Source organism: Aethalodelphis obliquidens, unplaced genomic scaffold (genome assembly GCF_003676395.1).
Source record: "Aethalodelphis obliquidens isolate GAN/ISIS:26980383/991018 unplaced genomic scaffold, ASM367639v1 scaffold6, whole genome shotgun sequence".
In the NCBI taxonomy this organism is placed as follows: Eukaryota; Metazoa; Chordata; class Mammalia; order Artiodactyla; family Delphinidae; genus Aethalodelphis; species Aethalodelphis obliquidens.
This window is the reverse complement of record NW_020837950.1, coordinates 32,643,632-32,760,911: the sequence shown is the minus strand read 5'-3', so window position 1 is coordinate 32,760,911 and position 117,280 is coordinate 32,643,632. Positions and strand designations below refer to the sequence as shown.

Here is a 117,280-nt window from a genome sequence, read left to right as displayed (position 1 = left end):
GGGGGGGGGGGGGGGGGGGCAGACCACAAAGCTCCCCCAAGTCAACACAGGCCAATGTTGGCTCCTTCAACCTGGCTTGTCCTGCCCAGTTTCCCTGAGTGAAATTGCATTTTCTCTGCACTTTCACTCACAACTTTTATGGGTTGCATTTTTTTTAATGAAATAGCTCTTTTTAATTTATTTTTAAATTTATTTTGGCTGCATTGGTCTTCCTTGCTGCACCTGGGCTTTCTCTAGTTGCGGTGAGCGGGGGCTACTCTACGTTGCAGTGCGCCGGCTTCTCATTGTGGAGCCGTTCTCATTGCGGAGCCATTCTCTTGTGGAGCACGGGCTCTAGGCGCGTGGGCTTCAGTAGTTGCGGCACGCAGGGTTAGTTGCTCCATGGCATGTGGGATCTTCCTGGACCAGGGATTGAACCCGTGTCCCCTGCATTGGCAGGCGGATTCTTAACCACTGCACCCCCAGGGAAGTCCCTTATGGGTTGTATTAATAACACGTCCTTCACAATTACAAAAGTAATAGCCACTCACTGTAAGTCAGAGACATGCACACTGTATAAAGATAAATCACCACACTGACAAGGATGGCTATACTGCAAAGGATAACAGCAGGTGTTGTAAGGATGTGCAGCGATTCGAGCCCTCAGACACAACCGGCATTTAGCACAGCTGCTCTGCAGAACAGCCTGGCAGTTCCTCAAAATGTTAAACAAAGTTATCCCATGACCCAGCAATTCCACTCGTAGGGATATACACAAGAGACATGAGAACATATGTCCACATAAGAGCTTGCCCATGAATGTTCATGGCAGAATTATTCATAATAGACAAAAAGTGGAATCAGCCCAAATGTCCATCAACTGATGAAGAGATAAGGAAAATGTGGTCTATCCATACAATGAATATAATTCAGCAATAAAAAGGAACGAAGTCGGGGAGGGAGAAGGGTAAGCTGGGATGAAGTGAGAGAGTGGCACGGACTTATATACACTACCAAACGTAAAATAGATAGCTAGTGGGAAGCAGCCGCATAGCACAGGGAGATCAGCTCGGTGCTTTGTGACCACCTAGAGGGGTGGGATAGGGAGGGTGGGATAGGGAGAGTGGGAGGGAGACGTAAGAGGGAGGAGATATGGGGACATATGTATATGTATAGCTGATTCACTTTGTTATAAAGCAGAAACTAACACACCATTGTAAAGCAATTATACTCCAATAAAGATGTTTTTAAAAAAAAGGAATGAAGTACTGATGCAGGCTACAACATGGATGAACCTTGAAAATATTAAGCTAAGTGAAATAACTCACAAAAGAACACATGTTGTAAATAATGTCCAGAAAAGGCAAATTATAGACGGAAAGTATATTAGTGGTTGCTTAAGCCTGGGGTGGATGAGATGGGGAGTGACTACTAATGGATATGGGGTTTCTTTTGTGATTACAAAAATGTTCTAAAATTGATGGTGGTAATGGTTGCGCAACTCTATGAATATACTAGAAATCACTGAATTATACTCCTTAAATGGGTGGATTTTATGGTATATGAATTAAATCTCAATGAAGCTGTTATAAAAATTAGTTATGAAAACTTATGTCCACACAAAGACCTGCATATGGATGTTTATAGCAGCTTTATTCATAATTGCCAAAACATGGAAGCAACCAAGATGCCCTTTAGTAAGTGAATGGATACTGCAGTACATCCAGACAATGGAATATCATTCAGCGCTAAAAAGAGGTGAGCCATCAAGCCATGGAAAGACATGAAGGAAACTTAAATGCGTACTACTAAGTGGAAGAAGCCAGTCTGAGAAGGCTACATGCTGTATGAGTCCAATGATCTGATTTTCTGGAAAAGGCTAAATTATGCAGACAGTAAAAAGAGCAGTGGTTGCCAGGGGTTGGGGGAATGGAGGGAGGGATGAATAAGTAGAGCGTAGAGGAATTTTAGGGCAGTGAAACTATTCTGTATGATACCATAACAGTAGATACATATCATTACATATTTGTCAAAACCCATAGAAGGTACAACACCAAGAGTCAACCCTCCTGTAAACTATGGACTTTGGGTGATCATGATGTTTCCACATGGGATTATCCATTGTAACAAGTGTACCACTCCCTGGGGGATGTTGATGGTGGGAGTGGAGGTGGTGAATGTCAGAGACCAGGGTGCATATGGGAACACTCTGTACTTTTCTACTCACTTTTGATATGAACCTAAAATTGGTCTTAAAAAATAAGGCCTATTTTTTTTTTAAATCACTTAAAATTTAAAAAAATCACTTAAGAGTCTGATCACATACACACATGGTAACTCAAACATTTTAATCGTGTGCTTGGAGTCTTTGTAAAGACTTTTTTATATAGTTTCACGTTATAGTATTTTAGCCTGTTTTTCTTCACTTAGCAATATAATGTAAACATTTTTCTATGTCAATAAAGGTTTTATTACACTTTAAAATATCTGCATGGAAATCCATTATATAGATGAGCTATAATTTATTTAAACATTCCACATTTTTAGACATCCTTTTAATTTGTGTTAGCATAAAGAACACAATGGTAAACATCACATGCTCTTGGAATAAATTCTTAATGATAATAAATAGTGAATATTTGTTGAGTGCTTATAGGGGCCAGTTAATGATCAAATGCTGTACAATTTGTCTCGAGTAACAAATGCTCAGAGAAACTTAGGAAGCAGGTACTATAATTGACCCCATTTTACAGATGAAGTGACTGAGGTTCGGAAATATTAAATGACTTGCCCAAGGTTAAACAGCTAGTAAATGACGAAGGCTGCAATCACACTTATGTTCACCTGATTCTAGAACTTAGAGCTATTAATTGTTTCTGACTCCTAAACACATGGAATTAGTTTCTGTAACTTTTCATTCTTTTGATACCTTTTGTCAAATAGCCCTCCAGAAAATTCACAATAATTTATAGTCCCCACCAAAAATGCAGAAAAGTACTAATAACTCTCACCAACACTGGTTTTATAGTTCTATGTAATCTTTGTGCTAATTTGATAGTCAAAAAATGATTTCCTGTTACTGTTTCAATTTGTAATTTTTTTTTAAGGGGCAGAGTTGTCATCTCTGAGGATGTAGACATGTTTTCTTTTTTGTTCTTTTTCTTTTTTAATTGAAGTATAGTTGATTTACAATGTGTTAGTTTCAGGTGTACAGTAAAGTGATTCAGATATATATATATATATATATATATATATATATATATATATATATATATATTTCAGATTCTTTTCCCTTACAGGTTATTACAAAATATTGAGTGTAAGTTCCCTGTGCTATACAGTAGGTCCTTGCTGGTTATCTATTTTATATATAGTAGTGTGTATATGTCAATCCCAAACTCCTAGTTTATCCCTCCCCCACTCTTTCCCCCTGGGTAACCATAAGTTTGTTTTCTATGTCTGTGGGTCTATTCCTGTTTTGTGAATAAGTTCATTTGTATCTCTCTTTTTTTTTTTAAAAGATTCCACATATAAGAGATATCATATGATATTTGTCTTTGTCTGGCTTACTTCACTCAGTATGATAATCTCTAGGTTCATCCATGTTGTTGCAAATGGTATTATTTCATTCGTTTTTATGGCTGAGTAATATTCCATTGTATAAATATACCACATCTTCTTTATCCACTCATCTGTTGATGGACACTTAGGTTGCTTCTATGTCTTGGCTATTGTACATAGTGCTGCAATGAACACAAAGGTGCGTGTATCTTTTCAAATTATAGTTTTCTCCAGGTATATGCCCAGGAGTGGGAATGCTGGATCATATGGTAACTCTATTTTTAGTTTTTTAACGAACTTCCGTACTGTTCTCCATAGTGGCTGTACCAGTTTACTTACCAACCAAGATATAGAAGGGCTCCCTTTTCCCCACACCCTCTCCATCATTTATCGTTTGTAGGCTTTTTGATGATGGTCATTCTGACCGGTGTGAGGTGATACCTCATTGTAGTTTTGATTTGCATTTCTCTAAAAATTAGTGATGTTGAGTATTCTTTTCACATTCCTGTTGGCCATCTGTATGTCTTCTTTGGAGAACTGTCTATTTAGATCTTCTGCTCATTTTCAATTTGTAACTTTTAAGTTGCTTGCGAGATTGTATATTTTTATGTTTATTCACTGTATTCATTTATTTTCTCAAGAATCAATTTTGTACCTGCTTTTTTCTCCTCCACTGCGCTTCTTTCTTATTATTTGTTTAGCAATAGCCTTGTTGTTATATAATTTTCAAATATCTTCACACTTCATGCTTTTGCATTGTAACTTGACAATTTCCATTATTTTTCTTACTGACTTTTATTTTTAGACTTTAAAAGTGTTCCCTTACCAACTCCTCTAGACACGAGTACAGAAGCAACGAAGTTCCACAGTAAGCAAGCTGACAACGGCTGGTCAGGGAGCCAGCTCCTGAAATGGTTTAAAACCAGTCTCTGCTCTTATTTTCTCTCCAATCAAATTCAGAATAAATATCCATATTCTTTGCTTTCTGCCTGGAGAAGTCAGAATACACATCAGATGTAGAAGGCCGGTATCAAAAGTACAATTTGGAGCTGACATTTGGTCCATAAGACAGCAAAAATTACAGCAAATTCCCCCATACTTTTGCTAATTGATGAAAAATGTTAAGATATAATTCATATACCATGAAATTCATCACTTAAAAGTATAAAATTTAAGGCTTCTATTATATTCACAAGGTTGTACAACAATCACTACTACTTAATTTCAGAATGTTTTCATCACCCTGCAAAATGACACTCCATACCCATTAAGCAGTCAAACCCCATTTCCCCTCCCGCCAGCCCTGGGATCCAATAATACACTTTCTGTCTCTATGCATTTGCCCATTTCCTATAAATGGAATCCTACAACATGTAGTCTGTCTAGTTTCTTTCACTTTGCATTTTTTTTTAATGATTTTTTTTTCTTTTGTCTGCGTTGGGTCTTCATTGCCGTGTGCAGGCTTTCTCTAGTTGTGAGCGGGGGCTACTCTTTGCTGTGGTGCGTGGGCTTCTCATTGTGGTGGCTTCTCTCATTGTTGAGCACGGGCTCTAGGGGCGCGGGCTTCAGTAGTTGTGGCACACGGGCTCAGTAGTTGTGGCTCGCGGACTCTAGAGTGCAGGCTCAGTAGTTGTGGCTCACGGGCTTAGTTGGTCCACAGCATGTGGGATCTTCCCAGACCAGGGCTTGAACCCGTGTCCCCTGCATTGGCAGGCAGATTCTTAACCACTGCTCCACCAGGGAAGCCCTAGCATGTTTTTAAGTTTCATCCATGCTGTAGTTTGAGTCAGTGCTTTTCTTTTTGTGGCCAAATAATATTCCATTGTATGGAATTTTGTTCCTCTGTTTGATGTCGATGGACATTTGGTTGTTTCCACTTTTTGGCTATTATGAATAATGCTGCTATAAAAATTCATTGCTACACATTTTCATGTGGAGGTAAGTTTTCATTTCCCTTGGGTATATATCCAGGAGAATGGCTGTATCATATGGTAACGATGTTTAACATTTTGGAAAACTGCTAAACTTTTCCGTAGAGTCTACACTATTTTTCATTCCCATCAGCAATGTGTGAAGGTTCCAATTTCTCCGCATCCCTGCCAACCCCTGTTATTTTAAAATGTATTTATTTTTATTATGGCCATCCTAGTGGGAGAGACTTTTACACTGGGTGAACTTTGAGTCTGTTAAAATAAAGACAAGCTTTCTGAGTGTGGGTCTTCCAGGGAGCTACCAGACAGGTCAAATGATGATTGTTCTTTGTGAATGATGTTTTGAAAGAACTCCAGCTTTGTTCTGCTCCATCCAGTACGGGGAATGCAGACTGTTATTTTTCAAGGCTACTGCTGAGCTGGAAAATGAGGGATGGGACTAGAGCAAGTTAAAAAACAGAAATTATATTTTTAAGCAAAATTACCTGATTTTTAAAACACCTTTTGATGGTCCCAATTGAAAACACTTGTGGGTCAAAATCAACTGCGGGCCCCAGTGAGGAACCTTGGACATAGAGAGAGGTGGCTTGGCGGAATGGAATGGTTTTCAATTGTTTCAAAGTAGTAGAAAATTTTTGTCAGATAGCATTTTATTCAGAAGCAAGGGTGATATGGAAAATATTTCACAACCCAAAGGCCTAGCACCGGTCCATCAGAACAGACACAACTTCAGCTGTGCCAAGTGTTGCCCTTTGAACGGCCGGATTGTGGGGAGACGGAAGGGTGTCCAGGAGAGGGGCCCTCCCGGAGCAGCCCTCAGAGAAGAAAGGATGAAAGCGGAGCTTCCTTTCAAGTGGGGGTGGGAAAGGAGAACGTGTGCGCTGACCCCCGCGGTGCCCCAGACCCTCTGCAATCCGGACTCCCTCTGATCCCACACCCTGAGCCCACACTCCTGTGCTGCGGACCCCACTGCCCCTCCCCTGCTCCCCGTCATCCCTTGCTTCTCCCCTCCCCCTTTTGGTGCCCTCCCCCCTCCTGCTCCGGACCGCCCCCCCCCCCGTGCGCCCCCCGGGTCCTGGTACCTGGACTCCGCTGTTCCTGGGCCCCCTGCACCCCTACCCCTTCCGCCCCTCCCGCAGCAGCCCTTAAAGTACCTCGGGGAGCCCTGAGCTCTGCAGAGGAGTTTAAAACTTCCTGCTACAGTGTTCCCTTTTCTCCACACCCTCTCCAGCATTTATTGTTTCTAGATTTTTTGATGATCTTGCACTGTTGGTGGGAATGTAAATTGATACAGACACTATGGAGAACAGTATGGAGGTTCCTTAAAAATTAAAAATAGAATTACCATACGACCCAGCAATCCCATTACTGGGCATATACCCTGAGAAAACCATAATTCAAAAAGAGTCATGCACCACAATGTTCATTGCAGCACTATTTACAATAGTCAGGACATGGAAGCAACCTAAGTGTCCATCATCGGATGAATGGATAAAGAAGATGTGGCAGATATATACAATGGAATATTACTCAGCCATAAAAAGAAATGAAATTGAGATATTTGTAGTGAGGTAGATGGACCTAGAGTCTGTCATACAGAGTGAAGTAAGTCAGAAAGAGAAAAACAAATACCATATGCTAACACATATATATGGAATTTAAGAAAAAAAAAAGAAAGGTCATGAAGAACATAGGGGTAAGACGGGAATAAAGACACAGACCTACTAGAGAATGGACTTGAGGATATGGGGAGGAGGAAGGGTAAGCTGGGACAAAGTGAGAGAGTGGCATGGACATATATATACTACCAAACGTACAATAGATAGCTAGTGGGAAGCAGCCTCATAGCACAGGGAGATCAGCTCGGGGCTTTGTGACCACCTAGAGGGGTGGGATAGGGAGGGTGGGAGGGAGGGAGACGCAAGAGGGAAGAGATATGGGAACATATCTATATGTATAACTGATTCACTTTGTTATAAAGCAGAAACTAACCACCATTGTAAAGCAATTATACTCCAATAAAGATGTTTAAATAAATAAATAAATAAATAAATAAATTAATTAATTAATTAAAAAAAAAAACCAAAAAAACTTCCTGCTACAGGATGAAGAGTGTAGCCCACTCCAGGGCTTCCCAGACTTGATCCTTGGGGGTCCATTCTCTGAGCCCGCGGAACCCTGCCCTCCCCGCCAAATCCCCGGCGCCCTGGGGGGCTCGGTTCTCTGCTGGGGTTGGCGGGGCTCCCGGGGTCTGTCCTCCACCCACCCCCGCAGGCACTGGGGGCGGCGGCGGCCACCCCTTCCCGAGGACCAGCCTCACAGGGGGTTCCTCCTCTGAACGCAGGCTGTTCGCGGGTCCAGGGTGGGGCTGAGGGCTGCGGTGGGGCTCGAATCTGCCGCCTTTGTTTCCTCAACCCCGCGGGAGTGCATCTGGAGGAAGGGTCTCCCCTGGGCCCCCAGCTTTCCCCAGTCTCCCTTCTGTTAATGCCACCCCCCTTCGTGTGTTTTGTAGTCTAGCTTTGCTGGATGCCCAGGTCTCATAGATGGGTCCTGAGTGTGTCCCGTCTCTCCGCAGGGGTGCTGGTTTTTCTTGGAAACCACCACATCTGGTCTCCCGTAAAGAAAGCGTATTCGAGCTGTGATGTGTCTCGGTTCCTGATCCTTGAGATACGAAAGTTACTGAGGTTTTTCGTGAGGGGCTTCTGAGTCCTGCTTGAGCCTGGTTTTTACTGAGAATCAAGTCAACACGCAACAGGCTCCCTACCGTCTTGTCTTTCATGATGGGCACCAGCGCCCCTGGGATTGTTTCTCTGATCCTGGATGGGGATGATAACGTCACTTTACCGTCGGCCTCAAGGGCGTGGTGTTGGTTGCCAGCAGACTGGGTTCAATTCTCATCTCCACCAACTGTTGTATGATCTTAGGGGGTTCACTTGGCCTTCCTGGACCTCAGGCTCCTCAGTTATAAACCTGAGATAAGACTGTCCTCCTTATGGAATATTAGCCATAAAAAAGAATGAAATAATGCCATTGGCAGCAACACAGACCGAACCAGAGATTATCATACTAAGTGAAGTAAGTCAGAGAAAGACAAATGCCATATGATATCACTTACATGTGGAATCTAAAATATGTCTCAAATGAACTTATCTACAGAACAGAAACAGACTCAGACAAAGAGAACAGACTGGTGGCTGCCAAGGGGGGGAGGGGGAGGGCTGGAGTGGGAGGTTAGGGTTAGCAGTTGCAAACTATCACATGTAGAATGGATAAACAACAAGGTCCTACTGTATAGCACAGGGAACTATAGTCAACATCCTGTGATTAAACCACAATGGGAAAGAATATAAAAAGATATATATGTATAAGTGAATCACTTTGCTGTACAGCAGAAATTAAGACAACATTGTAAATCAACTATTCTTCAATTAAAAAAAATAAATAAAAGCATTAAAAAAAAAAAAGAAAAAAGACTCTCTCCTTGCAGTGAGGTCTCAGACAGTGTGTGGCGAGGACCCAGCCCTCTTGCTGGCATCAAGCAGGCCAGCAACAGAAGTGAGCTTCTTTCTTTGCGTCTCTTGGCTTCCTGGGTTGAGCCAGCTGGTGTCCATGCCTTCTGGAGGGGCCGAAAGGAGAGGACGATTCTATGACGCTCTGCTGTCTGCCAGTCCCACCTGCTCTCTGGACAGGACCATGATCAAAGTGGCAAACATGGCCCCAGGGCTGCAGAAAGGCTGCAGATGGAGCGAACAGCATGGTGGTTCAGCAGGGTCTGAAGCCAGACACCCTGGGTTTGAATCCTGCCTCCGCCACTTCCTGTGTTCCTTTGAACTTGCAGCTTTTATCTTAAGTCAGAGTCTTATCCATAAAAAGGAGTAGATTGTGAGGGTACCCAGCTCAGAAAAAGTATATGCAGAATGAATGACCTAAAGCACCCACCGTACGTGAACACAGAGTCCAGACGTGGGAAGGAGCACTGCATCAACACAAACCAGTGTTATGTTTTTTTTTTTAATTTTTAAAATTTATTTATTTATGGCTGTGTTGGGTCTTCGTTTCTGTGCGAGGGCTTTCTCTAGTTGCGGCGAGTGGGGGCCACTCTTCATCGCGGTGAGCGGGCCTCTCACTATCGCGGTCTCTCCTGTTGCGGAGCACAGGCTCCAGATGCGCAGGCTCAGTCATTGTGGCTCACGGGGCTAGTTGCTACGCGGCATGTGGGATCTTCCCAGACCAGGGCTCGAACCCGTGTCCCCTGCATTGGCAGGCAGATTCCCAACCACTGCGCCACCAGGGAAGCCCGAATTATGTGTTTTGACCTCACGGGATTGCCCTGAACATCCATTGAAATCATGGTATGTGGGCTCTTGGTGAGTTGTAAACGGCTTTTTGAAAATAAAAGCTTTTTGTCATTTGATCAAAACAGCAAAAAAGGGAAAATGGCCCACTCTAGGATGAAACCCAGGGGTTGGGAGGCTGCCCTTGTGAGTCTAGACCAAGTTCAGGAACACACAGAGAGATTCTAATTCCTGGGTAGGATACTGTGTCTGCACTGAGTTATAGCTTCGGCTTTTCAAACCCGGTCAGCAGCTTGATAGGGGGGTTATCTTGTGGCTTAACTACGTAGCTGTAAGTGAAAGGCCTTTTGCTAAGTAGAGGAAAGACGGCATCCCTATCAGTCATCTGTGTTAAAATGGCAGAGCTATGGGGAGGGGGAAGGGTGAGCTGTGACAGGGCGGAGGGGAGTCATGGACATGTACACACTAACAAACGTAGTAAGGTAGATAGCTAGTGGGAAGCAGCCGCATGGCACAGGGATATTGGCTTGGTGCTTTGTGACAGCCTGGAGGGGTGGGATGGGGAGGGTGGGAGGGAGGGAGATGCAAGAGGGAGGACATATGGGAACATATGTTTATGTATGACTGATTCACTTTGTTATAAAGCAGAAACTAACACACCATTGTAAAGCAATTATACCCCAATAAAGATGTTAAAAAAAAAATGGCAGCGCTAACTAATACCATTTTAATTAGGAAATCGTAGGAATTTAATTTGCAGTGGCACTAGGGTGCCCTGCTCAGGGGGTGGGGTGGGGTAAACCCGGAGCTGCGAGCCACAGGGCTGCATCTGGGTGAGTCATACCTCCATCACTAGCCAGATGTATCACCTATAGGGCAGGTTATCTAACCTTCCCAGGTCTTGTGTTCCTACTCTGAAAAATGAGTATAGTCAAACCTATTTCATCTATTAAAGATAATTAATGAGAACAGTCCAGAAAGTATTAGGTTCTACACAAATGCAAGGTTTCATCATCATCACATCAGATCCTTTCTCTCATCTCTCAGTCCAGGGGCCCAAGTTCACCAGAGAATGGAGATTTTTGTTTCTTCGTTCATTAATTCTTTACTGACCATCATTTAACAACAAGGATTCGAAGTAGCATGTAGAAACATACAGAGTCCAGTAGCATTCCAGTAAATACCACAGTGAGTTCCAGAAGGCTATTTCTTATAAGCAACACAGTACAGTAAAAGTGATTCTTTGGGATTCTTCTTGTCACTTGGTTTGTTGACTGAATGAATGACTGAACGGAAGATGATGAATTGAGATTCCCTTTAGGTAATATTCCTTTGTACATGTACAGGGAGTACATACGTTTGCAATGTCCACAATAACCTGTTAGATGATCTCTCCCTTACAAGCATAATCCAGTCACAGAGGATCGATTTTCTCTCCATCATCACTGACCATCAACTTTATGACAAAGAGGCTCCAAACTGACAGGACTCAGGGTGCAGGACATGGTGTGATCAAAGATTTGGTGAAGCACTCCTCCAGTGGCATTGAAATGATCCACTGGCAAAAACACAGATGCTTTATTTCTGGACACTAAGGAACTGAGCAAAACTCTCCTTTTGGGGGGAACTTTGTGCCTGGCCTAGACAGAATGGGGATCAATTGCCGTGTCACCAGTCTTTTGGGGCAACAATGATGGAGGGGAATGAGAGGATGCTGAGTGCTGTGTCCCAGAGACAGGGCCCAGTTCATTGGATGCTCTATACATTGTGACTCAAGGGATGTGGGCCCCATCGAATGTAACTGCTGATCTGCATTGCATAGTTGTCCTTAGCCATTGGAGAAACATCCAATGAAGAGTTTAAATAGAACTTTGGGGGAGGATTCGTTACGATGCGTGCTTGAAAAGACACTAGGAAAACTTATCCTACATGAGGAAAAGAGTGCAGAGAAGTAGTTGCAATCTGAACGCACCTGAAGAAACAACACTGGGCTTGGTGAATAGCCCGGAGGAGGGTGATCCTGCTATCCTAAAATGAACCTTGAAGAATGGCCACTGGGGATCTGAGAACTCCTGCCCAGGGATAACTCTCTCCATTATGGGCTGAATGTTTGTGTCCCCCCAAAATTCACACGTCGAAACCCTGACCCCCAATGTGATGGTATTAGGAAGTGGGGTCTTTAGGAGGTGATTAGGTCACGAAGCTGGAGCCCTCGGGATGGGATTAGTGCCTTGTTAGGTTCTCCAGAGAAACAGAACCAGTAGGATATATATAGTTATACACAAGAGGAGATTTATCCTGGGGATTGGTTCACAAGGTTATGGAGGCCAAGAAGTTCCACAGTCTGCTGTCTACAAGCTGGAGAATAAGGAAAGCTGAGGGTATAATTCAGTCCGAGGCTGAAGGCCTGAGAACTGGGGAGGCTGTTGGTTTTAAGCCCCTCAGTCCAACGGCCTGAGAACAAGGAGCTCTGATGTCCGAGGGCAGGAGAAGATGGACATCCCAGCTGGAGGAGAGAGAGAATTCACCCTCCTTTCACCTTTTTGTTCCATTCGGGCCCTCAACAGATTAGATGGCGCTGCCCGTATTGGTGAGGGTGGATCTCTTTATTCTTCTTCTGAATCAAACACTAGCCTCTTCTGGAAACGCCCTTCACAGACACACCAAGAAATAATGTTTTACCAGCTATCTGGGCATCCTTTTTATTTTTTATTTTTTTTTTGGGCTGTACGCGGGCCTCTCACTGCTGTGGCCTCTCCCGTTGCGGAGCACAGGCTCCGGACGTGCAGGCTCAGCGGCCATGGCTCACGTGCCCAGCCGCTCTGCGGCATGTGGGATCTTCCCGGACCAGGGCACGAACCCGCGTTCCCTGCAGCGGCAGGCAGACTCTCAACCACTGCGCTACCAGGAAAGCTATCTGGGCATCCTTTAGTCAACTTGATACATAAAATTAACCATCATGGTGTCCTTATAAGAAGAGACAGGAGACAGGAGAAACAGGAGAGAGCCTTCTCTCTCTGCTTTCCGCCAGGTGGGGCTACAAAGAGAAGACAGCCGCCTGCAAGCCAGGAAGAGGCTCCTCATCAGACCAGATCTGCCAGCACCCTGACCTTGGACTTCCAGAACTGAGTAAGGTTTGTTGTTTAAGCCACCCTCATCTTTGGTAATTTGTTCCAGCAGCGTGGCTGGCTAAGGCACTCCCTGAAGGGGCTCTCCTGCAGCCTGGCAGTCAAGGTCCTCTGGGGCAGGTGGGGCTCAGACAACTTTCCCAGACAATCTCCTTCCGTCCGTCCCAGAGCCCAGCCCGCCTGTGTTCACTCACACTGCCGCTCTGCCAGGGTTCACGTGTTCACACGGGCCCACCCTTCAAGGTCTGATGTCGGCTCTGTTACATGTCTACCTGATGTCTCCCTCCCTTTCATCCTGTGCTAACGAAACCCTGATTTTGTTCGGAGCCAGTATATTCCAGGTAGTTGATTATGCTCGGTGTAAACTGGTGTTTTTCAAACTATGGACACAATCCATCACAAGATTATGAAATCAACTTAGTATAGTGTGACCAGCATTTAAAACTTATAAACTGAAAATTTCTGAATAAATCAGAGTGGAGGTAAGTATTGTTTGGTGAAAGTTTACTTTTCAGTTATATATGTGTGTGTACCCTGGTTTCAATGTGCCATGTATAGTTGACCCTTGAACAACACGGGTTTAAACTGAGTCCACTTACATGTGGATTTTTTTTCAATAAATACTACAGTTCTACACAAGCCACGGTCAGCTGAATCCGAGGACGCGGAAGCATGGATTGGGAGGGCCCACTCTAAAGTTATACACGGATTTTGGATTTTCAACTGCAGTGAGGTTGGCACCCCTAACCCTCCTGTTGTTCAAGGGTCAGCTTTATTACCTATTATGGGCCTCCATCAGAAATTTCCAAAATCACTGGTCTAGGCCAATCAGGAAGCTCTCAAGTCCCCATCTCCCAGCCCCACTTGCAGCTAACACCAAAAAGAAAAATTAAAGATATAAATACACATGCCACTAAGATGAAAAATAACTAATAAATATTTTTAAAATATTTAATCACACTCTTAAAACTAGGTACCCTTTTTAAACCTCTGTAAGGTTGGCAAGGATTAGATCAGGGCTGGTGGAAGTGTGGGGGTCCAAGTATGCTCATGTGTGCATCTAGAAGGTAATTTCATAACTACAACAAAAGTTGTTTGGAGACTTTGTCCAAGGAATTCCAGCTCTAGGAATTTATGCTAACGAGAAAATCAAATGCCCAACAAAAAGGAATTGATTAAACAAATTATGATATGGCCGTAAATGAAATTCTAGGCAGCCATTAAAATATTTTAAATCATTGACTTGGAAGAATGTCCACCACGTGTAAAGGAAAGGAAGCATGTGATAAACCAGTATGTAGAGTATCATGGAAATATATTTACACATAGAAACCTATACCTGTGTATATATTGTCAGAAACAGTTTGAAAGAAAGTACAACAAATTAGATGGTAAAATTATAGATATTCCTCTCCACATCTCTACCTTTTTCTTAATAGTCCTCTGACTTTTCTATAACAAATGTCTATTACCTGAGGATTGGCAAAAGCTTTTAAATTATGCGCTATTTACCATTGCTCAAGCCAGGAAGGTGGTTCCCACCCTCCTTTCTTAGCACGTGATCAGCAATGGGGGGCATGTTATGCCCACGTGTTTAGCAAGCATGTGCCCCCCCCCCCCATGGTCAGGAGCCCTGCTCCAAGGTCCTGGCACCACACCCAAATTCTTGGAAAACCAAGGTCTTGGTCTCCCAGTTGGTACATGGACATCAGGACCCACCACGCAGGAGTAAATGAGAAACCAAATGCTAAGCATCACATAAATCCATGTTGTCATGCCTCACACCGTCTAGGTTCCTTAGGGAGAAAAAAAAGGTGATTCAACAGTAAGCAGTAGAACCAGAACAATCCATTCATCGTCCAAATTCTAAAAATAGCACTCAGCAAAGCCAACCTGTGGAGAATTGGAATCTTATGAGAGACTGGAAAATGTGAACTGAAAAGAGGTCAGGAGGAATGGAAAATTTGTTAAATGCTCACGCTTTTGTTGGAAAACCACTTGATTTAAGAAAAACGTCCTGTGCGTATTGGTAAGGGCTCTGGTGCAGGGCTGTCCTGGGATCTGAGCACTGCACAGCTGTGAAGGACCAGTGCTCTGCCATTAGATGAACCAGCCTTTAAATCTTGGTCCTATTTTTCCCTAGCCGGATGACTGTTGTGAAAAGCCTCCTAGCCTCAGTTTCCACATCCATAAAATGGGGACCCTGCAGGCATATTGTACAGATTAGATGAAGTATGAATTAAAAGGGCCTTGTATGATGGTTTGCAGTAGATGTCTAATAAGTACTGCTCTAAAAATCATTATTATTCTTATTACTACTACAGCTCTTGCTTCAAGCCAAAGCTAGATGACACTGGGGTACAGGAGAAAAGTAGCTTGTCCTGGGACAGAGGTTGGGTGCCTATTAGAGCCCCTTCAAGGCTAAAATTCCATCTTTGTAGGACCTACATCATCTTTAAACATGTTATCTTTGAAGGAGAAATGAACATCCACTACATTTACAAGGGAAAGTCATACTCTTTCATGCGGTGTTTTCTAATTAAAGATGGGTAGGATCTGAAACCGCATGGCTTTATGTCACCCCGCCACCAGCTTCTTTTTTTTTTTTTTACATCTTTATTGGAGTATAATTGCTTTACAATGGTGTGTTAGTTTCTGCTTTATAACAAAGTGACTCAGTTATACATATGTTCCCATATCTCTTCCCTCTTGCGTCTCCCTCCCTCCCACCCTCCCTATCCCACCCCTCCAGGTGGTCACAAAGCACCGAGCTGATCTCCCCGTGCCATGCGGCCGCTTCCCACTACCTATCTATTTTATGTTTCCAGTTCTCAGTCCAGTCCGGACAATGAGGGAGCTGAGCCCAGTTTCCTGCTATTCAGCCTGCGGCTCTCAGGGTGCTTCCTTCCGTTGCCTGTAAATGCAAATGTGATTTCCATCCTGAGCTGGTGACTGGGTCCCAGCCTGTCTGGGCAATCATTTCAGGAGGCTGCTCATCACTACATCATCCAGCGAGAAACAGAAAATCAGACAAAGATTGATTTTGCCTACGTGCAGTGTCAGTATTGGAAAAACACAAGGATGAAGTGTAAGTCGAAACCTTTGTTATGTGGCTGTACGGCCAGCGGAGGTTTAAAGGTTCCTGCAGAGGTGCTGTTTTCCTTCCGAGGTGGAGACAGAACCGAGTCAGTCTGGGGGGCTCCTGGCCCTGCCCCGATTCCAGGCCTCCCTCGCCTGGTTTCTTCCATAAAAGCACCCCCCCACACACACACACACACGTCCCTGATTCCATGCTAGCTGCCCTACAACCCACTCTTCACACAGCAGGAAAAAGCAACATCCTAACTCCTTATCTGGCCCCCAAACCAGGAATATCCTGGCCCCTCCTGGCCCCTGGGCTTGGAGGAGCTGGAGACCCTGCCATAGCCCACCTCTTACTGCATTTCAAGCTGCATCCTGGCCTTAACCCCACATCCCTTCAGCCCTGCTGACTTCCTTCTGTGGGAAGAATGCACCCTTCTCACTCTCATCTCAGCAACCTTGCACTTGCTGGTCTCTGCCTGAAAGGAGTTCCTTCTACCTCAGGCCGCATCTTACACGTCAGCTTTTAGAGGGCTTCCCTGACCTCTTCCCTGACCTATCACATTATCTTGTTTTCTCTATAGCACCCATCACCCTCCACACTACTCAGCTGTTCCCAAGGTTGTGGTCCGGTTTCCGCACTGGAAAGTAAGCTTCCAAGCGAAAGACCCTGCTACCTTGTCTGCTGTGTCACTAGTTCTCAGAACAGCAGGCTGCTCCCAGAGGGGATGAGTCTCCCACAAAGGGTTCTGGTGCCCAATTGCACAACTTAGTGGACTGTGTGTCCTTTCTCTCTTCCTCGACTTTTCAGTGTCATGTGATATCTTGACCCAGCGCTCTATGATTTCTGCATGATTTATCTGAAAAGTTCTACTGCCAGAGGTTGGGGGTGGAGCCTTGAGGGTGCAGTAGGCGGAGCATTGAGGCTTGAACATCTGGAAGACACCGGTTCAGCCCTGCTCTGCCTCATCTAACTGCCCTGTCTTGCGCAAGCAACATCAGTGAAGTGTGGATTTTAAATAAAACGTAGGCATATGCTAGAGAACTTTGGCTCCCCAATTCTATTTTAGTCTCTTCGGTCTTTACCTTGGGAAGAGCAGCTGGAGCTGTTTCTGGCCCCATAATGTGAGGTCCAGATCCTAGACAGTGATGGCTCTAGGCCAGGGGCTCTGAAACTTGAACGTGCATGTGAATCACCTCGATCGTCGGGCACCACTTCCAGAGCTTCGGATTCAACATGGCTGGGCAGGGGCCAAGAATGTGCAGTTCTAACATCTTCCCAGGTGATGCGATGCTGCTGCTCCGGGACAACGCTTTGAGGACCACTAATCTAAGCTGTGAGGCATCAGGTAATGATGGTCAGCACAACTTAGATGTGTACAGTGCTTTATCATTTACAAGCCGAGTTTTAGATACATTATCTTATTCGCTCCTCCCAACAACCCTGAGAATATTATCAAGCCCAGTTTACAACTGAGGTTTGCAGTTGCACATGGAGGAAGTCCCTGACTCAACACCACACAGCCAGCCAGCCAGCCCTCCCCGGACTTCCTAGAGGGGTAAACATTCTAGACATCCAACGTCCACAAGGTCACCATGCCCTACACCCCTTAAGTCCTGTTACTCTGGCATGAATGACCACAGTCACCTCCTTAAAGGGTTTCCTTCATTCATTCACTTCTGACTTGTCCTTCCTTTTTTTTTTTTTTAATCCATTTAATTCCTACTCTTCTTTCAAAGCAGCCTAATTGCACATCCCAGGTTTATTCATCCAATAAACATTTATTGGCTGCATCCATGTGCCAGGAACTGAACAAAATGCCAGGGCTACAGTGAACATGGTGAACCCATCTGAATCCGATGTCCTGTAGCAACCAGCACCATGTTTGCGGTAGCACTTACCTCAGTTAGTGGTCCCCCGTCAGGCTGCAGATAAACTCTGTGAACAGAGAGCACAGCTTATTTAGTTCTGTGCTGTGCACAGCGACTGACCGTGCCATGAATATTTTACATCAAGCCCGACAAGCTATTTAGGCATTTTTGTTGTATTTCACTTATCTGGTTAACCCTGACATGATAGCTGTCTCTTTCCCGAGTATTTACATTTTTATGTAGACGTATCTAAAATGAAATGAAAATAAGCTTGTTGAAAATAATTGCAGTTTTGAAAGTACCCACTTTGCAGGTGATTCACCCCTCAAGAGCACAAACACTCTGTAATCCCTGATCTAATTCCCTCAAAAAGGTGCCAACTGTACTCTCAAGACCCTCACTTACAAGGAAGTTGTAAGTGAAAAGCAAACTACATCGTGCAGATACATTCCCTTCTTTTTCATCACTTTAAATATCAAACGACTCCAGATAAACTTTACTATGCTGTGCCAAAACGGTGCCTTTCATTAACTGGCCAGTGTGTGTTGCTTTTCTTTTCTTACTGAAATTTACAACAGCAAGGCCAAGCTTGCACTTGCGGAGCACTGCCTGTTACTAAGGAAACTCCTCAGATAACAGAAGCTCCCTTGGAACGTCAATTTCTTTCTTAACAACTTCCCCTCTCAACTGTACACATTGGATATTTTCAGCCGTCACGTACATGGTACCATTTGCTTCAAACTGGTCCCGGATTATCACGATTCTGCTGCTCTTTTGACATACTAACTCCTTTTCTTTCCAATTCTCTGTGCTGTTCGACTGTACTCATAATCTATTCTTCCTGTACAATTTCCTGAGAGACAAGGGACAGGGCACATCTTTTCTGTAGAGTATATGAACAAATAGGACTTTGCCACTTATAAACACACTTAATGTCGTGATGACCCAGGGTGTTGCAGTCTGACTGCTGAATAAGTGGGGCATAGTCGTTTTATCTTTTCCTCTACAAACAACAAATAGTAAATATCTAAAGAGTACTTTTAGAAGCACCCGTTTTAGGAAGTTAGGTCTAACATCCACTCCTTTTATGTAAAGATCTCTAAATAGGCCCTTTCAGATTTCCAAGTGTTATGAATGTGGGCTGTAATCCAGACCCTCCAGGTTCAGTGGCTTAGAACCAAAACCACTTACATCTCTCTCATGTATAGTCTAAGCTGAGTGTCCCAGGTTGATGGGCAACTCCACTCCGCAGAGGCATTCAGGGACCTGGGTTCCTTCCCCGCTGAGGCTCTGCCATCCAGTGAGCCCCGTGCATTTACCTGCATGGCTGGGGAGGGGCCACACCTTCTCTGGGTTCCAACTGGTGGGAAACGGAGAGGTGTAGGGGGCCTGTGATGGTATATACCCTTGGTTTCCATCTCTTGGTGAGAATTAGTCACTTGGCCACATGTAACAGCAAGAGGGGCTTGGGAATGTAGTCCCCAGCGAGGCAGCTAGGTGCCCAGCCACAGCTCTATGCTTATGCCACAGAAGATGCTGGTGGACAACTAGCAGTATTTAGTAAAAAACAATATTTTCTTTCTTTTTTTTTTTATTAATTTATTTTTGGCTGCGTTGGGTCTTTGTTGCCGTGCGTGGGCTTTCTCTAGTTGTGGTGAGCAGTGGCTACTCTTCGTTGCGGTGCGCAGGCTTCTCATTGCGGTGGCTTCTCTTGTTGCAGAGTCTGGGCTCTGGGCGCGTGGGCTTCAGCAGTTGCAGCATGCGGGCTCAGCAGTTGTGGCTCGCAGGCTTAGCTGCTCCGCAGCATGTGGGATCCTCCCAGACCAGGGCTCGAACCCGCGCACCCTGCATTGGCAGGCGGATTCTTAACCACTGCGTCACCAGGGAAGTCCCTCTTATTTTTTTCTATTTTATGGAAGCACTGTGAAACTGCTATACAATTATTTTATTTTAAGCAAATCCAATAGGAAAAAAAATCAGATTTACATTAAGCTGTTAAAGAACTATATTTATTTTAAAACTGAAATAGACCTGAGAGATCATTTGGTTATTAGGCAACTTGCCCACAGCAGCTGTTATTTCACTGACTTGTTTACTATCAGTCCTCCCCAGGAGGGCAGGGACTTTTGTTCATTGCTGATCCCAGCAGCTAGAGCAGTTCCTGACACATAGAAAGTGTTAATAAATCTTTGTTGAAAGAATAAATAGATGGAACTGAAACAGTCCAAAATGTAGTGATTTTAAATTATTTTGTGACTTTATATCCATCTCTGCTGAGTTACCAGGGATGGGAGGAAAATTTCTGAGGTTCTAACAAGTTTCTTCCATGTATACGTATAAAGAGTATAAAGTCTAACTGCTAGCCAAAGTACAAAAGTACAAAGAAAATTTGGACAAGCTCTGAATGACTCTTGGTGTTTATACTTCTATCCCAAAGAGAAAGCTACGAGTCTGACTTACGTTGTGCCTCAGATTTTTTTTTAACCAAAGTACTGTCTTAAACTTGACTCCCAGATATGAAAAGCACATGGTGTGACATTCAAATAGCTGCAAAATGAAGTACCTTAATTTGCTGAGAGATATTAAATGGTCTAAGATCAAGACCCAGTCTATTTTTTTCCTCCAAAGACAAAAATCAAACATTTTTCTCCCATTAAAACCAAAAGAATAATTCAAATTAGACAGTCCTGTCACTTGTGAATTGGAAGTAAATTCTTATTATAGAGTGGGAAATTCACTCCACTGAATATAGTAGTAAATATTATTAAAATAAATTCAGTGACCTTTTTAAAAAAGATTATAAAATTGAATTTATTGAGTTTCACACAAGATGCACTTATAAAATTAGTACTGAATGCCATTTTAACAGAGGAAATGAACATTATTCCAAACTCCCAATATATTCTGCCAAAAAAAGATCTTTCAAAAATGACAGCACAGTAACAGAGTAATTCAAGCTGAACTGAAAGATATACCCAAATCATATTTTTGCTCTGATCAGGGCTATGTTTGGCAAAGTTATCCCCAAACTGTTCCCATTCCTCACAGACACTGTTCCTTATGTTGGTGAAGAGAAGATGGAAAAAAGAATAATAATCCTAAAACAGGCCTTCACTGAAACATACACAAAACAATTTAAAGTCTTTCATCTTTAAGTTAAAATAATTCCTGGTTTCACAAAAGCATTTCTGTACAATTTTCTTTTTTACCCTACATAAATGTTAATTTCGATTTCTTTAGCTTTAATGTAAAACATTAAAATCCATTTTTGTTTTTTCAGAGGAACAAGCCAAAGCATTAAAGCTTGCTTTTTCACATTTCACCCAGGAAACAGACAAACCAGCTACAATTTACCTTCTGCACGTCACGTGCTGGAAATATCAGCACAAGAGCTGAACTTTAAAATGAAAACTTTAAAATGAAACCATCAAAGGAAGTTAACAGTTAACGGTTAACACCTGGACATTCTGAAATTAGACCCTGTAAAATTTTTATAAAAGTGCAGAAAGGTTCCTCAAGGTAAAATGTGGTGGAAAATAACCTGTCCTTTGTGGGCCACAAACCGGTAATTAAGCAGAAATGGAATACTGATCTCAAACAAAACCAAAAAGCACCTTTTGGCCGCTGTTCCCAACATCCCCGCACAAACACCTGTCCACACCCAGGCAGCCACCTGAACGCCCCGAACACCCCACTTCCCTTCCCCCACACAGCCTGCCCAGCCCGGCACAGGTGCACGTGACAGCCACACCTCCCCACACAACACAGGCCCGCCCAGGCGCAGGCACACAGACAGACCCACCCATGCACTCCAGAAGCCGGAGCAAGATGCTGCCCCATCCGCTAGAAGATGGACTTCAAAACTGTTGCTTGGAAAACCCACTTGAAGTCGTCACCTTTGAATTTTGTATACTGATAGTTCTTCAGCCTGTTCAACACCAAATCCTTTTAACTGTAACAGTTTAGGAAGCAATTAATTAGTTTAAAGTGAAACCAGTTAACTACAGTTAAAGTTAACACTGCTCCGCTTTCTCAGCATAGGAAGTGCCTTTCTGTAAGGGAATTCCTATTTTATCCACTGCAATGAAACAATACACAGCTCACGTTTGCTGTAAAGAGTAAACTGAAAAATTATGAAACATTTTCTCAGTGATGCATAACCTTCATTAATTAATATTTTTTAAATAAACTGGCTTAGGGTCTTTTATTTTTTCTCTATAAAGTGCTACTATTCATCATGTCTTATTTAAGGTAGCTTTTTATTCTGATTAATTCAGGTACATCTTCAAAGATTATCCTGGTGGTAAGAACACTTGACTTAAGTTTAATTATTATTATTTTTTTTAATGGTTTGGCAGATGAAGTGACGTTTGAAAACTGTGGAAACAGAGTGAGGCTGGAAAGGGAGCATCGTGCTAAGAGCTTCACAGTTTTCCAGGTATATCCTTATACTGAAGAGGACTCACATCAAAATCCGATCTTCTGGAAGCACAGATTGACAAAGCAAAAGTGATGTCCGTGTTGCTCCTGTCGGGCCCAGAGAGATTCTGCTGCTTTGCCAAGCAGGAGGAACTTTTCCTAATCCGTCAAGTTTTCCAAGGAGTCAAGGCTGGAGGTCACTGTTGGCGGACTCACGTGACCTGACCTTCAGCCAGAGCACATCACTGGAAGAAGGACACTAAGATTTGCTTTCCATTAATAATTTAAGTTCTTAAATAAATATTTAAGTGCCATTTTCAGCATCTGTCCATCCTGGTAGCACAGCATCTGCTGCCCCGGGACTCTGTATCTTTGGCACACGCAGCTACAGAAATCAGTCAATTCGGTTTCCACAAATTGTGAACCTGTCTATCTCTAACAAATCTTTCTTTGAGGATCTGTGTTTTAATTCAGAGTTTTCTTGCGTTATGTCCTTCTCGTCACCATCTGGAGTTGTCAGGAACTGATCAGAATTGCTTGTCACAAGTAGTGGTATGACATTTTCCTTCTGATGAAGAGGCTGGCTGGTGACCGAAGCAGACAGGTTTTCTTCTGTGGAAAAACAGATTCATTTAATTAGAAAAGGGTTTCCCCCCAACTTATAATAACCACAAGCTTACCAATATAGTGGTACTGAAAAGAAATGTGGATTATCCACGCTTTTGGATAAAGCGAATAATAGCAAACAGCATGCTGTATACGCCCCGGAGTTTATAATGAAACTCAGAGGCTACACTATTTCTGTTTCCTCATCCAAAATTTTATATAAAAGCTATTATGTGGATCATATCACACAAATAACACTGTTACCTGATTCTGGAAAGATCAGAACTCCTATGTAACAACCTCCTCCTATAAAACCAATAAGAAGATTGTTGCCAGAGCTGAAAAATTAACATTGTTTCCTAAACTCAGGACATCAGGGCTAAGGAGACTCTAATCCATTCCACCTCTTATGTGTAGTCACATTAGACATAGTCAGCATTTCATGTCCAGGAAGTCCAAATCAGAAGGAAAAACAAATCAATGCACAAAACCTCTAATGTGTAATTCGGGCAATGGCGATCCTGAGCCTGGCCCGAGGAGCAGTGGTCTGGGGGCCTGGACCCACCAATCTCTGAGTCATACATTCAGTCCTTATAAGAGCAGCTTCATCAAGGTAAGGATGACATACCACAAATGGTACATATTTAAAATGGATAATCTGATGAGTGTTGACACATATATACACCTGTTGAAACCGTTGCCACGGTTGAGACGATGAATACATTCATCTCTCTGGGTCGTCCCTCCCTCCTGCTGTCCTTTGCTTCTTTGGGAACATGATAGACTCCATGCTTTCTTGACAGCCAGTCCCTCTGTTCACATGCAAATTGGGCCCGAGCTGTCTGACTTGCAATATCTTCCTGAATGGTCTCTGGCCAGTGGTCTCCTGACCTCCAAAACATCCTGACCAGACACAAAGGCACTCGCGCAAAATGCACTTCTTATTACGGGGCTCTGGATCCAGTGAACTTAAACTGCAGTGCGCGCTACAGGTTTTATCCCCTCTTCAACTGGAGGCTTCTTGAAAGCAAGACTGATGGTTATTAGTTTCTTACTGTGCTGAAGGAGCCTAGCCTAACAGAACACATATGGACCCATTATGAACTATCCAGGTAGCTGAAACGAATGCAATCCCATATCACCAATAGTACTTATGTGTTCTTTAAAATTAAAAATTATTTTCAAGTTAATCACAAGTTTCTGTTCTACTTTAAAATAAAGCATACATGACGAGCATGGCTCTCTCTTCAGACTGGCCTCCGGCCCAGCTCTAGTCTCATCTCTTATTCCTTCCAGAACAAACTTGACGCCTGGAATACTGACCCACTAGTTCTCTTCTGTTTCAGGCCTCCACGATTCAGCCCACGCTGGTCCCTGTCCTGAAGTGCCCCGATCTTCACCTGGGCCTATTTCTTCTCACCCTTCAGGATTTAGTTCAGGCGTCACCACCTCCAGGAAGGGCCCCTCTCCTGTGCCCTCCACACCCCTGTCTATAACCTCACTCACCAATTTGGATTATCCACTTTTGTTGTCTCCCCTGTCAGTCTGTGAGGCGCTAAAGCATGATTTATTTACCTTTGTATCTCCAGCATCTCATATACTACCTGTCACACACATTGCCCCAGTTCTTCCTCCAAATCTTCCAGGCCAGAAGCCCTGGAATCATCCTCGACTCTTCTCCCACGGCACAACCTCACTGGCAAGCCCTGGGCCCCTCCTAACCTATCCAGAATCTGGTCAGCCTGCCTGCTCACATGCTGACCCATGCACTGAGCCAGGCAGCTCCCCACTGGTCTCCACCTCTGGGCTCACCCTTCTTTTCTTTTTTTTAAATAAATTTATTTTATTTTTGGCTGTGTTGGGTCTTTGTTGCCGTACGTGGGCTTTCTCTAGTTGTGGTGAGCGGGGGCTACTCTTCCTTGCGGCACGTGGGCTTCTCGCTGCGGTGGCCTCTCTTGTTGCAGAGCACGGGCTCTAGGCACGTGGACTTCAGTTGCTGTGGCTCGCGGGCTCTAGAGCACAGGCTCAGTAGTTGTGGCGCACGGGCTTAGTTGCTCCACAGCACGTGGGATCTTCCCAGACCAGGGCTCGAACCCGTGTCCCCTGCATTGGCAGGCGGATTCTTAACCAGTGCGCCACCAGGGAAGCTCTGGGCTCACCCTTCTTGAGGTTAATTTCCACAAAGACTGAAAACAGTCCTTTTAAAATGTCTGCTGGATCGTGTCACTCCTCCACTCCAAGCCCTGCAATAACCCCTTCACACAGGAAAAGCTGAGATCCTCAAGAGAGCCCACAGGGCCCTGGGTGACCCGGAGCCCTGGGCAGCCTCTTGGACCCCCTTCCAGTCCCTCCCGATCCCAGGGGAGAGGCTGTCCCTTGACACGCCAAGCACGTTCCTGCCTGGGGCCTCTGGACGCATGGCCTGTGCCTGGGAGGCTCCTCCCTGGAAGGCTCGGTCTCTGCCCGGAAGCCGGCTCCTCACGGCTGGGGAGTGCCCCCAACTCCCACCACAGTCCCTCTCCTGAGTCTGCTTTAGTTTTCTCCACAGCACTTACAGCCACCTGCCATAGTGCACATCCATTCCCTCTCTCTCCCCGATGATCCAGCTCTGCCTGCCCCACTGCTGTATCCCTGGGCCTGTCAGGTAACAGGTGCCCAATAATCATCTACCGAACAACCAACGAAGGAGTGAAAAAGCTCGGAGCACTGCGTTAGGGGCACCTGTGATGAGATCCACAGCATAAACATTAAAAATCAACAGCTAAGCAAAGCGAAATCCAATCTTGAAAGCACTGCTAAACATCGACTGAACAGTGATTTTTTTATTAAGTGGAGTTCAGACAATTAATTCATTTTAGAATGATTCACAGAAGTGATAAAAAGAACCAAACCTACCTTGAGAGGGTTTACATTTATTTTGTGATTTACTGGATGGTTTGCTGGGAGCGCTGGTCGGGGGAGGGTTAAACAACTTTTCTTCCATTTTGGCTTCCTTCACGTACTGGCATGATTTTCCCAACAGGACAATGCTGTTCAGTACTTTCAGAGAAATCAACCTAAAACCGGAAAGAAATGACCAACTACTGTTGGAGTCCGTCTCAGTCACTGGGCAGGTAGAGGGGAGGGGGAGAGAGGATGACTCAGGCGCCGCAGGGCCCAGTTCCTTATGCAAAACCCAAGTTTCTGGAGGTTTCTTTACCATGGGGGAACATTTTTGAAAAACTCCTTAGTTCTCTTTATAAGAAGAAATCATACTTAGAAGTCTCACCTGGTTCTAAATTGACATTTATTCTTTTATTACAAAACAAATACATTTAGCAAATGCAGATGAAAAACAACAAAAACTTATAATGCCACACTCCAGTGCAAATCACTGTGACATCTGGTATATTATCCTTCAGTCATTTTTGCTCTGAATGTACGTCTATTCATTCTTCTCACTGTCCAGAAATGGGGTCTCTTCAGAAGGCAGTAGGGGATTGGAGTTCAGAGCGAGTGCAGAGACTCCAGGGGCCAAGTGTTTGAGCTCGAATCCTGACTCCACTGCTCAGGACCTGTGTGGATCTGAGTGAATTTCCTAACAGGTTAATCCATAGAGGTGATCTCAGTAAGGTGCTCAGAACAGTGCTGAACACACAGAAACGCCAACAAAATTGGTTATTTTATCACCATCGTTGTTGTTGACATGACAATACATCACAAATATTCTCCAGAACCGCTGGTGTTCCTTAATGACATTATCTTAATGGTCTCACAATGCTTCACTATATTGGTTATCATATAACAAAGCCCCTCAAAGCCCTTAATTTCTGGTTACTTAGGCTATTTCTAATATTTTGCTTCTATTAAAAAGTTTCTGGCTAGGAAAACTTACGTTAAATCTGTGTTTCCTTAAGATAAATTCCAAAATACATAATTACAGAAGTGGGATTTCTGGGCCAAAAGGTATATAACCTTTTTAGGCAACTGAAACAAATCTGGCAAAAATTCTGAAAAAAACTCTTCACACTGGTATCGTCACACAAATAGGGGTCCTTAAATGGCACAACACCAAGGACCTCACGGTCAGTTCTACAGTGAGTGAAGACGGGGGTGGCTATTTCTTAGGCCTGATACGAAATCCTGGTAGTGACACGGAACGACGCATCAGTGAGGGGAAGTCCGAAGAGGGGCGTGGAAGGAGGTCAAACGAGAAGCAAACAGGCTTCCTTCACTCTCCCTGGCCTCCCCACTCCCTACTCCGGAGCACCGAGGGCCTCACGTGGACCCAAGGCTGCAAGGACCTTCCGCGTGCATGCGCCACTCTTCCAGGTTTACCGCCGGCCCCAACTTCCCCGCCCTCCTTACTCAGCCCTTCCACTGCTTCCTTGACACCACTAGGGGATGTCTAGGAGGATCTCAAGCTTACAAAACCCAAACAGGACTCTCGATTCCAGCCCCAACCCTCCAAAAAAACCAAGGCGAACCAGCCCCACGTGTCTGTCTTCACCGGCTTCCCCATCACAGTGGACGGCCAGCCCATCACCCTAACTGCCTGAGCCCCACACCCTGTGATCACACTTGGTGCTTCGTGTTCCCTCTCGCCTCACATTTACAATGCATCAGCAAGTCCTGCACATCTCCACCTTCAATGTATCCCTAGTTGACAAATTTTTAGCACTCACTGCCACCATTCAACTCCAGCTGTGGTCACCTTTCCGGGGAACGACTGGAACAGCTTCCTGACCTCGCCTGACTTGTGCTTCTCTCCTTGCTACACTCCAGTCCATTCTCTGCACAACAGCCAGAGCGGCCCTTGCAAAAAGCCAGATGGGTCTAGCTCTCTTGTGCTCACAAGACTCCAGTGGTTCGCCTCCCTCAGAGCTGAAGCCCAGGCCCTTCCCGGGGTCTGCCGGACCGCCATCCTCGCCCACGCTCTCTGCCTGGCAGGGTGGAGATAAACAAGGAATGATACTAAGAACTTCGCAGGGCAGTGTGAGCATCTGTGCCAGGGAAGGAGGATCTCACGTTTTTCAATGGCAGTAGCTGACGAAAGTTACCTTAATACAGTAAAGCATTTCTATGTTCATTCAAACAGTAAATGGTATGCAATCTGATCAGAACCACATCTTGCTTTGGGCATCACTGACACTGGCCGCGTAGCCTGAACGCGGCACTGAGGGCACAGAAAGTTTATTTGTAACTCACATACTTGGTGGAGACGGTGAAAACTGACTGCTCCTGGGCTCCTGCGTCGGACACCTCTGGAGCACCTGCTGAGTCAGTTAGCAGGCAGACAGCAGTGTAGAAAACACACTCAAAACGTGGAACTGGAAATACCCAGATGTCTCTGGAAAGCGGACCTCGTCCCAGGGGCAGATTCTGGGTGAATCTCTGGCTGAGGTCACTACCGCTACGCTTATCCTCTCCTCACTTTCTCCTCTCGAGACACTCAGTTCTGACTGCCGCCCAGAGCACGGCTCCTGATGCGCCACCTGATGCGCCACTGCACGTGAGCACAGGGACCAGGGATGGGGTCCCTTTCTTCTAAAGTAAACCTAAACCTAGGCGGGGCTACTTTATCATAAATTCATGTAGTGAAAAAACTAGCAGTGGCAAAAAATGCCTTTTTATATTATTTTCTTCATACCGCTTATTACTATCTTAAAGTATTTTAGTTGTTAATTTGTTACCCTTTGTCTTTCCCAACAAGATATAAGCCACATGAGACCAACAAATCTGCAGATAAAAGTTTAACCAGTCACAGGCAGAGAAATGATACATTTCTGCATCTCCTTTGGGTTTATATGACATAGGCCTAGAGCATGCTAAATAATCAGTATGGCAAACCCAGTAGAAACAAAGATTTTTTTAAAACATAGAACAATATCTGATTACAATGGCAGATTTTATCATAAAACATGGGTGAAACTTAAGTCCTAGGCAGAAAGGGCTTTAAATGATTTCACTAAAAGATTAAAATTAAATCTAAAGTGCTATTAATACTACTACCAAACAGCATATTTAATTTAACTAGAATTTAACTGAGTCACAAATACATTTGGAGATACATGCTGTCAAGGGAGACCCCCAAGACAGCTGGGATGGGCATATTGTTATGATTTAGCTGCTATTAACTTCCATCACATCTTGCATTTATACTTTACTGTATAACCAAAAGCATATTCAAGAATGGTTAATCTTACCCGAAATAGAAGAGTATGACACAGGCATAAGACAGGATTCCTTGCACTTTAATTGAGCTTGTTACAACTCTGATGAGCTAGCCAGAAACAAACCAAAACAACAAAACACATAAACAAAACATACAAACAGAGTTATTAGTTAATATTTAAATAAAGATTTCTCCATGTGGATTTTAACACTTTGGGCACATACCTGTGGCCTTTGTCTAAACTGAAGAAAGCAGTTCTAGTTTTGTTGATTCATATCAGAATCTGGCTGCTTGTGAAAGCTTCTGTGGTAGATTTGGATTCTTTAGACAACTGCAGGACGGCTGTGGCTAATGCCATGTTCAACTGCTGACTCTAAAGTCAGACACTATACCTAGCTCATGAATGACATGTTTACCTGTATGTTAATACATAGATGCAAATCAGCTGACTTTTAACATAAAAATTATTCTGGAAGATACAAATGAATTCATCTTGCTGCATGTGTCCCTACCAGAACTAGAAGCACTTAGTGGGCATTTCCCTCGCTCCTGCTGTTTCTGTCCTTTTTTCTTTGACTCTCTACGAACCCCCAATGACTTGCAGGGGAAGAGAGAAAAGGGAACCTTAGGGGGTTTGTACTGTTTAAAAAAACTAAATACTATTACAAAGTTAATTACTTAAAGGCCAGAAACGTTCTGCCTCCTTTGGATAGTTATGATTAAACACCTATTTTCTTACTTATCTCACAGAAACATAGGAGTAACAGCACTATCCTTGGAAGTTTGCTGAATAAATCTGGTGGGATCTGTTGCTGGAAAATGTTTACACGTTATAAGTTCAGCTTAATAATGAGCCCACATATTAGGGTATAGGGGGACTGCTATGTGAAAATAGAAAATCAGGGAAAATAACTGACCTTATCTAGTAAGGTTATCATCAAATGGAAGGGTCTCTAAATAAATATCGTAAGATACATTTTTTTTTTTTTTGCGGTACGCGGGCCACTCACTGTTGTGGCTTCTCCCGCTGCGGAGCACAGGCTCCGGACGCGCAGGCTCATCAGCCACGTCCCACGGGCCCAGCCGCTCCGCAGCATGTGGGATCTTCCCGGACCGGGGCATGAACCCATGTCCCCTGCATCGTCAGGCGGACTCTCAACCACTGCACCACCAGGGAAGCCCGTAAGATACATTTTAAATGACATTTAAAAAATGCTTTTAATAGGGCTTCCCTGGTGGCGCAGTGGTTGAGAGTCCGCCTGATGATGCAGGAGACATGGGTTTGTGCCCCGGTCCGGGAGGATCCCACATGCCTCGGAGCGGCTGGGCCCGTGGGCCTGCGCGCCCGGAGCCTGTGCTCCGCAACGGGAGGGGCCGCGGCGGTGAGAGGCCCACGTACCGCAAAAAAAAAAAGCTTTTAATAAAAGAGCAATTGGGAGGAGAGAGACAGAATGGACTGCCATATATTCAATAAAATTTCACGATGAGGAAAGATATGGAAGTCGTCATCTCTGTCACAGTCTCTAATGGGGAAATGACCTGTCGTACAAACATTTGTGATGGAAAGTAACATGGTTCTAGAATTTTATTCATTAATATGAAAGGCAAACCAACGATCACATTCAAGGCTTAAACGACTTCATTTTTACCCAGTATATTATTAGGTAACTTTAAGATACATGTGTCCCAAGTCCAATTTCCTTGAGACCTTAACATATGATTTATTTTACTTTTCTTGGATATGAATTCATTCTAGGACCAACGGTAACATTTACAAGGAAACACTGCCACTCTTGGCCTTAATTAAAGAATTATCTTAGTTACTGAGGCTTCAGCTTATTCTTCAGGGCCCCAAGATTTCTGCCAAAGCTAGGGTGTCGTTCTGGCGCTCTGTGAGAAAAGCGCTGCAAAAGAAAACCTGCGGGATCCTCGCATAACTACGTAATCCCCTTTGAAACTACAGGAGGTTTCCCAGAAGTGTTCTGCTAATCAATTATTAATTAGACTTAAATCTTTTCGTATAACAACCATAAAAACGTATTTAAAGAGTAAAACAAAGACTGAAGAAAAATCTAAAAAATCTACTAATTTAAAAAATTCATACTAATTATGAATCGAGTTTTCTGGCAAATAAGTTACTAGATAAATAATTAGTATTTGGCAAAGCAGGGACACACTTAAATCCAACCACTTAACCAATCCTTAAAAAAAAAAAAAAAAGTCAGGCAACCTAGGTTTATTCTCACACCGTTGTATCCTTTTTCCAGTTGTAGAAAACAAATGTAGAAAAATTTTAAATTCTATTTCATCAATCTCTTACACCTTTAACAAATAACTTTACTCTTGAAAAATTTTCTGTTTTTCCAAAATTCTAGGAGCTCATTTTCCCAAGCAAAAGAAAGTCGAATTAGTTAGTACATAATAAAAACAAGCTCCTACTACAACTGAAAACATTTAGGATGTGGTTATTAGAAGAGTCCTGCTGAAGTTTAAATAACATTAAATCTATTAATCATCCATCCTCTAAAAAAAAGTTACGCAAGCTGGTCAAAACTACAGTTAGTATAATCTACAACTTCTTTATACCTCTCTTAGCTAATTCCTATGGGACTCTGCATTATAAGAGAACTTCAGATGTCCTTTGACAAAAAGATGGCATTTGTTTTGATATTGAGAATAGGTAGCCAAAAAGGAATATAGGGACTTCCCTGGTGGCGCAGTGGTTAAGAATCTGCCTGTTAGTGCAGGAGACACAGGTTCGAGCCCTGGTCTGGGAAGATCTCACATGCCGCAGAGCATCTAAGCCTGTGCGCCACAACTACTGAGCCTGCGCTCTAGAGCCCACGAGCCACAGCTACTGAAGCCCGTGTGCCACAGCTACTGAAGCCCACGCACCTAGAGCCCATGCTCTGCAACAAGACAAGCCACTGCAGTGAGAAGCCCATGCACCCCAACTAAGAGTAGAGCCCCCACTTGCTGCAACTAGAGGAAGCCCGCGTGCAACAAAGACCCAACACAGCCAAAAATTTAAAAAAAACACCCCAAAACCCCCCCAAAAAAGAATATAATCATATATAAGTGCAGCCAGCAAATCTTCTTAATTAACATTATTACAGCCTTAATTAAATATTATAGTAACTATATGCAAGGCTGTTCTGAGCAATTCATTAAAATATCAGAAGTGGATGACTAATTTTTTTGGTTGATCTAGTAAATTTCAGTGCTATTATTTTAAAAATATATATGATATTTCCTGTGTATAACAGTAGAAAATATCCTTGTGAAAACCTCGGAAAAAATTTAAGAAGTAGTGCTTATAACGAACACAGAGTATTTCTTCATTTGTGCATACCATATTTATCTATTTCATCTGTTGCCAAATTTTTACTACTATAAATGCCACTGCAATGCATAACCTTGCCTATAAATCATCATGTGCCTTTTATAACTATTTTCTTAGGATAAATTCCTAGAACTGGAATTACTTCATCAAAGCATAATACCGTCACAGTGCCCTTTAGAAACGCTGGATCAACTTATACTTCCACCAATATGTGTTACAGTGGCCACATCAATGCCAACCACTAGGTATTTCCACTCTAAAAGAAAAATCGTTGCCAAATGAATAAGCAAAAATGAATATTCTCCTTGTCAGGAAAGCCATTACGTAAAATAGAGCCTTAATATCATTTACCTATTGGATGGCTTAAAATCCAAAAGGAAGATACTATAAAACAAAATTTCCTTCTAAGTCATGTACCTTTAATTTTTATATCAAGTCCTTTTAAAACAAACTTATTGATAATCCATTTATTAATATTCTATAATGACAGTCATCTCGTCATAAAAAAGGGAAAAGAAGTATGGACTTACTAAAACAGCTAGTGGGAGAGGAATAAACCCCATCCTCCGTGCCACGGAATCACTGTAATCAGTATATGCCTAGACAGAGAAAGGAGAAAAGGATTTACGAGATTAAATAGCATTTTAGAAGTGCAATTCACTCATCACCAGCAAATGTTATAAACAGGTGAGGCGGTGAGCGAGAACCTAGCACCTATAATGTAATTTAGTAAAATGATGTGGCAATCTAAGTGTTCATAAGAAGTTTAAAATACAAAGTTGCATAACTGTTACAACACTGCAGAAACCATACCCTATGTAATGTTACATATTAGTATTATTTTGTAAACATTTAGTGTCAAGAACAGAGATAAGTAGGAAGTTTACCTAGCTTTCCCTTAATTAATATCCCATGCTGAATTAAACCATTGTTCAGTTAACTTCAGACTATGTCTTCAATATAATACTCACATTTTTCTGTCGACTGCTAACAAGGTCAAAAGCAAGGCTGGCTCTATATTCACTGTAGACCTAAAGACAAGTAAGAATGAAATATTAAGTAATATAGTGCAAACATACAACGTGGAAAGATTTACCTTGTAGATAAGACGTTCAATAACTAGCCAGAAAGAAGGTGCTACTAACTAAGCGACATCTGGGTAGTTTTTTCTCTTATTTGTTTTCCTACAATAAGGGTAAAACATAGGCTCAATTCCCCCAACTGGTAAGTTCACAGGCTTTGTAAAGGTTTCTCTTAAAGAGGGATAAATATTCAACGATTATGATCCTGAGAGTTTAGAATCTGGGGAGGAGTGGTTATATTTTAAGCAGTGTAAGGCACAGGAAATAATTCTGAAAATTTAAATTAAATGAACACTTTAAAAATTATTATTACTGTATATCTAATGATAATGATGCCTTCTTAGAAAAATGAATGCTAAACATGATATAAAGCTGAGTTAGAGAACATAGTTATGAAGGCACTTGTATTCCACTAAAAACTGCACGAAGTATTAGAATCAAGCCTATTAGTTTTGACTTATGTTGCTGAGAAAATGATCCCATGAAAAGGGATTCTTGTTTGGAGGAAGCCAAGAGAGTAAAGGGTAAAATTACTTTATCACCGTTTATGCAAAAAAGTGCAAAATTATATTTTATTCAAGTATATTAAAACATTCAGAAACCCATAATCCAATCATCACATTGTAGCAGCTGCAACTGCATTACATTTTAAGTCTTTGCCTTTTGAAATAATAAGCATCAGAGTTAAGACAAAGCACAACCAAACCAAATCTAGATAACTGGTGAAATTACTGTTCATTTTGGGCTTCAGGTAGGAATGAGGACTGCACTAGAAAACTTGCCTACGTTTTGTTTACAACAAGCCTAAAGCCTCATTTCTATTTCTGGAAATTCTATAGAATACCTGGTTATAAGATAAAACAAATCTCTCAAATTTCCAGCAAATGCTTTCACTAGAAAAATATAACATAAGGCTCTTGTCTTCTAGGACTTATCAGAAACCTATTCATAATCACAGAAAAAGAATCAATTTTTAAATATAAAATATTAAACAATCTAGGCAGAGAGAGTAGTTTTGATATCTAATGTTTTAAATAGAAACAATGTGATTTTTAAACAGTTTAAGTAGACAGATTATGATGGTTATTAACAGTTTACAATGGTTTTGAGTTACTGACACCCTGATCTCAACGACTGGTCAATCTATACCTCAACCCAAATGTATGGAACCAGAACTGTTTAACATTGAAATAATGTACTTTCAGTAGTTCAATTATTTTTAGAAATTTAAAATTATAATTCTAACTTTAAAGTAGTAGTACTTTTCTATTTTTCTTCATAAATGCAGTAAACTTAAACTTGCTCTTCTACAACTTTATAATATTAACCAGAAGTCAACACCAAACACTGAATTGCTTATTAAAATACATACATCTGCAGTAATGTCATTGAACTTTGTGATAAAGGCATGTTTTACAATATCCACAGCGATTTCTGATGTAACCACCATACAGACATCTGGAAACAACACCCAGAGATGATCTATAAAGTAGGGGAGAAGAGAGAAATTAAATCTTTTAATATGAAGAGAATCCGTAATATCCTATCACAGGCTACCACAGAAACCTGCAATCTCCACAGGACAAAACTATAACGTTTTCAATAAGTGATAATAGAGAGAGAACCAGCATTCAATTAATTATCAGAAGAGCCCTATTTTATCCAGATAAAGGATAAGGCATTCAACAAGTATTTATTCTGTGCTTCCTCTGTGCCAACCCCTACTGAAGGGGGCACAGTGGTGAGCAGAGCCCCTGGCTTCCTTCCAGAACAGCACGGGAGGACTGGTGGGACGGCTAATTAAGCAGGCTCCTTGTAAAACTCTCTGGCTGCCTTAATGTGACAGTGAATAACTACTAGGGACATGTGCTGAAGTCAACTGAACAAATTTTTTTCCCTCCTTGATCACTAAGACTTAAAGTTACTGATCAATCATTTATTTCACTGTCATACAGATGTTATTTGTCAGATTTGCTCACCTTTACCATATTTATTAGAATGTCAATTCAGCACCACGTACCTGACAAAAAAATGCCAACAGATAACCTCCTTAGACCTTGAAGAAGGATATGAGTGGGACAGAGCAAGAAAAGGATCGGAATTGTTGGCAGGGACCTGTAGCAACCCAGCACCTGGGCAGCTGGAAGGTGGGGTGGAAAGAGCACAGCTGGGGCTCTGCCTGCTGACAAGACAAGGCAGTCTTAGGGAGTTTCACATCCTGTTGAGGTTTGGGGAATCAGGGAACCTCGTTCAACAATAAACTCTGCCACTGACTGGCTAGATGATGCTGGCAATTACCTAAGTTCCAGTTTCCTCATCTACCAGATAAAAGTATCCACACTTCACCATTATGAGAATTAAATGAGACAATGATGTAAAGTGCATAGCAATGGGCCAGGCATACAGGAAAGCTTGTACTATTTCTATGTTATTCATCATCTTGGGAATTTAGGGTAAGCTTCCGTAAGTGGTATTTGGTTTAAAAAAAATTTTTTTTAAACCTATAAAAAACAAAGAGTAAAAGAATGATGTATTTACCAACAAAGAAGTGTTCCTCTTATCATACTCGCAAAGAAAACTAAGACAACTTGTTGAAAATCAAGTACAAATGAGAACACGACTTTAAACATCCAGTTGTCAGCAGGTTTAGGGATTACTATCCTGGGGCGCAACAATACCGCTGTTTAGGGACTGCTGATCCCACGCGGGCTCTGCTGGGACCAGCCACACTCGCCCGTTACTGCCTCTCATGGACATCCTGTTAGCTGACTTAGTTATAAAGCAAGAATCCAGCTATGCAGAGAATCTAGGCGTGGGTGTGTGGGGTGGGGGGAGGAGGGGCTTTGCTACCACAGGTCAAGTAGCCTTTGGATCTATTCAGATGAGACGTCAAGCCACTGTTAAGATATACCATTTGATTTTATGCTTTCTACAAGAAAATAACTTCTGGAAATATATTTCCAAGATCACATATCTCATTTTACATCTGTTTCTGATGTTTCACACACACCTGAAAACTAACAAGAAGTTATTAAATACCTGTAACATGCACGGCATTGGGGGTACTAAACTGCAAAACATGACCTCGATGCTTAAGAACAAGGTTATACAGAAATGTCAGATGTAAAAAATTCTAAATTACTTGAGATACCTGATCATTTCCCATCAAGCTGACTTCAGCACCACCAGACTGTGTTATAATTACCTATCTATTTCCTCTATTAGCTTGTGATTCCTACGCACATCTTAGTCCTTCTTACCTGTGCCAGTGCCCAGCACATAACATATACTTAGTGAATGTCTGCTGGCTGAATGACTGATGAAAATTCATGGAATCTCAACAACTTCCTTGCCAGCCTTGATTCAGAGAGTGTAAGTAACAAAGTTTACTGCTTTACATTATATTTCTTTAATTTATCTTTATTCAAAATGCTAATTCATAGGCAGTGAATGAGTAAAAGATAAATTTTAGGAAAGAGTAAAAGTTCTTCTGGTGAACCCGTAAAATGAAAAAGATCTGACTGTATTTAGATAACCACAGCACACTACAGTTAGAAAAATCAGCAAAGAGGCTTGGAAGCTGCAGTGCTCGACAGGGTCCACTCACCCACTGGGTACACAGCTCTATAGAGATGCTGTGTGGCTCACAGGAAATGACGGGCCAAACACCACGGCACGTGGTCTGGCTCCCACCATACCACAGAGAGCACACTCAATCTGTCCTACTGGAACGGTTATTTCCAACACCCAAAGAGTTGAACAGCTAAAAATTTTGAGTTTTCTGCAATATTCATTTTATTCCATGGAAGAGAATGATTCTTGGTTCAAGAGTAAAATTGGAAGGCACCGTATTTGTTAAGAGTTACTTACCTGGATTCCAAGAAAATTGTTCCATGTTTCTTAGACACACTATTAGCAAAAGCACATAATTTGTAAATCGTTCTTTAATATCTGAAAGAAAATTTAACAAATAGTAGATATATAACAAATTGTATATAAATAACAATTATATAGTATGTATCTAAAATAACTTTCTTTTAGTCAGAGCATGATGAAATTATATATGTAAATGTGTGTAAAATTAATATATTATAAAAAATATATAAAATGTCTGTAAAATTATATATAGGGTGGTGCTACGTTGGTAGGCCATCTACTTCTTTCACCAACATAATTCTAGTATGGAAATTCGGTTTTCTACAGACTTCAAAAAATATTCAAACCATCAATCTGCTCATATTGAGTCAGACTGCTCCAGTGGTCTTTGGGAACGTAAGAAAACTGTTTTCATTTTATAGAAGAAGAAATAATAGAAGAGTGTAAAATGTAAGACTTTGGGTAACATAAAACCCCTGCTTCCCAGACTATTTCCGATCTGGTGAATAGTAAGCATACAAGTACCGACCTGATGACTCCTTCAGCTAAGAAAGTGCTAGTATTGCGATAGCATTACTAGGGATATATGTGGAACTTAGGGGAATAAAACGAGCAAAAAATTAGGTTTCATGATATTTACCGTAAGTTACTAAGTATTCTGAGCTTAGTCTGAATGAATTTAATAAAAAAGCAAATAAGTAAATTCCTGCTAAAGGCTAGTTTACACATTTCACTTTTGAAGCTGTTATCTTCTTATCAGAGTCTAAGATGCTATGTAACCAAAAAATGGAATGAAATAAATCTGTCTGTGGTAAGTCTGGTACATCCACGTGTTGGGTCTATGCAATGGGCGGGCTGTGGCTAGAAGCCATCACGCATGTAGTGCCCATCTCAAAAGCCTGTACACATCTGTCATTTCCCTAATAAATCTAATATCTCAGGAATTCAACTGTGGGACCCCCTATAGCCCTCTGCATTTCAGTTTCACTCTGAAGTCCTTCCTGGGACAGCTTTGTTCTTCCTTTCTGATTTCCACCTTACCCTGTCAATCTACAGCAAATGATTTGGACTTTTGTTCTACAGCTAAACCTTGGCCTCTGTAAGTGAGCTGGCGTTTTCCATGTGTCTTCTTCCCTAAATTCCTGAACTCTCTCTAGTTAGTAGCAGTACCTCTTTTCTAGGGTAGCTTGGCTCCTAGCCCCTATTTGTGAGGAGTCTGAGCTGTACCTTTACTTCTTCAAAGGCTAGGGGTCACAATTTGCTGTTCTATTATGAATCCATAGCGTTATTTCTTACGAAATGCCATGTTTTGGGGTATAAGCTCACAGCACAGTGAGTCTCCAGGTGAAGAGCACAGGCGTGCCCCCTCGAAGGGCACAGCAGAATTGCAAGGAAGCACACTCTGGAGTGTAAAGCACACATGTTGTGACTAGTTCTAGATCACATTTTCAACTTATTCTGTGATTTCAAACGGTAGTATAGGTTAAAAGAAGCTGAGAAGGGCTTCCCTGGTGGCGCAGTGGTTGAGAGTCCGCCTGCCGATGCAGGGGACACGGGTTCGTGCCCCGGTCCGGGAAGATCCCACGTGCCGCGGAGCGGCTAGGCCCGTGAGCCATGGCCGCTGAGCCTGCGCGTCCAGAGCCTGTGCTCCGCAACGGGAGAGGCCACAAGAGTGAGAGGCCCACGTACCGCAAAAAAAAAAAAAAAAAAAGAAGTTGAGAAAAGCCTGTCCTAGAATAATTTCCATCATAATCTAAATAAAATGCATTCTCTGCTACTTATGTGTAGTTAACTGTGGGACTTAATTTATGGGACTAATTAAATTTGTTCATGTACTTTCAGTTGGAATTCTGTACAGTTATTCACAGAGCTGCATCTATATGTGTGCTAAGCCCTTTGGATTTCTAATTTCCATTAACAAATTTAGCAAAGAAGTGTACTTATTTCTGACCTTTCCACTTTCCATGATACTGACTTGGTTCACTGCAGAATTACCTGGAAAGAAACTGCCTTGTGAAATTTAAAATAGTATTTGTGATAATCCAACAAAATTTTTATGAAGTCTCATATAATAAAACAAAAACAAGAGCAGTGCTTAAATTAATCATATCTGATTCTTGGACACATGGTAGCTGCCGGCACAGAGGAAACCTATAATCATTTCAATTGTAAGAATACTGATAAAAGGGGAAAAACTCCATTTTTTTTTTTTTGCGTTATGCGGGCCTCTCACTGCTGTGGCCTCTCCCATTGCGGAGCACAGGCTCCGGATGCGCAGGCTCAGCGGCCATGGCTCACGGGCCTAGCCGCTCCACAGCATGTGGGATCTTCCCAGACCGGGGCACGAACCTGTGTCCCCTGCATCGGCAGGCGGACTCTCAACCACTGCGCCACCAGGGAAGCCCAAAACTCCATTTTATTAGGGGGATATTTAAGGTCAAATAGATTTTAGAAAAGCAGACTATTTCAAAATACTGTAGAGATTAATAAAAATTGATAAATTCTGGTAGATAAATGCAATTTTACACTATGAGGGACGTGAAAGGTGGTAAGTTTGAAGATTAAAAACACAATAAAAAAAGCACTCATTTATCAATCTAACTATGAAAATGAGGCTGCTATGTGGCTATTAAAAAATCCCACTATGTTTCATTCTTGTACTTTCACAACTTTGTTTTTTGTACATTTAAATAATTTACAGAGATTTGACTTTTAAAATTTGAGCATCACTAAAGTATACCGAAATTCTCACACAGTTCCTCTGCAATAAAATAAAATCTTACATAAAGTAGTAACATTTTTTAGAATAGATTCTGATAACGATAAGATGTAAATATGTTGCTGATTGAATGATTTATCTATTTACAATATTAATAATGCAATCCACAACGTATTTACATCATATCTCATCTTCAGAACACAGTTTTGACTTGGATTGAACTCGCATTAGTCAAAAAGTGGAACTCCTACCAAAATGGGAATGTTTTCTCTTAATCTTTATTAATGAGCTTAAAAACACGGGTGATTAATGCTTTAAGAATATTTCTGATATTCAAATTATTAAGCTCCTTTTTCCTCTTCTAAGTCACCACTAACAGGGATATTTAACATATTTACAGTCACAATTTAAATGTGCAATGAGTGACTCTTTTATTTCCAACAGTCTTTCAAATTAATGCAGGTACTCAGGCTTATGTTAAGAGAGTTAAACAGAATCACCCTGAGCTGGAACCTTACTTCAGACCAATGTTAACTCCTGCAGGATCTTTCTGAACGTACAGTTCACATTGTCAGTGGGTTAACAGCTATGTAAAACATTTCATTTTAAGAACCCAGGTCAGAAAGGTCTAGGTTCCATACTCAGCTGGGGCATACGACATGATGTGGAAGAAAGGACAAAATGGTAAAAGTTGGGTTTTATTAACTAAACTCTATTTCGTGTGTCCTCAGGTAATTCCCCTAAAGACAATGTACAGTCAGGCAAGAAACTGAAAGGGATAAAGTCACTCTAAAATTTCCAAACCAAGTTTTCAACATTAAACTAGCATGAGGTACTAAATTTGATCCCATGTACATGGCAGCTCAGTTTCCCAGGGAAATTCACAGGGAAGAAATAGCTGGTGTGTGACCGGCAGCATCCTGTGGACTGGCTCTCATTTCATAGATGCTAATGCACGTGGAGGAGGCAATAAACTCAGTCACCACGTGAAAGGCAGGCGTTAGTGACTCCTTACCTATTCCTTTAATATCTGAGCACCGCCTGCAACATCAGCGAAATTGTCTCCGACAGATTTTTCTTTTTCTTACCTGGGAACAGGTTTTAAAATTCTACCTTAGGTAAAATTAATTTCTTATAAAACTTGAAGGGAGACAGAAGTGGGTACAACGCAGATCACCCTGCATTGTAACGTGAATTATTTTACCTCTAACAAAAAGCAAAACTTTTCATGCTGATGACTAACCATTTTAAGCCAAAATATACTTCTGAATTCCTTATAGACTCACATGCATTGCTTTATTAATATGCTACTGTTTTCAGTTTTCTTAGAGCTGAAATATTGAATTCCTTATCTTTCTAAGCTAAGAGATTAAAATTTGGGGGACTTGTTTATAAAAGAAAGGAAAAAGGGATATTAATTATATCAACATACTGGCGATAAGGTTGAAAATCGTTCACAATCTCCTCCTCACGATACATAAAGACTGAAAACCCTTATAACTTAAAGATCTGCATGTCTAGTTTAAAACTCTACAAAGAATGCCTACTCAAACCAGGTTATTAATTTAAATACAAATAATATGATTTCTGCTACAAGTGAAATTCTTATAGTTGAAGCAATATATTCTAGAGTTAACTCCTGAAGCTGAGAAGAGCATGCCCCTTCCCTCCTATCCCTCCCCTCCTCTTACATTTCAAACGTAAAGAGCTTGGCAGCACACGTTTGAAAGAATATTACTGCACAGAACGACACCATGCCAACTGCCCTTCAGAGCTCTGAGATCTAAGGTCTATCACTGCTCCACAGAATTATCTAAAGTTTTTCATTAGTTCTTTCTGTTCCTTGCCTAGCTATCAAATCTCCTATAATTCTAAACACTCCTTTGCTTTAATATATTCATATGCCATTACTTTCCTTGTCTAATATACGTACAGCAAAATTTATGTATAGTGAAATTTTACTTTTAAGTGTACAATTTGATTGAGTTTTGATGAATGCATAAGCTATGCCACCATTCCCATCACTAAAATATAAACAGCTCCATCACTACAGTAAGTTTCCTTGCTCCCTTCCCAGTCAACCCCACCGCCAGTAAGTAATCACTCTTTTATTTCTATCATCATAAATTAATTTTATCTGATCATAAACCTCATAAGTATGAAATCACACAGTAGGTACTTATTTGTGTCTGGCCTCTTTTCACTCAGCATGAGGCTTTTGAGATTCATCCATGTAGCTGAATATACGTAGTTCTCTCTAACTGCTGAATAGTGTCCCACAGTGTAGATATACCAAAATTTATTTATCTGCTCTCTTCTTAATGGGAGGATTTGGGCTGTTCCCAGTTTCGGGCTATGAATAAAGCTGCCATTACAATTCTTTACAAGTACAAGTCCTTTTGTGAAACTGTGTTCCCGCTGGTGAGTGATAGGGTAGGTCAATGTGTAACTGTGTAAGAAACCGCCAAAAGGTTTCCCAGAGCAGCTGCAGCAATTCACATCCACCATCAGTGCGGGGCACTCCCCAGCGTCACTGACACACACTGGCAGCCACAGGACCAGCCATTCCAGTGGGCGCGTGGTGATCTCTCACTGGCTTTTTCACCCCTGTTTTCCACCATAGTGCAAATGGCAACATGGTGAAAGAGATAAGTAATGTCTTCATATTCTTATGAAAACAGTTTTGACTTTGCAGACTCCCTGGAAGGGTCTTGGGACTCCCCTCCAGTGTTCCATGGGCCACACCTTGAGAACCAAGACACTGTGCTGCTATGATTATCCTAACTATGTAAGATAAGGTTTCTGGGGATGAATTTTGTGCCCTCACACATCTTAGAATTAGAAAGGAGGCGGTAAGGCACAACTGAAAAGGCCTAGAACTAAGAGCCAATCTGAGGTTTATCACCAAAATTCTCTTAGTAGCTAAGTGAGTGACCTTAGGGAAGTCAAATTACTCTCTGTTTCAACTTTCACATCTGTAAAATGGAATAATATCAGCTGCTCCTAAGAAATTTCTGGATCAATGAGAAGCTTCTGAAAGTATGGTAAGGTGAGATACAAATACCTGTAATTTTTTACTATCTTAAACATCCTGAGATTACAATAACCAAAATAATAAAAAAAAATACTTAGTAAAGATGTTGGGAGAATAAAAGCAAGCACAGCTTAAGTCAAAGAAAACAGTGGCCCATAGGAATCGTGACATTAGAGTTCCAGAATGAGTTACAAAATAATACTGCATAAAGCTGCAAGTAGAATCTGATTGTACATACCGCTATTTGACATTTGAAAAAGATTGTTCTTTTCAAACTTCTTGAAAACACTTCCTTTAATTTCAACAAACTGAAATAGTAAACACAAATATCATCTTCATCATTAACACAGTTTTAAAAATGGGCATGCTACATATAAAACTTCTCAGGGAATAAATAACATTTAGAAAAAATAATTTTTCCCATTCAGAATACTACTGTTAAAGTACCATACAACCTCAAAAATGTAAAATAAAATCTCATACTTACATTATTAGACATCATAATAGTAAGCAGGGACTTGTTGTGTGAGTTAAAAGCCACGTTGAGAGTTGTTGCCTGAACCATTATAAGGATCGCATGCAAAACTAGCAGTAAGTGATGTCAAGGAAAAAACTTAAGTCTGTTTTCAGTTTATATTAACAGATAATGCTATAAAATCTTGCAAGTTTATAATGGGGAAAAAAGATGACTATGCTTTCTAAATCAAGTCTTATGTAAGTATTTTATTATCCTTGTAATTCCCCTATTAGATATAGTTGATATAAATTTGATGGGATAAGATGTATGCAACTCATATGAAACAAAACAAAAGCAGAAATGAATCCAGTCATTTAGACTGTTGAGTCCTGGAAAACAGTTGTCTTGTTCTTTCTGGATCTTTGGCATTTGGTACAATGCTTGGGAAATAGGATCTCAGAAAAGTTTATTAAATAAATGGAATAAACTACGGTAAATACTGAAAGAAGAGACCTAGATATATACATTGTGAATTAAGATAATTCGCATTCTAAAATAGAAGAGAACACAAAGTAAAAGTTAGTCTGGAACTGATTTTCCTCTCTGGTTCTGCAGGGGGCGGGGAATATAAGACAATAAGAAATGTCTGATAATTAAGATTCTTCCTCAAATGTCATTTTTGAAGACATCCACAAGCTGCAGAATTATACCCATATTACATATGGAATAGTTTATTTAAATTAGAACAGCAACTTTTTACTTCATTATACTTGGAACAAGTTTTTACTCTCCACAGAAATTTTTCCTACATAGTCCTTTAACTTCCCAAATATTAATCCAATTCTTTCAAGCATTGTTCTTTCAGAGACAGTACAGAAAAAAAAAATCACACGACACATTCCTTTGAATGAGTCCTGATCCCATATGGACCTTAAGTGTAGGTATGCATGTGTGTGTAAATATACATACACACACGTGCACACTGTGCTATACAGTAAAGTATTCACTCTCCAAAAGAAAAGCTTTCAGGAGATGAAGGAGGGAGAAATAAAAGCTCAAAAATTCCTCCCTAACCAATTTCAGATTTTATTTCTAGATGAATTGTATACATTTTAAGTTGAAGGTTAAAACAAAGAATTCATAGGTTTAAAGATAACTTCAAAAAAATTCTAATATATGTATGAAAAAGTTATATAGATCTATATAAATCTAAAATATGTATAAACATACTATCCCTTTATTCTAAAATTCTTCCTTATAATCAGTTACACTGAGAACAGAACTATTTTCTAGCAGTTCAAAGGGTCATGTACACATGAGACCCTTTAAATTAATTTACAATCCAGTTGACCCTTGAACAACATGGGTTTGAAACGCATGAGTCCATTTATACGCATATATTTTTCAATAGTAAATACTACACTATTGAATGGTCCGTGGTTGCTTGAATCCTTGGATACACAGGGCTAATTGTAAGTTATACTTGAATTAGCCCCTGTGTTGTTCAAGGGTCAACTGTACTATTATAAGCAATTTCTCAAAAGAAAGCAGAGGGTTCACATTAGTCTTCAGGATATGGACACACACACACATCTATAAATCTGAGAAACAGCTAACCAAATAGAATAATGTAAAATATGCATTGATGGTTGGAATTTCCGAGAAGTCTAAAAGGATACAGACATAGAGAACGGCCATGAAAAAGTGAGGAATCACCCCGATGTGGGCTCTTTTTCTTTCTTTGGGCTCTGTTGCTGTCCAATAGAGAGCATCTAATATATCTTGTCCAAATGATGAAAACAGACGATCTGCTACCTAAAGAGAAAAATTTTGTTAAGGTGTTTCTCAATATTCCATTTGAATATGTTACTAAAATTCAGAGGTGAACTCAAATACTGGAAATCTCACTTTTTAAATCCTACTAGAAGCTAGGCTCCAAAAGAGAGCAGGATCTTTATTTACTTCTTCACTTACGTTTCCTTATTCTCTGACACACAATGAGTGCTCAAGTTTTGTATTACCTGAATTAGACTTTGTCTAGTAAACTCTGTTTGTAACAAGAAAAGTTTTAGTAGCAAAAATAAAAGGGAGAGGATACATCAAAATCACAGTTCCTCTGGTTTTAAAACTCTGAACTCAAATTCAGGATTCAAACTTAAATCCTTTAGGACAAATATATCATTTGACCCACTCTACTCACACCTAAAGCAGTAAATAACAATAGCTGTAATTTGTTTGAGGTTTATTATATAAGAATATAATAAGCAGATTTGCTTCCTAAAGATATTTTCAAGTTCTGATCTCCATGAATACAGTATGATAAATAAAGAGAAGCACATAAAAAAAGAAAACAGAAGGGCTTATCAGGATTCAGTCACATTCTAAGACAGGACCTTCCCAGACCATCCAGTCCTTTGTGGTTCCCGTGGGCTCTAACTATTACTCCCGTGGGCTCTAACTATTACCGTGTTCTTCTTCATCACGGTTATCCATTATTTCCAAATACCTCCTTGTTTACTGCCTCTCTCCCACCTGTAGAATACAAGCTCCAGGGGATTAGGCTTTGTTCATCTCTGGATCTTTGGGATCTTGGCATGTAGGGAGTGTTGGTTGAATATTTGCCGAACGAAGGGATAAATTGCTACCATTTAGGGAGCTCCTACCACATGCCTGGTCTGTGCTAAGCCCCTCTATGGGCTGTCTCATGTACTCCTGGTAATTCCCCTAGTATCTCCACTTCACAGATGAGAAGCTGAAGGTTAGAGTCATTCAGCAACCGGTGGCCATGTGCAGGATAACCAGGATTGGAGGTAGTTATCTCTATACCAGAGCCTGGACTCTTCTACACTATGCTGAAACCACTCATCAACTCTAGTCTACAAAGTGAATCAGTACTTAAGCCACTTCGATCAGCAATTCATGGATCCTTCTGCTTGCCCTGTTTCCTAGTAACAGTAATACCACCACCTTGTAGAGGGCTGTGTAAATCAGGCGGCGTCTGCCTTAAGTTTGGGAATAGGGAGATGCCTGGTAACCTGCAATCCCCTGGAGGGAAGGCATGGAGGAGATTAGTGGGGTGCTGGCACGGAGAGCCACCCACGCGGCCGGGGAAGAAAGGAGGCCTGGGCTTTTCCTTCTGTGGGAGGGAGGCGAGAGCAGGATGGCTACTCTGCTTCACAAACCACACCCACACTTAACAGGGCAAAGCAAGTGTACGGCAACGAGCCTACAACCAGGAAGCTGGGGTGTGGTTTTTAAATCATCCCAGTCAATGTATTAAGGACTAACCAGGACGGCTAGAGTTCTGCGGCTTCTACTAAGAGATGGAAAGCCCCCAGCTGCCCAGGCAGCGCAGCTTCAGGGCAGAAAGGCCAGCAGCCTCCACACCACCCCACGTGTCTACGCCAGGACAAGCCCGTCTGTGATTAATTGAAAAGACAGGTAGACCTTACTTGTGTCCCCAAAGAGCAGTATAGGAAAGTGCAAGTTGAGTCTCAGAGGTTAATTATATAACCCAGGTTGGCTTACTATCTATCTGACTTATTAAGTTTCTGCCTATAAAGCAAAGCATGTTTTTCTTTGCTTTGTGTAACTGTTAATTTACGTAAATGCAGATTTTCATATGATGACTGTTTTAAAGCGTACTTGGAAGACATATTGTATTCAAAATGTTAAGTACTTAGAGAAATCGGGAAATTGTTTACTTGCTTGGTGTGAAAATTCAAAAGCAACTTAAAATATAAATCTACTATAGCCAACATACACATAACCCTAAAAGTATCTTCATAAATTTAAAAATTCTAGCAAAAAGTATACATAGGTTTCCAATGAATTTGCAAAATAAATTTCTCTACCATTTGACAGTTTACATTCTCAAGGGAGCACTGACTCAGAAATGTCTAGGCAGCAGGTGCCCCTCTTCCCTACTTGAGGACACTTTGTGCCCTGAGGACCTGCTACCCTCAGTGTGTCCCAGGATCGGTAGCACAAGCACCATCTTGTTAGAAAGACAGATTCTCCAGTGCCAGCCCAGACCTACTAAATCAGAATGTGCATTTTAACAAGGTCGCCAACGACCGGATGAACACTGGAGGCCAGAAGCACCATTACCAGAGCCTGCAGGAAAGTGTTCTGTGTTGGAAGGCTTGGAGCCGTGTGCCACCGGCCAGGCCTGTGCAGGCTGGGGCGCTGGACTGCCTGGAGGGTAAATGAGGGCCCAGACTCACCTCGAGCATATTGTAGATGATGTAGAGCTTGATGACGGACTGGCCCCTTATCAGGTGATACATCATGGAGTAGTCCACATAGTGCATCATAAAATAGCAGATGACCAAAATGACACCCTTCAAGATGTCACACACCTGGGCAGGCTGAAGCAAACGTCTGTCCCTGAAATATATGAGAAGTAATGAAAATATGAGTTTTACCTTCTGTGTCCCTGAATAAATAATCTTTACTGGACATACAGTGGCAAACAAAGGTAATGGGACTTAGGTTGATCTTTCAAAAATTTCAAACTAACAAGGAAAGTTATGCTGACTACTCAACAGTATGAAATTTTCTGCCCAAGGAGAGAATATAAAATATTAAACCAGAATTACTGCTAGAAGTGGGGAACCTAAACAAGTGAACACCGAAGGCAGGCGGCTGCTGATAGAGTGCCTGGAAGCAATGGATTTCCACGAAGAAGACACAAGCCTCCCACCTCACCGGGAAGCCCTGGAGCCCCACTGGCTCAGCCCTTCTTACGCAGTGTACGCATGGTGTTCTGCACTTTGCACTTTTTATTTAACAGCGTAACAGATTTTTCCATATCAGTTCATAAGGAATTCATATTTACATGACAGTGCAGTGCCCCACTGTGTGGATGTATCATAATTTATGTAACATATCATTGACAGATTTCCAGCCTTCTGCAACTATAAACCATGATGCAATGTACATGTCATGCCATGTCAGTGAAAGTGAATCTATAGGATAAAGTCCTAAAACTGGAATCTCAGGGTTATGTTCACTTGACATTTTGATAATAGCAGCTGCGCTGCCCTCTGCAAGGGTTGTACCAATTTACACTTGCACTAGACACCTGTAAGCCCACGTGCATCAATTAGCATTTGATCAACTTTGGGATCTCTGCCAATGCCACTGGTGAAAAATTGAATCTAGTAGTTTCAATGTTAATTTCTCCCATTAGGAGACTGACATCTTCTTTGTATATTTAAGTTATTTATACTGAGTGTGAATTCTCTCCCCGCATCTTTCTCTTACTGGTTTGTAGGACAGCTTTTATATTACAAAAGTTAGCCATCTATGACATGAGTCGAAAATACAGTTGCTCCTTAAACAACATGGGTTTGAACTGCACGGGTCCACTTATATGTGGATTTTTTTCAATAAATATGTACTTCAGTACTACGTGCTCTGCGATTGGTTGAGTCCATGGATGAGGAACCATGGATACAGAGGAATCTCGGACACGGAGGGATCGTGTATACGGAGGGCTGGCTATTGAGCACAGGGTTGGTGCCCTAACCCCCAGTCGCTCAAGTGTCAACTGTGGTTTTTTCCTAATTAATACAAGCAGAATCATTCCTTACTTTTGAGATCAGAGTATAAGGAGCTAAACCTAAATTGTGAATGGAAATGTCTTCCTAAGACACAGCAAAAACATACATTAGAAAAGAAGAAATTTAAGACTTCTTTCACTGAACGTAAAATTCCCGTGACAAGAATGGGAAAGGTGTTTTCTCTAAGTCAACTACAGGCTGATTCCTCAAGATAGAAAATGCTCAGTCTCCTGCTTTGGCAGCTTTTACATATGTATCATACAATCAATAAAAAGCCTGAAGACTGGCATTAGGAGCTCCAGAGTCTTTTCATTTCTGCCCGTTGTGACAACACTTTAGGACCTACCTAAGGGGTGAGCTCCCTTTCCAGCGGCCTATTGGCATCCTGAGCTCTCTACTTACTTGGTATTTCCTGGCTACCTATTCTCTCTGGAGCTCCTTCCTAGCCCTTGTCCACATTCAGATCGGGGGCTCTTTTCTTCCAAAGATCCTTGTAGGGCTCAACAAGGAACCCGTAACTGCCACCCAGAACGCTGGTCTATAAGATAACAGCGAGGCATGCGATGCCAATTCTGCCAGATGTGCTACAGAACCTCACACTTGTTTTCTACAATACACACTGCACTGCGTACTACACTGTAGTATGCAGAGGTTTTCAGTCAGGTGTGAATTTGACCTCTTCACAGAGAGAATAGGAAATCTGCAAAAATCCTGAAAAGAGACAAATTCTGAGAAGACTGGGTCCAGGGAGGGCTAGCAGAGGATGAGAAGACACTGGGCTGAACCAACGAGCTAGATGGAGAGACGGGTCAGAATAGTCCAAGTCACGCCACGTGTCCAAGTCATACCACCACGGCACAAGCCGAGGGAAGTTATTCTTAGTAGTTGAAGTTGAAATCTTGGGAAAAACTGCCTCAAGGACAAAGCTGATCAATGTCTATCATCATTTTTCTGTCCCTTTCTGTCTCCAGTACTGTTCCTCTCTCTCTCTGTAGACTCTGGACCTTTTCTCCTCATGAAATCCAGAGTGAGCTGTGTTTCCCATATCCAAACCCCTAGCCCAGAACACAGAACTCTGCCAACGGCTGTTCAAATATCGAGGTAATTCGCTGCTGGACCCCAAGATAAAAAATGGAAGCGGTATATTTGGCAAGAGCTGGAGGTAAACATATTTTTAAGTCAAACAATGAGAAGAGGAGACATTCTGAACACTCTTGGGCGCCTGGCCCGTGTGCCTGTCTCCCCTGGATGGCCAGCGTCAACCCGAAGCATCAGCCAGGAGCACACACCCACCTCCCCCTCAGAAGTGCTGGCACAGCTGAGCATATGCTGAAAAGCACAAATCACCCACAGTCGGGGGCCTTTGTGTTTAAGAACTAGAGGTCATGTTTTATGAACTAAAGAAAACGATAGGAACGAAAAGTAGGGTGGTATTAATGAATTTGCATTAATTACCAAAAAGATTTAGATAACTAATTAAAGTAGAAATCTATACTTAGAGATTTTGGTACTAGATTGGCATCTACTTAGTTAAGTGATCTCAGTCAAAGCACTTTATTTAAGAGATAAAAGGATTTTTAATACCTATCTGTCCAATTTTGTTTCTTCATAAACATTTGCAACAAAGGAACAGTGTGTTAGTATATCTAAGGAAGAATATTATATTCGATACAAGTCATTGTTAGAAATTAGCTACTAAACATTGGAAAGCTGTCTCCCCAAATAACGTAATACCACACATTTTAAACCAAGATGATAATAAATTTAAATTTTTAAATTTTAAATAAACAACTTTAATTTAACTTTCTTTTGCTTAGGATTAAACCAGGCTGTAAAAATGGCGGAAGAGTTGAAGAAACACCTTATGCTACAATCCACAGGTCCTATGAGGCAGGCACCATTCTAGGCACTTGGCACGTATCTGTTCTAGTTTCCACGACAACCCTATGAGATCCTATGAGGAAGGTACATCACCATCCCAATTTCACAGATGACGCAAAGAGTATCAAGAACGTGCCTGCAGCTGCATGGTCAGGAATCAGATGTGGGGGACCAGGGATCTGACCCTCTGCATCTGGCTCCAGAAGGCATGTTCTCACTCCCATCTACCGTCCCAGACTTTTCTTTAAAAGAACTTTTAAACTTACAGGAATCAGCAACTCAGTATCTTTTATCTTTCAGCATAATTTAATACTGTATAATTTATCACTGTACTGTCATCTCATATGGAAAAATTATTGTGCTAAAAACCAAAAATAGCTATAATTTTTCATTTCTAAAAAGAGGGAAAAAAGGACTATTTTCACTGGATCTGTGCACTGCTTTATGTGCACTCTCTGCTTTGGTGAAAATTTTCCATTGCTTACATCATAACTGGGTGCTACAGAGATGACTCTGATTTTCTCCTTAATTTCAAAATTAAGAGGATTTATTCAAGTAAAAAAATAAAAGCATAACTCTTAAGAAACAAGGGTCTTGTTTTCATATAAATTTCCCTGTAAATGAAAAAGGAAAGTTGCAAAAATAAAAAAATCATTTCTAAGGGGGCATCACAGCTTCTCTGAGTAAGAAAAAATCTAACCTCAAAATAAGTCCAGCTGATTAAAACAACTTGAACCAGTTCCAGCATTTGTTTCCTTCTCTGCCAGGACATTTTTAGATATGATATATGATAAGTATTTCCAACTCCATAAGAAGCTTCTCTACAGCCCTGCCAATCAACTCTGAATTGGTTTATGAACAATACTTTCAGGTTGAAGCTCTTCCTTATAAATGCCTGTTAAACAGTGCTTACTGGCAATTCGTTTTGCAAGCACTGAAAATCCCACACTAACACATAAACAAGCGGAGGAAGCTGTTGGACAAAGTGAAAAACCCACTAAATCTAATTTACAGCTGGCTGTGAGTTATCACAAGACAAGTAATATTAAACAAGAGAGTCAACACAACTTAAATTTTTTTTAATTTTCAAGTTAAGCCACTCTTACAGAAATTAAATTGTCTACATTTCTAAATTTTATCTTTTGGTCTTTCAAATACTTTCCCTGGATTTGCACAATTACCGAATAAAGTGACCCAGTTGTTTCAAGGGCACGTTTGGGGAACAGAATGACGTAGTAAACCAAGATGATCAGGTGTAGGCTTTTCCTGCACCCTGTTCAGCAGAAGGTACTATGCCAACTAAGATTAAAGTAAAAACTGATAGTGAACAGAAAAAGATCAGGAAAGAAGAGGAGGCAACACAAATGACTAAGAGAACTGGGATAAGCCCTGCCTAGTTAATTTTCAAACTGGCGTTGAAACATGCCAAGGTATCAGCATGAGCTACTTCATTACAAAATACACAGATGGGATTTCTTTTTTTCTCTCTTTCTCTTTTAACATTTTTAGCTATTTGTGGTATAACTGAAAGAATGAAGATATATAAGCACTATTGAAAAAAACGTGAAATATTAAAAATGGTCTCCATTTTTGAAAGATAAGTCGTTTTATAATTTTAGAGTAAACTGGAATAAAGTATTAAGATTAAGATATTTTCTTTAATTAGGAGACTGAAAATTTTAAATCTTAAGTTTTTGTGACAGACAGTAGAAAAATAATTATAAAAGCTTAAACTGAATGACTAAAGCGTTCCTTGGGCTTTGAAAATAATTTCAAACTATACTAGGAAAAACCCACTGGTTTTATAAGCTATGTTTGGCGCTTGGAGGATGCAAAATAAAAACTGCTCACATTGAAGGGCTCAGCTGACTGATGTGGCATTGGGAATGAAGTACTTGATGTCAGGTCTAGTCCGACATGTATAATTAAAGATCATTTTATCAAGTGATTTTCTTATGTTAGATGAGATCACGGTGAAATCCTGCACAAATGTGGACAAAGCTCTATGACCAAGTAAGGACAGGGAACCACATTTTCTTCAGTATGTGTCCATCTCCAAATGGTTATGTCTATATTTTTTCATTATAATCAGTATTCGTTTGTACTGATGTCAATTTGGCCAAGAGTATAGAAGGAAAAATCAGGGTTTACTCACCACGAGGAGTCCCTGTGACACCACATTCCATTCTATAAAGGAAGTGAAAGTGCTCCTCCCTTCGGTCTGATTTACGAGAGAGAAAGAAAGAGAGAAGGTTGTAATGTTGCTACGCTACTTAGAGCGTCATGGTGAGGAAACAGCGGACAATAAAACTGAGGTTAGGAAGACTCTCTAACAAATATATTGCTCTCTACAAATCAGCCACGTAGACCAGCCCTGGTAAGAGGAAATGACAGACGTACTTGTTTCCCCAGAGAAAGTTACCAAGAGCTCTCCCTACATGCGCGACAGGGGTGGCATGAATCACTCAGGCCAAAAATAAGGCTTATATCTAAAAAGAGAAAAATCTATTATGTATATGTGTGTGTGTTCATATGTGTGCAGTTAATTTTAGGTAGAACTACCTTGGAGGAGGTAAGGCATACGGAAGAAACCCAATGGGTTAAGAAACTCTCAAGCATTTGAAATTCATAATTCTTCGGGAGATGAGAGCTTTCTGTGGGGTAAATTCTCAAAAGAAAAAGACACCATTGCCTCTGAAAAACAAAAAAGTACATAAAGCCCAAGTAAGAGTTATGCCTAAAACCGAGGTGAGAAATCAGTAAAATTTACTTGCACATATTTTATTTGCTCCAATAGTAAAGGAAAAATACTCTAGCATTTATTACTTAAACCTACTCTACACTTATTACTGTCTAAAAATATTTTAGCAAAGTATTCAAAACTATCAGTTCCTGGCACCAGATAGTATTGCTTTTCTCTACAATCTCCCTCAACTTTTAACTCAAATGTGACTGAGGCTTCTACAACACAAAATGAAGCCACAGGCTGGAGGAGGAAAAAGGATCCAGAAAAAATGCCAGGTGAATTAAAAACACACATACAACTGGTTATTATTTATTTATTCTATAAGTAAATTTGGAAAAAATAATGTTGGATACCTCTTTAGCATAATATAGAGCAGTCTACTTTTCTAAAAAACAAAATACTTTCATTCTTCCAAGAAACAAAGATACTTCATATAATAAATCAAAACCTAATTCTGATTTTCATGTCCTCATCATTAAAAAAATTATCCTAATTCAAGAAGTTTCTCAAATGTTTTTAAAAAATTATACTATCCTGAGAAAGAGGGAAGACATACATAAATCAGTTGGCTTTTAAAGAATCGATGTATTTCTTTATTTTAGTCTACAACAAAATAGTTAAGGGCAAAGACTTTTCAAGACTGTAAATTCATTAGCAACAGTTTTCACCTAAATATTCTTGAGATTACTAAGGACAGGTGTAAACTTTTTATGCAAGCAGTACACCCTTTGCAGATAACACACACACAACTATCGAGTCAAGAAAATTACCCTGCCAACATCTCAAAATGAAAAATATTTTAACAGGGTCAAAAGCTGGCAAAATGTCCACCAGGGGAGCAATCACGATAAAGGCTGGTTTCTTAAGGGCTGCAGATTCGCCCTGGCCCTCAGGCTTAGTGAAAGGCAGAAAGTCTATTTAGTTTGTCAGTACTGACAAACACCCCCAAACCAAAACCCACGGCAAGTCTGCAGAAGATTTAGAAATAGGTTCAAAAAATCAATTCTAAAGCAGAAAACCCGGGAGGCTGTCAGCTTTCGGAAGCCTCTCACAAATGCTGTACCAGATACAACTCTGCACGTAGAGGAGGTGAGAACACCAATCCCATTTCTGAAAAGAGGGCAATAATAGTACTCTGCTATGATGTGACACTGAAACCACAGCACTAGAGCCTGCAAACTGTTGCTGTTTTCATGTCAGCATCTTGATTACTTTGACAAATATCCCTTCCCACCCCCCACCCGGCTTTTGGGGAATAATTTCAAACAACTAAGAGACTAGGAAGATATCAATAGTAACTTTCTTTTTTTTTTTAACAGAAAGAAAACTAAAATACAGGAGAGTGAGAAAAAGAAAACAGAAAAAAGAATGCAATTAACCTCTTTGCTGGTCTCTTTAATTTCTTCTTACCTCTTTGAAAAAATAAAGTCAGACTGAAGGAAAGAGCACTTTTTGTTTGCTTAAAAAGATGGGACATGATACAGCTACAGGCAAGACAAATCAAATAATCTTGAATGGAAGTAGAGAATGCTGGAAGAAAAGCTATAAGATGACAAAACTTGGCTGATTAATAATTTTGTAAAAATAAAATTTATTTTTATATTCCTAATATATCTGAAAGGTCTTAGACTTAATATTAACAATAGTTTTGCTAATTCTGATAAAGTATACTTAAGGCACTAAGACAGGAAGGCAGTATCTTCATATTCTGTATAATCTGCCTACACTCACAGAGTATTTAAAGTGCTGAAGTTCTGTTATATAATTTTAACTGCACTTCACGTTATATATACACATATTTATTAGTGATGGCATAAAATGTAATTTTTCAGTTGATCCAAACTGCAGAAATAGCAAGAACTGTTTGCCCAGGAAAACTTAGCGGAGTCTTCACTGTAGTGTGATGGGCTGCCCTCTAGTGTCAGTTTGGCCATAAAAACTTGAAAATACAACGGACTTGAATTCTGTTTTAAAATGTTATTCAAATTAATTTAGATTGAAAAGTATTTTAAAGTAATATACGAAAGTTATCACCTTTACTTTTTATGGCAAAAAAACCCCCCTTAAAATACCCAGAAATGGTTGGCTCTAGGGACCATTGACCACTCACACTAAAGCCAACAAGGAGTAGAGGGATGAAGTCTTCCCAGCTCTCTGCAACACCTCTCCCAGTTTTTAGAACAAACACTGAAAGACTTCTCTAATGCTACTTTGGTGCCTTGCTCCCCAAGTGACAAGGGACACAGTTTAGATACCTGTGTAACAACAAGATGGCTCTTGTTGATTTTAGGTTACACATCCTTTTAATGCTATATCTCATAGTGCCAACAGCCACGGAGAACATGCTCTGTCTTTAAAAGCCATTCGCTTAAAGACAGCTAGAGCACAAACTTGCCTCACATTGTTGATCAAAGAATAACTAAAAAATAATCTAGCTCATAGTGTAGACACGAGCTATTTTATGTCAGATAGCCTCACCTGGGCTTTATCCAACTTTCCATGCGTCTATTCTTGTTATGCAATCACACATAAAGACTTCCATTTAGCAATGTCTTAGATTTTTTTCTTGGTCTTCTGAAAAGGTAACTGAAATAACCATGACTCTATTGAGCTCCCAACAGTGATAAAGGAATAGTGATAGTATACAAGGTTAGGCTTTCTGAATATTGGAGTACCATGCTACAAATGTCTGAAAAAAAAAGGTTTGCTGATACGAATAAAGTCTTCTTAAAAATTCTCCCAAAGGCATAAAGCACGTACTTGAATATCTTAAAGTTGACGGTAAATTCCTAAAAAAGATACTCCCGTTTGATTAACAAGAAATTAATAAAATATATAACATAATTCTTTCATTCTGGAAGGAGAGGAAGATTATAGAATATGAAGTATCACATATAACAATGATGTGATCTTAATTCTTATAATCTACCCCATGCCATCTTGCAAAGAAGAGCCTTTACTCTTATCACAATATGATCATCATGATTGATAAATTCTTCCAGTTTACACTGGAGGGATTTCTTCCTTATTAAGACTGATAAAGGCCGTTTTTAAAAAGACTGTTATGTGTTATTCAGTACGTACTAAATATCAAGTATATGCTTGTTTATTACTTTAAAAGAGACTCTTCCATGACTTTAGTCTTAAAAAAAAATCAACATATAATTCTGTATGTTGATCAATAATTTTATAACTCAGTTTCCATGGTTACTGATGATAATGTTATTATTCATATATTTAATATACCATGGAAGAGTCACCTACTTTATAGTTAAATAAAGTTTCACATATTATTGTCCATTTCAGTATTTTGCAACTTTTTCGGAATGAAACGTATTTAGAAAAATGACGCATGTGAGAAACGTAAATTGGGCAACTATGCTAAGAACACTGTAATAATGTTACAGAGAGTGATCACACAGAGCAGAGGCATGTTGATGTAACCACAGAGAAAAAACCTGTAAAATCCAAATTTCTAACCTCAAGGCCAAAAAAGCAATAAGATTCACATAAGCTTTACATTTTCATCTTCCTGTTCCCAGTTTTGGAAGAGAAGGAAGGAAGGAAGCTAGTATTTATTCCTGTCTACTACAAACCAGGCACTACACTAGGTATTCTTTGCACATCTCTCAGTCTTTGTGGTAAAAGATGCTGGCTCTAAACATCCCCTTTTTACTGATGGGGACACAAGCTTAGAGGAGTTAGTAGTTGCTGATGACTCGTCAGTTAATCTATGCTGGGCCAGACTGTCTGATCCTTCCCACCAGGACAATGGTCTTCAAGAGCTTTCCCCTCTCACAAATCAGACGGGGGTCTCACCTGTAAGCAGTAACTAAGGCTAGCTAGGCCATGAAGACAGAGACTCTCAAATGAGACAGAGGAGGAACCCTGTACTAAGAGCTCCCTAGGAGATTCTGATGCCAGCCGCCGCCCACCTCCCAGCCTAGCACCTGGTCCTCACTTTACAGATGATGCCCAGGAGGCCAAGGGACTTGAAGAAAATGAAAGTACAGGCTGAGCTAGCACAGTGGCAATGTGGTTGGTCCTTGACTCTCAGTGCTAGGCCTTTTCTATTCTTCTACACAGCCTCCTGCATTATTAACATTTGTTTACTGGCCAAAGCAAAGTTCTGGTCCAAAACCATTTGGAAAAAAAAAGTACATATAAAATGTACAAATATTATATAAGCATATTATATAATATTCATTAAAAAGATAAAAAATATTCATTTATGCATTAAGGGCCAAAGTGTGAAAGAAACTTAATGATTATCCCTATTCTAAAAAATCTATGCAAGTGGTTATTTAGCTCAACTACAAGTAGTAAAAATAACTTAAATGTTTAAAATAGTTCATAATCTTAAACTTACCTTAAGCCATAGCAAGGCAGTGTGAAGAGCCTGAACAGCGCCAGGAAAACTCTTAAAGGAAGCAGGGTGAACACATACAGAAACGCATCCAGGCACAGAAAGATTCCAAAGACCATGAGCTGGATTTTAAAAGCAGAGAAGAACATAAAAAACAAAATGTAAAATAAATATTCTTTAAAATATTATAGATGAAAATTTCAAACAATCAAGGAATTTCTAAGCTTTGTAGGAAATTCATTTCTTATAACTTATCCATGGGAATAACAAGTTAGTACTTCTCCTTGTGTATACAAGCCATATTCTAATGAAAAATCCGTTTTCAAAATACAAGTTTGTAGTTCTTCTTCCAGAGTCTTTGGTTTACCACTTACACACGTCAATTAAAACACAAGTTGCCCTTGACCACAGCATCTGATGTAGCTTTCTGGGTACTTCCTCAAACTTTAGAGATATTATAGAAAACCTTTCAGATAAAACTTGTAAAGTCTAACCTTACTCTTATGTAAAGAGATTACTAATTTTAACAAAATTTCATGTATACTTTAACTTGTTGTACAGAGAAGGCATTATTCTTAATTGGAGGAATAGCTGCTAATATCTGTAATGTTTCCCCCTTTCTTGTATACTTGCCACATAAGGAGGACAGAATCTTTTGATGGCTTAGAGAAGTAGCCATACCCAGGCTACTAAACTCCCCTATTTTAAGAGTGGTGACTTTCTGTATGTCTGACACACAAACATGGTATGATATATACACCCTCACACACAGCACTTGATGTATTCTTAGTCAATAAACTGTCCTACATATATATATTAAGCAGTTAAAATCCACACTGTTACTGGTAGAATCGCATCCCTCCCCACCAAATTCAGATGTTGAAGGCCTAGCCCCTGGCACCTCAGAATGTGACCGTATTTGGAGATGAGAGTTAATTAAGTTAAAATGAGGTCATTAGGGTGGGCCCTAATGCAATATGACTGGTATGCTTATAAGAAGAGGAAATTTGGACACAGACAAGACACCGAGGGAAGACAACACAAAGACACAGGGAGAAGACAGCCACCTACAAGCCAAGGAGAGAGGCCTCAGAAGAAACCAACTCTGCTGACACTTTGATCTTGGACTTTTAGCATCCAGAACTGTGAGAAAACAAATTTCTGTTGTTTAAGACACCCAGTTCGTGGTACTTTGTTACTGCAACCCTAGCAAACTAACACACCTTTATAAGAAAGGACACATTTTATTAATTTTTTGCAAGAATGTCTCAAAGAAAAAATATATATACACACACACATATGTGTATGTATACATATATGTGCCAGGTTTCTTAGTAGTTGGTCTGAGTCAGTCATCCTGTCGTCAGCACAGTCACAGTTCTGTCTGTCCCCTTGTTTTACACACAAAGGAGTGCTATAAAAGACTGAGCAAGGTCCACCTAAAGCTAGTGGTCCTTACTCTCCTGTCACCAAGAATCCTTTCCCTGTTTGCTGGTGATCTGTTGTTTACACTCCAAAGGCAGAAAATGACAGAAACCTGACATTCCCAGAAGGTATTTTGCTGTGTCCATGTAAGTGGCTGTCTTTCTCGTGACCTTACACTGGGGATTAACACATCACTCATTCATCAGCATCTACTAAGCCGTTAATACGGGCCAAGTAAGATGCTCAGCCTGACGGGCAGAGCCTGGCAGGACCTCATGATGGGGTTCCTGCCCTCAGCAAGCTTATTCGCATTTTCACAGATAGAAACACGAGCATGTAGATAAAGGAGGTCAATGCAGAGGTAACGGCTACTATGATAGAACTAAGTATACAAGGAACAGGGGAGCCCTGAGAAAGAATGGCCAATCCAACTTTGGGAGATTTAGAAAAAGCTCCATAGAAGAGGAGACTCTTAATGACATCTGAGATGAGGGCTACTGACACCTGGAGAGGGTAAACTGGGAGGGGGTGGAGGGGTGGGGACAGGGGAAGGAAGCTTTCCAGGGGAGGAAGAAGCGTGAGCAAGAACACCGATGAGAAAAGTAATCATGACGAAAACTGTCTCTTAAAGAATCAAACCTTCTTTTAAAGAACAGTCACCTTTCTTAGGCTTAGAGGAATGTGTATTAGTATCATGGTAAACAACAGTAACAAAAGTCTAACGGGCCTTCCCTTCACTTTTTTTTTCAATTTTTCTTTTTATTGAAGTAGAGTTGATGTACAATGTTGTGTCAATCTCTGCTGTGCAGCAAAGTGACTCAGTTATACACATAGACATTCTTTTTTCATACTCTTTTTGTTGTTGTTAATTAATTAATTTTTGGCTGCTTTTGGTTCTTTGTTGCTGTGTGCAGCTTTCTCCAGTTGCGGCGAGCGGGGGCTACTCTTCGTTGCGGTGCATGGGCTTCTCATTGCAGTGGCTTTTCTTGTTGCAGAGCACGGGCTCTAGGCGCGTGGGCTTCAGTAGTTGCGTCATGCGGGCTCAGTAGTTGTGGCTCGCGGGCTCTAGAGCGCAGGCTCAGTAGTTGTGGTGCACGGGATTAGTTGCTCCATGGCATGTGGGATCTTCCTGGACCAGGGCTCGAACCCATGTCCCCTGCATTGGCAGGCGGATTCTTAACCACTGCACCACCAGGGAAGCCCTCTTTTTTCATATTCTTTTCCATTATGGTTTATCACAGTATTCTGAGTATAGTTCCCTGTGCTATACAGTAGGACCTTGTTGTTTATCCTCCCCTTCACATTTTAAACCAGCCCAGTAAACTCAGTGGGCAAGAAAAAATCTTCCCCCCACTGTGTGCTGACCACATAAAGACCACCTGGAGCTGTCTATATGACAGATCTCAATATTAAAATGGCAGAAGGGACTTCTCTGGCGGCACAGTTGTTTAAGAATCCGCCTGCCAATGCAGGGTACGCGGGTTCGAGCCCTGGTCTGAGAAGATCCCACATGCCGCAGAACAACTAAGCCCGTGCGCCACAACTACTGAGCCTGCACTCTAGAGCCCGCGAGCCACAACTACTGAGCCTGCATATCACAACTACTGAAGCCCGCGCGCCTAGAGCCCATGCTCCGCAACAAGAGAAGCCACCACAATGAGAAGCCTGTGCACCGCAACAAAGAGTAGCCCCCGCTCGCTGCAACTAGAGGAAGCCTGCGTGCAGCAACGAAGACCCAACGCAGCCAAAAATAAATTAATAAATAAAATTTAAAAACTAAAAAATAAAATGGAAGGAAAGCAAGTGGCTATGATCTAAAGAAACTTCAACTGGGTGGAAAGAAGGCATCCATCTATGTGAGAACATGCAATACACAAGTAAAGCAAAAGAGATGCCTTTCAGGGTTTCGAAACATGGAAAAGTGACCCAACTCCTCTATCTACTGTTCAGGTGTTAACTTTTTTCACAAAGCACAGCATTCTCTTAAATTCTTTACAAATGAAAATGAGAAAACTTCCAAAAAAAGTAAACAAGATGTAATCCTGAAAACATTCATCCTTGAGGGAGGTAAAGAGACCCCTGCTGGGCTGAGTGTGAGCCTGGCGCCCTACTGGGCGCAGGAGGGCATCTCATTTAATTTACCTGGTGATCCAGGAGTCTGAAGGAGATGTGCCAGGAGGGACTCCTGTGTCTTCCATCCTCCAGGCGAGTGGTGAGTGCTGACTACTTAATCCCCCATCAGCTCTTGAGCTAGTGATTTTCATCCCTGCTCAGCACACGAGGAAACCACAGCTCTGGCGGCTGAACACCTGCCCAAGGCTGTGGGTCAGAGTGAAGGAACTGGCCTTCACGCCTGGGTCTGGCTGCCTCAAGGCCCTACATGTTCTCTTTGAAGCAGTTTAAGCACAGCAAAAAGATCTTACTCCCTATTTTTGCTAGGCATAGGAGTTAACGTAATTTTCTTTGTGCTAACTTGTCTTTTGCCAATTTGCCTAGTGTCATAAAAAATGTAGAAATAAAAGGCATTTAATGAATCAAATTTACAAAAGGCATAAACATTTCACACATATAGATTTACTGCTAGCTTTGAAAATGTTATCTTAATAAAATTAAAAGGTTTGAGTATATATTATTAACAAGAATAATGTGTACTTTCACACCTTCAGTTAATTGGTATGGCATCTTGATAAAATAGGCAAGTACTATTTCCTCTTCATTTGGACCAAATAATCATAAAGCATTCAAGCAGTCTTAAGTAACAGCTAATGAAATTGGCCCTGAAATATACAAGGTGTGACTATAAAGCAATGAAATTGGTGTCATATGCCACTGTTTCGAGAAACACAAAAATCTCCTTTAAATGCCACTTGAAATTTCAAAATAAATACAATGTTGTGGCTAAAATCAAAGAAGCACCATGCTTCTGGAACATGCCTCTTTAAACCACGGGTGAACATCCATCCTATCAGCTGACAGTCATGCCTTGTGCACTGGACCCTTGTTGCTCTCTCACCCCATTTCCCCATTTCTCTCCTCCTCTGGTACTGCTGCTCCAGCCCCACCTCACTTTATCCATCTTGAAGAAGGCGGTATCTTACTTTAGCTGCATCTCACCTTTACGGGGGGCAGGGTGGGGGAGGCCTTATAAATATGTCATCTCTTTGAACTGGCCACTACATGAATAACAGAATGCAGAAAACCAAAGCATAATGGAGAAACTTCAAGAAGAAACCCCACACCGGAGTTTTGGGCTTATACCTCTTTTCCATTTCGTGTTATTTTCCCGGGGATGGAAGACAAAATGCTACAGAAGGTTTTGTGTGAAAACTTTCCAGAGCTAGCTCAGTCTTTGATTTGTTCCTCCTTCTCTCTCTTAACGAAACATGTATTGCATGCTCTAATGTTCCCTGGACTTTCTGTCTGGCGGGAGATCTTGTGTGCAAAGGCTTCAGAAGCCTTTTACGGGTACTGGGCAATACGGCCAGGCACTGGCCAGGTGCTGTGCACAGGGCCTGAGGGCCTCCGTCCATCCTCACCTCCAACCCGAGCACGCCACCCCTGCCCCGACTCTGCAGTGAAACTCGGGAGCTTGCCCAGTTCCTGAGCAGTAGAGGCAAGGCCAGTAGGTCTGCAGAAGACATGGCTTTGAAACTGAAGCACTATTTCTACTGAAGACACCTGTCACTCAGCCTCAACCTCGCCACTGGATTTGGCTTTATATGTTAAAAAAAAAAAAAAAAAAGATTTAACAGAAGTTTTTAATAATTGAACGTCAATGTTAAAACTACAACAATTCTGTAACACTTCTGGTCAACAAAACATCACACGCTAGTGAAAATTTCCACAACCAGCTCTTACCACACTCATTGTGAACCTAACACTATTGCTCTTAATCATATGAAAAATACTAGCCTCAAAAGAAATAAACAAATAAAATGCCAGCCTCTCTCTGTGGAGAGTGGAGCAAGGTTTCTTAACCTTTTAAAAATGCTTCCTTTTTTGACAAAAATCTCCTGCCTTCCTTTAATGCCATTTGAAATTTCAATAAATGTTATGGCCAAAATTAAAGCACAGTGATTCTGGAATATGCCTCTTTGAGTTGCACAAACCATCTTCTGGCAATTCTGAATCTACCTCCTCCACCATGACCACAAAGTGGTGTCCAGAGCTGAGGGCGGCTGCTCTGGGGTGAGAGTTGGGAAGCAGTAGTAAAGCAGGAAGGGTGTTTTCTTTCCTTCCCCTGGTCTCAGTTTATAAAGCTCTGGGTCTACTCCTGTCAGAGCAGAACCCACGTCCTGCTTAATTCTACACGGGGGTTGAAAGGTCATTTAGGAAGGACAATTTCTCCAGGGAATTCAAATCTAGTGAGCGGGACACAGATTGCAGAGTAAGGGCCGGATGAAGGATGTGCTCTCGATGCGCTGAGATCAGGTCTGAGCAGCGAGCTGGGGGCGGGGGGGTGGTGGTGGTGAACTTGGGATGGGCACCTGGGGGAGGGAGGAACAGCGTTAGCAAAGATCTCCCACCAGGAGACAAGATGGGTACTAGCTGCCGCCAGGCACAGAAAGGAGGAACAGCATTTCAAGCAAAGACAAGAGCGTGCTCAGGTGCAACGTGAGTGGGAGGCTGTGTGGCCAGAATGTAATCATCAGATGAGAGGGTCAGGAATCTGCTCAGTTAACCACTAAGGGGCACAAATCTTTAGCCTGTGCTCTGGAAGTTCTCAACAAACTCACATGCGGGGATCAATTAAAAGGATGTCAAGGAGACTGGGTTATCAATAAGGAAGTTTACAAATGACTGACTTTGAAAGCAATTACTGCTTCAAGGTCATCCCTATAATAAAATAATTTTTATTCATCTGAATTCAAAAATTCATACCCCTGGGAAGTCTACACTCTAGGAGATGGTAAACAAAGGGATTACAAGGAGCCAAGTACTTTCATGACAGGTAAAGTCACATAAACGCATGTGCGTACAGAAAACAAGGTAATTTTGATAAAAGGCTTCATAACAGTCAACTTATGCCTGACATATTTAACACAAGGAATACATTTCTTCGGAGGTAAATAAATATATTGAAGATTTTAATTTGTAGAAAGACTGCACATGGAAAGATCTTGAGATTTTCCTCCTTCTCTTATTTTTAGTCATTGTTGAATACTGTAATATTCTAAGCACTTGACCTGTATTAACTTACTTAGTCCTTACGACAACCCTTGCTTGAGGCAGGGGCCATTACTTGGTATTTTGCAAGGACAAACAGGGCTGTGATGTGCAAGGCTGGGGTGCCCTCAGGACCCTATGGCACATTTGCGAGGTCTTAGCAGCTGCTGCAGGCTACAATCACACACCTTCTAGGCTCAAATCTGCTTTTTTTAGGGAGTGACCAGCAGCACTGCAGCAGGCTGAGAGAAGCAGCAGGAACAGTTACGAAGGAGAATACTAGTCTGAGGGAGACAGCACAGTGGCCTGATACAGCACGATGGAAAGAGAGAGGAAGAGAAAGAGTTTAGACTGTTTCCAAAGCTAACGTGACAGAAATAAGTTACTGATCCAAAAAGATAAACACAGCCCCACAGTGCCAAGATCACAAATTGTCTTTTAAACACATCAGTGAAGGGGATGGAGGCCTGAAGTCTTTGGCTGGTTGCCCTAGAACCATCTGATGGATCCTATGTGCATAAGAGGTACAGGGCTGACACCAGGCCAAGGAAGCCCTGGATGCCTGGGCCATCCCCCATCACCTCCAAGACCTCCCTCTGAAGTGGGCTACTCGTGCCCCCGCCAAAATGGATCTGCACTCCCACCTGCCCCACGCCAAGAAGCGTTAGGAACGGTAAGACTGTCACACAAGACACGTGGAAGCTGCTGTCACCACTGCTGCAAGCCAGGGGCGCCAAGCGTCAGGCAGGCCAGGAGGAACACCAGCCAAGGCTGCTGCGGTGCTGAGATGAGCAGATACCCCAGGCTCTCCGCTGTCTTAGTAGTCATGTGGTGGACGTCTCGAGTCAGGGTGTGGCACAAGCAAGAGCTGCATCATGAGAGCAATTTAGGGGGATGATTCCCCACACGTTTTCATGAAAATTAGAAACCGAGTAGGATGCCCAAAAAATCACTGCCATAAACAGATCTAAGTACTCTCATAACAAAATCTCAGGACTGTTTTATTGAAATAAAGGTGAAACATTGGCTATAACTACATCTTCTTAATATACACTTACACTGTGAAACAACAAAAAGGCTTTATATTTTTCACTAAGTTCAATATTTTGAAAGGAGCTTTTTGAATTATTTTTTCCTAAATGTTATTACCCCTTCCAACTCTCAAAAAAGCAGAACTAAGTTCCTCCACTAGAGATGTAAAATTTCCCTGCTGTGAACGTTTCCATTACTCCCATTTCTTCTGCCCCTCGTCAGCAAACTCATTCACACGGTCATGGACTACCCATCCTCCTGAGATGACCTAGTCCAAGTGCCTAATCTTCGACGAAGAAAGTCAAAGCCAAAGGAACACCATGATCGGGCTGCTGGGCTCTTCCCTGCAGACCCGAGATGAGAAGCTAAGGTTGTTCACCTCGACCCCAAGAGTTCCCTCTGTGACAGTAACCTCTCCCTTCCAATAATAACAAAGTCTATGCCCCAAACACAATATTCTATACCTACTGTATACTTATAAGTATCTTCAACCTGATGAACTTAAGTAGTTCTATTTAAGACTAAGCAGTTGGATTCAATTTTCTAAAAAAATATATTAAATAACTATAACATACAAAGCATGGTAATGATGAAATAAAAGATTGTCAAAAAGCACAGAATTATAAGGTAAAGTCAAAAATATATTTTCATTTTAGTTCTACCTCTTATGATATAGGCAAGGTTACATAAACATATGTAACTACAGAAAAGTAATTTTGATAAAAGGCTTCATAATAATCACATCCCACATATGACATGTATTTGACACAAGGAATAAATTTCTTAAGAGGTAAAATTAATCAATTGATTTTTTTTTTTTTTTTTTTCTCTTTTTTGCTGTACGCGGGCCTTCATTGTTGTGGCCTCTCCCGTTGCGGAGCACAGGCTCCGGACGCGCAGGCTCAGCAGCCATGGCTCACGGGCCCAGCCGCTCTGTGGCATGTGGGATCTTCCCGGACCGGGGCACGAACCCGTGTCCCCTGCATTGGCAGGTGGACTCTCAACGACTGCGCCACCAGGGAAGCCCTAATCAATTGATTTTAATCTGAAGAAAGAGCGTACTTATGGAGGGATCTTAAGCTCTCCCTGCTTCTCTTATTTCTAATCCATGTTGAACATTGCTATGTTTCAGAAGCAGAGCTCTGAGGGGTGGATAATCCGATTATCATTCTCAATCTGTTTCTCCCTTTGTTGGAAAAGCATGATATTCACTGGCCTAGTCTCCTGTGCAGCAGGGATGGCTGTGTGACTCAGTGGCTAATAAGACATAGCGGAAGGAAGCATGCTGGGGCACCTCTGGGAAAGCTTAAAATTCTTTATAAAAGGGACAGTGGAAAAGGTGGCACTGTCCATCTCCTCGTTTCTGATTATAATGCAGATGTAATGCCCAAGGTTGCAGCTGTCATCTTTCTATTAAAAGGAGGACTGAGAGCCAATTTGCCAGTGATGGTGAAACAGAAAGATAAAAAGGACTTGAGTCCATGCTGGCCTCATTAATCCGCTGGAACAATTAAGATCTCCTTCCTCTTCACTTGTTAAAAATTTTTTCAGGGCTTCCCTGGTGGCACAGTGGTTGAGAGTCCACCTGCCGATGCAGGGGACGCGGGTTCGTGCCCCGGTCCGGGAAGATCCCACATGCCGTGGAGCGGCTGGGCCCGTGAGCCATGGCCGCTGAGCCTGTGCTCCGCAGCGGGAGAGGCCCGCGTACCGCAAAAAAAAAAAAAAAAATTTTTTTTCAAAAACCTTTTTAAAAAAGTCACCATTAGGTATTCTGTTACCTATACAGCTAAAAGTATTCTTGAGAAATAAATTTTAATTTCCTCCCAAAGCTAGTCTAAACTCCTTAGCCTAACCATTCAAAGTAACCTGGATCCAGCCCAACCTTCCAGTGTACCTGTCCTTTCTTGTGTGTTCCTAACAATTTCCCACCTCTGGATCTCCCTAGTACAACCACCCCTGTCCCCGCCACACAGGCTGTAAAATGTACAGAAGTGATCTTTCTCCTCATCACCTTGCCATTACCTTCACCTGCCATTCTCCTCATCACCTTGCCATTACCTTCACAAGTCTTATGTTTATCTCTCTACTCCCACACTGTAAAAGTGCCTGGAACACAGTGAGCACTCAAAACAAAGACAGAGGAAATTAATAAATAAATGCATGAGTGAGCTGTATCTCTCTAAATTAGTATTTAAATACATTAGGGAATTTTAGAAAATATGGGGTTGGCCAAAAAGTTCGTTCCGGTTTTTCTGTTAAGATGTTAAGGAAACGTGTAACACCTTACGGAAAAACCCGAACGAACTTTTTGGCCAACCCAATACTATGCTGAGCATTTCTTCACTACTTCCTGCAGTTTTGGATTCACTCAGATGACAAAACTAGCCCGTGGACAAGGGATGATTTTGTACATGGTGTGGGGTAAACTGTTCCTATGGGGTCAAAATGCAGAACACACACTAGCACATGCTTCAACCAAAACATGGGTTGAAGGTGAGATCTGTCTGGGCGTCTACGTGGGACGGCAGAGTGTGGCAGGAAGAGGACACGGAACTTTCATGGTACTTAAACCTCAGGAGGCTGCTGATGGGATTTAATGCTATTTCATTTCAGGTGCTCAGGACAGTGCTAAGCATCTAATCCTTATTTGATAAATGCTATTCGTTTTATTAGTAACACAGAAATGGATGCCAGAGATGGGATGTAACTGGCCAAGCCAAGTGGGGTAAGAAGCAGTGAAAATCACTCACCAGGAATTTCCTCTCTGGGAAACTGGTGATCCCCTGCCCTGGTTCCACCAGCACCTGATTAAAGCAACCACTGTCTATCCTAACTGTCAGCTCCAGCCCCGTGCCTGCTGAGGTCAGACTTGAGGGCTCAGCAGAAAATGTCAGGGTGTAAGGTATGTTTTCTCTATGGCCATTAGCTAAATCCTCATGAAAGAGATAAGCTTTACCCTAAGACAGTCTGGCTAAAAAGAGGGAAGAAAACAGTTTTCCCTAAAGGCTCTTTCTGCAGGACGTCAGCAATCCAAGAGGGCTGAGAGTCAGAAAATCATGGCCCTTGCAGGGTTAGAAAAGTCGTTTATTAGCTAGCAAAGAAGGAAGATGAAAGTATAGCAGGAGATGAAAGAGGGACACAGGAGAACCTTGAATATCAGTCCTTTCCCAATCACTTCCTGCTGTACTCAGCCCAAGATGACAGCTACCCCTATTGCAAATGAGACTTCCACTGGAATGCAACCTGGGGACAAGAAACCTTTCAAAATTTTTCTTGTTCTCCCAGGGCAAGGCATTCCCAATTTGCTGAAGACAGGCTTGTAAAGATTTTAAAACACTTACAGAAGGCTCACCACATAGTTAACACACAGATGAGAAAACCGAGGCGCACGGACAGAAGGAAATTAATCAAGGCCCCACAGTTAATAAACTGTGGAGCCAAGATCCAAGTCCAGGCAGACTGACTTCAGAGTTCATGCCCTTAACCCACGTTGCTATCCTGGCTCTCAGTTCAGGATGCACAGAAAGTACAGTTCAGCCTCCTCCTTGTAATGGAAGAGAAAAACACAGCCCCCAAAGTGGACCACGTAAGCAGTTAGCAGCAGATCTAGGACAAGAACCCAAGGGGTGTGTGTGGGCACAGGGGAAAAGGGATTGTGGAGGAAAAGAGGAAATGTTGCCCCAAAGCCAACAAAATGCTCCAAAATTTCATACGCTTACCTAAGATTGAAAAGTTCAAATGTAAAAAAGTGCTAATAATTGGAAATACTATTTTAAATATGTAAGCAATTCACCTTTATTAAATGTCAAGTATAATGTGTTTATCCACTGACACAAAAAACATGGGATTTTTTTTTTTTTTTTTTTTACAATGATTAAACAGGTTCGGTAAGAGATACTAAGCTGACCTTTCTCTTGACTTTAAAGTATAATATGCAGTAATTACATGCTTTATAGTATCTGCAATCCCTGTAGACGCAAAGTGCTCTTTAATTATCAACTTTCTCTTCCTGCAAAGGTTAGATGAAAATATATTAGCATTTACCCAAAAAAACAAGAACAATAAAAAAACGAATAAGGTATTACATATTAGAATAGACAAACACAAAGGAAACCAATAAAAAATAAATTAGATTAGCGTGAATATCTAGATAGCCTCTCACCTCGCACAATAAAAGTCTGAAGTGGGATCCCCACATATCAAATAAAGGCCTTAGAGAGAGCAGAGTGAATTCATGCTGTTTTGAGAGACATTTAAGCCTGGAATTAAACTGAAATCTAACCTTCCTCTGTGCTTCACTTAGTCTTAGAAGAAGAAATTGCTCTAAACTGAAAAAGAAGACATTCTTTCGTACATTTTAAGCAGTAAAATTGCTAAAGTGTTGTTCTAAGAGACTAAATGAAAATTTCCTAAATAGGCCTAAAGCTAAAAGCCTCTCTCATGGGAAACAGGATTAGAATAATTACAACTGTGCATGAGCAGTGCCCATTCAACTTTTCTGACGTTAATACGTTTTATACACATAGAAGTGAGACCTAAGTTTTAAGAAAAAATACTTACCCTTAGCACAGGCAATGAATGTAATCTGATACTTTTTCTATTCTTTAATTAAAAAAAAATAAATCCTAACTGATTAGTAACCGTATGGGTTACTCCACCTATCAGTGGTCCTGTACCGGACCACAGTTTGAAAAACAATGGTTTATACTGCAGTCCCAGAAAGACCTGCAGGGATTTCCCCCAGAAGACAATTTAATACAATAACAAACATGAAATGCTTACAAGTTTCTGTGAGAAATCTACCCAGAAACCTGTCTGTGATTTCAATGTTGCTAATTAAGAGAGAACGATGGGTGTATTGAACCTGCCTCTGATGAGGTGACAGAATTACGAGAGGATGCTGCCATCACGCACTATTTCTGCCACAGGTGGGATGATAGAAGGGGTCAGATGGACACCTCTCCGTGTCGAACCAGCTTCCCGGGCGTGTCCATAAAGTCTGCCTGTGACTGCAGGCAAATCCCTCTGTGCTCTCCCAGAGCAAAATGGGAGTCCAGAGCAGCTCAGACAGGTGGGCGGACGAGGCTGGCACTGTCCCCGACAAGAGTCCAGGCCGCAGAGGTCCACGCCTCCAGCAGTGTCCTCACATTTCCAGCCATGGCTTATCATTGGTAGAAAACAGTGAGCTTTGAAAAGCAGGTTAAAGTGTTTTAAGAAAGACACAAGACTTACCTTAAAAAAAATTTTTTTTTTTTCTCAAGCAAAAGAAACATCACCCCCTAGGTCCCTCCAGGACAAAATCTTAAAGCAACTCCAATACACAAAATAAGGTTGATGCTGCACCTGGGGAGGAGTGCTGTCGAGGGTGCCCCCCAGGCCTCCACCTCCCTCCTCACCTCCAGCCCTCGGCTCCTCCACAGAACCCTAGAACTCCCCAGAAGAGCAGCAACACAATAATAGCTACGCATGTTTAATGATCCTGACCAAAGGCAACAAGCTGTTTCATTGTCTCAAATGTCTGCTGGCTCCCTAGCTCTCTAAATCTCACCCTAATACAGAACTTTCCAAAGCTTCAGCACATGATACGCCACTAAGAACCTACTGAAAGCAACATCTCTCAAACCGGGCATCCTTCCTTTTCACTGTACCACACCTCTTGTTATTATAATACACTGAGAAAGCAACCCAACTCCAAACCAACCAAACTCTTCCGATACCAACTCCAATAGTAAAGTATGATTCTAGAGAAGTGACTGGAACATTACAAATTTTACGTTACTATAAAAGTATGAAAACGTGTTTCAGTATAGCTAAAGCTGAATTATTTCTTAATTCTTTCCTTCTTGCTCACACTGGTCAACTCTATCAATGCAGACAGAGCGGCCTTGATTTCGTATCTGACTGGTCTTGATGGCCTGGGACACAATCAAGGGAGCGCCCTATGTGCAAAGATTTAGTGCTGCTATTACTATGTTTATCCTATGCTGAGATGTTTTCTGTGATGAAGGTGAAACAAATTGTCGTTTTTCTTTGAAGAAACTGTTTTTAAAAACGAGGGCTTTCTGAGAAACTGAAACCTTAAAAAAAAGGGTGCAATTAAATAATTTATATGACTCTGAATGGGAAAAAAACTGCTTCTAGTAAAACAAAACTGAAGAGAACTAAAGGAATAAGTAGAGAGCAATTCCTTGAAAAAGTTATTTGGGTGGGACACAAATGGGAATATGGTAAGTTTAATAAGTTGCAAAGTTAAAAATCACTGGATCTTACACTAAAAATACACTTTTTAAGACTCTTCCTGAATGGGAATTCCTACTCCCCCAATATATTTAATTATTTATGATCACGCTATTTCCAATATTTTAAAAACGCAACTCAAGCTGTTCACAATTTTTTTGATAGAATTAACATATTGAAATCATTTTCAAAACGACGAGTTAAAAAAAAAAAGTACCTTTTCCAATTCTCTTGGTATTCGCATACAAGTGTACACTCTTTCTCTTCTTTCTGTATACTTGGCCTCATTATGTTCAAGGAAGTACCCTCTGGTTAGTTCAGCACTGAGGAACCTCAACAATGAAAGCTCTACAGGAAAAAAAAAAAAATGACAAAACAAAAAGAACAGTATTTATCAAGGAACTTCCATGCTAGCTGGTGCTACAGGTAATGTATATGCAAAACAACAAGAGAATAAAACAAAGTAATCTACATTTCTGTGCCCAGAACTGAACTGCACACAAACCACCAGAAAAGACTGTTGAGAAAATTGCTGTTCTGTGTGATATAAACTGAAAAAGTCACAGGAATATAAAAGGGACGATTACTATGAGCCAGAATAGTTAGAAAAGTGTTCTGTGAGAGTCTAGTCCTGGGTCTTACAGGTGATATAGGACCTGGACTGATGGAGAGATGAAGGCAGGTAAAAAGAGTAGATACCAAGTACATGCAAAATGGAGATACACACACACACACACTCAAAAGGGAGCCAAGTCACCTAACAGGCATTGCTTCAGCCCAAGAACTATCCTGGGTGAAGTACACAGACACTGGTGCAAATTCTTCCTTCTTCAGCCTCAGAGATCCTGCAAGTATCTAAATAATGCCACTTCCCCAGGTGAAGGCTTCCCAACATGATGGTAATTATAATAAGTCATACAAAACAGAACCTCAACCCGATCTGAAAGACCTCCCTTTCCTTGGATTTGTCCACCTGTTTCCTCGGTTCCTCTGAGGCAAATTCACCCACAGTCATCTCATCTCAGCTGAGGAAAGAAAGGCCAAAGGAGGTGGAATGCTTTCCATTTGGCTGTACCTGGAGGACTTGAGATGAGAAGTAAGGGTGTTAATGCCTGATCCCAATCTTCCCACTGGGTGACATTTCTCTGACAGTCCAGCACCTTGGTGACCTCTCAGTCCCCAACTTCACAGACATCCCTACTTCTACTCTCTAGGAGGCCATCCTCTCTTCCAGAACTCAGCACACCAAAGGTTTCAAATTGTCCTCTTTGCTCTGAGCTGGCCTCGTGGTCCTTTTACCAAACACAGTATTGGTGTTCCCTCCAAAAAATGACAAAGAGGGGAAGTTGATTTCATTTACGAGTGATCGACCCTCATAGTTACGTCTTATGTGATGCTAGGATTTAAAGGCTGCAGGGATGGGGAACAGTGTATAGTCCAAAATACCCTTGAAAAGCCCTTAGGAAGACTCAGAAGTGGACTTATTATCTCCCAGTGGGCCTAAAAACAGCTTACTTCCTCCAACGCTGGGACAGATCGCTAGTTCTTTGAGCATCAGGTGAAGTGGCTTGCTTATGTATAGAAGTTACAGCTTTCCCCAAAAAATTACACACATTTTCTTAAAATACAAGATTCATAATCCATTTGGAGAGTCAGTGATACCATGAAAGCTGTCTGAAACAGGAGACTGAAACAGATGGAGAGAAAACCGGACTTCCACCTACTGCAGCCCAGCACAGGGGCAGGCCAAATCATCCAGTGCACCACGAGCACGGTACTCTCAGTACATTTATGGTTGAAGCCATGTACACGAGATGTAAACTTCGCTGCATATATTAATAGATGTTCAGACTAAAAGGTCTTAGTATAGGGACTTCCCTGGAGGCGTAGTGGTTAAGAAACCGCCTGCCGATGCAGGGGCCACAGGTTCGAGCCCTGGTCTGGGAAGATCCCACATGCTGTGGAGCAACTAAGCCCGTGCACCACAACTAATGAGCCTGCGCTCTACAGCCCGTGAGCCACAGCTACTGAGCCCGCGAGCTGCAACTGCTGAAGCCCGCACACCTAGAGCCCATGCTCCGCAACAAGAGAAGCCACCACAATGAGAAGCCTGATCACCGCTAAGAAGAGTAGCCCCCGCTCGCTGCAACTAGAGAACGCCTGCGCGCAGCAACGAAGACCCAACGCAGCCAAAAATAAATAATTAAAATAAAATAAATAAATGAAAAGGAAAAAGAAAAAAAAAAAGGCCTTAGTATAACCAAATCTGTGTAGAGTAAAATTTCTGGCTAGGAACTTTCTAATATGCTGTTGGCTGGCTAGGTCCAGGACAAGATCTACCGTCTGAAGGAGAGAAAAAGAGTCTTTTGAGCTGCAAAACAGCTAAAATGGAAAAGAAGGATCAAATAGTTATATGTGCACACAGTTCAGTTTTCCAATTAGAAAGAAAGGGATGTTTTAATTAGCTAATATCTAAAATATCAGTTCTTTCCTGTGAAAACTGGGAAGCAACAGGACATTCAGAGAGCGGAAGAAACTGCACTTACACAAAGTTTCACTGGCGCCAGCAAGCTGAGTCATGAGCCCCAAAGGTCACTTCACCATAACTGCTGAGCGGCATCTGCCCCCAGCTTCACATTCCTGCCTGCCACCCCCATCAGTGGCGCTCTGCTCTCGGAATCACCTTTGCTAACCTAAGTCTCTGCGGGGTGCCTCCTCCACCACCGGACCCTTAAGCATTTGCTGGTCGGTTCGGTGCTCTATTCACTACATCCGAACAAAGTACGGTTACAGTAAAATGCCAGCCATCCTTTAAGGCCATATTCTCTGATGTGTCATCAGCCACCTTCTCTTTTTCTTGTCTTTTTTTTCCTACACATACTCTATTTGGGCCGTCTAAGGTCAAAACCATCATCTAAATCCTTAAGTCACCATACCTTCAGCTCTGACTCCTGAGCCTGAACCAATATTTCCAACTGCCACCTGGAAATCCCAAAGGCACCTTTAAACCAGCAAATCCAAACACCACCTCTTCTCCACTAATCCCCCCCCCTCCCCCGACCTCCTGCAGCCCTGCTGTTAGCTCAGGGCTCACCAGTGATACAGAGGGTTCTACGCTGGCGGCTTGGGACCAATTCTGACCATCCCGTCCCTCCTCTCCCCAAGCCCTAATGACTCTTTCTCGAAATGTTTATTAACTGTGCCCTCTTCTTTCCGGGCTCAGCCTGCATTTGGTCCTCGTCCTCTCTCCAGGTTACTGCAGAGGATTCCTGACCGGAGCCCTCCTTCCGATCCTTTGTCCCCTCGGTCCCACCTGGCCTGGCGCCTGTCCGTGTGCACGCAGGCCAGCCATGGAAACCCTCTGGGGCTTGTAGGACCTCCAGGTGAGGTCAACACCTCGGCAGTGGCAACACCAGAGCCTTGCAGCCCTGGCCCCTGGCTATCTTTCCAGCAGTGCCGCACAACTGCCTCCCTGAACCTCAAGGTTATGATTTTCTAGTCACATCACTTCTCACTGCTGGCAAATGTGTCAGTTGGATCACACTGTTCACTGGCCTGAGAACTCCCTTCCAGCCTCCACAGGTGAACACGTGCAGAGTCACCTGCCCCGTGAAGATTTCCCAGGTTCCCCAGGCAGAACAAGTCCTCCCCCAACTCAGCTCCATGCTTCCCGGAGCCACGGTACATGCGTTTTCTTGTCTGGTGTTCTCCTCTACCTTTGCATCCTCGGGGTACAGCATGTAAGAGGTGCTCAACCAATGCTCGCTGAAAGAATGTGTGGATCAGAGAAGAGGAAGGGAAATCACAAGGGAGGGTGTGGCAGAGAGAAAAACAGAATCAGAAATTAGAAGTGGCAAAAGCAGAGAGTAGCAGATTCTTGGGAAGAGAGCCCGTGACTGAGGCAGGTGTGTTCTGAGACTGGGGTGTTCTTAGCAGGGCAAGAACGCAAAGCTCCTGGTGTCTCACTGGACTGAGCAGTCGCCGGAGCTAAGGAGCCTCCAGTCCGTATGCATCCAAATGATGGAAAAGGTCCCCCAACAGGTACCTGTCCCTCCACCCCTAGGAGGACAGGACACCGCAATGCAGTCACAGCTGGTGAGTGGCTGGGTGCATCGTCCCTAGTAAGTGCAGGAAGTTGGGGAGCGCACTAGTATCACAGTGTGTGAAGGAGATAAACAGGTTGCCGTACAATTTTAAATTTTAAAAAGCAAATTAAGGGCTTCCCTGGTGGCTCAGTGGTTAAGAATCTGCCTGCCAATGCAGGGGACAAGGGTTCAAACCCTGGTCCGGGAAGATCCCACATGCTGCGGAGCAACTAAGCCCGTGCGCCACAACTACTGAGCTCACGTGCCGCAACTACTTAAGCCCTCGCGCCTAGAGCCCATGCTCCGCAACAAGAGAAGCCACCGCAATGAGAAGCCCGCGAACCGCAACGAAGAGTAGCCCTCGCTCGCCGCAATTAGAGGAAGCCCGGGTGCAGCAGCAAGGGCCCAACACAGGTATAAATAAATAAATAAATAATTTTTTTAAAAAACTCAAATAAAATTAAAAGGTTGAGACAGCTGCATGTATGGTGAGGCCACTAAAGGTGGCTGTTCTCTTGCTCTCTGTACTTCCCCTGCCCAGCCAGTGCCTGCTTCACCTACATCTTAGGCACATGAGTGATCTTCCTATATACTTGCCTCAGGCCCCAGCTAGTGACTGTTCTTATCAAAGGGGTAGTGAGGGGTGTGCCCCCTACTGGTTTCCCTGGTAACTAATGAGCCTACCTGAGGTCAACTGCCCTATAACTGGTAATCTCCCACTCTCCCTGAGAGCGAAGACTGCCACCATGTCCTGCCCGCTGTCAGCCACACATTGTGGGATGTCACTCCAGGACCTTGCTTCACGTGTGTAAGATCCCCCATCCATTAAACTACTGATGTCTCTGTTGCTGAGTCCAGGCTCTTTCTTCAGTCTTGAAGCTGGGCAAGCACAGGGCTTGTAGGCCCGCAGGGTGCAGCCCAACGCTGTACCCTTGTTTACTTAGAAAATTATCCTCCATAATGGTGCCTTCCCTGGTGCCCACAAGGTGACCGAGCTTCCACCATAATACGGGTTTTGTTATGATGCACAAAGAGAGCACAGGATTAGCAATTAGAAGAAGGAAGTTCTGGCACCAGTTCTGTCACTCATTAGTGCCGTGACCCCGCTCCACTCATAGATCTCAATTTTACAGAAGAGGAAACCAAGGCTTGGAGCAGTTTTACAACACCTGTTACCTGCTTGCCATCCACAAAGGATGTTCGAGGGACTGAGAGAGGACTTGAATGAAACTGCAAAGCATGACACAATGCTTGAACTACTGACTAGTAATTTCACATGATCTATAGTATTAACCAATTCTAGTTTGGTGGTTACCTAATGTTTATTGCTATTTCTGCAATCCTGTTTCCATGGATAAAAGGTAACACATCAAATAAGCATCTTTAACAAACTATATAACTTAAGTAACTAATTTTCCTTAAACAAGTTATAACATATAAACCTATGAAAGTGTTTTAACTATATAGTAAATATGAAAAAGTGTCATGTCAGGATTTTACCTCTAGAAATGCAAGAATTTTAGTTATAAACACCAATTTTGATTTTCCATAGAAAATTTAAAAGTAAACACTTAAAAATCAAATGATAAAACATGTTTTGAGTAGACACCTCTCATAACTATGAGACAGTTTTTATAATTATGCCCAATTTATAGATGACGAAACCAAGGCACAGAGAAGTTAAGGAGGTCTCCAAGGTCACAGAGCAAGCCAAATGGTAGAGCCAGCATCCAAATCAAGCAGTCTATCCTAAAGTGTGTGCTTTTTGGCACCAGATTATTCTATCACTGTCTCAAGTGCTTTTGTAAACAGGCCATTGTGTTCTGGAAAACTGGGTCTCCCCCACCCCCCATCTCTGTGCTCCTGTAGCATTCTGGGTTTACTTCTATGAAGTTACACTGTTTACTAATCAGCTCCCTTACCAGCCTATGAGCTTTCTGAAAGCAAGCACCATGTACCCTGATCTTCTTCAGGTCCGGCCAGCAGTGAGTTCTGAGTGTAAGGGCAGTGTTTGCCTACAGTTAACACCATACTAATGGCTGGGGAATGGTTTTAAAAGAAACATTAAAGCAATACTAACAACAACAAAAAAAAAGCTTCATGGGGTGAAATATTTTGAAAGCTTTCTTACCTCCTCCTCCTCCTCCCCCACTCCTGGAGAACTGGCCCTACTTAAGGGATTAGGATCCTCCCGCTAGATGGCCTGGGGTAGTTTACAAAGGTCCTGCTCACACTACTTCATGAAATTCTCACAATTCTGAGAGCTAAAGAACAGTTAACAGCATTCACATTTTGCAAATGAAGAATCTGAGGCTCACAGAGGTTAGGAGACTTGTCCAAAGTCACTGAAAAGCTAAGGGGCAAGTTGGGAATAGAACCTGGATCTCTGAACTCCAAGTCCAGCGTACTCTCTCCCCTGGACCATAATTATCACCCATTTATCTGACAATGTACTAGAGAAGATGACCTAGCCCTGATCTGGCTTCAACCTGTCAGAAGGAGCCATCTGATTCACGCTGAAGAACAAGATTCTGTTGCCCGGTGGCCTGAGCTCCTAAGGCATAGGGTAGTCTTGCCGCTCTGTCTGGTCTCCCCACCTCCAATCTTTTCCTGGCCATGGATATTGTCTGCAGGATGCTACTCAATCTTCTGTTCCAAAATATAGCTGTGTTTCAGTGCTTTTGTTTGTTGCTGCCGTTGTTTTAAACGCTGTTCTCTAGCATTCTACAGACTTACCTGAACTCCCTTGTCCCGTGATACTGGGTAGAGTGCCTGGCTAATGATTTAGGAAGGCTACTACTGTTCTTTGACCTGTGGGTGCCACTCTTCAAGAATTCTGCTAGCTAACTGAACCGTAACTTTTTCCATACCATGGTGATATTTCATTCTTCCTTAGCAAGAGTCACTTTCATTTGTTATGCCAAACATCTTTCTTTATAGTTTAAGTGCAAATTATTTTCCAAAATAAAATAATCCAATTGTTTATTTTCTGAATACCGTTTGAACTCTTCAGATGTCAACCAATTTTGGTTCATTTATCCAGATCTCACCAAGAAGAAATATTCAGTAAAAGTCTTTTAAAAATAGAAGTATTTTACTATTTATCAACAATTATAATAGAAACGAGCTTCTACATTTGAATAAGTTAGTCTTGCCAATTATGAATATTTAACACTGGGAAAATAATACCAATCATAAACCTGGATCAATTCTTCCAGATTATTTTTAAACAATATTCATCTACCACAGAATTGCCTTGTGATTCAGTATCTTAAATTGAGAAAAAGTACAGTATAAATGGTTTCTTCCTCATCCCTAAAAGAAGAAATATTGTTTAATTATCTTCTGAGAGAGCTTGTTTTAGAAATAAAAACTCAGTATAAAAAAGTATTAATTGAAGTAATGAGTAATCATAAATATATTTACATGTTCAGTAATATGTCTAAATATATCTTTCTTAAAATACCATTGACCATCAAAAAAACTGTAAAGTAATATTGGTTAACTGCTAGGAAAATACTATGGAACATGCAAATCTCCACAGTCTTAAATAATGCAAAAATTTAATAGGCTTTACTAAAGTTACACTAAAATATTAGTTACAAGTTTATTACACAAATACAAAGGCACACCCTTGTACAAGGCCAACTAGGAATCAATGACAGCAATTCTGCTTTCCTAAGTCAAATACAGTAAAGGTTCCAGTCGAACTTTTAAGGTCCTCAAACTGTTTATAAATAATCTCATTTAGGGAAGTAAAGAATAGGTAGAATATTCATAAATTTATAGATGGAAAACAGATACAAAAAGAGAAGTGACTTTTTCCAAGGTCATAAGGTTACAAAGTAAGGGACTAAAAATGGGAACAAAATATCATTAACTTGACAGTCAATGATACAGTCTTTCCAAAGACCTCTTTCTCTCTTATGCAAGCATCCCCAAAGTGGGCTGCAAATGAGCTGCTAGGACTGAATTTTGGAGGGTAAACTAGGTGGAAGGTAAACATCTTAAAAAGGTCAAGAATATTGAACCAGTCAAAGATCAAAATAAATAACTTTTCATTGCTTGTTCAGTTTACAAGTACTTGTTAAGTAAAGCAAGTGAGAATTTTCAAAGGAGAGCAATCATCTGTCAGAAGAGAAGAAGCTAATTTTACTTTATCTGCACCAGGGCTGTGTTCACTCCAAGTAATTTCTCAGGGAGTTTTACAATTATTCTTACTTTCCTTTGTAAATGAGAAACTGATTTACTCTAGAGCATAATTTTCAGAATCACAGCCTTTAATCATCCATCAGGATAAGTTTGGGGCCATAAGGATAACTATGTAACATACTATAGAGGATCAGGACTGGTTAAATGAGAATGTATTTTAATATTCAAAATGTTAAATTTTCAAATACACAATGGGACATAGTGAATACGAACAGTTAAAACCCTTATCCCACTCAAAATCTTTTGTGGGAGCTGCTAAAAAGGAGATCAGTTGGCTTTTCTGAGTTTTAGTCTTTCTTCCTGCCTCTGTTCATTCTCTTATGGAGGTAAAGCAAGAAGTTTAAAATGTAAAGAAAGAGAAGAGAAGCACAAGGGATGGATAACAAGTTTAAGCTCCAGAGTGACGAGTCACCACCTAAAAAGGAACAAAATGGGCCATGGCACTGCTACAGTCAAAAACCATACTGTTCACCCATACCTTACTTCAAGTTCTTTTGTTTTACAAGCAATACCTATCCCTATGCATACTCCAATACCTGCATTATATAGGTATTGTTTCATCCTCACCAGTAGGTGTTGTATTTATTTTACAACGAGTCTTCTACTGTTAAGTCTCCAGTCACTAGAGCCAACTTAGATACTTCAGATACTAAACTATTTAGTAGTGGAGTTATGAAACAGAGCCAAATGGATTAGGCAAGCATAGAGTCTACAAAGCAATTGAACAACTGAACCAAGCCAAGCACAGATTGCCTAATTCTTGGTCAAAAGTTGACTTGCTGGGCCTAGATTCCTAAATGGGAATATGGCTATACAGAAATTCTCCCACTTAGAACTTCTGCAGACCTGTGAAGTGGGGCACAAGCATGGAAACATAGTAATATGTACTTTTTTTTTTTTTTTGGCCGTGCCATGCAGCTTACAGGATCTTAGTTCCCTGACCAGGGATCAAACCTGAACAGAGAAAGCAAAAGCATGGAGTCCTAATCACTGGACCACCAGGGAAGTCCCAGTCATATGTACTTATTATCTGGTCTTATATCAAAAAGGACAATAGAAGTTGGTCATATTTTTAAGAAGAGGAAAAAAAGAAGACAGAAGAGATGAATCTGCGGTTCTTGATGACTACTATACCCAGAGTTCAAGACAGGTGACCACATAAGGCTACGGTGGAATACACAGTAACCATTATGAGTGAGAGAATGAAACCAGGAATGACGAGTGGGATATCCATTCCTATCTATGTTAAGGTTTAAGTACTAGAACCTGAGAAAAGTCTCAGCCCATTGCCAGGCTACATATAAGTCAGAGGGAGTTCAGTGAACAAAGTGATTAGAAGAGTTTGAAAAGACAAACAAAAAGAAAGCTTACCCTTGATGTAGCTGTATATATACAAACTAATATACATAAATATTCTACAAACCTATAAACGGGCTTCCCTGGTGGCGCAGTGGTTGAGAATCTGCCTGCTAATGCAGCGGACACGGGTTCGAGCCCTGGTCTGGGAGGATCCCACATGCCGCGGAGCAACTAGGCCCGTGAGCCACAACTACTGAGCCTGTGCTCCGCAACAAGAGAGGCCGCGATAGTGAGAGGCCCACGCACCACGATGAAGAATGGCCCTCGCTTGCCACAACTAGCGAAAGCCCTCGCACAGAAACGAAGACCCAACACAGCAAAAATAAATAAATTAATTAATAAACTCCTACCCCCAACATAAAAAAAAAAAACTATCAATGAACACAGACAGGTATAAAATAAAAACAGGAACCTCAAACATTACGTTTTGAATTGTTTTACTTGGATTCAGAGGGTTTGGATAATCACCTAATCTGTATATTCATTTACGGGACCGTAGATGGTTAGGGCAGGCCAACAAACGTCTAATTTATAAGAGTCCTAAATTCCTTGGGAGAAATGATAACGGAGACTTTGAAACTAACTGATGGTTCACGCCAACTAGACACTAAAATTATGACTTTCAAAAGGAAAGACAGGGCTTCCCTGGTGGCGCAGTGGTTGAGTCTGCCTGCCGATGCAGGGGATACGGGTTCGTGCCCTGGTCCGGGAAGATCCCACATGCCGCGGAGCGGCTGTGCCCATGAGCCATGGCCACTGAGCCTGTGCGTCTGGAGCCTGTGCTCCGCAGCGGGAGAGGCCACAGCAGTGAGAGGCCCGCGTACCGCAAAAAAAAAAAAAAAAGTAAAGACAAAGGTTGCCCTGAATTGGCAGGGGACGGGGGGAAGACTAGAGTATCAGAGGCAGCACCAGAATATAAAAAATGGACATGTAACACCTTAAGTGCAAGCACCTAGGCTTGGAAGGCATTTGATTCGGGAAGAAATATTTCTCACATGACACTAGGTGGTGCCACTCCAAGGCCCTCTGGCCCAGGGCAGCCCCTAGGTAAGAGTTTTCTAAATTCCGGACAGGAGAGGAAGGAAAGGATGCTGAGCAGTGGAAGGGAGCAATGCTGCAGGGTTAGGGTGAATGCGGAAGCCACTTAGCAGCCCAGGGCATTTCAGAGTGACTGAAAGAATTCTAATCTCCAGCGAGGATGCCTGACCAGTGCAGCATCAGAGTTGGAGAGTGGGCGCTGGCAAGGGCAAGAGCTGTGTAACTAGTGGAGAAGAGACAGACACCCGGGGGAAAGGACAAAGGGCCCATGTGCAGGCCCAGACACAACAACGCCGGCTGGTGACTCCAGCTGAAATACTCCTGGGATTCTCACCTAAGTCCTCATCCCCAAGAGCTGCCACGGTCATCTCTCCTCAACATAACGTCCAGAATTGGGGAAACAATGACTACCCCAAAGACTAAAGCCGGAAGTATGTCCCTGATAACGACTTCCTGCAACTCCGGGTTAAAAGTCCGGCTTCAAACATGTTAAGTAAACCACGCTCCGTAACCCATGATGATGAAGAATGCACAGGCGGCGTGAAGTCAATGAAAGTCCACAGTACCAGATATCCAGACCCATGACCAGCAGGGCCACGGAAGGGGTGTTAAGGGTTACTCCAGAAGCCCAACATCTATGATCATCAAAAGGCACCTAACAACTTCATTTTTTCTGCATGCAAACAGTAACAAAGGCTTTTATAATGTTGGCTTTCCTAAAACTCATAAATATTTCAAAGAAATTATAGTGAAACCTGGCTACATTTTTTTCTATTTGCACCAGAGTGCTTTTAATTTTGAAGTCCAAGTAAGTAAACAGACAGCTAAGAGATTTAATACTTTGTCTTACTTAGATCTGACCAATTTAGAAAGTAAATACTCGCCCAAGCAAGTGTTTAACTGACAACTTAGAGTTGAGAATTTCTAAGTGGTTCATTGAAAAAGACAAAACAAGGCACAGTCTGTACTTAATTTTTCAAAGATAAAGACCTCTTCAAAGTCTAACCTACGTCTACTTCTGATAATTAGCAAATCAATCAGGATCTTACCTGATCAGCCTTAAGTTAGCATTTAAGTACTCCCACATCTTCAATACCCGAGTGCAATCAATGATGCAGTAAGCCTTAGTACTTAAACATTTATTTGCATGAACTGCAGGAAATAACGGCTAATGCAGCTCCTATTGTGTACCAGAAGCAAATTTTTAGTTGGAAGAAATTAATGTAGTTATGGGTCTGTTCCTGCTCAAAACTTAGAATTATTTAAGAATTAAAATGCTGTTATCACCCTATATTCAATGAAACACACATCTCAGTCTTCCCCTTTTTTAAGCTTAATACACAACTGCAATATGAATACAAATGCAACTTTTAAAAACTCTCTAAAAATAAGAATAAATTCCTATAGCTTAAAGAAACAACATTGTAACAATATGCTTAAAACCGGTCATTGAAATTAGGATCCACAAGTGCATCTTACGCAGCCTTTTTCTTTTTTTTCAAAGTGGCTTAAGTTTCGGTTTAGGAAAAGTTCACAGGTAACATTTGCAGGAGTGCTAAATATTTATGTCCTGAGCAAAATGACTGAACTTTACGGTCATTATTACCACCTTGTTATCTGCAGCAGAAGAACACAAATTTAGAGGGCAAGTTAACAGGTTTCGATGACTCAACTTCGCTTAAAACACAGAACAAAAGTCACCTTGACACACAGATAATGAACTCAGTCTTGCGTTTCTCAGTTCTGGGCTCCCTGAGACGTGGGGAGATGCTCGCCAACGTTATCGAGGCGTGAGGATACCAGGCGTTCTGTTTTGTTTTGAAAGACCTTTCAAAAGCAGGAAAGCGAGTGGGGACGAACTCCCCGGGCCACAGCCCTCTCTCTCGGACGCACCTACCTGGCTGGGCGTTTGCCGCCGGGGCCTCGGCGCTGCGCGCGGACCCGCCCGAGGAGCTGTCAGCGGCCGCGGAGCCTCTGGAGCTGCGGCGGCTCCGCGCGCCCACACCACGGCGGCCCCGGAGGCAGCGGCGACCCCGGAGCTCGCAGCCGGCAGTCCCACGGCGCCCCCCGCCCCCCTCCGCTCCCTCGCCGCGGCCTAGCGCCGCCCGCCCGCCCTTCTCACCTGCGCGGCTGCGGCGCCGCTCCCGCCGGCGGTCGCTCTCGTAGAAGCCCAGTGTCTCCGTGTGCTGAGGCGCCGGCGGGGGCCCGTGACCGCCGCCGCCCGGCTGCTCCGCGTCTCCGCGGCCTTCCCTCTCCGGGATGTCGGCGCCGCCGCCGCCGCCTTCTCTCTGGGCGGTCGCGTCGCCGACGCCCGCCATGTTCCGAGCACAACAAACCTTCCCCACCGCCTCCCTGCAGCCTCCCGCCCGGCCTCCGCCTCCGGCCGGCCCCCTTCCCGCCTCGCCCCGCCCCTCGGTGGAGCCCGGGCCGCCGCTGCCACCACTATCCGCGGTCCGCCGGCCGGCGCGCGCCATTAGCGTCAGCTGCGCGTGAGAGGCCGCAGCCGTCACGGCCGCCGCCATCTTCTTCCTGCCGTCGCCGTAGCGCGCGCTGGCTTCCCGCGCCGTGCCGGGCTCGGCCGTCTTGGACCCAGCGGCGGGCTCCATGCAGCCGGGTCGCGCGGCCGGGGAGAGCGAGCGCCTCCGGGGCTCGGGTCGGGGCCCCGGCGGGAGCGGGGCAAGAGCGGAGGCGGCGGCGGCCGGAGGGTTGGCCGAGGCGCCCAGGGGCGGCGGCCGCTGCGCCTGCTGCCCGCTGTCTGCGAGGTGGCCGGCCGCTCGCCCGGGGCCCGTTTTGCAGGCTCGGTGCCCGGAGTGCGCCGGCGCCGCCCGCCCGGTCTTGGCACAGCTCGCGTGGCCGCGGCTCTGAGGGCCCGGCTCCAGATCCCCGACCCCCGCGAGGCCCGGCCCCATAGGTCCGCTATCTGGGCTCCATCTCCTCTGCATAGTTATGATCACCTGTCACATTCCCTGGCCTCTAGGTTTTTGTTGACAGTTTCCAAAGCACTTGGGCAAGGAGGAGCCCGGAGATGCTACCCAACAGGTGGGGGCGCGGAGGAGAAGCGATGGTCTCAGGGACTCAGCCCGAGGAGCAGTGTGCTTTATACGTTTTCCGCGCCCGCGGACAAACTAGATTGTCTTTCGGCATTAGGGTTCGGATACAGCTCTTGGCCGCCGTGGTGCCCTTGCTCCATTACCTGGGAGACCTCTTTACTTGGGGTGACTGTCCTTTGCAGCTCAGGCGTGTGACTCCGCACCGAGGGCGGTGCCGAGACCACCGCCGCCGCAGGGCTCCTGGAAGTGAAGATGCCCGGGGCTCGGGGAAGGGGCCGGGCACTCCATTTAGGGGGACCGTGACAGGTCGAGTTCTCTTCTGCCAACTTCACCTGTACCTCTGGTACCCTTTTGATTCGAAAACGGAAAACTGTAATTCTTCCCTTAGCATTAAGCTGTCTGGAAATTACCCTAGACCTAAACTTGAGAGCCAGATATAAACGGGTGTGAATAGAGCAAAGTCGATCTCGTGTTGATTCACCAAAGACCTTGAGTGTTCTGTTGTCACTAGTGAGTACCCACCTGGTTGCAGACTCACGGTGAGCTATTTTGGGCACCGTGCTGCGGGCAGCCGCCTGACAGTCTAACAGCAGGGTAAGAGACGGGCGAGCGACCAAGATGGACCAAAAAGGCCCCGTAGCTGGGAACTGGCCCTCGGCCGCCAGTGAAAGGAGGAACTGATGCCTTTGGAACATCCTTATTCCCCTTCATAAAATGGAACAGTTCAGAGGATGACATTTCTAAACATTCCTGTGACCATGAAATTCTCTGTTTTGGCTATATTTGGTCAAAACTGAGTCTTAATGAATCAATCAAAAACAAGTGCTCTGGTCAAATCTTCAGAATCATTTTGAAGATCAAAAGGTACTGAAAATTGTATGGCCTCTAAGATTCCTTTACAGCTCAAATTCTATTATTCTCTGATCTTTTATAGTGTAAAACCATCCCATTCTATTATGCACTGATTGTGAAGAAGGAAGTAGGCTTTTATTGCTTGCTTATGTCAGTTCCCAAGTGCTGTCTCACCACATTTATTGGCTTATGGCCCCTGCTTCTAACTCAACAGGAGCTGGAAGGGAAGGAATCTAGAATTCTGTTTCCTAAGGCAGCCAGTTGTAGGAATGGATTTCTCTCATTTTCTGTAATAGCCTGAGGAAGAACATGGTGTTCCAAGGCCTGTCTCTGTCCTTTAAAATAGCAAAGAGAGGGAGGGAGCAGTGTGTCCCGGCCAGGTCTGAAGGTGTTATAGCAGAGGAGCAAAGCAGAAATGGGAAAGCTGAAGCTCTTGTAGCTTTTCATCAATTGGGTCTTTTCACTGGAGCTGCATTATTTTATCTGACGTTTTGTGAAACTGCACAATTTCAAACACATAAGTCTAATATACTAAAAAGCATTTTTGAAATGAACATTAATATAAATAATTTTTTCAATTAACACTATTCTTTCCTTGTCTAGGTATTGATAATTAGATAATCAAATATCTTACTGTATATGAAAATTTTTCTCTGACTTAATTCAACCCACTGGCAAATTTTCAGAATCCAGGAAAAGGGTATTATGAAATATGTATTCTAAATCATCAAAACTTAAGTTACACATAATCTCAAGAAGTAGTTACAAAGCATAGAAAACCAACAGTTCTCTGAGAACAATAAATAGAACTTAAAATATCATAATGTTCTTGATATCAGTTGTAGAACAAAAGATATAAGCTTAGATTCATAATGCCACCGTTAGGAAATAATAGGAGTAGTTCAAAAACATGATAACCCTCGCCATTAAAGAGACATCAAATAACATTCTGAGTTAAATTATAAGTTAAAAGCAGAATTTGGATAACAATGAGCTACAGGAATTGAACTTAAAACATTAATTCAGCAAACAGTAGGATGGTGTGCTGTTAACATGTCACTATATTAGTTGCTAGTGAAAGAGATAATTCATTGGTGGGTAATAGTTTCAGTAGAGGAAAGTGATGAGCAAGAATGAGAAGCGGAGAAGTCTTACATGTAAACAGTACTGAAGGAAAAAAACTCAATGAGTGAAGAAACTTCTTAAATAATAAGGGATTTATATATTCAAATTATATTTTAATATATATGCATAATAACTATGATTATATAAATTCAATTAAGAGTTTGTAAAATTGCTACACGTATTCTTAACTGTATTCTTTTTTTAATTTTAAAATTTAATTTTATTTTTTTATACAGCAGGTTCTTATTATCCATTTTATACATATTAGTGTATATATGTCAATCTCAATTAACTGTATTCTTTACCTAATGGTGGTAATATCTACCATGTAGCTATTGTATTTTGAAAATAGCAAAACGCAGTGTTGTTTTTAAAAAGAATGAAAATTGGGTGAGTAGTGTACACAATTAAAACAATAAATAGCCTATTTTAGTAAAACTAAACATAAAATAAATAGCCTATTTTAGTAAAACTAAACATAACATAAATCAGTAAAGATTTAATGATTGTGATTTTGTGACTAAACAAAATACATTGAACACATTGTGTAGGAACCATGGATTCAAGCTCCAGAAAATTATCTTATGAAGCCTATAAACTCTGGTTCTCAGTATCTTTCGCTGGTAAACGGGGCAATACCTATACTACAGTAGGAGCTGAAAAAAATAAGATTTCCCTTTTTCTTTCTCCTCAGTGCTGACTTAGAATGCTTCCTTTTGTTTAGACTGAGTAGGTTTTACTTTTCAACTACAAAGCAATTTATCTCTTGATAACATTTCTGGTATATTTCCCCTAAAATATGTTTGGAATTAGTTTCATATACTTTTCCTGAGTAACGGGAACATCAGGCACTTTGATGACTTGAAGGGGCGCTGAATCAAGAGAAGGCCTGGACCCTCTGGCTGTCCAGTCAAAGAGTCTTTTGATCTAAGGTGACACATGTGACCTCTCTATGCTTCATTTTCTCCACTGTAGAGTATTACACCAGATTACCCTGATGGCCTCTTCTATAATTTTCTGATAAAACCCTTCCAAACCCTTTTCAGATTCTTGGACCCTTGGGTTATAAAGAGCTAGATATTTGCCTATACTCTGAAGGTTCGTAGAAAAGTATGAAATCCTTAATTATACAGTGACTTTGTAATTGGGTCTAAAATTTGAATGCAGGGAATTCAAATGCAGTAACCTTATTGTTAACACATCCAAGGTGTGTCATCTTTAATGTCCCAACTTTATGAGCTAAGCATTAGCTCTTCATCCCTTTGTGTGAGGAGAACTGGTGGTTCCCGCTGACCTTTCCACTCCTCACCCCAAGACTCAGGGTTTCTGTGCTTTATACAAGTTTTCCATACTGGACACATGCATAACTCTTAAGAACACCAATTGGGGCTTCCCTGGTGGCGCAGTGGTTGAGAGTCCGCCTGCCAATGCAGGGGACACGGGTTCGTGCCCTGGTCCGGGAAGATCCCACATGCCGCGGAGCGGCTGGGTCTGTGAGCCATGGCCACTGAGCCTGCGCGTCCGGAGCCTGTGCTCCGAAACGGGAGAGGCCACAACAGTGAGAGGCCCGCGTACCGCAAAAAAAAGAAAAAAAAAGAACACCGCTTGAAGGTAGCATTTAACAGCAACTGAAGAGGTATTTGAGATGATTACTATTGTACCACTCATTTTGGTAGTATAGATTCAACCACTGAATAGAATAGTTTAAAATAATTCTGTATTTCCCAATTGACAATTTATTTTAGCAGTACATGACTTCTATTCTCTAAACCATAAATACCACACACCTAATTCACAAAATGTAGTACTGAATTTAATTCATTCACCCTTGTCTTTCCAAGAGAAAAGTATGAATTGATGTTTCCAGAAAATCCGAGCAGCATTGCAACTGATGTTCTAAAGAAATAAAATATACTGAGGGCCCCAGAGCAAGGCTTTGCAGTAAATTTATGTGAGTATATTGAATCTCTGAGTTTCAGTCATAATACGTTCTATCTTCGGCAATCATTTTTTTTGGACTGATACTTATTATGTTTTATCCTGTCTGGGCTTTATTCCATGGATTTCTAAAGGACATCAACTCAGTTTGTTTCTGGAAGATCTAGCACAAATTGAATAATGTGCCTTTGATTCTAATGTACCTGTTACAACTTAACTAAAACGGTCATGAGCAAAATCTTTTTTCTAAAAGCATTTCTCTGGCACAAGAATATAGGACTGAAAACATTTTAAACAGGACCTATTGAAAACTGTATATTGTTACAAGAGATATTTTATAAAAGATAGTCTGTTCTGAAGACCTAAAAGTAGGTTCTGTTTATGTAATAAAAGTATATGAACGTAAATCCATGCTTTATTGGCTAATGAGACCCTTTATTCAAGATCAGATGTAAGGTTTGTTTCATATTAAATTTTAAATTTCTGGAAAATTCCAAAATACTGATGAGAGAGAACATGGCGATGGCTTAGCAAGCTTTCCAGTCCAGATTTCTCTCTTTGAGGAGAAAAAACATTGTTTATTTATTTATTTTTAAAATAAATTTATTTATTTATTTTTGGCTGGGTTGGGTCTTTGTTGCTGCGTGGGCTTTCTCTAGTTGCGGTGAGCGGGGGCTACTCTTCATTGCAGTGCGCGGGCTTCTCATTGTGGTGGCTTCTCTTGTTGCGGAGCACGGGCTCTAGGTGCGCGGGCTTCAGTAGTTGTGGCACATGGGATCAGTAGTTGTGGCTTGTGGGCTCTAGAGTGCAAGCTCAGTAGTTGTGGTGCAGGGGCTTAGTTGCTTTGCGGCATGTGGGATCTTCCTGGACCAGGGCTTGAACCCATGTCTCCTGCATTGGCAGGTGGATTCTTAACCGCTGCACCACCAGGGAAGTTCCCAGTGTTCTATTTTATGGAGAGTAGTATAATTGGCTTCTCCCTTGAAAGAAAATAGTTTTCTTTGTATTTGTAAGGATGTGTTTTTAAAAACAACATATCAGCAAGGATTTTTTTCTTCTGAGTTTGTAATTTTTTAACTAAATTTTCATAGAGGCAGTGTCTGTTAATTCTTAAGGGACCTATATAAACACACAGGTGGATTCACCCATGCAAGCATTTATTTCTAGCTAACGGATGGTTTTCTCAAAACAGTCTGATTGTTTTGCTTCTTTGCCAAACTGTGTGGCATATTTGTTTGGGGCTAGACTCTACAATCTAATATCAAGTGATGGCAGTAGACTAGAAAAGGTCTTCAGATAGAGAGACAGCAGATTAAATGGGGAAAGCTATAAACTCGGAGTCAGGAGGCCTGGGTTAGGATTCTGTGCTGCCACTTACTAGCCATGATACTTAGGATGAGCTCTGGGCCTTAGTTCCCTGATCCATACAGCAGAGGATTGGCTATATTGTCTTGAAGTTTCCTTTAAGTTCTAGACTTAAGAGATTTTAGGTACCTCTTGGGGTATTCAGGCTGAATTTAAATGTTGACTTGGCATAAGCTTGTAATATTATTTTTCTTCTGATGAACTCAAATTCCCTATTCTAAATTATAATGTTTACCTTAAATTGCTTACCTTTACTTAACAGACTTTAGTATTTCTTATTCAGCAAACACTTGTTAATGTTTTTTATGTCAGTTACTACACAAAGCCCTAGAGTAACAACGAAAATGACATGTAGTTCTTGTCCGCAAGAAATTACATTGCAGTGTGATAAGTATTACAGTAGAGGAATGAATGGAGTGCCATGGTAGTTCAAAGAGGAGACCGAGTAATTCTGTTCAGGGGGAGCCTGGACAGCTTAGAAGGAAGTGGCATTTGAACAGGTCTTGGAAGATGTGCTTGTCAGGTAGAAAATGGGGCAGAGACAGGTAGCTAAAAGGCCTTACAGGAAGATGGAGCAGCGTGTGCCGAGGGAGCCGGATAGGAAGATGCAGAGTGTTTGAGTAGAGCTTCAAGACTGGGTTTGTTTCCAGGGCTAAACCCAGGGAAAAAATGGTGGGAGAGGCAGGGCATTGACTAGACAGAAGAATGGGCAAAAATGGTCTGGAAGTAGAATGAGGAATTAAGGGATTAAAAGGTTGCTAACACTACCTCTGGGCCTTCTTGACAAGAATAATTCATAGTTTTTTTGAGCCTTATATATAGTGAAATTTGCTTGCACTTCTACCCATAGTTGTTAAGTAGAACAATTAGAAAGTCGATCTGTGTTTATGGGGCATTTACTGCGTATTAAGTCTTATTCTCAATGTCCAAGTCCCTAAGAACTTTTACCAACATCTTTTTAACTGAGAATTTATCTCTGTATAAAATTTGTAAAACAAACATTTAAAAAAATTGTTTTGTTTGGCTATAAGACAAAGGGTTAGGTTTTTGACAAGGAATCACAGATGCAATTTAACCGTAAGCAATGTATTCTTCACGTATAGAATATCATATTTCACCTCAAAATCCCAAATCAAATCATTTTAGTCTATTGAAAGGGTAAAATGGAATGATGGCTTGGAAGCTGCTTTTTGGAAACTTTAAAGTTCTAGATTATTTTGATTAATTATAAATATCAGAAGGAATACACTGTTAAATTTTATGTCTGAGTTTCAGCCCTCTCCCCCAACAATTATAGCATGGGGTAAGAACTGTACGTCAGCTTGGAATCAGGCTGTTTTGAGCCATTTAATTTAGACACATTGTTTTAATATAAGCACTTTTCCTTTGGCAGGCAGCATACAATTTTAATTAGCACTTGGAACACAGAAGAATAGGTTGACGAGGTACCAGACACGAAGAAATGTGTTCATAATGGCCTGCCTGAGGACTGGCAGCATCCAGGAAAGACACTTCCAGCATAATGCCCAATGCTTCTGAGAAATCATCTTCACTGGCACTTACACTCATATATATAATCACTTTAGTGTTTTGAAATGTCAAAATATTGGCATTAGCTGCTTTGTCATCTAAACTACACTCAGAGAGAATATTAATTTCTTAAGCTTATTCTGATGCAGCAACTGGTATATGAGAAAACTAAACTCATTTTCTACATCTGTCCAGGATTTACTTCGCAACTTTGCCGGTCAAGCTCTTACTCATCCTTTAAGCCCTAGTTGGAGTATACCCCTTCCCAGTCTTCTCTAACCTCCCTTTCCCCCATGGCTAGTCTCTTTTCTGTATATACCCATTGTCCGTGCGCCTACAACTACATGACCACACTCTGTTGTTATTTTTTAATGCATTATTCTCCCTGTTGACTCTCAATGCCATATTTGTAAGAACTGTGTCTCCATATCTGTATTTGGGTTGCATCTAATTAAAAGACACTGCATGGTGGAATAAAAAGAACATGCGCCTTATAGTTAAACAGTTATAGGGTTAATCTTAACTGCTACTTACTTTCTATGGGAACTTGCACAAGTTACCTAACTTCTTTGTGCTTCTTTCAGTGAGGGTAGTAATGCCTGCTGTGCAGGATTGTTGTGAAGATTAAATACGATCCATCCATCTGTCTAACAAATACATAGAGAGGTCCTATTTCATGTCAGCCACTGTGCTTGGTACTAAGAATATAATGGTGAATAAGGCATGATCCTTCCCTGAGAACTTTATAATTTCTTGGGAGAGACAGATAAGAAAACAGACAATTGCAATATAATTCTTTTTTTGTTAATAAATTTATTTATTTTATTTATTTTTTGCTGCATTGGGTCTTCATTGCTGCACCCGGGCTTTCTCTAGTTGCGGCGAGCAGGGTCTACTCTTCGTTGTGCTGCACGGGCTTCTCATTGCGGTGGCTTCTCTTGCTGTGGAGCACGGGCTCTAGGCGGGCGGGCTTCAGTAGCTGTGGCGCATGGGCTTCAGTAGTTGTGGCTCGCGGGCTCTAGAGGGCAGGCTCAGTAGTTGTGGCGCACGGGCTTAGTTGCTCCGCGGCATGTGGGATCTTTCCGGACCAGGGCTCGAACCTGTGTCCCCTGCATTGGCAGGCAAATTCTTAACCACTACGCCACCAGGGAAGTCCCTGCAATATAATTCTTGAAGGAATAGCACAGGGATTCTTGGGGTTGGATGAAGGCAGCAGGATTTGGGGTGGTAGGGGAAGCACATGGGATAGGATGCTCTTTAGCCAGAGAGAAGACAGCAAGTCAGGGGGCAGAGAGAGACATTGTCTAGCAGTGGCCGCGGGGTTGAGGCTGGAGATGTAAGTACCATGAGAGGCCTTGCATATCAGGCATGAGGCAGAGGGAACCTGTGAAGAATGTATGATCAGATTTGAGATTCAGAAAGATCTCCCTCCTTGGCAGTGTGTGGGTAGTTTGTGATGTTCAAGGGAACCAGCACGACCAGTTAAGAGGCTGTTGCCCAGAGGTCATGGTGGCCTCCACAGCAGGAACCACATTGGGAACGGGACGATAAGAACATATTGAGAGATATTTAGGAGCCAGAAAAGGCAGGATGGGATCAGATGTGATGGTGGGGAAAAGGTGGTAAGGAGGGGAGAGGAGTCAGGGAGAGGAAACAGAGAAGTGATTTGGGATGTAGGTAGGGAAGGAAAAGTGAGTCCGGTTTGGAAATTGTAGGGTTTGAAGTACCTGTGGGGAGTGTGGGACATTTTGACGTCATCATTTTCAGCACTTGTATATTTTGGCCCTGCTGGCTTTTGTTCTGGAATGTAAACATTTCTGCTAGGTTGATATCAACATGGATGAATTCTGTGGCAAAGATTTATTCCAGAGTGAACTCCATTGAGGCAATTTAATGCCCTGATCCATTTCCTATATAGCCTATTAAAACTGTTTCCAATTGTTTTCACTTTCATTTTTTTTTTTTTTTACCAACATTATTTCCATCAGGATAAAATCTTTCTCATGTACCTTTTACAAGGAAGCCTTGATTGTTCAACTTCTTTTCTTCATCTTTGTCACATTTTTATAGGTTATAGCTTTTACTATGGCAAGTTTCCTTTTAGGTTCACTATTTTTACCATGTCAAATTTTACACATGTAAATTTTATCAAATCTTTTCTGATTTTTCATTAATCTGTGAGCAATAAAAGTTTTTTACCATTTGCTGTTTTGGCTATTGTCCACCGTAGTTTACTTTGCTTTTTTAACCTAGCCCAATATTTTCTGAAAGAATTTTTGCAGTTTTTAAATTTAGCAACGATATTTGATCCTCAAGTCAGCCTTTCATCTGTAACAAATTTTACTATGTCTCATTTTGGCCCCTGCCAGTTTCATTTCAGTCCTTAATATCAGGGGTCCCCAGTCCCCGGGCCATGGACTGACACGGGTCTGCGGCCTGTTAGGACCCGGGCTGCACAGCAGGAGGTGAGTGGCGGGCGAGCGAGCGAAGCTTCACCTGCCTCTCCCCATCAGTCACATTACTGCCTGGACCATCCCTCACCCCCACCCGGGTCCGTGGAAAAATTGTCTTCCACGAAACGGGTCCCTGGTGCCCAAAAGGTTGGGGACCATTGCTTAGGATCAAACTGCCTCCATTGAGAGAATCAAAATGACATATTTCAGCCCACTGATAGCCAAGGGGAGGTGTCCAGGAAATAGGATATGGATGCAGATATAGTGATTTGGAGAGAAATCAGGGTCCAATACAGATATGGGTGTCATTTGCATCTGGGTGTTGAGGACAAGGGGATGGGTGACATCTACCAGGAGGGTATATAGCATGAGAGAAGAACACCCAGGAAAAGTAGGGGAGCACCAACATTCCAGAAAGACTTAGCCTGAGGAGGAGTCCATGAAAGAGAGGCAAGAGGCAGGAAGAAACCCACCGGAGGGTATTATCACAGAAGTCAGGTCAAGGAAGAGCAGGGTCCAATGATGACGGATGCAGCAGAGGGCGTGTAGGAGACACATGAAGCATGTCCTTTAGAGTTAGCAGCAATGACACCATCACTGTCCTTAGTGCCAGCCACCTCATGAGTGGGAGAGAAACATTCAGCTGGGGAGACAAACAGGAGGAGTGAGAAGGAAGTAAAGACATGGAGACGGGGCTTCCCAGGTGGCACAGTGGTTAAGAATCCGCCTGCCAATGCAGGGGACATCGTTCGAGCCCTGGTTCAGGAAGATGCCACATGCCACGGAGCAACTAAGCCCGTGAGCCTCAACTACTGAGCCTGTGCTCTAGAGCCTGTGAGCCGCAACTACTGAGCCCACGTGCCACAGCTACTGAAGCCCGCGCACCTAGAGCCCATGCTCCACAAGAAAAGAAGCCACCACAGTGAGACGCCCACGCACCACAATGAAGAGTAGCCCCCGCTCGCCGCAACTAGAGAAAGCCCACGTGCAGCAACAAAGACCCAACACAGCCAAAAATAAATAAATAAATAAATTTATTAGGAAAAAAAGAACCAGTTAGTCTAGGTAAGTAGGGACTGGTAGATGGCCTTAATTATTATTGGGTTTTTTTTGTTCTTTTTTTTAGTACAATCTATAGCAATCTTATGAGGGCAATAGAACATATGAAATGCACTCTTCTTATCCTAATGTAATCATTTCACCTGCCAGTCTGCCAGTTCACACAGCTCCAAAGGTTAACTTTGTTTTAGGAAGTGGGACAGGTTTCAGTACTGCGATTACCTTCAAGTAAACTTTTCTCCTTCCGTAGCAACTGACATCAGCTACTGGACCTCCAGGACATTGAACAAACTCCATTCTCTTTGAATCCTTTATATTTATAGCTAGCATCCCCTTCCACCCTGTCCCTGTTCTGACCCTTTTTTCGTTTTGTTTTTTTGTTTGTTTTTGCCTTCAGGACAAAGTGCAGGACACTTTTGTTGGCTGTTCTCGAGTCTAGCGTATTTGTTTGACCTCTGTGGAATTTAGTTCTGGGCACATGAATTAAATAAAGGTGGACTGAGCAGTCATGATTCCTCCCTGACAAGTTCCCCAAGCTTCCGTCTTTGCGTTGCTGTTTCCCTATGCCACGGTCATGTCATTGCCTCTGGGCTCCGGCACTGGCACCCTGTGTAGGTGGGACACTGCAATGGGACAGCACGGGGCTGGGGGAGCCCAGGGAAAATCAGAGATGCCCTTCTTCTGTTTCCCTGCACCAAGCCACAATGCTGCTTGGAGTATAAGTGTGTCTAATTAGGTTGAGAAAGAATCAGAGATATTGGGCATATATTTCATCCCCCAAATTGAAGTGTGCAATAAACACTGCATGAAAGTGATCTGTAGACCAATTTAATAATAACTTTAGACTCACATCGTAGTAGGCTGCTGGAAAAAGGAAAGAAGAGGAAATCCTCACCCTGTCCCGGGGCTGGCTCTCTTCCTGACATGTGTCACAGTTCCGGATATTGTCCCCGGCCAGAGAATGGGTGGGGTTGGATCTGGGCTTTGTTCACTGTCCATCTTTATAGGTTTGTCTCTGCATAGTCCTTTCACACCATGTGGGTCTCATTCTGTCTCCCTGCCTTGCCTGGAGCACAGGTCTCAGGCCGGGCTCTGCCTGCAGGGTCCCGGCCACAGGGCCATGAGTCTTCCTGTCTGTGCCCGGAATATTAGATGGATCCTCTCATTCTCAGTATGCCAGACATCATTCTCTCATTCTTCTTCCCTCTTTCCTGGTGGGTGGGGCAGTGAAAGTTGGATAGACAGGCCTTTGTGTTCTACCCTCCACATCTGTTCCCCAGGCAATACACGTGCAGGCACCCCCCTGCTCCGATGGGGGCAGGACAGCAGAGAGAAAAGAAGGGTCAGACCTGGAGGAAAAAAGACACAGTTTAGTACTTTAAATTAGTATCATCCTGCCCCACAAGCAAATAATGCTAATAGGGAAGATGGTCTCCCCTAAATATTTAGAAAAAATATTTCTAAAAAGTTTTGGCGAATGACGAAGATCTGTGGCAAGACTGAGGGAGAAGTTTCTGCAGGCTGGGGGAGGAGGCCGTTTGGGGAAGTGATGTCTTGATCATGCTGCTTCTCCCTTCCTGTTCTCCTGTCACTTCCTCTGGTCCACTCTCCTCCTGAACCATATTGTCCCCTTTCTCCAACCATCCCCGTCTTTCCCCGCCATTGTCCTCCTCTCATCCTATACCCATCCACCGAAAACCGTTTAGAGAGGACCGGCCGGGGCCTAGTAGGTCCCCCTACTTTGAGGGTTTTTCCAGAGGGCCATACACCATGGTTTGACTTCTTCCTGTGGATTACTTCTGTAAAATATCTCCTTTTAATTTCTGCATGAGCTATTTTCCTTGTTTTTTTACATTTAATTTTACTTTTTGAACATAAGATTTGTATGATTCCAAAGTCAACATTAAATGGTTATACCCAGGGCCCTGTTGCTTTCATCCTGTACCCTCCACCCTGTTTGCCTCTGCTGTCTGCAGGTAACTAATGTTGTTTCTGAAAATAGTCTTTATGCAAATATGTTTCTCTATGCAAATATAAAAATATATATAGGAAAGGTGGCATATGACTTGCCAGTTTGCACCTTGCTTTTTGCACATAATTTATCTCAGTATCCATATTGATATGTATGGAATCTTCCTCATTTTTCCTCAAGGCTGAATGACAGAACTATGGGAACATATCATAGTTTCTAAGTCCCGTATGGATAGGCATTTGGATTGTGTCCAATCCTCTGCTATTATAAATTATGACACAATGAATAGCCTTTTGCATTTATTGATGACTTTATTTAAGTAAAAACAACTAGGAGGGAGGACAGGCGGGCAGGAGAGAGAGGGAGGGAGGAAGAGATGAAGAAGTAGAGAGAGATGCTTGATTTCTTAAAAATACGGTGCTTTGGACAAGAACATTTTTGAAAGAAGACCTGTATGCTCTTGGGAATTAGTTGAGATTCCAGTGTTCTCTCTTCCCAACGGCTTTTGTGTCCTGTGAGAGAACCCCAAGAACTACCCCAGTCTGTCCACAGCCATTGAATTAATGGGAGACCCTGATCTATTTGGAAGTTTGGATTGGTCGTGGCGGGTGGGACTTACTGTCCTCTTCTTAAGGAGGTCAATTTCTCCATGGTGCCAGGAAGCCTCCTCTCCAGCATATTATCTTGATTTTTACTGACTCCTTCGATAGGAATAAGCCTCTCATTTATGATTAGAGTTGCCCAGGAAGAGAGAACTTACTGGCCTTAGTGTGTCAATGGCATCTGTCCCAGGCAGTTTCTTGAGAAGACATTTGCCCCGGACGCACAGGGTCAGCGGCCATGGCTCACGGGCCCAGCCACTCCGCGGCACGTGGGATCCTCCCGGACTGGGGCACAAACCCGCGTCCCCTGCATCGGCAGGTGGACTCCCAACCACTGCGCCACCAAGGAAGCCCCGAGAAGACATTTTGATAGAGCAAAGGACAGTGCAAATGTGATGATGCGAGTTGGGGAGGATGGGAAAGGGAGGAAGGGGAGGGGAGGAGTAAGACACATTTTTGAACGTTTTACCAGGATATCTCCTAATCCCTGCAAACTTCGCATCTCACACAGAGATGGTATTTCACCCCTGGAGCTGCTATTCCCCATCTTATTAATGCGAAAGTCCATGCCTTCGTTCACTGAAACTAGAAACCTCAGTTATTTGTACTGATCTCTTTGTCTCACCTACTCACCCTGCAAATGTCATTCGTCTTGTTCCCTCTTCTCTATTCCAGCAATTATTGCCCTCAGACAGACCTTCAACATTTCTCCCCTGGAGGATTACAGAATAGGGGAGCAGAACAGCCTGCCGACTCTGGAGCCAGACTCCCAGGTTTAAGTCACTGCTCTGTGCTTACTAGCTTGGACCCCCTAGACCACTTACTTAGCCTCCTGTGTCTCAGTTTCCTCCTGCCATTTGAGATGCACGATAGTATTTGTCCCATTCAGCCCTTGTGAGGATTAAGTGAAATAAAATGTGGAAAATACTTGGAACAGTGCCCGGCATGTCATAAGTATGCAGTAAGCACTAGAGATCATTTCAAAAGCCTCCTAACTGGTTTCACTGCCTTCTCACCTCTCTCTCTCTCTATTTCTCTCTAGTCTATTCCCCACTGGGTGGGCATATGAACAAAGTGGTTCCCACTGGAATCACTTCCATGATCCTCTGGACCTTCTCAAGCTGATTCCAAGCTATCATCCCAGTCTCATCTCCTGCCACAGCCCTGCAGGATTCCCTGGTCCTACCACTGCGGGATTCTCTGGGTTCACATCTCTGCAGCTCGGGGCTCTCAACTGGGATTTCCTCCTTTCTCCTTTTCTCCTTGGTAATCCACTTCCTATCCTTCCAGGCATAGATCAGATGTCCTAAGCTCAGTGAAAAGTTTGCTGACCTTCACCTCCTGATCACCAGGTCATGTTGACGGCTTTCTTTTCTGCAGTCCCCTGGCAATCTGTCTATCCCTCCAACTTAGCCCACCTGCTGCAGCAGGGAGAATGCATATGCACCCCATGTTACCCTTGCTCCATGGAGGGGAAGCCATGCCCTTCCTGCACATCTCGGTTCCCACAGGATTTCCTTGTGCCCAGATCACCTTCTACCTTTCCTCAAACCGTCACACATCCCTCATTGTAGCACTTGCCACACTCCCTAAAGGAATGGAGGGAAGTGTGCTTTATTTTGTGCATAAAAGTGGTTGAGAAAGAAAATGAGAGGAACGAGGGACCTTCAAGATGGCAGAGGAGTAAGACATGGAGATCACCTTCCTCCCCACAAATACATCAGAAATACATCTACATGTGGAACAACTCCTACAGAACACCTACTGAACGCTGGCAGAAGACCTCAGACGTCCCAAAAGGCAAGAAACTCCCCAAGTACCTGGATAGGGCAAAAGAAAAAATAAACAACAGAGACAAAAGAATAGGGACAGGACCTGCACCAGTGGGACTGAGCTGTGAAGGAGGAAAGGTTTCCACACACTGGAAAGCCCCTTCACTCGTGGAGACGGGGGCATGGCAGAGGGGAAGCTTTGGAGCCATGGAGGAGAATACAGCCACAGGGGTGCGGAGGGCAAAGTGGAGAGATTCCCGCAAAGAGGATCGGTGCCGACCAGCACTCACCAGCCCAAGAGGCTTGTCTGCTTACCCGGCGGGGCGGCGGGGGCTGGGAGCTGAGGCTCGGGCTTCGGAGGTCGTGTCGCAGGGAGAGGACTGGGGTTGGCGGCGTGAACACAGCCTGAAGGGGTTAGTGCGCCACGGCTAGCCGGGAGGGATTCCAAAAGTCTGGAGCTGCCGAAGAGGCAAGAGACTTTTTCTTCCCTCTTTGTTTCCTGGTGCACGAGGAGAGGGTATTAAGAGCGCTGCTTAAAGGAGCTCCAGAGAAGGGCGCGAGCCGTGGCTAAAAGTGTGGACCCCGGAGACGGGCATGGGACGCTAAGGCCGCTGCCGCTGCCACCAAGAAGCCTGTGTGCGAGCGCAGGTCACTATCCACACCTCCCCTTCTGGGAGCCTGTGCAGCTCGCCACAGCCAGGGTCCCGGAATCCAGGGACAACTTCCCCGGGAGAACGCACGGCGTGCCTCCGGCTGGTGCAACAACACTCTGGCCTCTGCCGCTGCAGGCTCGCCCTGCATCCGTACCCCTCCCTTCCCACGGCCTGAGTGAGCAGAGCCCCTGAATCAGCTGCTCCTTTAACCTCGTCCTGTCTGAGCGAAGAACAGACGCCCTCAGGTGACCTACATGCAGAGGCGGGGCCAAATCCAAAGCGGAACCCGGGAGCTGTGCGAATAAAGAAGAGAAAGGGAAATCTCTCCCAGCAGCCTCAGGAGCAGCGGATTAAAGCTCCACAATCAATTTGATGTACCCTGCATCTGTGGAATTCCTGAATAGACAATGAATCATCCCAAACTTGAGGCAGTGGATTTTGGGAGCAGCTGTAGCCTTGGGGTTTGCTGTCTGAGACCGATTTCTTTCTGATTTTTATGTTTATCTTAGTTTTGTTTTTAGTGCTTGAATTGTTGATGGATTTGTTTATTGGTTTGGTTGCTCTCTTATTTTATTATTATTATTTTAATAATTTTTTTTACTTATCATTTTTTAAAAATCTTTTTTCTTTCTTTTTTTCTCCCTATTCTGCAGAGCCGTGTGGCTGACAGGGTCTTGGTGCTCCGGCCAGGTGTCAGGCCTGAGCTTCTGAGGTGGGAGAGCCGAGTTCAGGACATTGGACCACCAGAGACCTCCCGGCCCCACGTAACATCATTTGGCGAGAGATCTCCCAGAGATCTCCATCTCAACGCTAAGACCCAGCTCCACCCAACGGTCAGCAAGCTCCAGTGCTGGATGCCCCATGCCAAACAACTAGCAAGACAGAAACACAACCCCACCCATTAGCAGAGAGGCTGCCTAAAATCATACCAAGTTCACAGACACCCCAAAACACACCACCGAATGCGGTCCTGCCCACCAGAAAGACAAGATCCAGCACCACTCACCAGAACACAGGCACCAGTCCTCTCCACCAGAGAGCCTAAACAACCCACTAAACCAACCTCACCCACTGAGGGCAGACACCAAAAACAACAGGAACTATGAACCTGCAGCCTGTGAAAAGGAAACCCCCAACATGGTAAGTTAAGCAAAATGAGAAGACAGAGAAATACCCAGCAGATGAAGGAGCAAAGTAAAACCCCACCAGACCAAACAAATGAAGAGGAAATAGGGAGTCCACCTGAAAAAGAATTCAGAGTAATTAAAGATGATCCAAAGTCTTGGAAATAGAATGGAGAAAATACAAGAAATGTTTAACAAGGATCTAGAAGAACTAAAGAGCAAACAATGATGAACAACACAATAAATGAAATAAAAAATTCTCTAGAAGGCATCAATAGAAGAATAACTGAGGCAGAAGAATGGATAAGTGACCTGGAAGATAAAATAGTGGAAATAACTGTCACAGAGCAGAATAAAGAAAAAAAGCTTGAAAAGAATTGAAGACAGTCTCAAAAACCACTGGGACAACATTAAACACACCAACCTTTGAGTTATGGGGATCGCAGAAGAAGAAGAGAAAAATAAAGGGTCTGAGAAAATATTTGAAGATATTATAGTTGAAAACTTCTCTAACATGGGAAAGGAAATAGTCAATCAAGTCCAGGAAGCTCAGAGAGTCCCACACAGGATAGATCCAAGGAGAAACACACTAAGGCACATATTAATCAAACTATCAAAAGCTACATACAAAGAAAAAATATTAAAAGCAGAAAGGGAAAATCAACAAATAACATACAAGGGAATCCCCATAAGGTTAACAGCTGATCCTTCAGCAGAAACTGCAAGCCAGAAAGGAGTGGCAGGACATATTTCAAGTGATGAAAGGGAAAAACCTATAACCAAGATTTCTCTACCCGGCAAGGATCTCATTCAGATTCAATGGAGAAATTAAAACCTTTACAGACAAGCAAAAGTTGAGAAAATTCAGTACCACCAAATCAGCTTTACAACAAATACTAAAGGAACTTCTCCAAGCAGGAAACACAAGAGAAGGAAAAGACCTACAATAACAAACCCAAAACAATTAAGAAAATGGTAATAGGAAAATACATATTGATAATTATCTTAAATGTAAATGGAATAGATGCTCCCACCAAAAGAAACAGACTGGCTGAATGGACACAAAAACAAGACCTGTATATATGCTGTCTACAAGAGACCCACTTCAGACCTAGGGACACATACAGACTGATAGTGAGGGGATGGAAAAAGATATTCCATGCAAATGGAGATCAAAATAAAGCTGGAGTAGCAATACTCATATCAGATAAAATAGACTATAAAATAAAGACTATTACTAGAGACAAAGAAGGACACTACATAATGATCAAGGGATCAATCCAAGAATATATAACAATTGTAAATATTTATGCACCTAACATAGGAACACCTCAATACATAAGGCAAATGCTAACAGCCATAAAAGGGGAAATTGACTGTAACACAATCATAGTAGGGGACTTTACACCACACTTTCACCAATGGACAGATCATCCAAAATGAAAATAAATATGGAAACACAAGCTTTAAATGATACATTAAGCAAGATGGACTTAATTGATATTTACAGGGCATTTCATCCAAAAACAACAGAATATACTTTCTTCTCAAGTGCTCATGGAACATTCTCCAGGATAGATCATATCTTGGGTCACAAATCAAGCCTTGGTAAATTTAAGAATATTGAAATCATATCAAGTATCTTTTCTGAACACAACGCTATGAGACTAGATATCAATTACAGGAAAAAATCTGTAAAAAAAACAAACACATGGAGGCTAAACAATACACTACTAAATAACCAAGAGATCACTGAAGAAATCAAAGAGGAAATCAAAAAATACCTAGAAACAAATGACAATGAAAACACGATGACCCCAAACCTATGGGATGCAGCAAAAGCAGTTCGAAGAGAGAGGTTTATAGCAATACAATCCTACCTAAGGAAACAAGAAAAATCTCAAATAAACAACCTAACCTTACACCTACAGCAATTATAGAAAGAAGAACGAAGAAAACCCAAAGATAGCAGAAGGAAAGGCATCATAAAGATCAGGTCTGAAATAAATGGAAAAGAAATGAAGAAAACATCAGCAAAGATCAATAAAACTAAAAGATGGTTTCTTGAGAAGATAAACAAAAGTGATAAACCATTAGCCAGACTTATCAAGAAAATAAGGGAGAAGACTAAAATCAACAGAATTAGAAATGAAAAAGGAGAAGTAACAATTGACACTGAAGAAATACAAAGGATCATGAGAGATTACTACAAGCAACTCTATGCCAATAAAATGGACAACCTGGAAGAAATGGACAAATTCTTAGAAAAGCACAACCTTCCAAGACTGAACCAGGAAGAAAGAGAAAATATAAACAGAGCAATCACAAGCACTGAAATTGAGACTGTGATTAAAAATCTTCCAACGAACAAAAGCCCAGGACCAGATTGCTTCACAGGAGCATTCAATCAAACACTTAGAGAGGAGATAACACCTATCCTTCTCAAACTCTTCCAAAATATAGCAGAGGGAGGAACACTCCCCAACTCATTCTATGAGACCACCATCACCCTGATACCAAAACCAGACAAAGGTGTCTCAAAGAAACAAAACTACAGGCCAATATCACTGATGAACGTAGATGCAAAAACCCTGAACAAAATACTAGCAAACAGAATCCAACAGCACATTAAAATGATTATACACCATGATCAAGTGGGGTTTATCCCAGGAATGCAATAATTCAATATACGCAAATAAATCAATGTGATAAACCATAGTAACAAATTGAAGGAGAAAACCATATGATCACCTCAATAGATGTAGAAAAAGCTTTCAACAAAATTCAACACCCATTTATGATAAAAACCCTCCAGAAAGTAGGCACAGAGGGAACTTATCTCAATATAATAAAGGCCATATATGACAAACGCACAGCCAACGTCATTCTCAGTGGTGAAAAACTGAAACCATTTCCTCTAAGTTCAGGACAAGACAAGGTTGTTCACTCTCACCACTATTATTTAACATAGTTATGGAAGTTTTAGAGAAGAAAAATAAATAAAAGGAATCCAAACTGGAAAAGAAAAAGTAAAGCTGTCACAGTTTGCAGATGACATGATGCTATACATAGAGAATCCTAAAGATGCAACCAGAAAATTACTAGAGCTAATCAATGAATTTGGTAAAGTAGCAGGATACAAAAGTAATGCACAGACATCTCTTGCATTCCTATACATTAATGATGAAAGATCTGAAAGAGAAATTAAGGAAACACTCCCATTTACCATTGCAACAAAAAGAATAAAATACCTAGGAATAAACCTACCTAAGGAGACAAAAGATCTGTATGCAGAAAACTATAAGACACTGATGAAAGAAATTAAAGATGATACAAACAGATGGAGAGATATACCATGTTCTTGGACTGGAAGAATCAACATTGTGAAAATGGCTATACTACCCAAAGCAATCTACAGATTCAGTGCAATCCTTATCAAATTACCACTGGCATTTTTCACAGAACTAGAACAAAAAATTTCACAATTTGTATGGAAACACAAAAGACTCCGAATAGCCAGCACAATCTTGAGAAAGAAAAACGGAGCTGGAGGAATCAGGATCCCGGACTTCAGACTATACTACAAAGCTACAGTAATCAAGACAGTATGGTAGTGGCACAAAAACAGAAATATAGATCAATGGAACAGGATAGAAAGCTCAGAGATAAACCCATGCACATATGGTCACCCTATCTCTGCTAAAGGGGGCAAGAATACACAATGGAGAAAAGACAGCCTCTTCAATAAGTGGTGCTGGGAAAACTGGACAACTACATGTAAAAGAATGAAATTAGAACACTGTGTAACACCATATACAAGAATAAACTCAAATGGATTAAAGACCTAGTTGTAAGGCCAGACACTATAAAATTCTTAAAGGAAAACATAGGCAGAACACTCCATGACATAAATCACAACAAGATCCTTTTTGACCCATCTCCTAGAGAAATGGAAATAAAAATAAAAATAAACAAACAGAACCTGATGAAACTTAAAAGCTCTTCCACAGCAGAGGAAACTACAAACAAGACAAAAAAACAACCTGAGAATGGGAGAAAATATTTGCAAATGAAGCAACTGACAAAGGGTTAATCTCCAAAATATACAAGCAGCACATGCAGCTCAATATCAAAAATCAAATAACCCAATCCAAAAATGGGCAGAAGACCTAAATACACATTTCTCCAAAGAAGATATACAGATTGCCAACAAACATATGAAAGGATGCTCAACATCACTAATCATTAGAGAAACGCAAATTAAAACTACAATGAGGTATAACCTCACACCAGTCAGAATGGCCATCATCAAAAAATCTATAAACAATAAATGCCAGAGAGGGTGTGGAGAAAAGGGAACCCTCTTTCACTGTTGGTGGGAATGTAAATTGATACAGCTACTATGGAGAACAGTATGGAGATTCCTTAAAAAACTAAGAATATTGGAGATTAATCCTTTGTCAGTTGCTTCACTTGCAAATATTGTCTCCCATTTTGTGGGTTGTCTTTTCATCTTGTTTATGTTTTCCTTTGCTGTGCAAAAGCTTTTAAGTTTCATTAGGTCCCATTTGTTTATTTTTGTTTTTATTTCCATTTCTCTAGGAGATGGGTCAAAAAGGATCTTGCTGTGATTTATGTCATAAAGTGTTCTGCCTATCTTTTCTTCTATGAGTTTTATACTGTCTGGCCTTATATTTAGGTCTTTAATCCATTTTGAGTTTATTTTTGTGTATGGTGTTAGGGAGTGTTCTAATTTCATTCTTTTACATGTAGCTGTCCAGTTTTCCCAGCACCACTTATTGAAGAGGCTGTCTTTTCTCCTTTGTATATTCTTGCCTCCTTTATCAAAAATAAGGTGACCATATGTGCGCGGGTTCATCTCTGGGCTTTCTATCCTGTTCCATTGATAAACAAACAACCCAATCCAAAAATGGGCAGAAGACCTAAATAGACATTTCTCCAAATGAAGATATGCAGATTGCCAACAAGCATATGAAAGGATACTCAACATCACTAAATCATTAGAGAAATGCAAATCAAAACTACAGTGAGGTATCACCTCACACCAGTCAGAATGGCCATCATTTAAAAATCTACAAACAATAAATCCTGGAGAGGGTGTGGAGAAAAGGGGACCCTCTTGCACTGTTGGTGTGAATGTAAATTGATACAGCTACTCTGGAGAACAGCATGGAAGTTCCTTAAAATACTACAAATAAAACTACCATACAACCCAGCAATCCCACTACTGGGCATATACCCTGAGAAAACAATAATTCAAAAAGAGTCATGTACCACAATGTTCATTGCAGCTCTATTTACAATAGTCAGGGCATGGAATCAACCTAAATGTCCATTGACAGATGAATGGATAAAGAAGATGTGGCACATATATACAATGGAATATTACTCAGCCATAAAAGGAAACAAAATTGAGTTATTTGTAGTGAGGTAGATGGACCTAGAATCTGTCATACAGAGTGAAGTAAGTCAGGAAGAGAAAAACAAATACCGTATGCTAACACATATATATGGTATCTAAAAAAAAAAAAAATTGTTCTGAAGAACTTAGCAGCATGACAGGAATAAAGACGCAGATGTAGAGAATGGACTTGAGGACATGGGGAAGGGGAAGGGTAAGCTGGGATGAAGTGAGAGAGCAGCATGGACATATATACACTACCAAATGTAAAATAGATAGCTAGTGAGAAGCAGCTGCATCGCAAAGGGAGATCAGCTCGGTGCTTTGTGACCACCTAGAGGGGTGGGATAGGGAGGGTGGGAGGGAGATGCCAGAGGGAGGGGATATGGGGATATATGTATACATATAGCTGATTCCCTTTGTTATACCATGGAAACTAACACAACTTTGTAAAGCAATTATACTCCAATAAAGATGTTAAAAAAAAACATAATCTGGTAATGGCAAGAAGTATAAAACAAAAGAAAAGAAAATGAGAGGAATGAGTCTGGGGAAGGGCAGATTTATAAGAGCTAAACAGTCTGGTTGCCACGCTTCCACAGCTCTCAGAAATTTCTTATAATACAAGTGTCAAACTCTGGGAAGTAACTACGCCAAGAATTTGCTGCCCTCTTGTTCTTGTGCTCACCTCCTTCTGGGGAGGCAGTTTAGAGAGGACAGAATAAAAGCCTTTGAAACCATGAAAGTAGTTATGATTTTGTCCTGTTGTTGCATTCTCTACCCTGCGGCGGTTCACGCTGGGGCTCCTGGTTTAGCAATGTAGCACGGAACCCAGATCTGAATCCTTGCTGTTCCGTGTTGAGTTCTCAGTCCCCTTCTGGAAAAAATCTTATAAATCCAACTGTGTTAGGTCTGGTTCCCCAGAAGCAGAACCTGGGTCAGGGATTGTTGTGACAGTGATGTTTTGAGGCAGTGCTTGGAGAAGGGGAGTGGGAGAACAAGAGCAGGGAAGGAGAGGAAAGCCCCTCATGGATGTGACCTTGGCATGGGCTGACTTGGATCTGACCCCTCGGTGAGCTCTGGAGCATGAATTCCACCACGGAGCTGGTCTCCTCTTGAGGCAAAGGGATGGTTTTTCAAAGTCTTGTGTCGGTCAGTCATTGTCTCCTATCTTCTCTGAAGGCCGGGCAGCTCCTTTTGGTTGAGCGCCCACAGAGTTCACTATGCCAACAATCTTTGAGCAAAGAAGTGGAAAGAGGTAGCTCAGAGCACGTACCGACGACTAGAAACATAACCTCTTGGGGTGCCTTGGAGAGACTGAAACGGGATAGGCTAAGTGTGTGCATATGGCTCCTGCATGCACGTGTCTCTGCCTGGATTTCCCAAGGCACGTAGTACGGGGCCCAGGCAATTTTATTAGGATATTGAAGGGATGATGTCCTCTGAAGATACAAGGACTTAGCAAAAGTGAAATAACAGACATTCACTTTTTGATAATCCATGGTCTATTTAAAAGACCAGAGCTATGCCATGTCTGTATCTAGGTCTAGCAGCAATTGACTATGGCGATGTGCTACTCTTTCTACTTAATTTAACTAATTTATTTAGAGTTTCTACCCTGGCTTTGTAGAGTTTAACCCATATAAATAAGGTGACTCTGAAAGGGAAGAGGATGCTGCCAAAACCTTTAGTTGAGGAGTTACTACAGGGAGCTCTGAGAACTAAGACAAAAATGGGATAAGTGTTGGGTTATAAGGGTCTATTATTTGGGGAAAATGAGGAACTATAGTGTGAAGAAAGACACAAAGCTTTATTTACCTCCCCTAACCATCTCAAACCGAATAGGTGGGACTCTTGCATGACTTGGATAGCCTTATTCTTGGCCAGGTAGCTCAGACAGCTCCAAACGTGACTCCCAGAGGTTCTAGCACTGCCTAGTGTCCTTAAATAAGTCCATTGTCTGCTTCAACTTGTGCATGTAAGAATGGATGAGCTCAGAAAGCTGGAGGACTTGAAGCCATCCACGTGGCCAACTCTGTATTTTTATATATTTAAGGATCTTTAAAAAGACCACAGCATGCTAGTTGACTGTATGTCTGTGGGTCCTGCTAATATTTTTACTGATGTCAGAAGGTCCAGCCTTGTACTTCTAAAGTTTTTCCCGTCAAGTCTTCAATGGACATTCCTACTTCTGCAGTCACTATTTGATAGAGGCCTGAGAAGCTCTTCCATGAGGCAGGGTTATCATTGGTGAAAGAGCTTTAATAGGCCAAGTTTGAAAACCTTGCCTTCCCAAGAGCCACTTGATCCTAAGAACTGTAGATACTGCATTTTTCTGTGTGAATGTGTGATTGAGGTCTATAGAGGCCGATGCTGTCTCAACAGCTCCTGTAAATGGTCTCTGACAAATCTGTAATTATTAGCTTCTTGCTTTCTTTCTTTTAGAAGTCTGGAGCAAAAGAAGTAATTAACAGTTGATTGAGATGGTTCATTCATTTGGGTTTTGGTTAAAGTTAAGAAGGCTCTAATCTTAGTGCTATTGACTCTAGAAAATGATCTGTCAGATCACCTATAAAATATCAATAATATTACTAAAGGAAGTTTTCAGAAAAGTAATTTTCTAAGCAGACATAAAAAGAATTAAGATATACGTCTGTGCTTATATCTATGATGAGTACCTGGTGTGGTGGAATTTTTTATTTAGAGGCAAACAGAAAGTCACATCAGAGTTGCATCCTCTATATAAATATAAGAATTGAGGTATGTTGACTTTGGAAAATGGCATACTGTTAACTTTTTTTTTTAATGCTGTTGATTTAGCCAAGACCTCTGCTCAGTCTGCAGAGGTTTGGGGAGAAGGTGGATGTATTTGCATAAGGATCCTAAAAGCCTTCTGAGAGGGAAAAAGTGAGGTACTAACCCTCTCCATCAAATCTTAAAATTAGTAAAACCTGCTACAGTGGACGGTGGCAGTCCTGACCACTGTTCAGTGATAGAAGAGGACACTCTGGTTCCCCAAAGGGAAACTCACCACAAGAGAAAGTGGAGTTTGGCAGTGATCTGAGCTCCACACCATAGTCCCAAATCAAGATGAAATCTTCATCTCATACACCACGAGCCTGAGTTCAGAAGATCCACAGGTGGGAGCCAAGAAACCAGCTATCTTGGATGCTATGATAAAAAGCTTAAACATTCCAGGTTGAAAGGTGTTAAGCAAGGCGGTGGCCTGGATTTTGTATTAGAGAGTTCATTCCAGTGACCAATGCAGAGGCTATGCCTAAGAGGAACAAGAGTAGAGTCTGGGAGGCTATTGTCATGGTCCAGGGAGTGGAATGGGGTCCGAATGAGTCAGAGATAGAAGGGAAAGATTCAAGCAGTGGGAGGTAAAGCTGTCATGTTGTTAATTGATTAGCTCAATGGGAGCACTACTTAATTTGTTTGCTATTTGTGCTGTGTATTACTATTATAAATGGTGGGAATTGGAATAAGTGGCCAATTATTCTTTTCCTGATTCCACTTGTTTCAGCTGTTGGTCACTAAGAAGAAAACTATGACAATGGGGCTTTGATTAGCTTCACTCATTTTCACAATGACTGTGGTTATCATTCCCAGTTTCTTGAGTGGAGTCATTGTTTTAATTTGCATAAGTGGCTTTTGGATATGCAGAGATCCAATTAATTAAAAGCAAGATATCAATGGATATAGAAGAACAATTATCTTGATATGGCCAGACGTTAAAGAGAACGAATGTCTGACTGGAGAGTTTGCCAGCATTTCCACTGAGTTAATTCTAGCTGCCAAAGATTGATGGGAGGAGAACATAAAGAAAAGAAGAAATATAGATGGTCTTGGCCAAATGGTACTTCTGCAGCTTAGAAGCATGGTGGGGGAGGCGTGTCATGTTTTTATTTTTTAACCAAAATGTTTAAAACTAGAAAACCAACAGATTTTTGTTGTAAAACAACAACAACCTAAAACAATAAAATGGTGCATATGGTAGAAATGAAAAAACATCTCCTGTCCCCGCAACCTCCTAGTTGCCTGGACCCAGTTAGTAACCACTGTTCATAGATTAGTGTGAATTCTTCCAGGTCAAAGGTGTCCTTAATGAGATTCTATTCATTTTACAGAATCGATGACAGCACATGTTTCATCAAGGTAAACCTTGCCCTATTTTGTTATCTGATAAAGTCTACTTGATGATTCAGTTCATAGCTTGCTGGCTGGCTGAATGCTAGGGTTGTTGTTGGCAGGAGATGCTGTCCTGTTGGGACATAGACAGTGGGAATAAGAGAGGCAGGACAGAAAGCCAGGAAAAAAGGGTCAAGTGAAGGTTGAATACAAACGGCAGATGCCAGGTGTGAAACTAGGACAGGCTTGGCATTCGAGGCTTGGAAGTTCCCCTTCTCTGGCTTCACTTTCTCACTCCAATCCTAGTCACTCTACCCCCTGGCTGCTGAGTTTCACCCCCAGGCTTCTAAATTACTCTCCCAAAGGTCACCAAGGGACCATTTGGTCACCACGTTGGATGACATTCCCTCAAATTTCACCTTCCTTAACCTCACTGAGTATATGACATTGCCACCAACAGTCCCCTTCACACACCTTCCTCTGTCCTTGGCTACAGTGACGATGTATTCTTCCAGTTCTTAACCTTCTCTGACTGTTCGGGCCCTGATTTCCATCCTGACTCTGCTCCTCTACCAGTTCTCCAATTGTGGGCATTGCCTACAGCTCTGTTCCTTTCCTGCTCCTCTTTTCTCTGCATTTCCTGTTTCTTGGATGTTTAATTCATGTCTATGTCTTCAACAATGATCTCTGTGAGGGAGATGCTGAAATATTATAAATATAGCTAGAAATAAAAGGAGGAATTTGGCCCCAATATTCACTGGAGTTCTGATCTTCTGTTTTTTGTTACCTTCTCGACATGTCCCATGTCTATCTCAAACTCAGCAATTCTAAGACTAAACTTGTCCTCTTCTCCATCTGGCAGACTCCTCAGCATGGCCTACAGGGGTCTGCATGATCTATCCCTGCCCACCTGTCTAGTCTCATCTCTTGCCACCCTCCTACAAGCACCCTCTTTTCCAGTCATACCGAAATCACCACAGATGCATGACCATGCCATGCTATCCTGTGCCTCTATGTTATAAATTATGTTCCCTCCACCTGAATTGCCATTCTTCCTGGGCCTGGATTTTTTTCCCCCCAGACAACACTTCTTCAATTCTCAAAACTTCTCTTGAGTATCACCTTCTTAAGGAAGACTTCCTTGAATTCTGTACCTGCTGCCCCTCTGCAGTCTCCTGTATTACCCCTGGAAACTCCTGCAATAGAACTTATCATACTATAGTGTGATTGGTTTCTTTGCTTGTATTCCTGACAACCTGTGAGCCCTTTGAAGGCAAGGACTATGTCTTTGGCCTCTGCACCCCCAGGGCCTAGAGAAATCCTTTACACATACTAAGTACTTAATACATACTGGATAAGTATGAGAACAGCTTCCCCCTCCTGGCTCCTCTATTTTTGGTGATGGTAAAGCCATCTGACATTTAGATCTCTAACCCAGACATCTCCCCCAACTCCAGAATCGTATCCTTCCTTTGCAACGTCTCCGCTTGAATGTTCAGCAGGTTGATCAAAGATAACAGGTTCAAAACAAAGCTCTTGATTCCTTTGCCCACTATTCCCCATCTCAGAAGGGCACAACTATTTACCGAACCACTCAGAGCAAAACCCTGGGAAGCATTCTGATTTCTCTCTTTTTCTTCCACGCTACATCAAATCCAAGAAAAAGATCCTGTAAGCCTTATCTTATCATGTATTGGGAATCTGGCTGGTTTTTGTATTCTCTAAAAATATCACATTAGTCCAAGGCATCATCATCTCTTGCCTGAACCCCTGTAGTACCCTCTTGCTGGTCTCTGTATGTCCACTTTTGTTCCTCTATGAATGATTCTTCCACACAATGACTTAGCCTGGCTTATGAGACCCTTCTAAATCTGGTCTTTTGTTATCCCTCTGTCCTGGCCAGATGCCTCCAGATGCCTCTGTCCTGGCCACTTCCAGAAAGAGGATTCTGAATACACTCAAAAAGAACCTCCTGGCTTCCCTAGTTGCGCAGTGGTTGAGAGTCCGCCTGCCGATGCAGGGGACACGGGTTCGTGCCCCGGTCCGGGAAGATCCCACATGCCGCGGAGCGGCTGGGCCCGTGAGCCATGGCCGCTGGGCCTGCACGTCCGGAGCCTGTGCTCTGCAACGGGAGAGGCGACAACAGTGAGAGGCCCGCGTACCACCAAAAAAAAAAAAAAAAAAGAACCTCCTGACCCTCCATCCTCTCACCCTGATTTTTTTCTCTTTACCCCATGATATTTTATATTTCTTTATATATCTATTGATGAACTCTTATTCCTAGTATGTAAGCTCCCCGAGGGTAAGGTCTTTGTCCATCAACTTCTTTGCTGCAGTCCAGCATCTGGAACAGTTCCTGGCATTATAATAAGAGCTCAATAAATGTTTGACGAATGAACGAGTTATTCTAGTTTGAAGTCTATGAGTCATCTTTGCTTTCCCACTGCCTTCCTCCCCGTGAATAGTCACCAAGTCCTTTAGAGTCTTCCTGAAGTTAATTCAATTAAGATTTATTGATGCAAACTGATTGCCTTGCATTGTGTCTGTCATTGAGAGCCTTACTTCCCACAATTGCCGTATCAACTGAAGTACTTGATGGGAAAAGAACTTTGTGAACTCTAAAGCACCACACACATGTCGTTTGCCTTCCAGCTCCCCTGCATTGACACTAATTAACATTACTTCCACTTGAACCTCTAAGTGATCTTCCTGCTTCCAAAATCTCACCAGAAAATATATTCCAAACTCTGCTGTCGACTTAATTTTCTTAAAGCATTGTTATAATTATGTTCCTCTCCTACTCAAAAACTTTGACTGTCTTCCAACTTTTGACCAAATAATATACAAACTCCATGGCTTGTAACCAAGATCCTCCCCAACCTGGCTCCAGATGGCCTTTTCACCCTCTCCCTCTATTCCCCCATAGAAGCTGCTGGTGGTCAAGTCCATCTAGACCACTCAGTTCTCCCCGAGGACAGCTGCCTTTCCCCCTCTTCTTCACTCACAGTCTCCCTCTGGCAGGAACTCTTCCTACACACCTTCCCCTGAAAAATTCACACCTGGCAGGGTCAGAGCAAATGAACCTCATGATGCTCCCCTCCCAGTGTTTTTCCACTTCTAGGTGATTTTTCTCTACTCTCTGAATGTTAATAGCATTTAGATCTTCCTATTGAGGGAGCACTCTTACTTCCAGAGATTTTAAACAGGCTAGAATATTCTTTAACAGGCTAGTTTTCCATTCTGAGTGTGTGTGTCTGTGTGTGCGCATGAGCGCATTTCTATTTAAGAGTGAACACTTCACGTGTATCACAAAATTCCAAACCTGGAAAAATCCTCCAATATAGCCTAATCTATAACTGTTTACATTTGAGGAAACTATGAACTACTTCGGTTAAGTGAGATATTCCAAGGTACACACTAACTGGCAGAAGAGCTTGGGCGAGAAACTTGGTTTCCTGATTTCCAAATTAGTTCTCTTTCTACTACTCTACTTCATAACACATTGCCAAGTTAGTACTAAAAATTCAATTCAACAAATACTTATAAACTATTTCCATACATGCCCAGCACTGGCTTAGCGCTCTGGGATACAAAAGAAGTGTAAGAGAAGAGTCCTGCCCATGAAAAACTTTTGAGCTCACTGAACAAACAAGGCACACCCACATGAAACAAATATATTCTATCTTACATTGTTATGTAATTATACAGAGTGAAACAGAGCTGATAAATCTTCCTGTAATGACAGAATGATTCGTTATCTTTGCTGTTCAGTGGCCAGTATAGCCAAGTGTGGCTGCTGAGCATTTAAAATGTGGGTAGTGTTACTGTTACCAACCTGGGTTCTTGGACGACATTTCCTTAAAGGAGGAAGGAAGGAAAAGGATGCAAGGAATGCTTTAAGTATCTCTCTCTTCTCTCACCATTCTTATTTGGGAGGTAGGGAAAGTTGGACGTCCGCTTGTCCAAGCTTCTCTGATACTCGCTCCCTTTCAAATGGGTCATGTGACTGTCTCTCTGGGATCTGCCTTTCAACAATCGGCATGCATCCGTGGCTCCCGCTTCTATATGGTAGACTTCAAAGACAGGTTTTCATCTTGCGGGATGCAGTGGCCTGCCTTTCTGAGTTGGCAGTGGGCGGAAGCCTCCATTTGCTACAGGATGAGCTCCATTCTCCAATCTAGCCTTGCTGAATTATAAATTTAATGTTTTGGCCTCTGTGCATTGGACTCTATTTCTTAATTGGTTCTGGACTCTGAAGAGAAGGAGCAATTAATTATCATCCTGCCTTAAACTCAAACATCATCCAGATGGGCTTTTTCATGCACTCTTCTATAGTACAAATTTTATAATCTTATTCAGATTAGTAACCCACAATCATAAGCACATAGAAAGAAGAGGCAATATTCTATACTGTTATTCTTCCTAAATCTCTTTAGACTTCACGTTCATGGGCCAGTATTTATTTGCATGGAGGTCGTAATGGGCTAATAAATCAGACACTAAGAAAAAAATTAAAAATAAAATACATATGATGAGAAATGGGATGTTTCCTGCAGGAATTCCGGCTGAAACTCAAAGCTAGTTAAAATGTGTGACAAATTCCCTATGTTATAAAGAGCAATGCTAGACACATTTCTGTAGGACTTACTGAGAGAAGAAGAAATGGATTCTTCAACTGTCCAGAGCTTCATCAACTCCATCAACCACCTTCAACTGTATAAGAAAAAGCTGGAGGATGATTTAGATGGGATTCATAGGTGTAAGAGCATCATGGCATCTTCCCGATCTTCAATCTGGGGTAAGAAAGGAGGGCTGTCCCCTTAAGCCAAGTTAGAGTGGTCCTAAAGGCAAACCTAGAAAAGAGGAAAGTCTTCGAGGAGGGAATATCGACATCCTACCCCATGAGACTGGGGCCTTCCCCTTGCCTGGGGGGTCCTGAGCGTGGGAGTCTGGCCGGAGCTGTCTGAGATGGCAGCTGAAGACTGGAGGCCGGGATGACTGACCAGGACTTCAAGAGGTTTATAGAGAAGCATGTCTGAGTAACCCCACAGAAGGCATTCAGTTGCCTTAAGACAGTCATACCCAGAGTGATTATGAAGGCAATTATGTGAGAAAAATATAAGCTAGTTCCATTAACACTCATGAAGTGCTTATCTAGTTCCAGGGTATGGATCATTTCATTAACCCTCACAACAACCCTAAGAAGTGGTACTTTGACTCCTATTTTATAGATGAGAAAATGGAGGCACGAAGAAGTTGGTATTTGCTTAAGATCATAGAATGAACATGATTCTGACTAGTGTTGAAAGAAACAGATCTTTGTATATATTACTTGGTTTTGATACCATCTGTCTGTTCTTGATACCTAAATTTAATATTTCCAGCTCTAGGGGCTTCCCTGGTGGCGCAGTTGTTGAGAGTCCGCCTGCCGATGTGGGGGACGCGGGTTCGTGCCCCGGTCCGGGAGGATCCCACATGCCGCGGAGCGGCTAGCCCCGTGAGCCACGGCCGCTGAGCCTGCGCGTCCGGAGCCTGTGCTCTGCAACGGGAGAGGTCACAAGAGTGAGAGGCCCGCATACCG

General features: G+C 42.1%; 1 protein-coding gene across 1 annotated transcript; it reads right to left on the bottom strand.

Annotated features, from left to right (window-relative positions):
• Positions 1-20,631: 20,631 nt before the first annotated feature.
• Positions 20,632-85,575, bottom strand: TAPT1 (transmembrane anterior posterior transformation 1). Its single transcript, XM_027103294.1, has 14 exons — positions 84,774-85,575; positions 72,175-72,305; positions 58,101-58,219; positions 47,764-47,926; positions 45,217-45,352; positions 43,568-43,665; positions 43,319-43,388; positions 37,322-37,402; positions 34,824-34,933; positions 33,341-33,400; positions 32,900-32,968; positions 29,058-29,134; positions 25,768-25,928; positions 20,632-22,878 (listed from the first exon to the last, which is right to left on the bottom strand). The coding sequence occupies exons 1-14, from the start codon at positions 85,558-85,560 to the stop codon at positions 22,661-22,663; spliced, it is 2,280 nt and encodes a 759-aa protein (XP_026959095.1). The 5' UTR covers positions 85,561-85,575; the 3' UTR covers positions 20,632-22,660.
• Positions 85,576-117,280: the final 31,705 nt, after the last annotated feature.

Bases quoted from the DNA above. Each gene is read 5' to 3' on its own strand.
- TAPT1 (XM_027103294.1), bottom strand. From the start codon at position 85,560: ATGGGGCCGGGCCTCGCGGGGGTCGGGGATCTGGAGCCGGGCCCTCAG. The intron at 72,306-84,773 runs GTGAGAAGGGCG...TTTTTCCTGTAG, and splicing joins GCGGCGCCGCAGCCGCGCAG to AGCTTTCATTGTTGAGGTTC. The intron at 43,666-45,216 runs GTATCCTTTTAG...ACTTACTGCTAG, and splicing joins CATGGCCGTTCTCTATGTCT to TTTTGCATGCGATCCTTATA.